Raw genomic sequence first — 122,274 nt, 5'->3', positions numbered from 1 at the left:
ATTGTGATGCATCAATTTTATCCTTGGACCATGCCAACCAGGCTGGCTAAGATTAGGTGGAATCAGAGAAGTTTTAAGATCGGTTATGGGATGTGTGCAGAGTGATCAGATTCAACTCACCAAAAGTTTGGTTGATAGTCTCTAATGCAAGCTTCGAGATGTGCTTGACGGATTTCATTTGGTGAAGTTATGCTCGAACATATCTAATTGATTAACTTTGCGGCTTCTAGACTTCATTGGACAGGGAAGACGCAATGCAAGGGTGGGTTAAATTTGAAGATCTATAAATTTGAAGACGCAATGCAAGGGTGGGTTAAATTTGAAGATCTATATATATAAGAACAGCAGCAGTGAAACATGATCAACTATTAAGACTTTAAAGAAAATAGACAAGTCCGAAGACGCTCGTAAGAGCCCTACTTTGACCACAAACCAAACCCTCCCACTACATATGTTGTGTGAACTAAGCCCCAAAACCGCAGCAGCAGCCAAAAACCCTTACCATATCAACCAATACCAATTTTTTCATGTCCACATAGCCACTTATTGAAAAAGTGAACATCAGTAAATTTACTGGCAGAAGTTCAAAACGAATCAACCACGAAAAGCTCATGTTGGCTCCACAAGGACCACCTAAAAACAAATTAAAGAATCAAAATACAAAGTAAACACCACAGGTCAAAAAGACTAGTCAGCAAACTGAGAAAAAGCTCATACTAGTTCGATAGAGCGCATGAGGAACTCGTCCACAATACAATAAAAGCTGACTATAGATGCATCATCTCAACCACAAATCAGTGGAGTGGTTTAGGGCAGTAGACAGAAAACTGCATACCCTGTAACCAAGAATGCCTTATGCCTGGTAAAGGGATTGACTGCCATATTCATCATTGAACTTCTGGTACCGTGCAGCAAGCAGGTGTGCAGAGGGCCTGGTCGTCTTCAGCGCTACCTCTACATCATCTTTTGTGACCGGCCCCATTTCAGGTAAAGCTGAACAATAAACAAAAGCAACAGGTGCATTATTCTCCATTTCTGTGAAAGAGGAAAGTTCCAAATGAAAAAACAAAGGCAGCCACACCTTCATTTCCATCTCTCCCATCAACTTCTAGCAATGACATTAGCCTCCTTAGGGGTCTCATTGCTGCCTCCTTGCAAACAATTCGGATATCTGAACCTGAATATCCTTCTGTACCTTCTACCATTGAATCAAAAGGGAGCTCCACCCCTTTTTGAGGTCTCAACAGATCCTTAAACATAGCTCTACGTGCTTCTTTCTCAGGCAGAGGTACAAGAATCTGTCAGATTGTTTAAGGCCATGCATGGGTTTCAAATCACAACACATCAATCCAGACAAGAAACAAAGCTGGCATCAAATAATAGCAAACGTAAAGATGAATGATACACATGCCTTTCAAAAGCTGACAAGCCACAGGCAATTGCAGGAAGCATCATTGTGAGGTGCCTAAGCACAAAGCCAATCAGGACACAAAATATGAAGGAATCATTAATCCTGACTTCATTCCCCTTGTGATTAATGGCAAAATATGCAAAGGATACGCGTTTCTCAAGACGCCGAAGCATTGCGCCATCAAGTTCCCAAGGCAAGTTTGTTGCAGCTAACACAAATACCAGGTCATTTGTTTGCATAAGACCATCCATCTGGAAAAACACTACAGCACCCAATGAGTCATTGTGAGCTACATTGCCCGGTCTTGCTTGAAAGCCGAGAGACTACACGAGAACACTACAATAAATCACTTTAATAAGAAAGCATTAATTGATGACCTAGGCTATCGGCAGATACCAACGTTTCATCCACATATTTTCCTGTAGAGCTGATTTTGTCAAAACCTTACAAAGGTAGAACCATTGAGTGTACCTGTATGAGGAGCTCTGTCTTCAGACGACGACTAGCTTCATGCTCACTTCTAGCTTCTCCCCTCTGACTTATTATAGCATCAATCTCATCTAAAAATATTGTTGACGGGGCATGGTGTCTTGCAAGCTCAAACAGAACTCTAACCAGCTTTTCAGAATCACCTGCATGTATGTGGCACATCAGTGACACAAAACCTTGCAGAAACAATTGTACGGCTGTGTGATACAAAAGAAATGCTTGGCAAAATTAAGCCGAAAACTAACTTTAAATGTCTGTTTATTTTCATCTTGACGTTTAAAGATCTACCTAGCGAAACCCTTACACAATCTATGACTAGAGAACCATGGAACACGGAACGAGAAACGAGGAATGGGAGTAGCCTAAGGGGCAGAGCAGTATGGGGGACCAGAACGGGAAACAGGAACACACCTAAAGCTCGACTTGCAAGTGCCAAGGCCTTCTGTGATGTGGCAGCCCAGCTAAAAACCTAAGCATGCCTGCCTTTTCTTTATCCATAAAAGTTTCTACAGGACTCTTTTTGATAGATTCTATTGTAGTCAAATAGACTAAACATAGCCAAGATCTATGACCTCATTGAGAGAGGAGAACACCTTCTAGCTTTTCAGTGTTGCTATATGCATATGATGATCGTTGACTCCCGTTAGAAATTTCATCTATCGCATGCACATGGCTCCATTGCCACGGGAACATGGTACTTAAGCTTACGGCCAGATCTGCATTTTTAGTCAGCATCCAGCCATCCTTTCCTCATAATGATCTGGAAAGAGAACACCATTCTGAAAATGGGATGGGGGGCCCTTGAGAGGGTTGTTGGGACACAATCGATGTGTCATCATCTGTCTCTTTTGAGGAAAAAGGGAGCTTTATTCTGCATATGCATAGACCTCGAGAGATGCTCATGTGAGCCGATCACCAAACAAGGACAAGGCTTGGGGAGGACCGTCACCGCTTGTTCCTCAGATGGTGGTCTTGCCCATCAATATTATTCAGTCACTTGGCATTACACACCCCCTTGGTGGTTCATTTTGCACTCCTCACACATGCCCCCTTAATGTACATATAGCTACCATGTACTTGTTCCGCAGAGTATGCACAAGCTCCGACTATATGCGTACAAAAGAATGAAGGTGTTGTAACAAACTTGGACACCCCAAGTCTGGAATCAGTCGCGACACAAGAGAGAGATTCACTTTAAACACTTCACAAATTTAAAACACAGTTCAATTCGAGTTGACACGGCCCGGCATAGTTCCGTGCCCAAAGAGATTGGCCCCAAAGAATGGCCCCCCTTTCGGTATTTCTTTTTGTATTAATAATTGAGCAAGTACAGGTGCCCGTGGGTCTCCTCCGCTGACCGGCTAGTCAGCACGAAGTGAGCCACAGAGAGCCAAGGGTCTTATTTAAAGGCCCTTGGCCATGGAAAAGCAGTTACATCAAAAGCTGTCAAACACAAAAGCATAGGCTCCCAAAAGCAGCCAGTGCTCTTTGCGGAAATCTGTATGGACTGCCACGTCAGCAGTGTCGCGTGTTTTCTGGAAATTCTGTACAGCAGCCAATCCGCAAGTCCTTTTTTTTAAACTCCTAGTGTCCCTAGGGCCCCATCAGAGGGGACCCTAAAAGTTGCAACAACTAATAAATCCTTAGTTCCATTTAGGCATGCCGCGTCATATTTTTGTGGCATACCCCTATTCCAAACTGATGACGTGGCAGCAGACAGTGCGGACGGACAGATGACATGGCAGCAGGCATTACGAATTTCCGAGATTTGCGTTGGCATGCTCACATGGCAGACAGTACGGATTTCCGCGATACCATTGTAACAAACTTGGGCACCCCAAGTCTAGAATCTGTCGCGACACAAGAGAGAATTACTTAAAATACTTCACAACTTTAAAATCACAGTTCAATTTGGTGGACACAGCCCAACGTAGTTCCGAGACCAGAGAGATTGGCCCCAAAGACTGGCGTCCCTTTCGGTAATTCTTTTATATTAATCTTTGATCAAAGTACAACTTCCGAGGGGTCCTCTGCTCTTACCCTGCGTCCAGATGACCTAAAGAGTGAGGCCCCTTGGGTCCTTTTATTCTTACAAGGGATGCCAAAAGCACAGTCCCAAAAGCTTAAAAACTCAAAAGCAAACACTCCTAAAAGCAACTGGTCAAAAAGCTGGTCCAAAAAGCAAGTAGCGCAAATCACGAAAATCCGTACTACTGCCACGTCAGCAGACTACCGTACAGGTTGCCACGTCATTGTTGTGTTCGGGCAATATCGCCACGTCATCAGTTTGTGACATACCCGCCTCTTGAAAGAATTGTGGTCGCCCTCGATTACACCTGCAAAATCAGACATAAGCCATAAACCAGTTCAATAGACACTAACTCTCAGTACCGACCAACTAGATGACACAAATCCAGCACTTATACAAAGACGACAGTCATATCACATTCACATCACAGTTAGATCACATTTAGATCTCATTCAAATCACATTCATATCACTAGGACCGTGATTCCTGGCGACGTATTTAGCAATCACACCTAGATCCGCACCAGACCTCACTGATGTCGATTAACTAATCCCATACCGCGATTACGTCCATGGATTCAGTTTTGATCTAGCACCATCATTCCTGGCAACGTATTAAGCAATCACAAATAGATTTATCCCAGATCTCACTGATGTCCGATTGACTAATCCCCATATTGCGATCATGTCCATAGATTTCCGAGACCAAAATGTTGCAATCATTTGGTCAATCATTCCATCAGAACTCCAGCATTGTCGTATGCAAGTAATCATTTCCGGGGATCCCAATCCATCGCTAAGTTCATACTGAACACAATGGTCCAATCATTCAATTCTAGTTGTGTGGACATCTCATCCCGCAAGAACTCTTGATGCGCTCACGACGCTTCCATTGGGTGATTTAATATTCTTCGTGATTTAATATTCATGATTCGTTATCCGGTTCATCCGGGAGCTGTCATTTCTCCAAAATCATCGTCGTCTCATTGTCAATCCTATTATCTGTTCACAAACAGCAGATTCTTCCATTAGTTTCATTCAAAATTCATGATACTTATCGGGTTCATTCTAGAGCAGTCATTGCTCCCAATCTGTCATCCATTATCATCGATTTCACCTCTTATCTACACACATCTAGCAAGTTCTTCCAGAGAACATTAATCTCATACATAAATCAGAATCATTGGAAATTCCTATTTCAAAGTTCTTCATTTTCACACTTACTTCATATTGAGCACAATGTTTCAATCATCTAATCATCTCATCCATCCGGAAGTCTTGATACACCTAGATCCCTGCGTAGCCATCTCATCCCGGAGGAACTCTTGATGCGCTCACCACAGTATCCAGTCATCTCATTCACAAGGGAATCTTGATGCACTAGAATCATTCAACATGCATCATCATCCATTCATTTAGATTCATCATTCTTATCTTGAATCGACTGATCTATTCTTGAGCTTCCATCACTCCCGATCTCACCATCTCATCCTTGATTTCACTTGCAAAATAGGCAAGGAGATGGCTCACCTCGTTGCAAAAGAGTGGATGTCCAGCTCCATGCTTCCCAATCCATACAGATGCAAGTTCCTCGCTCCTATTCCGGTTATCTGTCACAAACACCGAGATTATCAATACATCGGTATCCCTTTCAGTGTCCTTTCCAATATTTGGTTAATCTTCTCGTCAACAGTTATGTTCCAGCTCTTTCTGCGAGTAAAGCTTCCGCTTTTCTGCACTCGTCTGTCCTTTCAGCTTTTCACCCCGTTCTGTGACATGTCCTTTCAGCTTTTCACCCCGTCCTGAGAGGAGACTCAATGGCCTTACGCCATCTCGAATGAATCTCATCAATCGAGTAATTCTTGAGGTGTTTCACAAATCTCGTACTCTAGAGTACTTGGTCAATCTTTCCACACGTGTCAGCCTACAGTTATCGCTTGTACTTTGCTCTGGCAAACTTCTCCATCAAGAAAATTTGCCCAAATCTTCATTCTTTTCTTCAGTTCCCGCGCCGGATTTCAACTCTTCTTTGCCTTCCTGCCGAGAGTTGTTATCTCTATCAAATTCTCCACGAGAACCCATGTGTAATCTGGGATTCTTTATGGCTTATGCCCTATAAGATAGAGCGATGAAGACAAGAGTGCGCCCGATGCACGATGAAATAAGGGTGGCAGTGGCTAATAAGTCCGGGGCCAGGACACGAAGATTCTTCAATAACAATTTCCACAGTGCTTCCCAAAGTGCCTATCTGCTCTTTGATAGGACCGGTATCCCTTGAGAAAAGCACACGCCTGATGCTTTGATACCACTGTCAGCTGCTTGGGCACCCCAAGTCGAGAAATCAAGCACGACACACGAGAGAATCGCTTAAACTACTTCACGACTTTAAAATCACGGTTCAATTTGGTCGACACAGCCCGGTGTAGTTCCATGCCGAGAGAGATTGGCCCCAAAGACTAGCGCCCCTTTCGGTATTTCTTTTAATATTAAAGCTTGAGCAAAGTACAACTCCCGAGGGGTCCTCTGCTCTCAGTCTCTGCGTCCATATGCTCTAAGAAGTAAGGCCCTTAGGGCTCTTTTTTTCTTACAAGAGATGCCAAAAGCAGAGCCCCAAAAGCAGTTAAACTCAAAAACAACTTGATCCAAAAGCTTTAAACTTAAAAGCAATAATACCCCAAAAAGCAATGGGCTCCATAAGTTGTCAAAACGCAGCCAACGTAATTTGCAGAAATCTGTACAGCCTGCCACGTCAGCAGCTATTAGCGCAAAACGCGAAAATCCGTATTGTCTGCCACGTTAATTCTAGCACTCCCCGTCTCGTGTGTCGTGCATTCGTGTGTCGTGCATCTCTTTTAGCTCAGTTGTTATTCAAGTGCTAAAAGTCTATTCAATCTGTTCTTTTCCGTTGGCACGTAGTGCCTGTCTCGTGACATCGGCATTGGAATCCAACTAGTAAAGAAGTGGCTAAGCTCAATTAAAGTCATTAGGCCCCTCGGCAAGACTTTATAAGTTGGTGGGTACTAGGTATTAAACCAAAAGGACCAAACTAGGCACATGGCAATAGAAGAGAAACCTGCAAGTCAACTCACACATCCAGAAGGCTCAATCTCAAGAAAGAGGAGGCTGATTTTTGGATCATAAATGAACACAGTGTGTGTGTGAGTAGTGGGTGCAGGTGATCACAGTTTTAATGGAAAGTTGTCTTTCACCCTTGTCTTATGTAGCACAAATTACAATGATTCCGCTCTCGTGCACCCTCTCCCCTTTTGAATAAAAAATCATGATGCAGCTCAGGCTTTCCATCTATATATACAGTTGTGTGGATTCATGCGCGATTGCCGAGGCAAGAGCCTCTTGCACAGGTACTGGATTAGCTAATTGCTAATCCCCTGCAGGTAGAGGAGAACTCTGAGAGATTTCACACAGAAATCTTGTCCGATTGTCACAAACTGTTGACATGTCAAGCCACTGAAGAACGGAGCAGATCTCGACCGAGGAGACTAAACCCTAAGAAGCAGCAGCAACAGTAGGAGGAGTTTTCACGAACTTACAGATCCTTGCGGAGTGGCCTATTTTTAAAGACAAGTTCCCACCAACTTATGGGACCTCGTCCGATGGGGCCCAAGTGACACAAAGGATATTAAAGAAAAGAGTGAGCAACCAGCTAATGACGTGGCATGTCTGTACGATCAGTCCGCAAATCACGCTGACAAGTGCCACGCGACAAGTGTACGGAATTCCGTATTTCACGCCAAGGTAGTTAGATGTTCGGTACAAATTCAGTACATAAGGTACGTAGTACAGAATAAATTGAGTTTTTAGGTACGTAAAAATTCGTCCTTTCTTCCACAAAGCCTAAAACTGAGAGTACTTCATACATTTACTTATGTATTCACCAAGACTTCAAATAAAGACTAGCAAATCAACAATACACCGTTACAAATGCCAAAAATGGAGTCCACGACTCTAACTGAACAATGAAAAGGCAAAGCTGAGATTAGCTAACCACTGATCAATGTCTACAAACAAATAGTATCAGATGTCTGCTATCATGGTCACGTAAAACTAAGAGCATCAAAATAAATACATAATGAATCATGAAAATGATAAATCCAAGACTGCAGTCTAGAGTCCCGACTTTAATAACTAGTAAGCACTAAAAACCGCACACTCTGCTGAAACAGGGCTGAAATAGGAATGAAGATGAAATCGGCTGAAATAGGATTGAGGGCCCCACCAGGAGGAGGAGGGAAGGGGGGGGGGGGGGGGGGGGGGGGGGGGGGGAAGAAAAAACGTGTACGGAACCTATCCGTACGTACTGAACCGTACGGTACGGATAGAGTCCGTACATATGTACGGATCCAACCTTGTTTCGCGCTGCAGTATGCTTGCGTGGCAATTGTACAGATATCCGCAAAACGCGATGGCAGCTTTTTGGGCTCAACAATTTTGGACCAGATGCTATTGAGTTTGAAGCTTTTCATCTAACTGCTTTTCATAGGCCAAGGGCCATTAAATATGTGCCATGGGCTCATTCTCTAGCACGCTTCAATGTGGAGGTGCAGAGCTTGCAATACCGGCATTGTACTGAGTTCAAGCAATATAAAGAAATATTGAAAGGGGCGCCAAGGTTTGGGGCCAATTCTCTCTCGAGTGGAATTCCGCCACTTCCCGTCTCGTGTGGTGCTCATCCTTGTTACACCAATTCAAAGGGCAAGTAGCCCTACAGGTGCTAGAGCTCGAGGTCTTGCTACGGATGCGACCGGCGCGCGCAATGGAGCCTAAAACAAGAAACTACAGCCTGATGATGTGTATTTTAGCAAGTTTAGGGTTTTGACCCTTTTAGATCCCTGGTACCCTAGGAGCTTCGGGAAAGCTAGGGGATCACTGTACACGTGTTCTAGTGCATTTTCGGGGCAGAAAACAGAGAATTCAGCATGCTGCAATTTCTCACCATGTTTGGGAAAGTGCTCGAATGCGCCGGGAAAGTCACCTTTTGCTTGGACATATTGTCTGCGAAGCCTCTCTACTGCGATTATGCTGCCAAAATTGGGCTAGAGTAGGCCATTTTTGGCCCGATAAAAGTGGGACAGCTTGTAGGAATTTACAAGATTTTCTCCAAAGTTTAATTGAATAAAGAAATACCGAAAGGGGCACCAGTCTTTGGGGCCTACAAAGTGTCATTGTCTACTTGGGAGCGCTCAAAGCTGCCATGTTGTGAATTCTTTTGGAGTGATGAATTCCAGTTAAAATTTTATCTGTGATGTGTCGTAAAGTGCACAAAGTTAATCAAAGTAAAGTTAGGGTGAAAGTCAAAGTCTACCGCCCTTTAGCAAGTCTACAGGCCGGTTTCATGGTTCCGTTGTCGCGACCGAATCACCTTTTCCTCAAGAAGTGAGCCTTAGTTTGTTTTGGGTGAAGACACAAAACACGGGTATTTGGTTGATGTGAATGCTCCACAAGTTCAAGGTTTATGATTGGGCAAAACTAGACGAAAATGCGTTCAGGACACAGTTGGTTGATGCTGTGAATGTGTTTTCTCAGTTGGTGCAGAATCCTAGGTTTATGGAATTTCTGCAAGCGCCACCAGTGTCACGACAGACAAGGCAACTTTCTCATGCACGAGAGCCAGTCGAGGCTCAGGCCCAGGTCCCTTCTGCGTCTCAGCAGGGCAGGGAGCACTTGCAAGTTGCGGAGTCAGATGGGGCTCCAAGACAAATACCTTTTGTCCACAAACAGGTGGTTAGGACGCCTATTCCACACCCTTTACCAGTTCAGCCAGCCACCTTTCAAAGTCCAAACGTTGCATTAAATGGACAGTGAACAGTTTCCAGGCTATGCAACAGGTTCTTCCACCACCCACAGTACATCCTAGGTATTTCGAGGGTAGATCTGTGTTTCAAAGCATGGCTTGTTATGCGCCTGGAAACCAGCAATACATGCCAGGAACAGTCTTTGGAAGTATGCAAGGCATGATGCCAAACCCCATGTATGGCACTATTGGCCTCCACCAAGGGTTTCAATGCAATCAGGGCCAGCTTGGGGTGACGTAGTGTCACATGACACATCCAACCCTATGTGTCCGTGGACAAGCTACAGCATGACCAGGGTTCAGTTCAGTCAAGTCAGTCTAGAATAGGAAGTGATCTGGCACTTTTGTGAGTCTGTTCGCAGACCATGCATGACCAGTCACGTAGAGTAGATGCATATCCTCCGGTTGCACACAGCATAATCATCAGCATTCCCATCAGAATCCATCAAGGGAATTTTCCAGAGCATTAAACCTATTTTCCCTATTTTTTGACATTTTTCACTTAATTATTAAGTGACTTTTGTTGGGAACTAGGTAGGGCAACTTTGCTAAGATAATATATAAGCAAACCAAAGCTAGCACTTTCTGGCTGAAGAGGCAGCAGGAGCATTGCAACAACACGCACCTTCTCAAGCAAGACCAACCGCAAGAACCCCTAGCGTTTCCAGCCTTGAACCTTGGCATTTTTCCCAAGTTACATCAGCCCTGGCCTTGGGCGATTTCAGCCAGCAAAGGGGTCGCACTTCTAGCGTTTTGGAGCCAATTCAATCTGGCGTTTTTCAGCCCTAGGGCACGGCGTTTTTCAGCCAGCATACAGAGCGTTTTTCAGCAGTGCAAGGCAGCGTTTTTGTGCATGCTGTCCAGCGTTTTCAGACCACAGAAAGCAGCGTTTTTTCCAGCCATCAAGCGAGCAGATCAGCCCCCGAATTGGTGCAACAGCTACCGACTCGAAGCATAGTTTCGTCCTCGTCGTCCACACCATCGACATCGACATAGCAAGCATTTAGGACCATCGCATCAGCCATTGTATCAGATTGTGCAATAAATAGTAGACCACTCTTGCCATCGAGAGTGGGGCCTTCGGAGGAGGGTTTTACAACATCTCTGGTGTCGTATTCTCTTCTCTCTCTATCTCTCAATCTCAGCACCTTCATTCATAGTGTTCATCCACTTTGTTTGTGTCCATTGCACTCTCTCACTAAAGGAACGGAAGGCTCTCCCTTCCGTAAGTAAAAGGAATCCTTGAGCACCGTTCGGAGCACTCATCTTGAGCAAAGTTCAACATTCACTTCCGCTGCACCTTACATTGGTATCAGAAGGTCAACTCACACACCCAAAATGACTCTACAACAACGCCAATAAACGCGACGTGATTTACAATGCAAATCGCAGTCCATACAAACAGATGCATGCAAGCATGGTAGCATACAAATGGTTGATGATGTGGTCGATCATTCGGTCAAGCTAATGAGGCATGTTTTAAGCTTGAGGAGCTTATGGGCAGCCAATTAAAGAAAGCATATGATTTGAGTGCTGTTGAGCACTATGTAAAGAAACTTGTAAAGCAAAATGCTTTGAGGGCCTAGTGTCTATAAATATGTGCCCAAGGGTAAGCCATTATCACTCAAAGATTGTATGAGTGGGCTCACACCGGCAATCGTAACAAAGAAGTATCACAAGGGGCATCTAGATTAGGGGCCAATGAATCTGAGTGGGGAACTCCATCCCACTATGTCTCATCTCCACACTTCCAGTGTCCTCTTTCATCTAAACTTTGTTGTTTACAATCAATTTGTGGTGGTGTTGTTTTTGCTTTTGTTTAAGGAGTCGGAGATGGGTACCCTTGTCGTCTCCCCAAACAAAGAATGTGAAGAGGTCTAGACGGGCCTGGCAACCATTGGCTTTGGTTATGCTTGACCAATGTCTTGCCAAGTGTGAACGGCCTAGTCTCTTTCGGGGACTCCTATGGTTTGGTGGCAACTTTTATGCAATGCTCCTATGCTAGAGAGACTTGCTAGAGGGTTCTCCATGAGAGGCTACAACACCCACGTATCACTTAGTATGGGATGCATTGTGTCTGCTAGATGACAGAATGGAGGACCCCTATCCTATAGCATCATTTCCATTGAATGTCGTCATACCTTTCGCTTTTAAGCTCACCATTACGTGAGGACTCGACTCCCCAAGAGGCCAAGCTTATCTACTCTCTTAGAGAAGAGCCCTTGTGGGACCCACATCCCTCAAAAGTGGTGGGCGTGACAACGACCAAGTACATCACATCACACGTCCAGGTACTACGAGACTTGCTTCGGCCTTCCCTTTAAAGTTTCCTCTGGCAGGTAGCTTATGCTCACCACGCTAAATTGTCCTTGAAACCCGACGGTTTTCCCAAAGGAAATGCCATACCCGCTTGGAAGAACGTCCGCTCATAGGTGGCGTCATGTGTGTTGTTGCTTTCTTTTACTACCTTGTCAAGTGACTTGTCGGTTTCAATGATATCAGAGCACCAATTGATTCTTCACCTAGGAAGAGTGAGATATGAATCCATACCAACCGACCATGGACGCAGCTCCTCCTAGTCCCCAAAAGGAATAAGAGTATGTGGAAGACGAAGTAGAAAAGCAAGTCAAAGATGAGGAGCGAGAATGGGGGATGGGGAGGGGGAGGGGAAGGTGACGAAAACCGCCATGCAAACAATCTAACGCACGTCTAGATCCTGCCGATCAAGACGAGGCTAGGGAAGCCGAAGTCAACCTTCTCATGGAGCATCTTCTTACTTACTCTTGAGATCCACATTATGCAAAGGACATGAAGGTTCAACAAAACATAATTATCAGACAATGGAAGGGGGTGATCAACCCTCACTTAAAAACAAAGGCAAAGGTAAAAGCGACAAAAGCTTTCATGGATTCAAATCAGTCACCAGCGAGCAGCAACAGATACAGAAGCAAGTGTAGCAGCAACTTGCAACATTAAATACCTTTTCCTTGATTTTTAAGCAAGATTCCTACATTCTCAGATATGCTGGTCAAGAGTCAAATGGCACTGCCTACATGTGCTTTTGGACCATATGACACTATAGCAAGCGCTTTTGGGCTGTATTGCACAGGTGCTTTTGGCGCTTATGGAGCAAGGATGCCTCATGGGAGGGATGTATGGCACTATGCTATATGCACGGATAGTTTTATGGATTCCATACATGAAATGATTAGTATGTACGGAGGAAGGATGCCTCCAACTTTTGGGACGGAAGGCACACACCCTTGAGGCCGCATGTGTACGATTAGTTAACACCTTTGAAGTTTGGAGACACAGAAAAGAGTACAAAGAAGGAAGCCAGAATGTAAGGTTTTGGGCACTTTTTTTGCGCCCCAGGATGCAGAAAAATGTGCTCATGGGATTTCGAGATCAGAAGCCAACAAAGCTCAAAGGAGTGCCACCTTTGGCTCTCGAGGCTCAGATAAAGAAGTGAGATCTCTAGAGTTCCATCAAGGCAAAGATCAAGGCAGAGTATCGGAATCATGCCCCATCTTCCAGTTAATGTGCTTAAACAATTTTCTCCTCCATCTGTTGACACTATTAGGAAAGAAGCCATATGATCTAGATGCATAAAACACAAATAGTGTTTGACCATTTCCACCAAACAACTAGCAAGAAAACCTACCTCTCACGCTTGGTGGGTTACACTTACTAAGTGCATATGTGACACTATTTCACTAGCCTCCACATGGATAATTAAATATTGCAGATATTCTGAAGAATCTGATCATCAACCCACTCTAATAGTCTAGTGAACAACAGACTACCTTCACCTCCTTTAAAGCCAAGACCTCTAATTATTCGCTATTCAAGCAACCATTCCTTCATAAAAAGGCTTCCACCGAAAGACGTCATACATATGCTCGAGAGAACCAAGTTATGGATTGAAATTTTTGTACTTCTAATCAGTTCACCAACCTAAATAAAGTGAAGTTTGCAACATGTTTGCTTATCCTGCACTCCACTCCACAGATTCAAACCAAGGATAAAATGTACACGAAAACTTGTCATGATTGAAATAGCAAATGGTTTGTAGTGGCCTTTTCCATCAAAGACATAGCTGGACACACTTTTGGAAAGCCATAGTGCCCAACAAGCTTATATACCAGCTTTCTCATCCTTCCAGCATCCTTAACTAGTGCTTTCTTTCTAAGAAGGCTACCCTATCCTTAAGAACTTTGGATACCTAAAATAGAAGTGTCACAATACACAATGAGATCGAGTTCCATGCATTGAGGTCTCTCAAACCAATATAGTAAGCATGAAAATGAGCTTAAGGTTTTTTAGTTCAAGATGATTTATGAAAGCCATTCGATTGTTGGAATGGTAATCCTCCAAGAAAGCATTAATTGAAACAGTGTTTAGAGAGCTTACCACGCCACTTGCTAACAATTGACGATGCCGAGATGTTAAAAAATGTTGTTTTGCACTCCGTTGCAACAGCTTTAGCAAGCATGGTCTGAGACAAAACCAGATTATAAAAAAATCAAGAAACAGGAGATGAACTTAAACTTGAACTGACCATCCAACCGCACCCGAAACTTTATGTAGATCATTTTGCTTTATCAAATCAGCAGACAAACCTTCATGTGCTTTGTTTTGAGACACTCCGACAAACAAAAATACAAGCTGTTCGCTTTAACAGTATTCAGCATGTGAGATGTTGCACAAAATGTAAAGTGAAAACAATCATAGGTGCCAGTTTAAACGGTAGTAGAGATATATATACCTACATACATACACACACACAAGCAAAAAAATTTGACTTTCAAACTATAACAAGGCTAAAACTTTTGCACGAAACAATGAATCAAAGGGCAAGCGTTTACCTATAATAGAAAGAAGTAATTAAATTAATGGCCAAACACCCGTGGTCATTTCTTTGACTGTTTCATCTCAAATGAGGACTGTCACTATATTATTAATAGTAGCCAGCTGGTTATTCAAGTCATTCCTTTGACTGTTTCATCTCAAATGAGGACTGTCACTATATTATTTTTAGTAGCAGGCTGGTTATTCAAGTCACGAGTCACCACTCAAAGGACACAACTATTCAAATAACACAACTCTTCATTCAAGAAAGTGACTGTTCACTACAATGACATAATTTTCCACCAACATTTGATGCACTTCTCAGAGTTTCACCTCCTTGCCTATGGTGCCTCCTATATGTCCCAGGAGAAGATTAGGAAGTTGGGGTTGTTTAGTGGCTGTGCCATATGTGAGGGGGATGTACGTGTACCGACCTGTTGAGCCACGTAACGTGCCTGCCCGGTAGATTGGTTAGAGGCAAGATCCATGTTCCTAGGTCTATATGGGTCAAAATCTCAGTTTCTATGAGTCTTTAGCCATTTGTCATTTTCACACGACATGGCATAAACGTGCCACTTGACACAGTTATGATGAGTTTACTAATCTATGCCTATGTGGCACCTTTGGCACCACCATATTTTTGGGTCATGGGGTGTGTGCATAGCAACCAAGGTCAGGACTGGACGTTAAAATCGTGAACACTTTTAGATATGATACTTCAATAAGGACAAATGAAGTGGCATCATGCACCTCCTCAATGACTCTTCAATGTTTAACCATGGCATACACAAACAAGCACCATGAAGCTTTAAAATGCACTTGATCAACTAGCAAAAGACATTAGAATAGGATATGTTTTGAGCAAAAAAAAAAACTCTAGAATAGAAAAATATTATGAGACATATTGTACATTTTGATACGGAACGTCTCGTATTCTAAATAAAATATGTGTATGTTAGCTGCCATGCGTGTGGGAGTGAATCCCACATTCTGAGGGGGATCCCTATATAGGGACCCCTCATGGGTTCAGTTCAATCTAGCCTAGGAAGTGTTATGGCACTTTTGTAAGTCTGTTCGCAGACCGTGCATGTCCAGGCACTTAGAGTAGATGCATATCCTCTGGTTGCACACAACATGATCATCAGATGTCCATCAGAACCCATCAAGAGCATTTTTACAGTGCATAGACCTATTTTCCCTATTTTTGACATTTTTCACTTATTATTTTTTAATGACTTTTGTTGGGAAACTGAGTAGGGCAATTTGGCCAATAATGTATATAAGCAAACCTAGCGCTAGCACTTTCTGGCAGAAGAGGCAGCACGGACCGGACATCCACAGTGCACCTTCTCAAGCAAGACCCCCTTCAAACTAAAGACCTAGCATTTTTGCATGATGCAAGCCTAGCGTTTTCATACAGAACTACCAACCTGGCGTTTTTACACAGCAGATCAGCCCCGGCAGCAGCAAGACAGCAGATCAACCCTAGCATTAGTAGATTTCCACCGCAAGACAGTTTTTCAGCCCTAGCGTTTTTGCATCAGTTTTGTAGATTCACTTGCATCAGTTTTGTAGATTCACCACGACGGAACACCAAGAAGCACGAGCGTTTCCAATTTTCAGCAGTCAAATCCCGCAATAGAAGTCCCGAACCTCGCAAATTTCACCTTCCTGCAGCAAATCCTCGCCACACGGTCAGATCCAGCATAGTTTGCAGATTCAGCCCGGAAAACGCACATTTCAGCATTTGCGTTTTCAGCGCGTCGTTGTCACATCGTCGCCATCGACATCGTCACCGGCATAGAGTCAGAATTTAGCAGATAAAGATTTGCAGATTTCAGCCATTAGCGTTTTCAAATTTCAGTCCGTCTCATCGTCGTCCTCATCGTCGTCGACATCGTCGGCAAGTCCAAAACATTGTAGAGATTTGTGCAATCAATAGTAGACCGCTCTCGCCATAGAGAGTGGGCCTTCGGAGGAGGGGTTGACAACATTTTGGTGTCGTATTCTTCTCTCTCTATCTCTCAGCCTCAGTACCTTCATTCACAGTGTTCACCACTTTGTTTGTGTCCATTGCACTCTCTCACTAAAGGAACGGAAGGCTCTCCCTTTCGTAAGTAAAAGGAACCCATGAGCACAGTTCGGAGCACTCATCTTGAGCAAAGTTCAACATTCACTTCCGCTGCACCTGTAACAGACTTGGACACTCTAAGTCAAGAATCAACCGCGACAGCAGAAAATAACCACTTCAAAACAATTCACAGATCACAATAGATTTGCACTGGCCCGGCGGAGTTCCGTGCCTAGAGATATTGGCCCCAAAGACTGGCGCCCCTTTCGGTATTTCTTTTTATATTAATCAGATCAAAGTACAAGAGAGTGGCTAGGGTTTCACTCTCAGACTCTGCGTCCAAATGCTCTGAGAAGTGAAGCCCTCACCACTTATTTAAAGATACAAGGGATGCCCAAAAGCAGAGCCCCAAAAGCTTTTAAAATAAAAAGCATCAGTTCTCTCTCTCTCTCTTAGAGAGTCTTTTCTCTTTTTTTTTTTTAAAAAGCAAAATTCGCGTCGCTCATCATTTTTTTTATTTTTTCCGAGCCTCCGCGATTTTCGAAAATTATGGTTTTTGGCAGAAATTAGGGTTTCTGCTGTCTGCCACATCATCACTTTGTGACATACCCCCCCTCTTGAAAGCATTGTAATCGACCGCGATTACGCCTGCAAAACCGACAAAAGCCATAAACCGTCTTAGCAGACACTAACTGTTAGTACCTACGTACTAGGAACACACATCTAGCACATGTATAAAATCAACAGTCACATCACACGACATCACAGGACATCACCAGACATCACAGGACATCACATGACATTCAACATTCATTCGGATCTTAGACCATGATTTATCGGCAATGTAGCTAGCAATCACATCTAGGTCCAATCGCGACCTCATCGATGTCCGATTGACTAACCCCTATTGCACCCATGTCTATTCGAGATCAATCAGACCAAAATGCTGCAGTCAGTCATTTCGGCTATCAGTTCCTGCACTCAAAAGAAGTCAAGAACAAATCAGTATCATTATCAGGAATTCCATTTCATAAAGTCATCCAGCAAAATACTGTCAGCTATCAGTATCCCTGAAGCTCAAAGAGACATCAGTGACTTTAGTATCAAAATCGAGGCATCTGTTGACAAGGGAGCGGAGTGACTCCCCTCTTGTGCATCCCACTGCACCAGATCTCCGGCCAAGCTGAATTCTGGGTTCCATTTGGAGTTGACTATGCTAAACCAAAACATCGAGGTAAAGTTTCACAATCCGAGGAGTATCTGCTAGGTCCTCCTCCTCCATCCACTTCGCATCAAATGCAGGAAAGTTCTTGAACTTAACCAAGAACCGCCTTCGGACTTTACCTCTCTTCGTATCGTTATGTGCCAAAATCTGTTCAAGAACAAGGATCTCCTCGTTTTCTTCCACTTCGGGTTGCTCATCAGGCTCCCCATCATCAGACACATCACCCTTAACAGGTTTCAAGAGACTCACATGCAATGAATTGTGAATCCTCCAAGTATCTGGCAGTTTCAATCGGAAGGAGACATAATTTATCTTGTCAGTGATCTGGAAAGGTCCGTAGTATCGCATACTAAGCTTTGGAAAAAGCCTCTCCTTTCCCTTTTTCTTTCGTAGGCGTGCCTTCTCAAAACGTAAGAGCACCCAATCATCCTCCTTCAATTTCAAGTCGCGACAATGGCGATCCGCTGCCTTTTTCTATCGTTCTTGAGACTCCTGCAAAGTCTCGCGAACCTTGGCAAAAGCCGTATCCAAATCTCGCGAATATTCATCCGCTTCAAATATCTAATCTTTCGTGCTCAGGAAGGATGGAACCTTCGTAGCACTTTCAACAATCTCACATGGCGTCTTTCCCGTCGAAGAGTGTATCATGTTATTGTAGGCAAATTCCACCAAAGGTAAGTTCTTTTCCCATTGAGTCTTCTGATCCGAGATACAAGACTTCAATAAATCTAAAATCACTGAATTGGCAATCTCAAATTGCTCGTCAGTCTGCAAGTGGAACGATGACGAGAACTGCAACCGCGGGCCAATGTTCTCCCAAATTGCCTTCCAAAACAAACTCATAAATCTGGGGTCTCTGTCGGAGACAATCGTCTCAGACGTGCCATGTAATCGGAAAATCATCGTGATCATTTTGTGTTCTCGGGAGATCAAAAATGAAATCCATTTCAATATTTTCCCCGGGGCAGGTGGGTATGGGTAAAGGCTGTAACAATCCCTGTGCCTTATGCCTGTCAAATGTGACCTTCTGGCATACTGCGCACAACTCTTCCACATCCTTTTTGAGTCTCGGCCAAAAGAAGTATCTCTCTACCCCCTTCATGGTGGTAGCAATGCCGCGGTGACCCATAAAAGGTGGACAATGGCATTCAGTTATAACCTTTTCCCTCAACGACTGTGTAACGTACAACATAGTCTTTCTCATCAAGTAGCCTTCTCGAAGGGAGTATCGAGCTAGTGTCTCCCCATCCCGTATCCGTGTGAAAAACATCTGCAAAATATGTATCTGTGGCATACCGATCGACCATATCCTCGAAGCTCCTATGATGTATCGCAGAAATAGCCAGAACCAATGGCTTCCGAGACAAAGCATCTGCCACCACATTCATTTGTCAATGCACATGGACAATCTGGAAGTGAAACTGTGACAAGATGTTCGCCCACCACATCTGCTTTTCCGAAAGCTTCTTCTGCGACAAGAAGTGACGCAAACTCTGATGGTCTGTAAAGACAGTAAAATTCGCTCCGAGTAGGTAATGCCGCCACTGAGTAAGAGCATGGATAACCACCAATAGCTCTTTCTCATAAATTTGTGCTGTCATCTCCCGCCTAGAGAACAATCGGCTCTCGTAAGCAATGACATGGCCTTCTTGCATCAAGACCGTATCCAGACTACGACCATAAGCATCACAAAATACTTCAAATGACTTCTGCAAGTTCGGCAAAGTCAAATCTGGTCATGTAGTCAATTTCTCTTTCAATGCCTGAAAGGCAGTCACCTCTGTGGATCCCCACGAGAAAGGGACTCCTTTCTGTATCAAGAATATGCAAAGGGGAAGCAACCTCTACAAACTTTCGTATGAACCGCCTGTAGTACGAACACAGTCCCAAGAAGCTTCTAACTTCATGGACATTCCTCAATTCGGGCCAATCACGGATAGTCTCTATCTTGGCCGGATCCATTTGCACTCCTGCTGCTGCTGACACAATGTGTCCCAAAAAGTGTATCTCTAGTAGGAAAAGTTCACTTTTCTTTGCATTAATCACTAACTTGTGATCTCGTAATGCCTGAAAGACCTGATGCAGATGATCTCTGTGTTCTGCCTCATTCTTGGAGAAAACAATGATGTCGTCAAAGAAAGTGCCAACAAATAGCCTATACTCTAGAAAAATCCTATCCATCATCCGGTTAAATGTCGCAGGAGCATTGGTTAAGCCAAAAGGCATCACCAAAAGGCCTGAGTAGAACGTCACTCGCGTGCCCTGAACACCCCTGTCATTGCAAACGAAGTTTGCAAATGCTCGGTGTAATGGCAACATCCCATCCGGGTGCCAGTCGAACTACCTCCTCTTGTGACGTAAGTCTGTCGGGCGTAATTCCAAATCGAGCCGCCAATTCCAAGCGAAAAGAAGTTGGCCTTGGCTCCTTCAAAAGAGCTTCTTGATCCTTCACTTTGCCCCAAAAAGCGGCAAAGTTTGTACTTTCATTCATTAGATTCGGTGCAAGTCCCACGCCATGTGGTACCAGTTCTGCTTTTCTATCTGCCTTTTCTGCCACATTCCTCAGCTGCTCTCGAACTCTCAGGCCTGTCGTCGTTCTTATCAGTCTGTTCTTTCTGTGCCTTTTTAGGAGACTTCGCGGAGATATGTCCATGTTCCCCACATCCAAAGCACTTCCCCTCTCTAATGAAGCGAGCTTTCTCCTGAGGAGTAAGCTTGGGTCGTGCATCCTTCTTCTCTGGGTTGCTTTTTCTTTTTCTACTTTCATTCCCAGAAGTCTGTTCGGTTCGTTGTGTCGTGACCTCAGCTGTGGGGTAGGTCAGACTGCTAGAGTGAATTGCAAAGCCCCGCTTCGCATGACTCATCAACTCCTGAATAGAAGCTGACTTATGTTCCAAGCAGTGGTCTCGGATCTCTGTGGGTAGACCCAAGGTAAACCGCTCAATCTATTCTCTGAACGAGATCTTCTGAATGAAGAGGCGGGTAGAAAAGAGCTCCAGAATCTTTCACAGTAAGAATTCACTGTATCACTCTTTGTCATCCGGAGATGGTTCCAAGCAGCTCGTATATCTCGCTCAAACTCTTGAGTCAACCAAGAAGAAATAAAAAGCCTCTTGACTTTCAGCCATGTAACTGGCACAGTCTTGCTTAAAAGAAGCGTGGACCACCAAGTGCGAGCATTCCCCTTAAAATAAGAGGCATCTCTCCGAATCTTGGAGTGCTCTGAATAGCGTCCTCCCACGAAAGCGATGTCAAACTGCTGTATAAAAGACAAAGCTTTCGAAGCGTCGGAGTATCCCGAAAAAGTATCAAACTTAAGTGCTTGGCCACCTTCCTTAAACTCTCGGACTTTCTTGCTCTTATCTTCGAGAAAGTCATAGACAAAGCTTTCGAAGCGTCGAAGTATCCCGAAAAAGTATCAAACTTAAGTGCTTGGCCACCTTCCTTAAACTCTCGGACTTTCTTGCTTTTATCTTCGAGAAAGTCATACTGGTTGGCTTTGTAAAAATTCTTCTTGTTCGCATAAAAGTTTCCTTCGTCAGAGTCTGAACTGTCCGTAGACGACTCCTCTGTAGAAGTGTCACTCACTGGGCGAGACTTAGACTTCCTTGCCTTTTTCTTGCCCTTTCCGAAGCGTTGTTTCTTGCTTCGCTTTTTGCTTTTCCTATCTTCTTCACTCGAGTCTGAAGAGCTAGAAGAATTGTCAGAAGAAGAAGAAGAAGAACTAGGTAGACCTTCAAACTTGACGCGCTTCTTCAGTTTCTTTGCCTTGTCGAAGTCGACCGACGACCCAAATATCCCAGGAAGTCAGTGCCTTTCTTCTGCTTTTTGCCGTGCTTTTTGTCCTTCTTTTGAACGTCGAAAAGCTGAGCAATCCGTGCATCAACCACGTTCTCCAGTTCCTTCTCCGTATATTTCTTGGAGGCAGAAGGTTTCTTGAGAGCGGGTTTCGGGAGTGGTGTTGTGGTTCTCTGCCACTCCGTCTGTACCTCTTCCAAAGAGGTCTGGTTCGTATGTTTTGCCATCTTCGGGTCCTTGGCAAAATTTTGCATCATCAATCAATTTTCTCTCGCTGCTCCGCTGGAGTAGGCCTACGCGGGCCATACTCCGTGCCGGAATCTTCGTTGTGATCCCTGCCCACATCTCCAGATGCAAAGGGAGTCGACTGATCATTGCGTGAAGCCATAGGTGCCGCCCAAAAAAAATTCGGGGATCGGATTTCCCGTAGAAGAGAAATCGGCCGTGCTCTGATACCACTGTAACAGACTTGGACACTCCAAGTCAGGAAATCAACCGCGACAGCACCAAATAACCACTTCAAAACAATTCACAGATCACAATAGATTTGCACTGGCCCGGCCGAGTTCCGTGCCTAGAGATATTGGCCCCAAAGACTGGAGCCCCTTTCGGTATTTCTTTTTATATTAATCAGATCAAAGTACAAGAGAGTGGCTAGGGCTTCACTCTCAGACTCTGCGTCCAGATACTCTGAGAAGTGAAGCCCTCACCACTTATTTAAAGATACAAGGGATGCCCAAAAGCAGAGCCCCAAAAGCTTTTAAAATAAAAAGCATCAGTTCTCTCTCTTAGAGAGTCTTTTCTCTTTTTTTATAAAAAAAAAGCAAAATTCGCGTCGCTCATCATTTTTTTTAAAAAATTATTAAAAAAAATTCCGAGCCTCCGCGATTCTTGGAAATTAGGGTTTTTGGCAGAAATTAGGGTTTGCAGGAATTTTAGGGTTTCTGGCAGAAATTAGGGTTTCTGTTGTCCGCCACGTCATCACTTTGTGACAACAGCTTACATTGGTATCAGAGCTTTGGCAGTGTTCTGTATCACTCAAGGAAAGAACCACAAGAATTGTTTTGCTTGTTGCGGTCGCACGTAACCCAAGTCCACTTGGGCGTGTCGATTCCTAATCATGTTTTAAAGAGTGACAGGAAACCAAAGAAAAGAAGGGCTTGTCTAGCCTCCCCTTGTTTCTCTTTTCACTCATTGAGAGCGAACCGTGCACTTAGCGGCCAGCCAATCGACATGAGGTGGGAAAAAGCAACCTTGGTGCGAGCGCAAGGCCGCCAAAGGGTGCACACGCTGTCCCAAACGGGAGCGCATAACAATATAAAATACATTCGAATAAATAGGATTTATCACTTACTACTGAAGCCAAAGGATATAGAGAGAAGTAGATAGAGAGAGAGAGATAGAGACTGAGAGATCAACACAATACTGGGACCAGAAGATGGGCTTGTCCTCCACCTTAGAGAGAATCCTTTAGTAGGGAGAATCTTTTTACAAGCACAAGAACCGGAGAAAAACCCTCCGTTCTAATTCTCTGAACTGGATGGTCGTTCCTTCCCGTAAGGGAAATCCGAGAGACGAGCTCTCAATCCTTTTTCCATCTGTATTCGGACTCGAGACTCTGCAGACAATTTCCGAATTCCGTTCCTGGAATTCCCAAGCGTAGGCCGAAGCCTTCTCGCTTCTCCTTCGCGATGAAGTACCTGCAAACACACGCGCAAACACACGACAACAATTCGTATGGCGAATCCACAATAGATACCTGTCGCTCTTGCGCGGAAAAAGCGACTTCCGTGCTTCGTAGTCTCACAATCTCTTGCGTTATCTGGCGGCAGAGTCTTCTCTTGCTGACGTTGGTAGCTCCTTTTTCAGTGAGGGCATGTGGTGCTTTTATAGCTCCTTGGCCACGGCACGAATAGCTGCTCGCGTAGAGATCGAGGCCGTTTAGGGTTTTTTTTTTTTTTTTTTTTTGCCTGTTCTACCCGAAATAGGGAAAGAGAATTCGCTGGCTGCTTTTGTTGCTTTATTTTCTAAGTGGCTGCCCACTTATTAAGTGGGCGGCCAGCATATTTAAAAATTGGTCTGAACCTGCCCAAAAACTCAATAAAACCTTATAAGTTTAAAACAATGCTTTTCACAACACTTCCCAAGCGTCCCTGGATGCAACCACATGCACGAATGCAATGCAAACATAGATTCCTCGCGGGAAAGCGTCTACTCTTCCCGGAAAACTCGTTAAAATATTCCGCTTTTTAAGAAAAGATTCTCAGAACCCATCTTTATTCTTGTGCTTGCGTCTTTAAGCGTATTCTTCTTTTCCAGTTCGGATTTCCTCTCGACTATGGATATCCCCTTTCCGATGCACCCGTCACCCACCTTGTGACGCATCAGGAATACCCATCACCTAGTCCTTTCCACCGAACTTACAGTACAATCTCCTTCACGATGCTCTATGTCACCCATCTTATGACGCATCAGAGATGTTCGTTCTTGGATGATCGGATACTTCTTCCCGATGCTCCCTGTCACCCATCCGATGTGACGCATGAGAAGTACCCCTTCCTGGTGGCCTTACAGATATTCCCGTTCATATTTTGATATGCAAAGTCTTTTGAGCGTGTTCTGCTTTATTTTTAATGCCTTTATGTCACTTGGGGCCCCATCGGACGGGGTCTCCATAAGTTGGTAGGACTTCTTCTTCTGTAACTTAATCTTCTTAGGGTTTCTAGAATTAGGGTTTGCAGGTTTTAGGGTTACGGTTCCAGAATTAGGGTTTGGTACTCCTTCCTGGTGGCCTTACAGATATTCCCATTCATAGTGCTCCCGTCATTACTTTGAATGACACACTAGGAATACTCTGTACTCGGATGTCTCCGGTGAGAAAAACCCTCTCACTTAAAATTCCAATAATTCATTTAGAATTATTTTTCCTTGGTGTTCCAAGCGAGAAAACCCTCTCACTTATAAATCCAAAAATTCATTTAGAACTATTTTTCTGTCAGATAAAGCCAATTTAGCAACATCCCCCTCACTTCTAAACAATTGTCCTCAATTGTAGAGGTCCAACTGAACTGCCGGGGAGAAACCGGAAAGATTCCAAATCTTGCTCAATGGTGAGTTGAGCTGGTCCTTTTTCGGTAGAGAACTTAAAAAGTAAATTAAACAAAAATTTCATAATTCAATAATTCAATACTTACCTTACCGGTTCATGTCTTTCCTCTAGTACCTCGAGGATATCCTTCACCTTTCATTAGAGTTACGAGCCATGTAAGAACTCGTCATTCGCGTCTTTCCGAGAATCTGTTAACCCAATTCCACCTTCTCAATCCCGAGAAGAATCATCCTCCTAACAATCAATTTAGGTCTATGTCCTTGCACATACCTGGCGCTATTAGTCCTGAGGATATTAAACCTCTTCTGTCCTCCCGCATAGGGCATGTCGAGAGCATTAAGCTCATGTGAATCTTCCTGTGGCAGACAAAGTGTGCCATCTTACCAAAGTAAGTTCTTATTCCGGAGCCTTTGCTTTGGGTAGGCCAATTGTTCTGATCCAAAGTTTCCTTATCCGAGACTCGGTTAACTTGATTCCATCTTCTCAAATTCGAGAAGAATAATCTTCCTAGAAATCAATCTAGGTATCTCTCCTTGCGCATAATCCTACGCTGTTAGCCCAGAGAGTATTAAACCTCTTATGTCCTCCCACATAGGGAATGCCGAAGTCATAAAGCATTAAGCTTGATGTCTTTCTTTCACAATTTGCGATCACCTTAAAGAAGGTTCTTGTTCCAGGCCATCGCTCAACATAGGCGGGCGGTTCCAATCCGAAGATTCCTTGTGCACGGCGACACTTCCTTCCAATCTTTTCCTCCTGCGAGTTATTACCACTCGCAGTGTTTTGCAGACGCCCATTAGAGTCTCTTCCTTACAGAATCATAAAAAATGACGCCTTGCAAAATCTCAGGCAGATAGGATTCTTGCCATGGCATTTTCTGAACGTACGTTCAAACCCGGTTCACAATAGAGCAAACCCTCTTTGATTCTCAGGGATGTTCTCCCATATGTAATTCTTACCATTTTGAAACGATTGGCGAACTATATTCTTACGAACATAATAGTTCGAATTTATTCCAACAGCGTGTAAATGCTACTTGAACTGCTCATGGAGAAACATATACCGCAACCAAAAGTTGCTACTCTAATGGTAAAAGCACATAGCGTACTGAACGATCAACGATCATCACAAAACCTCTTCTCCGTAGAGACTCAAAGTCCTTCTACCGAACACATTCTCAAATAGAGATTCTCATGTCGGAATATCCTTGCGCGCAATAAGGCGCTCAAGAGAGTATAACAAACTCCTGTCCGATTCCTTAGCATAGGTCTGCATCTTCGTGTGTTATCCATGTACCCAAAGGTGTACATAAGTTTCAGTGATCCTGGGAAATTACCTTCCCTTCGTAAGATCCTTAGAGCGAAGACGCTCAACCTGACAATCCCTTGGCTCAATCTCAGAGCAAAACCCGCTCATCAAATAAACTAGGATTTTATTCCTTGGATTCCTTGATCATAGGCCGTAGTCGTCGCTTGTTCCTTTCTTCGTAAAGAGAGTATTCCTTCATTTGTGCGTAAAGCACTACCATATCTTGCCTTACCGGGTAGGGGGTGTGGGCTTAAAGAGTATTAGAGCTTAAAGAAAGCTTTTCTTTGCTGGAAAGCTCAGAATGGTTCCTTCATAATTTCCTACCCAGAGTAGCAGGTAATCTGTTCGCGAATTACCGGATACCAGATCAATAGTTGACCTTCCGGCTAGTTAAGCAAACCAATTCATCTCAGAAAACAATGTTTCAATTTGATCCTGCTCTCATAAACACTCAAGAGTGAGTAGTCCCAGTTAGACATAACCATACCTCGTGCAAAAGAGCAAACAAGCACAATGCACTTTATGATTTCCGCCTCGATGTAACTTTGATCGAAAACCTGCCCTCTCACTTAAAGTTCGAGGGTCTTTTATTCAAGAACTCAGGAGTTAGATTGAATTCCCTTACTCCAAACTTTCTATGTTCGATGGTTCCCGTCCCACTGCGGGGATTAGATTCTATGTACACTGAGATGTACACTTTCAGCTTGTATTGCTGACTCCACCATCTGCTCCAAAGTATTCTTGCAGATGCGTCTACACAAAATTCGGGCAAAAGTCCTTCGTTGAATTTCATCTTTCCTTCCTCAAAGAGGGTCAAGAGTGGAGCTACCTTGGCAAGAGTGAACCACTACTTCCTTGGACTCGCTCATATTTCTATTGGGCAAACCGAACCCAATCTTCTTGGATGCCTTCCTCAAAAGCGTAGAGGAAAAAAATTTGTCGGAAAATTCAGCCTTGAATTGAATCCAAGTCTTGTTGTAAGTTCCTTGCAGAGCTTTGGTATACCACCAAATACTTGCAATCCCCTTGAGGTGTTTGGTCACAATACCTCACCTTCGACGCTTCTCAGAAATCGCCGTTTGCAAAGGCAACTTCAAACTGTCGAATGAAAGCAGTAGCTTTCAGGACATCTTCCCTTCCGTCAAAAGTATCAAACTTGACTCGAGTGTTCCTAGGTCTAAAGACCTTCTTCATATCCTTCCCAGAATGACGGAATTTCTTGGCTATGGTTCTGGATTGATGTTCATGGATATTTTCTGGATTCTAGAGGATCTTGAGCATTCCGCTCCTTGGATTCTCTAGGTTCTTGAGCATCATGCTCTTGTCATCTTCGCAGAGAATCCCAAGTCTTGTGCCAACTTCTTGCAAAGAGAAAAATTTTCCCAATCCTGCGAGCTTTTACTTGCAGGGCTTAGGGTTCCGCCTGCTTACTTCTCTCTTGGCTTGTCATGGCTTCTTCCCATATCTTCCCAGAGTCGTCCTCCTTTACAGAGAAAGAGAGGAGACCATCCTCTGATACCATTGTCACAAACGGGAACGCATAACAATATAAAATACAATCGGATAAATAGGATTTATCACTTATTACTGAAGCCAAAGGATATAGAGAGAAGTAGATAGAGAGAGACAGAGAGTGAGAAGATCGACACAATACTGGGGACCACAAGATGGGCTGGTCCCCCCCCTTAAAAAGAATCCTTTATTAGGGAGAATCTTTTTACAAGCACAAGAACCGGAGAAAACCCCTCTGTTCTAATTCTCTGACTCGATGGTCGTTCCTTCCGATAAGGGAAATCCGAGAGACGAGCTCTCAATCCTTTTTCCGTTTGTACTCGGAGTCGAGACTCCGTAGACAATTTCCGAATTCCGTTCCCGGAATTCCCAAGCATAGGCCGAAGCCTTCTCGCTTCTCCTTCGCGATGAAGTACCTGCAAACACGCAGGCAAACACGCGACAACAATTCATATGGCGAATCCACAATAGATACCTGTCGCTCTTGCGCGGGAAAAGCGACTTCCGTGCTTCGTAGTCTCGCGATCTCTTGCGTTATCTGGCAGCAGAGTCTTCTCTTGCTGACGTTCGTAGCTCCTTTTTCAGTGAGGGCATGTGGTGCTTTTATAGCTCCTTGGCCACGGCACGAATAGCTGCTCGCGTAGAGATCGTGGCCGTTTAGAGTTTTCTTTTTTTTGGGCCTGTTCTACCCGAAATAGGGAAAGAGAATTCGTTGGCTGCTTTTGTTGCTTTATTTTCTAAGTGGCTGCCCACTTATTAAGTGGGCGGTCGGCATATTTTAAAATTGGTCTGAACCTGCCCAAAAACTCAATAAAAGCTTATAAGTCTAAAACAATGCTTTTCACAACACTTCCCAGGCGTCCCTGGATGCAACCACAGGCACAAATGCAATGCAAACATAGATTCCTCGCGGGAAAGCGTCTGCTCTTCCCGGAAAACTCGTTAAAATATTCTGCTTTTTAAGAAAAGCTTCTCAGAACCCATCTTTATTCTTGTGCTTGCGTCTTTACGCGTGTTCCTCTTTTCCAGTTCTGATTTCCTCTTGACTATGGATATCCCCTTTTTGATGAACCCGTCACCCACCTTGTGACGCATCAGGAATACCCATCACCTAGTCCTTTCCTACCGAACTTACGGTACAATCTCCTTCACCATGCTCTATGTCACCCATCCTATGACGCATCAGAGATGTCCGTTCCTAGATGGTCGGATGCTTCTTCCCGATGCTCCCTGTCACCCATTCGATGTGACGCCCGTTCGTGGTGGCCTTACAGATATTCCCGTTCACAGTGCTCCCGTCATTACTTTGAATGGCGTACTAGTTATACTCTTTACTCGGATGTCTCCAGTGAGAAAAACGCTCTCACTTAAAATTCCAATAATTCATTTAGAATTCTTTTCCTTGGTGTTCCAAGTGAGAAAACCCTCTCACTTATAAATCCAATAATTCATTTAGAATTATTTTTCTGTCAGATAAAGCCAATTTAGCAACACCCGCAGGAAAGAGAAGGAACTCGGGTGAAGAGAAGACGCACATTACAAGCTAAAGAAGAACCTCAAACCTCAAGACCCTCAAGAACCTCAAGAACCCAAGAACCCAAGACCCACAAGAACCCAAGTTCCTCGTAAACTTAAGAACCCAAGACTTCAGTGTATGTTCATTGCCCGTAGCGGAATGGATACTTCGCATGGAGGTGATGAGCATGGAAGAGGCGAAGAAGAATTTTCCCCACGAGGAGGTTTTTCTGACCCTTCCCCTTCCCCTTCCCCATCTACACCACGGTTTGCACCAAATCCTATGGAGGCTTTGGTCAAGACGATGATGGACATGATGACACAACAACAAGAAGCGAATCGCGTTGCGATGGCACACAACTAGAAAGAAAAGCACAACAACAGAAAGCCTTGGAGCGAGAACGCCAACACAGACAAGAAACCTTGGAGCATGAGCCTGAGCAAGCGCGCTTGGCAGCCGAAGAAAGACAGGCAGAGCGTGAGGCACAGAGAGAACTACGCATGCAAGAATTGGTTCGACAAGTTCTCACCTCGAAGTCCGAGCCAATCAAAGATGTTGGTAGTTCATCTAGTGGTTCAAGCCGAGATTCGGACTCCAACAACCCCGTCACAGAGAAGATCCAGTTCAGTAAGTATGATGGTAAGATAGATACTACAATTATTCATTCTTGGTTGCATCAATTTAATGCTTATTTTGCGACAACTAAGAAGAAAGGAAATAGCAAGGTTTTGACGGCAACTATGTACCTTGCTGGTGATGCCATTAATTGGTACCACGCATGGCAAGAGGCACAATTGACCGCGCACCTAGAGGAAGGCGAGGATGGCACGCCCCTTTCTTTCAATTGGGCCGACTTCCAAGACAAGCTCAAGGCGTGGTTTATGTCCCCACAGTACCTAGCACGGTTGAAAGACGGTTGGCGCAGTCTCAAGCAAAATGGTATGCCAGTTATGTTTTTCTCTAATCGTGTTTTGCAGCTTGGAACCCAATTACGCAAATCGGATGATGAGCGCAAAGAGGCTTTCATTTTCGGGTTGGACGACTATATCAGGTTTGATATCGAAGTCCTCGACCCAATCGATCTCAAAAAGGCGGTAGCAATTGCTCTCACGCAGGAGATGAAGCACAACAAGGGAAAGCCTAAGGAAAACAAGACTTCCACAAGTACCTCTTAGACTTCTCAGAACCATCAGAACGGTAAGAACGGTAAGAATGGTAAGAACGGTAACTCTTCTAACCAATCTTCCAGAAAAGAACTCTCCAAATGAACCTAAGGGTAAAGCTAACACAATTGCTAAACCTAAGCTCACTCTAGATGAAAAGGCAGAACAAGGAAATTTAGGAGGATACATCACGTCGGAAGAACAAAGCATTTATTCTAAGGAAGGTCGTTGTTTTCATTGTCACATCAAGGGTCACATAAAAAGAACATGTCCTAAGCTTGAATCTAATGAAACTAAAGAACCCACAGAACCCACTTCCTCTGTCAATGCAATAAATGAGAACACGAGTGTGACCCAAGTCTCTCATGATCCTCCCATTGATGAGTCTCTCATTATGTGTTATCGTCATGTGAAGAGTCAACGTTTTGTTATATTGTTTGACCCAGGCAGTATGAATGATTGATTAGTGACTCTCTTGTCGAAAGAGCCCGCTTGAAGGTTAGCAAGACATCTCTTTTCGAGGTGTTTGGCTTCTCTCCCGGTATGGACTCTCTCGTCACACAAGAATGCCTTGATGTTTTGTTCACTGTTCAACAAGTGTCCTTCCGCAGAAAATTTGTAGTCTCTCCTCTTTCAGGATGTGATATGCTTTTATACATTCGATGGTTTCGTGAGCATAACCCTCTCATTGATTGGGCGGAAAATACGTTCATTTTCAATGTCACAAATGACTCTCCCCTTGTCATTCGTGGAGAGCACGTTGTTCATTCTTCATCTCTCATTTCTAATGTGCAGACGAAGATGGCAAAGAATCCGGAAACGGAGACTCTCTCGGTCTCTTCTTTTCCAAAGCATGACACACATGATTTGCATGATAAGGATAAGCATGATGATTTGCATGATCAAGATGTGATTTTTCACAAGCATGATGATTTGCAGGAAGATGATGTGATTGTTCACAAGGATGATGGTTTAGTTGATACTTTTTCTAGTGAAGCTAACCTCATTGCAGATTCGATTGATCACGAAGAACCGATCTTGGCTCTCGAGTCGAGGTCCAAAGAACTCCCATAAGAAGTATTATGTGTTCGAATGATTAGCCAACACGCATTGTTCCAGTGTTTCATTCGTGATGCTTTCCTGTATTTTAGTCATCGTCCTTATGTGATCCCTTTTCATAGGCATGACATATTGCACGATGAATTGCATGATGAACACGATTCACTCATGAATGAGCACAGATGTATGCGGATTACACATGAAAAGAAAAAATGTTTGCACCCAAGGAATTCATATTCCATGTCTCTTCCTTAGCATGACAGCACAAGAAAGATTGAGCATCAAGCATCAGCATTTCCATTGTGATTTGCCACAGTTGATTGATTTAGATCAGAAAGTCAAGATTCGACCCCATTGTTTGCGTGTGTTTGATGAACGGTTTGGCACTCCGTCACTTTGTTCATCTGCAACGCATGCACAGTTTTTTCGAAAGACTAGAATATTTCGAGTCACTTTACATGGAATGGGTATGTTCATGTTTTTGTGTTGGAAGTGGTTTCAGGAAATTTCATCCTTGGAGATTCTTGAAAAAGGTAGACGCACAACCATCGACGAAGTTGAAGCATTGAAGGAGCCACAGATGACTTTTGTGTCGCTTTCGACGCGGCCCAAAGAAGCAAGCGTTGCAGACCTTTATGAAGTTCAAGTATCGCACGACCCACACATTAGAGTGGGCCGACGAAGAGTCCTTCCCAAGATTCTAAACGTTGTTGGCGATCTCTCTCGACGCCATACAGTTCGGTACCAGTACCTCACTTTGAAAAGGAGGGAATGTCACATGCACATCTAACCCTATGTGTACGTGGACAAGCTATTTCATAACATGGGTTCAATTTAGTCTAGCCTAGGAAGTGTTCTGGCACTTTTGTGAGTCTGTTCGCAGACTGTGCATGTCCAGGCACTTAGAGTAGATGCATATCCTCTGGTTGCACACAACATGATCATCAGATTTCCATCAGAACCCATCAAGAGCATTTTTACAATGCATAGACCTATTTTCCCTATTTTTGACATTTTTGACTTATTATTTTTAAGTGACTTTTGTTGGGAAACTGAGTAGGGCAATTTGGCCAATGATGTATATAAGCAAACCTAGCGCTAGCACTTTCTCACAGAAGAGGCAGCAGGGACCGGCCATCCACAGTGCACCTTCTCGAGCAAGACTCCCCCCCAAACTGAAGACCTAGCGTTTTTGCATGATGCAAGCCTAGCATTTTCATACAGAACCAGCAGCCTGCCGTTTTTACACAGCAGATCAGCCCCAACAACAACAAGACAGCAGATCAGCCCTAGTGTTAGCAGATTTCCACTGCAAGACAGTTTTTCAGCCCTAGCGTTTTTGCATCAGCATAGCGTTTTGCAGATTCACCGCGACGGAACACCAAGAAGCACCAGCATTTTCAGTTTTCAGCAGTCAGATCCCGCAGTAGAAGTCCCGAACCTCGCAGATCTCACCTTCCCGCAGCAGATCCTCGCCGCACGGTCAGATCCAGCGTAGTTTGCAGATTCAGCTCAGAAAATGCAGATTTCAGCATCTGCGTTTTCAGCGCGTCATCATCGCATCGTCGCCATCGACATCGTCACCGACATATAGTTAGAATTTAGCAGACAAAGATTTGCAGATTTCAGCCATTAGCGTTTTCAAATTTCAGCCTGTCTCGTCGTCGTCCTCATCGTCGTCGACATCGTCGGCAAGTCCAAAGCATTGTAGAGATTTGTGCAATCAATAGTAGGCCGCTCTTGCCATAGAGAGTGGGGCCCTCGGAGGAGGGTTTGACAACATTCTGGTGTCGTATTCTTCTCTCTCTATCTCTCAGTCTCAGTACCTTCATTCACAATGTTCACCACTTTGTTTGTGTCCATTGCACTCTCTCACTAAAGGAACGGAAGGCTCTCCCTTCTGTAAGTAACAAGAACCCTTGAGCACAGTTCGGAGCACTCATCTTGAGCAAAGTTCAACATTCACTTCCGCTGCACCTTACACCTTGATTCAATGATATGCAATGTGTAGCCAACATGGCTTGTTTTTTGGAACTTGAGTTTAGATTTAGACTTACGTAAAGTAGCAGTAGCAGCAATATGAGTGGTAGGAGCCTTATGAGAGGTAAAGCCGTGGCTTTGTGAACCCCCAAGGGGGTCAATAAGAGATATGGTATCGAGTTTTTCTGTAATGGCTCCTAATCGAATAGTTTGGAATTTTGAGGTATGGAAAATTGTTTTGTATACTGTATGAAAAGTAGAGGTGGTATTATTAGGAGAATCTGATGGAGAAAAGATGGATATATTTTTAGCATCATTACGCAGAGAGAAAGAGAGAGAGAGGTCATTGTTCTTGCTTTTGTTCCTTTCATCTCAAGCATTCCAATCTCGAGATCCCTTGTGCTCAGGGGCCGCTTGATTCGACCTAGAAGCACCTTGATCCATGTTTCCTCTTTGTCCGTTGTTTTCTTGACCAACAGATCCTTAATGCTCAAAAGCTGTAATGGCAAGGTACCACGTGCCAACGAAAAAGAACGAACTGAACAGGCTTTAGACACTTCAAAAACAACTAAATTAAAAGAGAGACACGGCACACGAGACACGAAGTGGCGAAGTTCCACCCCAAGAGAGCCTTGCCCAAACCCTAGAGCCCCTTTCGGTATTTCTTCATATTGCTTCAACGGAAAAAAACAAACTTTAGACGCTTGAACTGAAAGAAAGATACGGCATGCAAGACACGGAGTGGCGGAGTTCCATCCCAAGACCACCCCAAGAGAGCATTGGCCCCGATACCTCGCGCCCCAAAAGACCACTCGCCCCAAGCCCTCGTGCCCCTTTCGGTATTTCTTTATATTGCTTCAAATTGATACAACACCTGTGGCTCTCCTCTGCACCTGCACGCGGTAGAATGCCACAAAGAGAGCCCACAATTCATATTTAAAGACCCTTGGCCCTCAAAAGAAATTTACATGAAAAAGCATTTGGTCTTCCCAAAGCTAGCACTTGTGGGTTGTCCGTACAAACTACCACGTCATCACCTGTCGGCGCAATTCACGGAGGTGTCCGTATAGCACTGCCACGTCAGCGCTGATTGCGAAAATCCGTACTGCAACCACGCCATCATATACGCAAGTTTGTGTGTGTGTGTGTGTGTGTGTGTGTGTGGAGTCCTGCTTTATTTTTAGACCCCATCAGACGGGGTCCCATAAGTTAGCTGGGGTTTGAGATTATTAATCCTAACCCAACTTGTTATTTGGGCCACTCGGCGAGGATCTGTAAGTTGGTAAAGACTTCTTCTGTTGCTTCTGCTAGGGTTTAGGCCCCTCGGGCCAGATCGGCAAATTGGCTAGGGTTGGGCTCAGGGAGCCCTAACCCGTTAGGTCTTCAGTGGCTTGACAAGTCAGCAGTTTGTGGCATCCCCCCTTCTTGAAAGAAGAGTAATCGTCCACGATTACAACTGCAAAACAACTCAAGTTAGCTCAAAAATGTCGGAGGGTCATTCATTTTTCTCATTCTATTTCGGAGCTCTTGATATTCTGGCATAGCAAAATTAGCCATCACACCTACCCCCGCAAATAGCCATCCCGGTCCATGCCATGAGCTATTCAACGACTCCCTCGTCACTCTTCCCACACATAACCTAAAGAGTTCCGGGCCATGACATATAGAGACCTTTTATGACTGCACCCTGCGTCGCTTGGAGGTGCTAAGAGTAACCCCTGCTCAGACTATTTCTTTCTCAATACTCCCTGCATTGAGGTATTGCATTTGTGTACATTCCATTTACGCAATCAAAAGCAAATACCACATTGGCAACAGTGTGGGGGACCCTTCAGAGGGTTGGTTAAGACCCTATCGGGTCTCTCTCTCTCTAACTAACTAGAGCCGGTGTGGCTCTTAGAGGAATGGAGAGGATGTGTTCACAGGTTCAGTTCCAAGAACCTAGGACAAAGTTATGGCTCGTTGATACTTTGGTTGCCTCTACTATGTTATATGGGGTGCAGGTTTGGGGACCTTCTATAGGCCAGGATGGGTGGGGGCGTATGGAGAAGCCCCTGGTATCTATGATCTCTCGGCTGATTAGAGCCAAGGTTTCTGTACCGCATGCTATCATTCGAGCGGAATTAGTTGCCCCCCCTATGGAGATTGAGGCGCTCACAAGATCAGTCTCCTTTGTACACAGTCTGTGGGATACTACCAGAGACAGATATGCTAGGGTGACTCTAGAGTCCTCCAGACAATTAGCTCTTAAAGGGGATACATCATGCTGGTATGCTCAAATGAAATCATGGTTTCAGACACATGGTTTCACCATGGACAGGTTGCCTCCTTTTCAATACTCTCTTCAGGCACCCTTGAGGTCTCTGACACGGGTAGAGATTAATAGACTCATCCGTCAGGATTTGATCCAGCTGGACACGAGGAGGACATGGATAGAGCCGTTACAAGAGTTGGGCACAAAGATGGCTTTCTATAGAGAGCATCTTCTCCACCTCACGGGGGATGGGTTTGTAATTCGACCTAGCTATATGGACACGCATCTTTCGCATGGTTTGCGTTGTGCCATTGGCCAGATACGCACGTCCTCACATCAGCTCGAGATTGAGACTGGCACATTCAAAGGGACACCAGGAGATAACAGAATATGCCGCTTATGCCATCTAGAGCCAGAGACAAAAGTACATTACATATGTCATTGCACAGTGTACTATGAGATACGAGGTCGTTTTCACTGTCTATTCAGAGCAGGTTTTGGGCCTCTATCTAGGGTCATGAGTTATGAGGATCAAAGATGTCTTGGGCTTTATCTACTTGAGTTACACAAGCATAGAGAAACCTTACTAAGGAGAGGTGAAGAGAGACATCCCTAGAGACAGATCACAGATTTCTTTACACTAGATACTGTACACCCAGAAGAACAGACAGAGGAGAAACCAGCGACGGTGGAGAGGTCTACCCGCACTACTGGCATTCTCATCGATCGAGCATTGGAGCTAGGGAGATCTAGACGACCCCGAGGGAGGAGAGGAGCTACACAATTTCGAAGGAGGCTATGGCAAAGGATTCAAGCCATACTCTTTCGTCGTCCAGAGTGCAGATGAAGATGGATCTCTACTCCCCTCCCATATTGTCTTCACATTGTACTGCTTAGTTAGGATCCCGCAGTATTTATATTTTGTTATCCTAGTTTAATTTATTTTGTTAATCTGACTTTGTATCAGATACACCGCATTGTAACTTTCTGGTCTCATAGGTCACTTTGGCCTTTTGAAGACGTTAATATAACATTTCATTTCATTTCTCTCTCTCTCTCTCTCTCTCTCTCTCTCTCTCTCTCTCTCTCTCTCTCTCTCTCTCTCTCTCTCTCTCTCTCTCTCTCTCTCTCTCTCTCTCTCTCTCTCTCTCTCTCAAATAAAAGGAACCATCTCTCATGCAAAGTAGCACACATTAACGCAAGGAAAGAAGTAAAGATTTGCAAAAGTGTAAAGTCTAGATCTTCACCATTTCAATTCCCCTACACCTGACACTTTATGTCCATGTGTACGTATGCAAATACTTACGTATGTATATGTAAGGCCCGCAAAATTAGGGGTGATGACAGCTACACTCCACCCAGCCAACCTCTTCTTGTAGGCCATGCCTATCTTTAGGAGTTCCTCGTGCATGCCATCCATTTAGTGCTTTGCCACATCTATAGTCTGTGTGGCTCTGTGTATATACACGCAAACAAACAGAATGTGTGCGCACCATACATGCATTTGAGTCTTTAATGTACTACCTACCTTTATATCAACATATGTACTACCTACCTATATGCCTGCGTACATATAATGTCAAATCGTGTCATGTCGTTCTATGCATGCATATGAATAAGTATTATACACGTGTGCATATATTGTCAAATCGTGCCATCTTATATTATACATGAACGTGTGTATCAAGTATATACAGACGGTTTCGAGCTATCGGAGATTGAAAACTAAGAAAAGAACGATAAAGCGCAGTACATCATTCAAGTCCTACACAAAAAGGCTCTTTAACCATAGTCACAGCACGAGCTGGTTGGGGATTTCATGTGAAGATATATACATTTATGGGGTCTTAACTTCCATACTAAGAGATGCAAAATTTCATTTCCTAATATGAACAAGCTAAGTCTTCCCATTCTATGGGCAAGCCAAAGAGCACAAACAGTATTCACTTTAAAGTTAGTCCAGTTTAGAAGTCGTTTGTGAGAAAAACATCACATTTTCACTCAAATAAAAGTGATGCTTACCTTTCCAGTTCCGGGAGGTCCAAAGAGCAATATTCCCTTCCATGGTGACAGTAAACCTGTAAAATATCTGCATTTGCAATTTCATTTTCAAAATGCAAAGCAGTATTAGCAACTACTATCTTCAAAATTACCGAAACAGTAGCTACCGTGACAAAGAGGGCATTAACAACATTCTTTGGTTATTCTCGTATTTATAGAATAGAGCTGAAAACGTCATGCACTAATCCGTACTGGCACTACTTGCTTTGAGTTTTTATATGTGATAAAAGTAAACCTCAAAAACACACGTTTCCTTGGATTGCTCATTCTGTACATTAAAATCTAAAGCCAAAGTCTAAGCTATCAATTATGTTAGACACCAAACCGGAAAAGAGTGTCAAGATAGGACGCATACATAGGAGCATCTGTTCTGAAAAATAAGTTCGATGCCATACATATGCATGTCCGCTCTGAAAATATAAATAGCCGAGGGGCTAGCCACAAGAGTGCAAAATCAAACTTGATCAGGCCAGATAAGAGAGTATCTAAGCTGCTAGATTATCATAAACTGTCGTACTGCAAACGTTTTGATCCCTTATATTAAGTATTCTATCATCCTCATAGGAAAGGCTTTCACATATTTTTTAAAGTATGCGAGCATTCTTGAAAACATGCCAGCGATCTTTTAAAATTAATATCCATATCCAAGCTATCCCGAATGTTGAATCATGGTTCCCCATTTGATTAATTTAAAAGCTGTTCCATATTCTAGACTTCTCTCAGCACAAGAGCAAAATAAAATAGCATGGCTATTCATACAGCCGTCTAAAAACTCTTTTGGTCCATTAACAAAATTTTACTATCTTCTGAACACTCGGCAACACAAGCACAGACAATGTATTTCAAGGTGATTGAAGTATGCTACATACTGTGGATATTTTATAGGCATCACCACAGCTTCTTTCAGCAAACGTTTTGCATCCTCCAAACCCTTTATAGTATCCCATCGCACATCTGGACTTCCTTGAATAATGTCTCTGCAAATTATAACAAGCATACCTCAGAACCTGATATTAGATCATCTGTTCATCCATATGCATATTTAAATCTCATACATAACACAAAATAACTGCTTGAAAGCGCATTAATAGAACCTGCTAAGACTCTCTGCCAATGCTCGCATCTCTGCTGACTCAAAAGGAGGTAAAAGACTTTTTACCCTGAAATTCTTATAAAACTGCATTGTTAGGTTTATGATCATTTGAGTTGCAGAATACACTCTCACCACAACTTCACCACTCACAACTCAAGAGAAACACATAACATGAAACTAACAAAAAATTGATGAAAAAAGATACCCCTTTTGAAAAGATAAACTAGTTAGCATCCTTTACAAATCGTAAATTACACTTCACATGACAGCAATCTTATGAAAGTCCTTTGGACTTTTCGAGCAAAAAGCTTTGCATTTTTGCCAAGAAAATTGCGTGTTCAAGTGATCATATCAGCTCTATTGCTATGCTTGCAAACACAGTTTCAGATTCCTGGCCTGCTAAACAGGCTGTAGTGAGGGCTACCTAAAGGTCATGCATCTCTGTGGCCGTCCATGTGTCATGTGATTGGAGACAAGATCTTTGAAGCCCTTCACTTTTTGTGGCCCGGCATAGCCTCTGTTCCATGATGTCATGCCATGGGCATTTTGCAAGCCTTGAGGCCTTGAAGTGGTAGTTGGGCGAGCCCACACATGCAAACTCAAGAAAGTTCTCTTCTCTGCATGGGTCCACTCCACAATTTCCCTTCACAGCGAAATCTGAAGTCGTGACGTTTGTCATCAGCCTTTGAAAGCCATGAACCAAAAAAATTTATGAAAGATTACATATGTTATCTTTCTAATTGAAAGATTGCATAATTAGACATGTGTCCTTGTGTTTACGAAACCATGATTGATTAGGCATACTTCAATCCGAAGAGAGATATAGATGGATACAAGTGTATGGAACGGATGGAATCTACCTCGGGCACACACGTTAAGACATGCTTGAGCATTATGTATTCATGCCTAAAAGCATCCAATGAATGCACGAATACTGTTTGTTGATCAAAGCAGCTTGTATTTTGCAAAAGGATAGGTATTTGTTACGTTAAAATGCTATTTTGAGCACTAACTTGTCATTTTTGAGGGCTTTCATAGTGGTGCTTATTTCTCACCTTTCTTGAGAAGTGGCAAATCAAGTGTCAAAACACTCGAGAAATCTGTAAGGGCATTTGTCAAAGGTAATTCACTTTTTTTGACAAGTGGCAAGACACTTGAAAGTTGAGACATGTGTAAGGACAATTGTCAAAGACAATTCACAAAAGGCAAGACACTTGAGACATGTAAGGACACTTGTCAAAGATAACTTACCTTTTTAGATAAGTGGCAAGACACTTGTAATAATGCCAACACAACCTCCTTATTCACGAGGCAAGTTCATCTATAAAAGAAAACCCTTTCCCATCATTTTGGGCATCACCTCCTTGCTGAAATTACTCTCTAATCTCAACCCAAGAAACCTCTGCACTACCACCATCATCACCCTCTACATGCTACCTCTCTTTCATTCAAAATTATGTGAGAAAGGAAGATATTGGACGTGTTGGAAAAGGTGAAAAATTTGATTGTCGTGCCGCCATCCTTGAAATCTTTATGTTGGTTAGGTGGGTATCCCGGGTACTAATAATAAGGGTATCCATGCGGGCTCCAACCATCGTAGCCTGGTCACAGTGGTGGTGGGAAGGTGGGGGTAACGCATTGGACAATACCTTGAACTCCAACAGAGGCACCTCTGTTGGAGTTCACCTTTGGATCCTTCTCAATGTGGGATTGCGGATGGCCACCAAAGGGCTGATTTGATACACCTTTGGATCCTTCTCAATGTGGGATTGCGGATGACCACCAAAGGGCTGATTTGCACTCCCAATGTGAGGAATGAAGGGCTGAAAATGCAAATCTCAACGATGCCGATGATGGACAGCAATGGAGCACTCGATGCCGGCGAGGGAATGGCCGAGGGGAGACTCGATGGGCTTTTGAAGTACTCAACCACAATGGGAAACATGCGTAGACTGATCCGAGCCGCTTTCCGGCGATGGAACGGGCTGGGCTGATCTGCTGCAGATTTGCAAGCGCTAGGGCTGGAAATAGAGATCGCTAGCTGATTTGCTGAGTGGAGACAACGCCCGGCTGAATTTCTCCAAAACGCTAAGGGCTGGTTCTGCAGGCTGAAAACGCTATGTTCTCCTTCCTCTAGCCCTACTGCATCTGATAGAAAACGCTGGCCTCCTTGTCCCTTTATAGGCTAGGAATTGGATTTATGAATTTATTTAGGCCTAGGTAGGGCAAGCTGTCCACCAAGACTCAACAAATAAATCAATAAATTAATAAGTTTGGCCAGGGGGTTCCAGTTTGGGTGCAACCGTCACACATCTGTCCACCCAGGAATCCGATCGACGCGGGGAATGGCTCGTTAGATACCTTTAACCTAGAACTACATGCACGTCATGCCACATGCCCACCATAGTGTAATAACATCTGTCAAAACGCATATACAAACCATTTATGCAAGAGGGTTCCAAAACTAGAAAACCTAATCCTAATGGACTTGTCCGGACATGCAGGTCCTGCAAACAGGCTCACAAAATTTTTGGTACTAATCCTCCTAGGATTCTGGACACTCGTATCTAGGAAGAAGGGGAAAATTGGCTCTAGAAGTTGATGAAGCATGTCCACGTGGTACACAGAGCCATGTGCACGTGACATCCCCTCCTGCTTAAGGTGAGGTAAGGGTACCGATCTGCATGGCCTCTTGTATGAGGCTAGCAAAACCGGGTAGTCGGTGAAAAAATTCCTCGTCCACCCAAGCATCTTCGTGTGTCCCTCGATCCTTGAATTTAAGGAGATGTTGCTTTGCTTCCTTCGTATTTCCAAACTTAAATCGAAGCATTAGAAAACGCTTGGACTTGATGACTTTGATTGGAACAATGATCTACGATGGTTCTTCTTTTGGACTGCTCCTTGGAAGTCCATCCTTGTGGCAGTAACTCGACAGGTCCACTTTGGAAACTACTTGTGCCGCTTGTAGAAGATCCAAAGGAATGGCCATGTGAGGTCTCGGCTTTTGGAATTTGACCATCCTTGTCCTGTGTGCCCTAAAATCCACACAGAACTGAAATGAGTTTGGTTTTACGAGCAAAGATAACCGGTAAACCAAAAGACCATACCTTGGGAGGGTGAAGCTTCCTAAACGAGAATTCACCAGGTTTTGGCTTCTCTTTATCCGGTGCAGAAAAAATTTATCTACGTGTTTTGCGTCATGCAATTGGTCAGAGACGATGTCCATAGGTCAATGGGGATGGTGTGTAGGGGAATGATGATCCTGGGAAAGCACAAAATTGATTTTGACAAACCTTCACTATACTTGTCAGGAATACCCAAGTTCCTTGATGTGGGGTTAACACGGATGACCGTCGCTTGGGCTCCTCGACGTAGCTCTCTATTTTCCTGGACGTGAGAGATGAGAGGGACAGAGTGAATACCGCTCTTGCCTTGAATGAGGACGGGCTCATGAGAAACGCGAGCTTCTCCCAATTGATACTAAGCTTGAACTTGCGAAACCACTTAATGCCCAAAATGATATCACATGCTGCAAGTTTAGAGGCTACAAAACGACGAGTAAATTGGGTTTGTTGAATGATCAACTTGACATCATCACATTCTTGAAAGATCGAAGCGTCCATGCCTTCAGAGAACCCCTGCACCGGGAGGGTGGGAATGAGAGAAGTCTGAAGACATGCACGTTACACAAGAGATTCACTTATGACATCTTGAGAACTTCTAGAATCAAACAACACAACGACCCTTTGATCATTAACATGTCCATAACATTTTATGAGTTCATCCTCTTCGAAAGTCCCCTCCTGCTTAGCTTCTTGCTTGACCACACTCATAGCATTCACTTGAGGGGTAGAGTCAGAAGTTCGCACAGTAGAGATTTCCTTGTGAGATTCTCTCTTAGGACATTTCCTTTTCATGTAACCTACTACGTGACAATGAAAACACCTATGTTCCTTTGCATACCATGCTTGTTCTTCCTCATTTAATTGACCACCTAAAACTCCTTGAGCAATCGTTTCATTAGGTGTGCGTTGAGGCTTATCAAATTTTCCCTTACCCTTATCCTTATATCTATCGTTCTTTACTTGAGATTGAGATGTAGAATTAGATTGAGAAGAAGAACTAGAAGAGTTCTTTTTATGGTTACCATTCCCATTAGAATTCTTGTCCTTAGACGAGTCATGAGAGGAAGAGTTACCATTACCTGAGGCCGCCTTGAGCTTACCCTTGCTGTGCTTCATCTGTCAGGAGGACGTGGCAATAGCTAATTACTGTCACGAGGACGTGGCAACTGCTAACCTTAGTTGTTGGTTTCTTTCCGATGATTTTCGTTTAATTTTTGAGACCCTCTTTTTGAAGTTGCAAATGGCCAGACATTGTGTGGCCAGAGTGAAACAGTAGTTTCACCCGTAGACGAGAAGTTGGTCGGCACTGGAATTCTAGTAGTAAAAAGGTGTCTAGGCTCAGTTCAGAGTCATCTAGGTCCCCTCGCCGCACTTAATAAGTTGGTGGATACTAGGAAATTAACTCCATAGAAGCACAATGACAAGGTGGGGTCACCAAGAGAAAATCACCCGAGAACTGGGCTACATTGCATTTTTGGACATGGTCCCAATGGTGAAAAATGGTCAGATGACCAGTGAGAGTCCAATGGAAGCATCTCCTAAAATTTAGGGGATTATCATTTTGGGCCACGAAATCTGTTCGCGTCAATAGCTCCAGAATGACGAGAGGAACATTTCATTACTCTACCGCTAAGTCAACTGAGCAACCGGTTGAGATATTTTTAGACCAAAAGGTCTAAAGCGGAGAATTAATGCATGAGTGCCAGGCACATTTTTGGGCATTTTCCAACTTAAGAGAGAGAGAAGCATTAAAAATAAAACATGGCCTACATCTTCAGCCGTATGGTGGATTGTTGCAGGTACCAAAGCTATTGTGTACCCTCTATGTACACTGAAGTGCAAGAACTGAAGCCTTGCACAACATTCACTGCTCTCTCTCTCCCCTCCGTGCAGTTATGTAGGGCTCTTCATTTGACCTATGTACAGTTGTGTGGGTTCATGCGTGATTGCCGAGGCAAGAGCCGCTTGCACAGGTACTGGATTAGCTAGATGCTAATCCCCCGCAGTTACAGGTGAATTCGGAGAGGTTTCATGTGAGAAATCTCGTCCAATTCAAAGGGCAAGTAGCCCTACAGGTGTGGGAGCTCGAGGACTTGCTACAGATACGAACGGCTCACGAACGGAGCCCAAAACATGGAAATACACCCTGCTGTGTATTTTTGCAGGTTTAGGGTTTCGGCCCTAAACGGTCCCTAATACCCCCAGGAGGTCCGGGGACGCGAAGGAACCGTTGTACAGGTGATTTGGCGCATTTTCAGGGCAGAAAACAGAGAATCCAGCGTGCTGCAGATTCTCGCCAAGTTTTGCAAAGTGTCCGTATGCGTCAGCAAAGTCATCTATTGCGTGGGGATACTGTCTGTGAAGCGTCCTAGTATAGTTATGCTGTCGAAATCGGACCAGAATAGTTCATTTTCAGCTCGAATTATTGGGGACAGCTCGTAGGAAATCATAGATTTTATTCCCTCTTTGAATACAATAAAGAAATACCGAAAGGGGCGCCAGTCTTTGGGGCCAACAGGTGCCAGCGTCTGCTTGGTAGCGCTCTAGCTTCCAAGCCATGAGTGTTTGAAGTATCAATTCCCGTTAGAGGTTTTCTTTTGCAAAGTTTCTCTCTGTCTTAGAGTCTAAAGTAAAGTTTCGGGTGAAAGCCTACGTCTACCGCCCTTCGGGCCCGTTTCATGGTTCCGTTGCCGGGAAAGAATCAGTTTTTCCTCAAGAAGTGAGCCTCGGTTGGTTTGGTGAAGACACAGAGTACAGGAACGTCGGATTACACTATGGCCGACAAAGGGAACGGTATCATGGAAGAGGGTTCCTCTTCGAAGGAGAGACGGGAAATTCCTACACTGTACGAGGTTGGCGAGAGTTCACGGCCACGTCTGTCTGTACCTCCTGTTGATGTGAATGTTCCCCAAGTGCAGAACTAGTTTCCAAGCAATGCATCAGGTTTTTCCAAACCCACGATACATCCTGGGTATTTAAGGGGTGGATTTGTGTTCCAAAGTATGGCTGGTTATGCGCTTGGAAACCAGCAATATATACTGGAACAATGTTTGGGGGTATGGAAGGCATGATGCCAAACCCCATGTATGGTAGCATCGGCATGCAGCAAGGCTTTCAGAGGAACCAGGGCCAGTTTGGGGTGCCACAGGGTAATTTTGGCATGGCTGGTTTTTTTGTACAGCAGCCAAATATGGCACCTATGACGCAAAATGGCTATGGTCAAGACGCGTCGATGATCCCTACTACAGTGCCCATGTTGCAGACAATTCCTTACGACAATTTGGGGGCACAAGAAAAGCCGAAAGCTTACAAAGAAGGTGGTGCAATTGTAAAGTTTAGCACTTTCAGTGGCTTTGAGGATAAGGCAAAGGCTCTTACTTTCCTCCAACAATTTGATACAGCCTATGCAGGAGGGAATTTTACAAAGGCCTCTAAGGTCAGGAAAGCTGCCACTTTCTTGAAAGACAATGCGCTTACATGGTGGACAACATTGTTAATGCAAGGACAGGCACCCGCCACATGGGTATACTTCAAACAAATGTTTGCATCTTTGTGGCTGTCAAATGAATTTGAAGCCACTGTCATGACGGATTGGCACCAACTCACTGTGGCTAATTGCAAGAGCCTACAGAAGTAGGATCGGAGGTTTTGTAAAGCATTGCTCTCAGTAACCTCCTACAAGTTTGTGCCACTGTCTGAGCAGATTGAGAAGTATTGTTGTGGGCTTCTTAAAAGGGAAATCATCTTTCTGTCTACTTGATCTTTACACGTGATGTTTCAAATAATTGTCAGTCAAATTATCTGTGTTAGATAAAGAAAGGTCAGCATTTTTGCGAGAGTTGAATGACTGTTTCTCTAATTCATTACCGTCGCAATTGCCACCGGAGAGGCCTGAGGACCATGCGATAGATTTGGTGCCAGGGTATAGCCCACCGGACAGACCTCCCTACAGGGTTAGTGCGGTGCAGCAGAAAGAGATTATAGGCCAGGTAGAGGAGCTTTTAGAGAAGGGGCTGACTCAGCCTAGTTCTTCACCTTTCTCCCTAGTGCTTTTAGTGCAGAAGAAGGATGGCTCTTGGTGCATGTGTATTGATTACCGTGAGTTGAATAAGAATACCATCAATCACAAGTTTCCTATCCCAAGGATTGATGATATTCTTGACCGTTTAGAGGGTGCTGCAATTTTCAGCAGGATAGACCTTAAGAGTGGGTACCATCAGATTCGTACAAGGCCAGAGGATGTGCACAAGAGTGCGTTTAGAACGACATTTGGTCTTTATGAGTTCTTAGTGATGCCATTTGGTCTTACAAATGCTCCTGCCACGTTCAATAGAATGATGGACCGGATTTTCCGCGAAGTTTGTTGGCACATTCTTCGAGGACACGATAATCTACTCAAAGAATGAAGAGGAGCATAGGCGCCACTTGACTATTGTGTTCGAAGAGTTGCACAGTCACGGGTTACTTCTCAATCCTTAAGAAAAGTGAATTATTCTTGGAAGAGATCCACTTTCTTGGCCACATAGTGTCTAAGGATGGTGTCCGTATGGATCCCGCAAAGGTTGAAGCTATCAAGACATGGCCAGACTTAAAGATTGTGCATGACGTCCGAAGCTTCTTGGGATTGTGCTCATACTATAGAAGGTTTATCAAGAATTTCGCACAGATAGCTTCACCTCTTCACGCTTTGCAAAAGAAAGAGGTCATTTTCAGATGGACCCATAGAGAGATTTCAGCTTTCAATCTCTTTAAGAAAAAGTTGACTTCAGATCCCGTGATTGTTTTACCAAACCTCAGGAAGTCATTTGTGGTCCAATGTGACGCGTGTGGCAATAGCATCGGAGCAGTGCTAATGCAAGATGGTCGGGTAGTAGCTTATCAGAGCAGAATCTTGCAAGGCCCAGAAAAGACCATGCAAAAAAGACCATGCAAATCTATGAGAAAGAGTTATTGGCCGTGATTCATGCCCTCTCTAGCTGGAAGCACTACCTGTTAGGTGCTGATTTTGTTGTCCAGACAGACCATCAGACCTTGCAATACTTCTTGCCACAGTCAAAGTTATCCGAAAAGCATATGCGATGGGCAAACATTCTTTCTATGTTCCACTTCCAGATTTTGCATGTGGAAGGCAAGAAGAATGTTGTGGCTCATGCGTTATCAAGGAAGCCACAAATTTCAGTCGTGTCAATTCCTTATCATCATGAACTGGATGACATGAAGGAACAGTATGCTACTGATGAAGATTTTGCAAGGATTTTTGAACAGTTGCAAAAGGGGCAACATCATGAGCACTACCTCCTCAGAGACGGTTTTATGATGATGCATGGCAGACTTTGTGTTACTAGGCCATTGCGACATAAGGTCATGGTAGAAAGTCATGTCCCACCGTATGCAGGTGTCACAAGACGAGCACCATTTTATCACTCCAATTTCAATTGAACTGGAAGAGAGAGACGACACGCGATACGGAGTGGCGGAATTCCACCCCAGAGAGTATTGGCCCCAAACCTTGGCGCCCCTTTCGGCATTTCTTTATATTGCATCAACACAGTACAAGCCGGTACTCCAAACTCTGCACCTTCTCCAGGAAGCATGCCAGAGAATGAGCCCTAACCTCATATTTAAAGGCCCTTGGCCTAAAAAGCAATTACAGTGAAAAGCCTTCAAACTCAAAAGCATCTGATCCAAAAGCATCTAGTCCAAAAGCAAAGCCAAAAAGCTGCCAGCATAAATCACGGAAATCCGTAAAGCCTGCCACATCATCATGCCAACGCAATTTTCAAAAATCTGCCACGTCATCAGTTTTTGCGTGTGTGCGAGTCCTGCTTTATTTTAATCCTTTATGTCACTTGGGGCCCCATCGGATGGGGTCCCCATAAGTTGGGAGAACTTCTTCTGTTGCTTGTTCTTCTTAGGGTTTAGGCCCCTCGGCCAGCATCTGCAAGTAGGCTCCATTCTTTACGCTTTGACAAGTCAGCAGTTTGTTACATCTCCCCTTCTTGAAAGAGAGTAATCGTCCGCGGTTATAGCATATCTGCAAAACAACTCAAGTTAACTCAAAAATTTCTGAGGATCATTCCGAGGGACAATCAATTTGCTCTTTTTATTAAGGAGTTAGCTCTTTTTATTAAGGAGTTAGCTTCTCCTTTCTGCTCTTTTGATCAAGAAGTTAGCTTCTCCTTTCCGCTGTTTTGATCAAGGAGTTAGCTTCTCCTTTCTGCTCTTTTGATCAAGGAGTTAGCTTCTCCTCTCGTCCAGATCGAAACTCTTGATATTCCGGCGTAGTAAAATCAGCCATCACACCCAGACCGTACTGATCTTCCACGGGTATCTTGATGCACTAAAAAATTACATACCCACGCAATCTCATCCAATTAGGAATATTCAGTAATTGGCACATCACAATGCAACACAAATGCTCACATATGCATGTTACAAGACATAGAAACATAAAGTCGCCGATGAACACTCCTCCCGCATAACCTAACAAGGTCCGGGCCGGGAGATATTCAACGACTCCCTCATCACTCCTCCCGCATAACCTAAAAATGTCCGGGCCAGGAGATATAGAGGCCTTTTACAACCAAACGCCCCCAAACCGCAGCCTGCGTCGTTTTTAGGTACTGAGAGTAACCACTACTTAGACTTCTTAATACTCCTCTCCCATAACCATTCAGGTCCGGGCCGGGAGTCACAACAACAATACTCCCCCCGTAAATAACCACAAGGGTCCAGGCCATGAGTAAAAAAAAGAAAAAAAAACAACACTTTTCAATTATTAAATACTCCCCCCGCAAATAACCACAAGGGTCCGGGCCATGAGTATGAACAAGCACTCTCAAACATCATTTCTCACTACTCCACCCGGGAGTCAAATCACAGATCATTGAAACCAATAATAAAACTAGAGTCAAACAATTCAAATCGGCAGCAAGACAGGTTTAAAACAGATACCATCCATTTCAAACAAATTCCAAACAGGGTTACCAAACAAGTTCTCAAACAGATTTCAAACTTAAAAATCAATGTCGACATCAATCGAGCTCGAAAAGTCGACTGACTTTCCATCCTAAAACCTGCACCAAAAAATTAGGGTTAGGTTCATTCCATAAGGTCGTAGCCGAGCACAGCATGGTCCATCAGCTCTTGGACAGACTGTTTCTTTGGCGACGATGGTAGTCCCAAGATGGCAATCGCACTAGACCTCCAAGGTCATTGCTTGTGAAGAGACATCTACTAAGAGATGTGGAGAAATTTCAAGTTATAATCTGCTAGGGTTTCCATGGCAAGCATTTCAGGATACCCCACTCTGCCAGAAGTTACACTCCGAAGGAAGATGTCAAAAACCATATAACTTAAGAACAAAAAAAAAATCTTGAAAGCTTGCCAAGTACTTGGAGTATGCTGCTTGGTAGCTGTAGACATCAACATCTGCATGGCACTGCTTCTGAGATAAACAGTGATTTGAAACAAATCTGGATCCTTCTCTTGCAAGTGATCTTAATTGGCTTATGCCCTGTAAGACATGAGCGGTGAAGACGGGAGCGCGCCCGATGCGCGATGAAGTAAGGGTGGGAGTGGCTAATAAGTCCAGGTTGGAGGGCGATGATCCCTCAAATAAAATTCCAATAGCTCTGTCTGCTCTTTTGTAGGACCGGTCTGCTTTCAAAAAAGCACACGCGTGATGCTCTGATACCATTGTCACAAGATGGGCACCACGTGCCAATAGAAAAGAACAGACTGAACAAACTTTTAGCACTCCAATTACAACTGAACTGAAAGAGAGAGACGACACGCGACACGGAGTGGGAATTCCACCCCAGAGAGTATTGGCCCCAAACCTTGGCGCCCCTTTCGGTATTTCTTTATATTGCATCAACACAGTACAAGCCGATACTCCGGACTCTGCACCTTCTCCAGGAAGCATGCCAGAGAATGAGCCGTAACCTCATATTTAAAGGCCCTTGGCCTAAAAAGCAATTACAGTGAAAAGCCTTCAAACTCAAAAGCATCTGATCCAAAAGCAAAGCCAAAAAGCTACCAGTGTAAATCATGGAAATCCGTACAGCCTGCCACATCATCATGCCAACGCAATTTTCAAAAATTTGCCACGTCATCAGTTTTTGCGTGTGTGCGGGTCCTGCTTTATTTTAATCCTTTATGTCACTTGGGGCCCCATCGGATGGGGTCCCCATAAGTTGGGAGGACTTCTTCTGTTACTTCTTCTTTTTAGGGTTTAGGTCCCTCGGCCAACATCTGCAAGTTGGCTCCATTCTTTAGGCTTTGACACGTCAGCAGTTTGTTAGAGCAGTTTGTTAGAGCAGGGTATCGTGGTATTGATGCGACAGTTAAAGCGGTAGAGGCATTCTTTTACTGGCCTACCTTGAGGAGAGATGTGGATGCCTTTGTGCGAGCATGCGTGATTTGCCAAAAGGTCAAGTTTGACAGGCAAAATGTCACGTGCACATCTAACCCTATGTGTATGTGGACAAGCTACTTCAGGTCCAAGATTCAGGTCAACTTAGGAAGTGTTCTGGCACCTTTGTAAGCCTGTGCGCAGGCTGTGCATGTCCAGGCACTTAGAGTAGTTGCATATCCTCTGGTTGCACACAGCATGATCATCAGCATTACAATCAGTACCCATCATGAGCATTTTACAGTGCACACAACCCATTTTTCCTATTTAATCCATTTTTCACTTATTATTAGTAAGTGACTTTGTTGGTAAACTAGGTAGGGCAATTTTGCTAAGCAAGTATAAATAAAAACCTAGCGCTAGCACTTTATGGCAAAAGAGGCAGCAAAAGTTCTCACAACTTGCAGTGCACCTTCTCAGCAAGACCGGCAGGAACCCCTAGCGTTTTCAGTCACCAAGACCTCTGGCGTTTTTCATCAGCAGAATCAGCCTAGCGTTTTGCTTCAGCAGATTCAGCCTGGCGTTTTTCATCAGCAGTACCAGATCAGCCCTGGCGTTTTTGCAACCTGCAGATAGCATCAGCATTTTGCAGTTTCTCAGTGTCAGATCAGCCATTGCATCAGTGTTTTCAGTTTTCAGCACTTAAGACACCCAAGATCAGCCCCTAACCTCGCAGATCTCACCTACCCACAATAGATCCTTGCCGCACGGTCAGATCAGCCAGCGTTTTCGGTTTTAAACCGTTGTCCGAAGATTTCAGCATCTGTGTTTTCGGCACGTCGTCGCCATCGCCGTCCTCGCCGACATAGTGTCAGAATTCAGCAGTTAGCAGATTTGCAGATTTCAGCCCCTAGCGTTTTCATCGTCGACATCGTCGGCAAGTCCATTGCATCTAGACCATTGTACCAGATTTGTGCAATCAATAGCATAGACATCTCGCCATAGAGAGGAGGGCCCTTGGAGGAGGGTTTGATAACCATCTGGCGTCGTATTCTTCTCTCTCTCTCTCTCTCTCTCTCTCTCTCTCTCTCTCTCTCTCTCTCTCTCTCTCTCTGGTATACCATGTGTGACCGCTTGGTTGAGTAAGACATGTAGACATTTTTGCGCCGTCGGGCCTGCCCATTTAAGCATCTCCGAACATATGTGTAGCGTATCCAGTGCTTTCCCACTGCCCATCTTTTTGAGACATTTTGCAATGATCTCCGCATCAAAGGTTTGTGCTAAAATGCATCCCTCTACTTCACCCATGTGGGTTGCATTTTCTTTCATGTAGAGTGACTCCACACACATTTGAAGCTCTTCTTGGTCGAAGTTCCCCATCACATCCGTACGCTTGCCTTTGATATTTTTCCATGCTCTCTTCGGATTTGTTTTGAACATATATGCATCTTGTTGTTCCTTATATGTTTCATAAAGGCGTCTTTTTTTCCGCTTCATGAGGGTGTATGCTTTAGTTGCTTCTACCCATTCCGCACTCATTACATTCGTTGATTTAAGGCGTTTTTTGGCCTCCTTGCATTCGTCATCGACCCAAGAAGGGTACTCTGGAGAATTCATGAGTAACATGGGGGTTAAACAGGGCTGCCCACTCTCGCCAACACTCTTTGGGCTATGCATAGACCAACTAGAAGAGGTTATAACACAATGCATGAAAGAGGAGGTAGACATGCCACAGATTGGAACCATCATCCTCTTACTTCTCATATACGCAGATGATGTCAACCTACTCTTGCATCATGCAAATACACTACAGAAAATGATGAATGCGGTGTCCAACTTTTGCAAGACTAGTGGACTTGCCGTCAATGTCACAAAAACCAAAGTCATGGTCATCAAGACACATCACACAGGGAATCAGCCCATTATCATGTACAACGGACGCAAACTTGAGGTCGTGGACAGGTTTAAATACCTTGGCATTGATATACCTTCCAACCATGAATGGGGGAAGTGCGCACAAAAAAGGATAGATGCGGGGAAAGCGAAATACTACCAATTTGAAAACATGTGCCATCAAAGTACTACGCAAAGATGGGAGCTCAAGTCCATCATTTTTGACACATGTGTTGTGCAAACCGTACTCTGCAGAGTCGAGGTATGGGGAGGAAGTATTTCAGCTCACACATGGAATGACATGGAGAAGATACAAAAACGGTTTCTATGTAGACATATGGGGATAAAGAACACCACTCCATACTCGGTGCTACTACTAGAAACAGGCAGGAAACCGATCGAAATTTCAGCCCTCCAAACAATGTTCAAATATCTTCTCAAGATACAGTCTATGCCCACACACCGTCTCCCACATATCGCATGGAAAGAGGGGTGTCTACTTCAAAAAACATACAAAAGCAAAATCATTTCATCAAGTTGGGTACAGGATATCAAGAGATGGTTTGCGAAGTGGAAGGTGGACAAATACATAACTATGCAGATACCCAAGGGGGGAGAAGCTGATGCTTTGCTGAATTTTGATATAGACATCCTTGTTGCGCTACATGAGAAGTGGAAAGCATCCAGGCACAAGTCCAAATTTGTATACTATTGCAGGTATATCAACCCGCAATATTGGGAGAATTACAAGGTCTCACTCCCCCTGGCGCAAACCCATATCCGAACACCCATGTCGTGGTGAGCACGGAGAGCCATTACACAAATGCGTACGAGATCGCGCATGCTAAGAATTGAAACAGGAGGGTGGCAACACATTGATGAGAAGAAGAGGTTATGCCATAATTGTGATATGGGGAAACCAGAAACCGAAGAACATGTAGCATTAGAATGTCATGCCTACGCGCATATACAAGGGGATTTTGGACCCCTCATACAAGGATGCACCACTTTAGAGGACCTCCTTAGCCGCACGCAACCCTCTCCAACCATTCTAGGCATGTACTTTGCCCGAATACTCGAGCTCCACACACAACTACTACAAGACACCCAAGACACCCCCTCTCTCACCAAGAGGAGGGGAGACCGCTTGTAACTCAACTCTTATGGGTCCCATGGGTCATTTTGGCCCCCCGCGGACGATAATACAACATCATCATCATCATCATCTCTCTCTCTCTCTCTCTCTCTCTCTCTCTCTCTCTCTCTCTCTCTCTCTCTCTCTCTCTCTCTCTCTCTCTCTCTCTCTCTCTCTCTCTCTCTCTCTCTCTCTCTCTCTCTCTCAGCACCTTCATTCACAGTGTCATTCACTTTGTTTGTGATCATTTGCACTCTTTCACTAAAGGAACGGAAGGCTCTCCCTTACGTAAGTAAAAGGAACCCTTGAGCACAGTTCGGAGCACTCATCTTGAGCAAAGTTCAACATTCACTTCCGTTGCACCTTACATTGGTATCAGAGCTTTGGCAGTGTTCTGTATCACTTAAGGAAAGAACAACCAAAATAAAATTTCTTGTTGCGGTCGCACGTAACCCAAGTCCACTTGGGCGTGTCGATTCCTAATCGTGTTTTTGAAGAGTGACAGGTAACCCAAGAAAGAAGAGCTTGTCGGGCCTCCCCTTGTTCCTCTTTTCACTCATTGAGAGCGGACCGTGCACTTAGCAGCCGGCCAATCGAGGTGAGGTGGGAAAAAGCAACCTTGGTGTGAGCACAAGGCTGTCAAGGGGTGCGCCCGGCAGGGAACAGTCGAGCTCGGGTAAGAGAAAAGCCTTCTCTAACACAGATTGCGAGCTAAAAAAAGAACTCAAGAAACTCAAGAAACTCAAGAACCCAAGTTCCTCGTGGACTTAGGTACCCAAGATCTTAGTGTATGGTCATCACCCAAAGCGGAATGGATATTTTGCGTGAAGTGATGAGCATGGAGGTGGTGAAGAAGAATTTTCCCCACCACGAGGTGTCACGAGGACGTGGCAATTGCTAACCTTAGTTATTGGTTTCGTTCCAATGATTTTTGTTTAATTTTTGAGACCCTCTTTTTGAAGTTGCAAATGGTCGGACATTGTATGGCCACTATGAACGGTCGTTCCACCCGCAAACGAGAAGTTGGTCGGCATTGGAATTCGTGTAGTAAGAGGATGTCTAGGCTCAGTTCAAGATCATGTAGGTCCCCCCGTCGCACTTAGCAAGTTGGTGGATACTAGGAAGTGAACTCAATAAAGGCATAAAGTCCAGGTGGGATCACCAACAGAAAGTATCCAACAGTTGGGCCACATTGCACTTTTGGATGCGGTTCCAATGAGGATAGATGGTTAAATGACCAGTGGTAGCCCAACCGAAGCATCCCCTAAAATTTAGGGAACTGCTATTTTAAGCCACGAAATCTATTCGCGTCATCAACTTCAGAATGACAAGGGGAACATTTTATTACTCTCCTGCAAAGTAAACCGATGCACCAGTTAAGAGATTTTTAAGCGGGAAGCCCAATGCGGAGAAATTGCATGTATGAGTGCCAAGTTGCACTTTTTGGCCAATTTACCAAGTTTGGGAGAACAGAACTCGTACCTGACTTTTTGGAGCAATTTTGGAGGCTGATAACCTTGATTTTCAATCATTTCTCTTCATTTTTTAGCTTCCCATGACTTTACCTAGGACCAAGGAGCTCATTTTCAGCATTGGAAGGCATCAGATGCGTGTCTACAGGGTTGTTTTGCTGCGCTTTCAACGATACGCAGGTTTTGGCACCCATGGAAATCTTCCCCGTTTTGCATCTATTAGTTCACAAATGCATTACAGGTCAAGCGCAAAAGAGGGGGCGCTCGATTTATGCTATGGGATGCTTCATTGAGAACCTGTCAACCACAGGTTGCTATGGAGTGCTTTCTTCCCTCTCATGTACAGTGTGGTGCTAGGAGTGATGCCCTGCACGCTACACACTGCTCTCTCTCCCCTACGTGCAGTTATGTGATGCCCCACAAGAGGGCTCTTCATTTGACTGATGTACAGCTGTGTGGTTTCATGCTTTTGTGCTGAGGCAAGAGCCTCCTTGAGCAGGAACAGGGGTAGCTAGCTGCTACTCCAAAGCAGGCATCGATGAGGGTCATAACCTCACCGTACAGGTGCATTTTCAGCGCTGTGTATGCGCTGTAAATTGACTGTTTTTCAGCCATATGGACGCCAGAACCATTGGGAATAGTGTCCCAGTTAGGGGACTGTTTGGGGCTGAAAACAAGGCAAAAACCATTAAATACAACGTGCTGAATTTACTGTTTTTGGGCAAGAATCAAAGGGTTTATGCCAGTGGAAGAGAGTTCCAGCAAGGGAATTGGTTTCGCGCAAGTTTTGGGGTTGTTATGCTGCCGAAATTTGGCCAAAACAGGTGGTATCTAGCAGGATACAGGTAAAGGCTTCCCAGGACTCTACTTTGTAATTTACCCTCTCAAAGTATAAAGAAATACCGAAAGGGGCGCCAATTTTGGAGCCTACAGGTTGTCAGCGTCTGCTCAAAGCATTCTAGCTTCCGAGCCGTGTGTGTACTTAAGTGTTAATTCTCGTCGCAGATTCATTTTGCGAAGTACTCACTCCTTCTCTGTGTGTGTCTAAAGTAAAGAATTTCAAGTGAAAGCCAAAGCCTACCGCCCCACTGGCCGGTTTCAAGGTTCCGGTGCCGGGACATCAATCACTTTTTCCTCAAGAAGTGAGCCTCAGTTGTTTTGGATAAAGACACAGAGTACAGGAACGCGGGATTATACTATGGCCAACAAAGGGAAGGGCATTATGGAAGAGGGTTCCTCTTCACAGGACAAATAGGAGATTCCGCATGTTCGCCCTGCCAGAAAGTGGTCAAATTAGGGATTATTTTTTGTTGCGTTTTTAGGGTTTGTAAGTATGAACCAAGATGAGATAGGGAGAGGTCTCACGGTGGTAGATTGGCCACTAGATCTCTTGTGGGAGTGATGTGGGTCTGCCAAGTGACACGCTGCTCGCCGATTCTCTGAGGCGATTGCTTGGATTCTATGACTCAGAGATTGCTTGGATTCTATGACGCATTGGTAAATCATCTTGAAATTTGAGCTTACTTGGTCGTGGGTAGTACGCTACAGTATGGAATTATGCTCGTTTGCAGAGGCAAGAGCCTCTTGCACAGGTAAAAAATTAAAGGACAGGTTGCAAGATGCTATGTGGTGAAGTTCAAGAACCATAACCTATGGATGGAAAGTGGATCGAAGAGCAAAGTCACCAAATGTATTGCAGCTTTACCTTGAGGTCTTTGGGTTATAGCCTACTTATGCCCCAACCCAACGTGTGCAAAGGAGGGATAATGATAGAGCTAGCACATCAAATGTACATATGAATTTAGTGTAATAGATGGAAATGACAAAAGAATGAAGGTCTCATTAAGTCATTTGTATCTATGTGTTACGACCTTTCTTGCGGATACATGCGATGATAAAAGAGTGCTAACAACACAAGATCATCAGTGGCATATATTTATGGTATGCAATCGAGGACGTTTGTGATTTCAAGAGGGGGGGTATGGCAACTGCTAACCTTAGTTATTGGTTTCTTTCGAATGATTTTTGTTTAATTTTTGAGACCCTCTTTTTGAAGTTGCAAATGGTCGGACATTGTATGGCCACTATGAACGGTAGTTTCACCCGCAAACGAGAAGTTGGTCAGCACTAGAATTCGTATAGTAAGAGGATGTCTAGGCTCAGTTCAAGATCATGTAGGTCCGCCCGTCGCACTTAGCAAGTTGGTGGATACTAGGAAGTGAACTCAATAAAGGCATAAAGTCAGGTGGGATCACCAACAGAAAGTATCCGACAGTTGGGCCACATTGCACTTTTGAATGCGGTTCCAATGAGGATAGATGGTTAGATGACCAGTGGGAGCCCAACGGAAGCATCCCCTAAAATTTAGGGAACTGCTATTTGGGGCCACGAAATCTATTCGCGTCATTAGCTTCAGAATGACCAGGGGAACATTTTATTACTCTCCTGCAAAGTAAACCGATGCACCAGTTAAGAGATTTTTAAGCGGGAAGCCCAATGCAGGGGAATTGCATGTATGAGTGCCAAGTTGCACTTTTTGGCCAATTTACCAAGTTTGGGAGAACAGAACTCGTACCTGACTTTTTGGAGCAGTTTTGGAGGCTGATAACTCTGATTTTCAGCCATTTCTCTTCATTTTTGAGCTTCCCATGACTTTACTAGTACCAAGGAGTTCATTTTCAGCATTGGAAGGCATCAAATGCGTGTTTACAGGGCTGTTTTGCTGCGTTTTCAGCGATACGCAAGTTTTGGCAGACATGGAAATCTTCTCCTTTTTGCATCTATCTGTTCACAGATGCATAACAGGTCAAGCGCAAAAGAGGGGGGCGCTCGATTTATGCTATGGGATGCTTCATTGAGAACCTGTCACAGGTAAGAGCTATGGAGTGCTTTCTTTCCCTCCAATGTACAGTGTGGTGCTAGGAGTGATGCCCTGCACGCTACACACTGCTCTCTCCCCTACGTGTAGTTATGTGATGCCCCACAAGAGGGCTCTTCATTTGACTGATGTACAGCTGTGTGGTTTCATGCTTTTGTGCTGAGGCAAGAGCCTCCTTGAGCAGGAACAGGGGTAGTTAGCTGCTACTCCAAAGCAAGCACCGATGAGGACCATAACCTCACCGTACAGGTGCATTTTCAGCGCTATGTATGCACTGTAAATTGATTGTTTTTTCAGTCATACGGACGCCAGAACCATTGGGAATAGTGCCCCACTGGCAGAGGACCGTTAGGGGCTGTTTGGGGCTTAAAACAAGGCAAAAACCAGTAAATACAGCCTGATGAATTTACTGTTTTTGGGCAGGAATCAAAGGGTTTATGCCAGTGGAAGAGAGTTCCAGCAGGGGAATTGGTTTCGCGCAAGTTTTGGGGCTGTTATCCTGCCGAAATTTGGCCAAAACAGGTGGTATCTAGCGGGATACAAGTAAAGGATTCCCAGGACTCTACTTTGTAATTTACGCTCTCAAAGTATAAAGAAATACCGAAAGGGGCGCCAATTTTGGGGCCTACAAGTTGTCGGCGTCTGCTCGGAGCATTCTAGCTTCCGAGCCGTGTGTGTACTTAAGTGTTAATTCCCGTCGGAGATTCATTTTGCAAAGTACTCTCTCCTTCTCTGTGTGTGTCTAAAGTAAAGAATTCGGGTGAAAGCCAAAGTCCACCGCCCTATGGGCCGGTTTCAGGAGGTTTTTCTGACCGTCCTCCCTCCCCATCTACGCCACGGTTTGCACCAAATCCTATGGAGGCTTTGGTCAAGGCGATGATGGACATGATACTACAACAAGAGGCACAACGCGCCGCCTTGGATCGCAAGCGTGATCAAGTGCGCTTAGCGGCCGAAGAAAGAAAGGCAGTTTTAGATTGCGAGCGCAAAGAAAGAAAGGCAGCCTTGGATCGCGAGCGCGAAAAAAGAGGAGCGGCCTTGGAGCTAGAGCGTGAGGCACAGAGAGACCAACGCATGCAAGAGTTGCTCCTACAGGTACTCACCTCGAAGCCCGAGCCGGTCAAAGATGTTAGTAGTTCATCAAGTAGCACAAGCCGAGATTCAGACTCCAACAACCCCGTCACTGAGAAGTCAAACGTTCAGTAAGTATGACGATAAGATGGATGCTACTATTATTCATTCTTGGTTGCATCAATTTAATGCTTACTTTGCGACAACTAAGAAAACAGGAAATAGCAAGGTTATGACAGCAGCCATGTACCTTATCGGTGATGCCATTAACTGGTACCACTCATGGCAAGAGGCACAGTTGACCGCGCACCTAGAGGAAGCCGAAGAAGGCACGCCCCTTTCCTTCAATTGGGCCGACTTCCAAGACAAGCTCAAGGCGCGGTTTATGCCACCTCAGTACCTAGCACGGTTGAGAGACGATTGTCGCAGTCTCAAGCAAAATGGTATGCCAATTATGTCTTTCTCTAATCGTGTTTTGCAGCTCGGCACCCAATTACACAAATCGGATGATGAGCGCAAAGAGGCATTCCTTTATGGATTGGACAAGTATATCAAGTATGATGTCGAAGTACTCGATCCAATAGATCTCAACAAGGCGGTAGCAATTTCTCTCGCGAAAGAGATGAAGCACAATAAGGGAAAGCCAGAACAAGTCTTCTCAAAGTACCTCTCAGACTCCTCAGAACCCACAAAACGGTAAGAACGGTAACTCTTCTAGCCAATCTTCCTCTAATCCGTCGGAAAAGAACTCACAAAATGAATCTAATGGTAAAGCTTAAACACCAGCTAAACCTAAGCTAACCCCGGATGAAAAAGTCAAGGAATTATAGGAGGATACATAACGGCAGAAGAACAAGTCATTAATGCTAAGAAAGGAAAGGTCGTTGTTATCAATGTCACGTCAAGGGTCACATTAAGGCGGCTTGTCCTAAGTCAGCCCCACCTAAAGAACCCAAAGCACCAACAGCTACCACAAGCACTTTAATAAACCAATCTGAGTCTTCACATGTTTCTGACACACACATTGATGAGTCTCTCTTTAAGTGTTATGGTCATGTGAAGGGTCAACGTTTTGTCATATTGATTGATTCAAGCAGTATGCATGATGTGATTAGTGTCTCTCTTGTAGAGAGAGCCCGTCTAGAGGTTAGTCAGACATCTCCTCTCAAGGTGTCGGGCTTCGCTTCCGGTAAGGACTCTCATTACGCAAGTGCCTTAATGTGTTATTTACAGTTCAACGGATTGCCTTCCATAGAAAATTTGTCGTGTCTCCTCTCTCAGGATGTGATATGCTTTTGGGCATTAGATGGTTTCATGAGCATAACCTTCTCATTGATTGGGCGGACAATACCTAACTCTAAATGCCAAAAGAGACTCTCCCATGATCATTCGTGGTGAGGAGGGTTTGCATTCTTTGCCTCTCATTTCTCATGCGCAGGCGAAGCGTGAATTACAAAGAGGAGCATAAGCGGCATTCATCTATGCCTCTCTAGTTACCCAGAGCATTCAAGCTCCAAACAGATATTCAGCTTTGTTTACAAAGTTTAAGTATCTCTTTTTGCAGGATGATCTTCTGTCACGTGACACATCCAACCCTATGTGTCTGTGGACAAGCTACAGCATGACCAGGGTTCAGTCAATCAAGTCAAGTCTAGAATAAGAAGTGATCTGGCACTTTTGTGAGTCTATTCAAAGACCGTGCATGTCCAGACACTTAGATTGGATTCCAGTCAGATCCCATCAGTAGCATTTTTACAGTGCATAGGCCTATTTTCCCTATTTTTGACATTTTTCACTTATTATTTTAAGTGACTTTTGTTGGAAAGTAGGTAGGGCAATTTTGCTAAGTTAATATATAAGCAAACCAGAGTTAGCACTTTTTGGTAGAAGAGGCAACAGGTACTCAGTTCAACAAGCACCTTCTCAGCAAGACCCCCAACAGGCTAGCGTTTTCATCAACAAAAGACCTAGCGTTTTTGCATCAGATCAGCCTTTACTTTTTGTGTACAGCAGATCAGTCCCAAAGTCATCACGACACAGCAGATCAGCCTAGCGTTTTACATTTGCAGAACAACCGGCGACCGCAGAAGACCATTTCAGCCCTAGCGTTTTTGGATCTGCATCATACCCCAGCGTTTTGCAGATTCATCGCGACGGAACATCAAGAAACCCCAGCGTTTTCATTTTTCAGCCCTTAGACACCGCAGATCAAGTCCCGAACCTCGCAGATCTCACCTTCCAGCAGCAGATCCTCGCCCCACGGTCAAATCCTGCAAAGTTCACAATTTCAGCATCTGCGTTTTCAGCGCATCGTCGTCGCCATCGACATTGTCACCGACATAGAGTCAGAATTCAGCAAATAAAGATTTGCAGATTTCAGCCCTTAACAGTTTCAGATTTTAGCCCGTCTCGTCGTCGTCGACATCGTCGGCAAGTCCAAGCATTGTAGAGATTTGTGCAATCATAAGTAGACCGCTCTCGCCATAGAGAGTGGGGCCTTCGGAGGAGGGTTTTACAACGTCTCTGGTGTTGTATTCTCTTCTCTATCTCTCAGTCTCATGCACTTCCATTCACAGTGTCCATTCACTTTGTTTGTGTCCATTGCACTCTCTCACTAAAGGAACGGAAGGCTCTCCCTTCCGTAAGTAAAAGGAACCCTTGAGCACAATTCGGAGCACTCATCTTGAGAAAAGTACAACATTCATTCTGTTGCACCTTACATTGGTATCAGAGCTTTGGCAGTGTTCTGTATCACTCGAGGAAAGAACCACATGATTTATTTATTTTTTGCTTATTGAGGTTGCACGAACCCAAGTTCGCTTGGGCGTGTCGATTCGTAATCGTGTTTTAGAGTGACAGGAAACCCAAGAAAGAAGGGCTTGTCCAGCCTCCCCTTGTGCCTCTTTTCACTCATTCAGAGCGGACCATGCACTTAGCGGCCGGCCAATCGACGTGAGGTGGGAAAAAGCAACCTTGGTGTGAGCGCAAGGCCGCCAAGGGGTGCACCCGCAGAAAAGAGCAGAACTTGGGTGAAGAGAAGATCCTTCTCTAACACAGATTGCAAGCGAAAGAAGAACCTCAAGAACTCAAGACCCACAAGAACCTCAAGACCCTCAAGAACCAAGACCCGCAAGAACCCAAGTTCCTCGTGAACTTAAGACCCAAGACCACAAGAACCCACAAGAACCCAAGACTTCAGTGGATGGTCATCACTCGAAGCGGAATGGATACTTCGCTTGGAGGTGATGAGCATGAGAGAGGCGAAGAAGAATTTTCCCACCAGGAGGTTTTTCCGACCCTCCCCCTTCCCCATCTACGCCAAGGATTGCACTAACTCCTACGGAGGAGTTGAAGCAGTTGTTTATGGAAAGAAAGTTGAAACGCGAAGAAAGAGAATGTAAGGTGCAGCGGAATGAATGTTGTATTTTCTCAAGATTAGTGATCTTTATTGCTCAAGGTTCCTTTTAGTTCTTAAGGAAAGAGAGAGCTTTCCGTCTTGTAGAGTGTTGTGGTCACGAACAAAGTGAGTGGATATTGTGCGTGCAAGTGAATGAGACTGAGAGGAGGAGAGAGAAGAGATACGACACCGAGAGGTTGTAAAACCCTCCTCCGAAGGCCCCACTCTCGTCGGCGAGAGTGGTCTACTTAGATTGCACAAAGGTGTACAATGCGTATGCAATGGACTGATGCAACTTGGACTATGCCGATGACGACGACGGTGGTGACGACGACGACTCGATGGCTGAAATCTGTAGTCTTCTATCTGCTGTTTTTCGGGACTGTTTCGGTGGCTGAAAATGACTGTTTTGGCTGCGTTTTGATGGCTGAAAATGGGGGAGTATTTGCAACCAACTTGGGGTGAATCTGCTACTTTGCTAACTGCTGAAAACCTGTGTTTTCCAATAACGTTGGGAAAGCTGAGATCCTACTGGCGTTTTTGCTATGGAAAACGTTGATGAAGGTCTGGCGTTTTTGCAATGAAAAACGCTGGGCTGAGGGTGCTTTGGGCGATCATGCAAGGGGGGAAATGAGGGGGAATCTGATGTGGTAGGAATCGCCAAGGCTGCTGGAAGGTTGGCGATGGTACTGCTAGAAAACGCTAGGTGCTGAGGGGGGGGTACTGCTGAGAAGTTGCCTGTTGAGCGGAAAGCTCCTACTACCTCTTCTGCCAGAAAGTGCTAACTTGGGTTTGCTTATATATTAACTTAGCAAAATTGCCCTACCTACTTTTGTTGGAAAGTCACTTAAATATAATAAGTGAAAATCCGAATAAATAGGAAAATAGGCTAAATGCACTGGAAAATTCCCCTAACTGATGCTAATGGATTCTGATGGGAATTCCGATGATCATGCTGTGTGCAACCGGAGGATATGCATCTATGCTAAGTGACTGGACATGCACGGTCTACGAATAGACTCACAAAAGTGTCAGATCACTGCTAATCTAAACTGACTGAACCCTGTTGTGGTGTAGCTTGTCCACGAACACATAGGGTTGGGATGTGTCACGTGACAGAGAAGCAAAAAGAAAGGCCTACGAAGAAAGAATGGCAGCCATAGATCGTGACTACGAAGAAAGCGTGGCAACCATAGAGCGTAAGTACAACTTGGAAGCCAAAGAAAGTCAAGCCAGATTGGATCGCGAGAACAAAGAAAGAGAAGCCGAATTTGATCGCGAGAACAAAGCAAGACAAGCAATGAACGACTGACACATGAAAGAGATGTTGTGACTCTTTTCTCAAGTGCAGGCACAGATGCAAGAGATTCGGGAAAAGGAGACTCTCTCTGTCTCTTCTTCTCCCAAGCATGACACACAGGATTTGCATGATGATAAGCATGATGAATTGCCTGATAATGATGAGCATGATGATTTAGATGACAATGACAAGCATGATGATTTGCATGATGATCACGATGTGATTTCCCACGAGCATGATGATTTGCATGAAGATGAAGTGATTGTTCACAAGGATGGTGTGTTAGTTGATACTTTCTATAGTGAAGCCAACCTCATTGCAGATTCGATTAATCACGAAGAACCGATCTTGGCTCTCAAGTCGAGGTCCACAGAACCCCCACAGGAAGATTCGATTAAACATGACGAACCGATCTTGGCTCTCAAACCTAGGTCCAAAGAACCCTTACAAGAAGTACTACATGTCCGAATGATTCGTCAGCACGCATTGTACGAGTGTTTCATTCATGATCGTTTCCTGTATTTTAGTCAGCATCTTTATGTGATCCCTTTTCCTAGGCATGACATATTGTACGTTGAGCACATTTCACTCATGAATGAGCACGAATGTATGCGGATTGATTGTTCAAGGAAATCACATTTCATGTCTCTTCCTTGGCACAACACAGTTGCAAAAAGAGCACATGAAAGTATGAGCACCAAGCATGGGCATTTCCGTTGTGAATTGCCAAAGTTGATTGATTTAGATCAGAAGAGAAAGATTTAATATCATTGTTTGCGTGTGTGTGGTGAACGGTTTGGCACTCCATCTCTTTGTTCATCTACATTGCATGCAGTCTTTGAGGAAGACAAGATTTTTTCCAATCACTTTACATGGAATAGGTATGTTCATATTTTTGTGTTGGAAGTGGTTTCAGGAATTTTCAGCCATGGAGATTCTTGAAGAAGAAAGAAGCATGACTCTAGACGAAGTTGAAGCATCGAAGGAGCCACAGACGACTTTGTGTCGCTTTCAGCGCGGCCCAAAGAAGAAGACATTGCAGACCTTTATGAAGTTCAAGTATCGCACGACCCATACCTCAGAGTGGGCCGGCGAAGAGTCCTTTCGAGGATTCCGGATGTTGTTGGCGATCTTCCTCGACGCCATACAGTTCGGTACCAGTACCTCACTTTGAAAAGGAGGGGATGTCACGTGACACATCCAACCCTATGTGTCTGTGGACAAGCTACGGCATGACCACGGTTCAGACCGTCAAGTCAAGTCTAGAATAGGAAGTGATCTGGCACTTTTGTGAGTCTGTTTGCAGACCGTGCATGTCCAGACACTTGGATTAGATGCATCTCCTCTGGTTGCACACAACATGACCATCAGATACCAGTCAGATCCCATCAGTAGCATTTTTACAGTGCATAGGCCTATTTTCCCTATTTTTGACATTTTTCACTTATTATTTTTAAGTGACTTTTATTGGAAAGTAGGTATGGCAAATTTACTAAGTTAATATATAAGCAAACTAGAGTTAGCACTTTCTGGCAGAAGAGGCAGCAAGAACTCAGTTCAACAGGCACCTTCTCAGCAGGACCCAGCAAGCTAGCGTTTTCTCTCAACAAAAGACCTAGCGTTTTTGCATCAGATCAGCCTTTACTTTTTGTGCACAGCAGATCAGCCCCGGCGTCATCACGACACAGCAGATCAGCCTAGTGTTTTGCATTTGCAGAACAACCGGCGACCGCAGAAGACCATTTCAGCCCTAGCGTTTTTGGATCTGCATCATACCCCAGTGTTTTGCAGATTCACCACGACGGAACATCAAGAAACCCCAGCGTTTTCAGTTTTCAGCCCTTACACACCGCAGATCAAGTCCCGAACCTCGCAAATCTCACCTTCCCGCAACAGATCCTCGCCGCACATTGAGATCCCGTTAAGTTCACAATCTCAGCCCGGAAAACGCAGATTTCAGCATCTGCGCATCGTCGCCATCGACATCGTCATCGACATAGAGTCAGAATTCAGCAGATAAAGATTTGCAGATTTCAGCCCTTAGCAGTTTCAGATTTCAGCCCGTCTTGTCGTTGACATCGTCGGCAAGTCCAAGCATTGTAGAGATTTGTGCAATCATAAGTAGACCGCTCTCAACATAGAGAGTGGTCTCTGGTGTCGTATTCTCTTCTCTATCTCTCAGTCTCATGCACTTCCATTCACAGTGCCCATTCACTTTGTTTGTGTCCATTGCACTCTCTCACTAAAGGAACGGAAGGCTCTCCCTTTCGTAAGTAAAAGGAACCCTTGAGCACAATTCGGAGCACTCATCTTGAGAAAAGTACAACATTCATTCCTGCACCTTACATCTTCCACCCCGTCTCCCTCCTGAGAGGGCGGAGGACCATCGCATTGAACTCACGGAGGGGGCACAGCCAGTCACTAAGGCTCCCTACCGTTTGAACAAGACTCGGGAAGAAGAGTTAGAGAGGCAACTCACGGCGTTGGTGGCCAAAGGATTCATACGTCCTAGTGTAAGTCCTTTTGCTGCTCCTTTTGTTTGTCTGCAAGAAGGATGGTTCGTCTCGTTTGTGTGTTGCTTACAGGGCATTGAACAAGATGACCGTCGAGAACAAGTTTCCGATGCCTCGCATTGAATATATCCTCGATAGGCTCAATGGGGCAAAGGTTTTCAGTAAGGTTGATCTCAAAAGTGGATACCATCAGGTAAGGGTATTCAAAGGCGACATCTACAAGACCGCTTTTCGCACAGAGCGAGGGCAATGGGAGTATGTGGTCATGCCTTTTGGATTGACAGGTACCGTGGGTACATTTAACCGTCATGGTAGGCCGTTTTGGCGATATGGTTGGTGTATGTGTGTTCATCTTTCTTGATGATATTCTCATTTTCTTTGCATCGTGGAAACAACATGAAAAGGATGTAGAAAGGGTATTAACCCGTTTGCATGAGTTTTTTCTCACTGAAGTTACTTATCTGGGTTATATCATTTCTGCAAAAGGCGTCAAGCTAGATCCCTATGATGTGCGTTCTTTTCTTGGTTTATGTCAAGCATATAGTTCACACATAGAGAATTTGCACACATTGCCGCACCCATGACAGATGTTTTGAAAGGGGTAAAGACTCGCCGGACAGCACGTGGATTTCCCCGAGGCAGCCATTGAGGCTTTCCCAGCTCTCAAGGTTGCGGTGACAGAAGCACCGTGCCTTATCCTTCCCTCTTGGGATGACCCCTTTGAGGTATGGACGGATGCGAGCAATGTTTCCATAGGCGTTGTGCTTCAGCAGCATGGCCGTCCAGTTGCATTCCTAAGTCGGAAGCTCAATAGTGCAGAAAAGAACTATTCAATTTATGATATAGAACTTTTGTCCGTCATTCACTCTCTTAAGCATTGGAAGCATTTTCTGTATGGTAGAGAGTTCACAATTCGCACAGATCACCAAGCCCTTAAGTGTCATTGGAGTGATCGCCAAGCACGGTGGTCACAATTTTTTGAGCAATTTGGAGGTTTGATTCAATATGTGCCAGGAAAAGCTAACCCTGTTTTGCAGATTGTTAAGTCGCAAAGGACAGATCCTGGCTGGAGTCAAGATCCACAGTCTCTCTTCAAGGTATGTCTTTTGACAGCATGAAGAACCACTCGTCTAGTGTCGTATTCCTCTCTCTCTCTCTCTCTCTCTCTCTCTCTCTCTCTCTCTCTCTCTCTCTCTCTCTCTCTCTCTCTCTCTTTTTTTTGGAAAAATCAGGGCTATATATTACTGAGTACAATATAATCCCCAGCGGATGCCAAAATAGCCTATCACGTGGGGTGTACAATCTGAATGGAAGGGTGAGAGCCACTATAGTGACAACTCGACTAGAACAATCTCATGGTGGTCTGTGTGATGAGTGAAGGAGAAGCCACTGAGGGGGGGCATAATGCCATGTAATCTGGCCACCTGTAAGTGTGAAGAAGAGTGGTGATCTGGCCCAACGCCGAAGGAAGGCAAATCGACGAGCCTCGGCTGCTCTAGAGGTACCTGAGGAAGAATCCCACTGCCAAATGAGGGTGTGAATGATGTCCATCCAAATGGCCGTGAGGGTATCCTGAAGGAGCTGTGGTGTTGCACTAAGAATGTGAATACAACGAGCTCTCCAAATATTCCATAGTGTAATGCTAGTGATGACTGAAAAAACTTCATCACGGGTCTGAGGATATCCCCCTGCCAAGCGATCTGTGGTAACATAGCCAAAGTCCCTCGCCGATAACCAGTTGAGGTAAGCATAAGAGCTGGATCTGTGTCTGAGCCCTCGTAGAAAAGATGCGGCCTGGGCATCGGCATCAACCATGAAACAGATCCCCAAGTGAGAAATCCATGCTGAACACTGGCTCTGCTAAGTAAAAAGCAAACTGCCAGCCACACGATATGGGAAGAGGAGCATGACCAAAGACAGTGTGCAGGGGACTCGGGTAGTCGCAGAGGACATCGAGTACATAACGGATCATGACCCATAGTAGCTAGCCAAGTCCCAACTGGAAGTCCTGCATGTGCAATCATCCACATGAAAAAAGAAATACGACGAGCCGCATGTAAATCCCAGATGGCTGACCAAAACTGTTGTAGATAGGCATGGTAAAGGCCTGTATGTAACCAGAAACGCATACGAGTGGGCTGTTGTGGGTGTTGTCTCATCAATGCTAATCTTCCAATTCTGACAGTGTACTCAAAGAATGATACAGGTGCACTAGTGGGGTTAGAGTGAGGCCAATGCCACTCTCCTGGGTCCCAATAAAGCTGAGATAGTGCACGACCCTCCAACACCCAAAGCCTCCAAAAAGCGGCATCAGCAGAAGCGAAACGAGGGTCAACACAACGACGCTTCCCACGGGAGCCTACTACTCGTATGGCCTCCCATCGAGCGTCGGGGTAGACAAGGTGCGGAGAGGTGGTAGCATATGTCAATCTAACATGAATCCCCTGAGAGTAGTCTGTATCAATTGTGAACAGCATGGTGTCTAAACGAACTAATAAGAGAGTGCTCTGAGCAAAGAGACCTTCCCAGCCACTATGGGGAGGCATCTGAACCGTGCCTCGCATGACGGCATCCCACTGTGAAGGAACGGCGAAGTCAATCTCAAGCAGTCTGTCTGTCACTCCGCGACCAATGTCATAATGTTCTGTCACAAAATCTGCATCCAGCATACGTGTCTCATGAAACAACCGCATAGAGGCAGCAAGGCCAGTGTCCCAAGCAGCCCAATCAATGTGAGTCCTCTCTCCAAGCTGACGGGGAGGATTAACCGAAGAATCAAGAACTGCATCATTCCAAATGAGAGGTTGGCGCTCAATCTCCTCACGACATGAGGGAGGTGAGCGTATGATAGCCCTTCGCATGGAGACCCAAATCTCTCTCTCTCTCTCTCTCTCTCTCTCTCTCTCTCTCTCTCTCTCTCTCTCTCTCTCTCTCTCTCTCTCTCTCTCTCTCTCTTCATTCACAGTGTCATTCACTTTGTTTGTGATCATTTGCATTCTCTCACTAAAGGAACGGAAGGCTCTCCCTTCTGTAAGTAAAAGGAACCCTTGGGCACATTTCGGAGCACTCATCTTGAGCAAAGTTCAACATTCACTTCCGTTGCACCTTACACAAAAGGCACTAGGGTTATTACAGCCACTGCCGATTCCGAATTGTTGAGTTCCTCGGACGCGGCTACTATCAGATAGAGTTGAGACCTCCGAGATGGCGTCCAAGGTCATCGCGATGAGCCCCTTGACCATCCGAGCGGTTCGAGCCCACTTTCGACAGTGGAGACATGGTTTTGACCCAGCTTCAGATGTTCTGGTAGAGGAGGCAGACATTCCTATCTCCGTCTGCTTTCCTAGTTTGCGGAGGGAGTACCTACCACTTTTGTCCAGGATAGGCTCAGCGATTGGGATTGTCCTGGAGACACCTCGCACGGCAGCCTCAGTAGCTGCCAAGGCGGCCGGCATTCCCTCAGTTCGCGTTCTGGTTAGGGATACTCACACTCTCCCGAAGGTCATCTTACTCCCTCGAGTGAGTGGGGGTTAGTTTAGACAGAGCGTGAATAGAACAGAGCGTGGAGTATTCGGGCCTCTCGAATCAGTGCTTTATTTGTCGAAAGATGGGCCATCTTGCGAAGGCCTGTCCACGAAGGAGGCCCCAACCTACACCACAAGCCCAGCCCCAACCTGCAAGGGTTGGACAGCAGCCACAGGCAGAGACACAGAGCACACAAGCAGAGCCACCCTCAGAGCCTGGTGCTCCGGCGGAGGAGGGATGGCAAAAGGTTCGTGGTCGACGACAGCAGGGGCCACAGCGACAGCCTGGCACTTAGAGTGGTCCTTAGACACCTGCCCAGCAGCAGTGGGTTCCCACCTCAGCTTCACCCTCGACAACCCCCCTCTCCCCGAGTTCCCCCCCTTTTCATTAGCGCCCCCCCCCCCCCTCCCACCGCCTCTCCTCCTCAGCCCCTCTACCTTTGCCGATCCCCCTCGCTCCTCTTCTCCCCCACCTCCCCCTGCTCCTACACCCCCTCCCCCCCCCCTCCCGCTCCAGTTCCACAATTGACCCAGGGGGCAGGGCCATCCCCGACTGCTAGGAGATCTCTTGGCAGCGCCTTTGCCACGAGTCGCTTGGCGAGAGAGGGACAGCCTTTCTTGCGACCCCTCTACAGGTACAGACATCTCCCTTTGCAGCAGTCCCTCGTGGTCTGCCGAGCTTCGACATTCGGCGCCGATGGGACTTCTGTGCCTACGACTTTATACGCTTTCTCGGCGACTCCTCATCAGACCTTGAGACAGCCTGCTTCAGGGTTAATGTTTTGTTCCTTGCAGCTAAGGGGATAGAGGCCTTGGACTCAGCGGTTGGCTTCTCTTTTCCCCTTTGCGGCAAGGACCAAATGGAGTGGACTCTCGACTTAGTGTTGGAGTGGCTCCAGACACAGGCCCTAGAGTTCTCTCACCACATGGGAGACCTAGGAGTTACAAACATGTTTCAGACTCTGTGGCCATTGGCCAAGTTTGTTGTGACCCCTCCAGATGCAGCAGGATGTAGACACATTGTGGTTCACTTCTTTGTTGATACGCAGTGCCCGCCTTGCTATGTACACATTCATGAGGACTCCTGGACAGAGGAGGTCGCTTTACGCACAGCTTGGTCTACTTGGGCTTGGGCCAGGCACTCTTTGCAGTCACGCCTATCTAGAGGACGCTCGGATGCGGATTACTCCCCATCCAAGCCAGCCTCGAAGATAGCACGTTTAGCTGTTGCGGCAACATCTGTTCTCTCTCACTCCCCATGAGCATCGTCTCATGAAACGTGCAGGGATTAGGTGGGCCCCAATTTCAGTGTCAAAGTGGCCGACAGCGTCAGGAGCTTCAATGTTGCCTTGTGGGAGGAGAGATTGATCTCCTTATGCTACAGGAGCATCATCTGTGTGAGAGCCGCATTAGACGATGTGGTCAGCTCTTGCGTGGACGATATGATACTCTTTGGTCAATTGCTTTTGGACCTAGAGGCATCCAAGGTGGGGTATGTATGACTATTGCGAATTCTTTGCAGCGGGCCATTGTGGGCAGAGGGATTATTGTGCCACGCAGGGCTCATTAGATCACTATGCAGGTTCAGGGTTGCCTTGTGGGCTTCCTGAACATATATGCGCCCAATGTGGCGAGTGCACGAGAAGAGTTTTAGTCACGGATTGTTGAGTCTCTGCCGCAGGTAGAGCAGTGGTGCATAGGGGGTGACTTCAACATGTTGGAGGACCCTTCTGACAGGATTGATGGTAGCCATGCTACTGTGCATGGAGTTGAGTTGGCAGCTTGGGAGAGGTTTTGTATGACTGAGGGTTTCGGATGTGTGGCAGCACTCTAGCTTTGTGAGGCCCCCAGACAGCCTAGCCTTCTCTCGTTCGGACCGTAGAGTGGGAGGAGTGAATCTATCGCGGATAGATTGCTTCTACACTAGTGACCATTTCTGTGACTTGGGTGGGACAGTTGGCATTCTGGCAGGGACTTCCTTCTCAGACCATGCACCAGTGATCCTCACAGTGGCAGATAGGCAGAGGAGGGGGAGCACGATGCTTCGCATCCCTGAGAGGGTCTTGCTGGACTCTGCACTCAGAGAGCGAGTGGAGGCTCTTTGGACAGAGAGCTTGGACATGCAAGATTCTCATGCTGACAGAGTGGCCTCAGGACTAGCTCAGCTTAGTCGTTTCTTTCTCTAGGAGTCTTTGGCTCGCCTGGCTACAGCGAGAGAGGAGGAGCAGCGTCTCAGACGGGCATGGGTCTTAGAACTCCCTATTCGGGGAGATGAGCTACTGGACGTTGAGTTTGCCGACGACTCAGCCTTGTACTCGGATGGCCAAGAGGCAACCTTCACAGGTGTGAGCAGGCTCTAGAGACCTTTTGTTGTGCATCTAGCTTTCTCGGTTGGTAGTGCTCCTATGCCCGATTGGATGCCAGGTGAGGGTTTTACGTGGATTTCCCCAGGGACTGCAGTTCGGCACTTGGGCTGTCAAGTTGGTCCGGACTTGTCTCCCGAGCAGCAGATTGCTCCCCTCCTCCTGTCTATCAAGAGGAAGTTGTTACATTGGAGCTCCGCACGACTTTCTTTGGCCGGCAGAGTTGTAGTGGCCAACCAGGTGTTGTTGGCGACTGTGGTACATCACTTCTTGTTGGATCTTCTCGAGTTCTTGTATCAACCAGGTAGAGAGGCTAATTAGGAACTTCCTTTGGTCAGGGTGTGACACTCACATAGCCCGGGCCAAAGTGGCTTGGCAGGTCATCACTCTTCCTTGTTCAGAGGGAGGGCTTGGGATCATAGACCCAGCACAGCAGAGCAGAGCCCTTCTTGGGAAGTTCATCATCAAAGGACGACTTCTAGGTGAGGAGCCCGGGAAGGAGTCCTTGCTATAGCGGCTTCGTGCTAGGGTGCCTCAGGCAGGAGGCCCCTGGCGACCTTCGACCAGATGGATCTTCACAGAGTTGCGCAGAGTTGGTTTGAGCAGGAGACTGGAGGACCGCTTCGCTGTGAGTTTACTTCGATCTTGGGAGCATTTGCGGTGAGGCCTGGAGCAACAGCAGTCTACTTGCACGAAGGAGCGTCTCCGACAACCCCTTGTTCGGAACCCCATGGTTAGCACTCAGAGAGGCCCCTTGGTTGGTAGTCGGCTTCATGTTTCTTGGGGTCCCATGGCAGCGGGTCCAGCATGCTCTTTAGGTGATTGGTTACAGTTTTCAAGCTTGTCAGAGGAGCTGCAGGGCTTTCAGCTTACAGGGCATGAGAGGGGTGTAGAGCAAGTGGTAGGACATCTCAGAGGCAGTACCAGCTGAGTGGCTCACCCCTCTCGAGCCAGCAGCGCCCAAATGGATGGGAGCCTTCACGCAACTGGAGGTTCTCATCTCAGTTCGGGCTTGCTCAGAGACTGTTCCCTCCCTGTTTTTCGAGTTACAGGGTGAGGGACGCTTACAACGAGTTGCAGTAGAGGCCCCGCAGGTGGCAGTGTTGTTTTCAAAGGATCCGAGTGGTGGGTATCTTGGGAGGACTTGTGTCATCGATCCTGGACCAGCAGCTCTTGAGACAGCAGCTCTTGAGACTGGACATTGGAGACTGTGAGCTTGGGAGTGTTGTCCACTAGCACGAGTACAGTGGGATCCTGGAGAGTGGCTTTGGAGGGACCCTTTCTATTTTGTAGACCACCCAGGTGTCCCTTTCTTTCAGTACACTATTCGACTGGGACGTCACATACTGGCAACACAGAGAGACTCGCCCTGCTGCAGCACCTCATTGGCAGGAGGAGGGTCTCACAGCTGGCAGCTTTTTGGGAGCGGTTGTGGGACTCCAGACAGCCAAGGCGAGTCACTTTGTTTCAAAGGCTGGTCGCACACAAAGCTACAGCAGTTGGGAGCTGGCTAGTGCATAGTGGTCTCTCGGCCGCATGTGCAGCTTGTGACCATCTTGTGGAGAGTCAGTGTCACTGTCTTTGGGATTGTCCTTTGGCACAGTAGGTGTGGCTTCGTGTTCTTCAGCTGATGCCTACTCTTTCCACGGCTCGGCAATACACTTGGGGGGCAGCTGCTTGGTCCACTCTCACGGGCCCGGCACTTCAATTTGAACTATCTTCCACCAGCAGGATGATAGTGATGCAGGGGGGCGACCAACACTCCAGCCTGCCACAGAGCTTACTCCACAAGAGTGGTGCAGTGAGAGAGAGGAGTGCTGGGAGCTCATCAGTGGCCTGACACTCTGGTTCATCTGGCGGGCCCGCTGCTTCCGCATCTTTGAGGCTCACCTTGTACCACCAGCAGAGACTCTTCGTGATCTTTGGCTAGAGCTGATCCACTCTCAAAGGACAGCTCGAGAGACTCCAGGGCAGCTCCGACCGCATGCGGGAGCGCAGAGAGGCTTTCCTTCGACTCTGGCGTCCTGGGCCTTTTTTCACCATGGTCCAAGGTGTCCTCAGATGGCACTACCGTCCACCTATGTGGCTTTTCCCTCCTCCTATTTCTTGATTTAGCCTCATTGTACATATGGTGTTTTTTCATTGGGAGAGTCTCCCCATCATGGTTGTTGTAGCCCTCTCTCGAAGAGGTGTTTGTAGCCCTATGGGCAATTTCATTAACTAATAGAAGGATCTTTTTCTCGGAAAAAAAAAATAGAAGTGTGCATCGCTTTTTAAGTGTTAAACGTATAATGTTCACTTCTATCATAGATGGAAATGACAAAAGTATGGTGGTCTCATTAAGTGATTTGTATCTATGTGTTATAACCTTTCTTGCAGGTACATGAGATGATAAAAGCGTGCTAACAACACAAGATCATCAATGGCATGTATATATGCATACAATCGAGGACGTTTGCGATTTCAAGAGGGGGGTATATCACGAGCACGTGGCAATGGCTAATTGCTGTCACGAGGACGTGGCAACTGCTAACCTTACTTGTTGGTTTCTTTCCGATGATTTTCGTTTAATTTTTGAGACCCTCTTTTTGAAGTTGCAAATGGCCAGACATTGTGTGGCCAATGTGAAACAGTAGTTTCACTGCAAGACGGGAAGTTGGTCGGCACTAGAATTCCAGTAGTAAAAGGGTGTCTAGGCTCAGTTCAAAGTCATCTAGGTCCCCTCCCCGCACTTAATAAGTTGGTGCATACTAGGAAATTAACTCCATAGAAGCACAGTGACAAGGTGGGGTCGCCAAGAGAAAATCACTCGAGAACTGGGTTACATTGCATTTTTGGACGTGGTCCCAGTGGTGAAAGATGGTGAAAGATGGTCAGATGACCAGTGAGAGTCCAATAGAAGCCTCTCCTAAAATTTAGGGAACTGCTATTTTGGGCCACGAAATTTGTTCACGTCATTAGCTCCAGAATGACAAGAGGAACATTTCATTACTCTGCTGCTAAGTCAATTGAGCAACCGGTTGAGATATTTTTAGACCAGAAGGTCCAAAGCGGAGAATTAATGCATGAGTGCCACTTGGCACATTTTTGGGCATTTTCCAACTTAAGAGAGAGAGAAGCATTAAAAATAAAACGTGGGCTGCATTTTCAGCCGTATGGTGGATTGTTGATTGTTGCAGGTACCAAAGCTACTGTGTGCTTGCCTACCCTCTATGTACAGTGAAGTGCAAGAACTGAAGCCTTGCACAGCATTCACTGCTCTCTCTCTCCCCCCCCTCCGCGCAGTTATGTGATGCCCCACAAGACGGCTCTTCATTTGACCTATGTACAGTTGTGTGGGTTCATGTGCCATTGCCGAGGCAAGAGCCTCTTGCACAGGTACTGGATTAGCTAGTTGCTAATCCCCCGTAGGTACACGTGAATTCGGAGAGATTTCATGTGAGAAATCTCGTCCGATTCAAAGGGCAAGTAGCCCTACAGGTGTGAGAGCTCGAGGACTTGCTACAGTGCGACCGGCTCGCGAAACGGAGCCCAAAACAGGGAAATACAGCATGCTGCGTATTTTTGCAGGTTTAGGGTTTCGGCCCTAACCGGTCCCTAATACCCCTAGGAGGTCCAGGGATGCGAGGGGACCGCTGTACAGGTGATTTGGCGCATTTTCAGGGCAGAAAACAGAGAATTCAGCATGCTGCAGATTCTCGCCAGGTTTTGCAAAGTGTCCGTATGCGTCGGGGAAGTCATCTATTGCGTGGGGATACTGTCTGTGAAGCGTCCTAGTATAGTTATGCTGCCGGAATCAAGCCAAAACAGGTCATTTTCAGCCCGAATTATGCGGGACAGCTCGTAGGAAATCACAAGTTTTATTCCCTCTTTGAATACAATAAAGAAATACCGAAAGGGGCGCCAGTCTTTGGGGCCAACAGGTGTCGGCGTCTGCTTGGTAGCGCTCTAACTTCCAAGCCGTGTGTGTTTGAAGTATCAATTCCCGTTATAGGTTTTCTTTTGCAAAGTTTCTCTGTGTCCTAAAGTCTAAAGTAAAGTTTCGGGTGAAAGCCTACGTCTACCACCCTACGGGCCAGTTTCATGATCCATAGTTACACGGAACGGGAACGTGGGGCTCCGGGACGTTTCCGGAACGGAAGGCCCTCGGGATGGCGGAACGGGAACGGAGGCCGAAACGGTACGCTTAAGGGAAAGGGAGAGGGAGAGGGAGAGAGAGCCTTGAGGGAGAGGGTGAGGTAGAGAGCTTGAGAGAGAGAGGGTTTAAAGCCCTTCTTTATATAGGAGAGGATGGAAATAACACCCTCCCAAAAGTTCAAAAAAACTGCCCCAAACTGTCATTTTTTATAACTTTGGTGTTCCGGATTTTCCGTTACGCGTTCCGGATGCCGTTCCGGGCCCCGTTCCGACTGCCGTTCCGGTTATGCCTGGGAAGGGAACACGTTCCGGTCATGTTCCCGTTTCGAGGAGGCGCCGGGCTTGGGAACGCGTTCCGGGAACGGGAAGGCCCCGTTCCGCCCGTTCCCTGTTACTATGGTTTCATCATCTCTTGGAGTTGAGCCAAGTCTATAGCTTCTTGCAATGTCTTTGGATCACCTAGTTCCACATCAAACTTGATCGAGTGGTCCAATTCAAAGAGAAAAGCCTCCAACCTTTCCTCACTCAATTTCCGCAATTGTCCACCTAACTGACACATTGTTAGCATACGATATCACAGGTTTACCTTGTTGAGACAAAGTCCAAAAATCCTCTTTCAATCAATCGCTTGAGGTGCTGTCGAGGTAAGAAGCAAGTCTTAAATTTGAAAACACTAGGGCTGAAATCTGCAAATGCTGACTTTCTGCTGAATTTTGACACTGTGTCGGCGAGGACGGCGACAGCGACGACTCGACGACGGTGCGCTGAAAACGCAGATGCTGAAATCTGCGGACAGCAGGCTGAATCTGAAAACGTTGGCTGATCTGACAGTACGGTGAGGATCTGTTGCGGGTAGGTGAGATCTGCGAGGCTAGGGGCTGATTTTCTCTGTCTAAGTGCTGAAAACTGAAAACGCTAATGCACTGGGGCTGATTTGTTGCCGAAACTGCAAAACGCTAGGCAAGGTCTGCAACTGAAAAACGCCAGGTGGTCTATAGCAAAAACACCCAAGGCTGATCTGCAACCTGAAAACGCGATGCTGAATCTGTTGGCTGGAAACGCTAGGGCCTCCTGCCGATGAAGGTGCATTGCAAGTTGCTAGAACTTCTGCTATCTCTTCTGCCAAAAAATGCTAGCGCTAGGTTTCTTTTATAGTAGCTTAGCAAATTTGCCCTACCCAGTTTTCCAACAAAAGTCACTTATTAAATAATAAGTGAAAATGAATAATTGGGGAAAATGGGTTATGTGCACTATAAAATGCTCATGATGGGTATCGACTGTCATGTTGATGATCATGTTGTGTGCAACCAAAGGATATGCAACTACTCTAAGTGCCTGGACATGCACGGCCTGCGCACAGGCTCACAAACTTCAACAAAGGTACCAGAACACTTCCTAAGCTGACCTGAACCCTGGACCTGAAGTAGCTTGTCCACATGCACATAGGGTTAGATGTGCAATGTGACATGCCACATCATCATCTCCATCATCATGCGCATCATAGCATCCATAGGATTTGGTGGCAAAGAGGGAGACGTAGGGGGAGGGCTCATGGGAGGATCCATAGGTGGAACTTGCTCGCCTTCTTGATTGGTGGAGGTCTCCATACCACTACGAGTCTTGACCATGCAAAGGATTTCTCCTCTAGGTTCAAGGAAGGTCACAAACTAATCTTTGGGAGACTATCTACCCCCTCGTCGGTGCACCCCGCATGCAACACCGAGTATACAATTGGTTGTTATTTTCCGACGCTCAAGGCGCACGGTCCTACACACAATGGTAGGCTTGCCGTTCCAAGAGAGGAAGGAGTATACACCTAAGGGCTACCAACATAACCAAAAAACACGAGGAAAAAAAAAAACTTTTTAAAGATTAGCGGATTAGTGCAAAATCTTCAAAGTTCTAATACCAATGTCGGGTGCCTCGGAATTGAAACGGTGAAGATCTAGGTTTTACACTTTCACAAATCCTTTCCTTTCTTTCCTTGCGTTAGTGATTCCTTTTAGCTTGAATGATTGTTTCTTTTGCTCTTCCCAAAGAGAGGGAATGAGAGAGTGTAGTAGAGATGTGTAGAGGGAGAGAGAAAGAGAGAGAAGAGGAGAACGACACCCGATGGGGTCCCAACCAACCCTCTCAAGGGCCCCCCACACCATTGCCGATGTGGTATTTGATGTTGATTGTGTAAATGGAAAGTACACACAATGCAATACCTAGTGCAGACTCTACCAGCTCGAATGATGACAATCGTCGCGGTAACTCCTCAAGACGAGGCTGTCAAAGGAGAGAGAGAGAGAGAGAGAGAGAGAGAGAGAGAGAGAGAGTCTCCTAAACCAACCAACCTTGGCAATGAATTGATGATAATACCTCTATAAATTGCCCTACCCAGACTTTGACAAATGAATAAAATAAATACCTAAAAACCAAACTAAATAATGGGATCACATTGGGCAGTTCACTTGAGATGCCAAAACTCCAACACCCTCTCTACAGCTCATAGTGGACGTCAATACTGAGACCAAGTCCATGAAGAAGCTACCATGGACACCCCAACAACAGCCCCTTGTTAGATACACCTCCGATTTGCTACCCTCAACTATGTACCTTAGAAGAATGCCTTCTTGAGCATCGGTTGCCTTTTAGAAAATTGAATTGTAACCCAAACTATGTCCAAGAATCCCCATTCGTGAACTGTGAACACATCACGTCCAAAAGATAATGAACTTTGAAACACATCCTGTCCATAATCCGACCAACAACAATGGATTGGTGCATTAATCCATAGTGTTTTAGATACGTCTAATTGGTTCCCTGCCATAAGCATATGCCTTGAACTCCGACCTACGAGTTCAAACACCGATAACTTGAACTTCAACACAAATGCCCAAATAAATTATATGGAGCACTGTTTGCCCCTCTGCCACTAAATAAGGGGTTCTCTTCTCACGGTATCGCCTTGCTCCACCAAGGGGTCTTGGAGCACACACCTCTAATACCATGTCATATTCGAAGAAGCGAAAGCGTAGAGACCAAGGGGAGAAAGCACGAGAGAGAGAGAGAGAGAGAGAGAGAGAGAGAGAATCTCCTGAACCAACCAACCTTGGCAATGAATTGATGATAATAATGGGGGATGAGGGTTGCTTATATAGCACCCTCAATAGATTGCCCTACCCAGACTTTGATAAATGAGTAGAATAAATACCTAAAAGACAAACTTAATAAAGGGATCACATTGGGCAATTCCTTGGACTCCAATAGAGGCACCTCCAGGGCTGATTTGATACACCTTTGGATCCTTCTCGATGTGGGATTGTGGATGGCCACCAAAGGGTTGATTTGCACTCCCGATGTGAGAGGAATGAAGGGCTGAAAACGTCAATCTCGACGATGCCGATGATGGACAGCAATGGAGCACTCGATGCCGACAAGGGAATGACCGAGGGGAGGCTCAAGGGGCTACCAACATACCGGACCGCAAGGGGAAACCCGCATAGACCGATCCGAGCCTCATTCCGACGATGGAACGCGCTGAAAACTGAAAACGCTGGTTGATCTGCTGAGTGGAGACAACACCAGGCTGAATTTCTACAAAACGCTAAGGGCTTGTTTTGCAGGCTGAAAACGCTAGGCTCTCCTTCCTCTAGCGCTAATGCATCTGATAGAAAATGCTGGCCTCCTTGTCCCTTTATAAGCTAGGAATTGGGTTTATGAACTTATTTAGGCTTAGGTAGGGCAAGCTGTCCCCAACAGACCCAACAAACAAATCAATAAATTCATTTATTAATAAAATTGGAAACCTAATCTAATGGACTTGTCTAGACATGCAGGTCTTGCAAACGAGCTCACAAAATTGCCGGCCCTAATCCTCCTAGTATTCTAGACACTCCTGTCTAGGAAGAAGGGGAAAATTGGCTCTAGAAAGTCAATGAAGCACGTCCACATGGCACATAGAGCCACGTGCACATAACAGAAGTTATACATGCTTTAACCCCAGCATTGACTTCTAAGGACTCTGTGATTCAAATAAATCTTTTCCAATGTGAATAAATACTAGCAGGCAAAACACAAACTGCTCGTCGATGGAAAGCTGATGCAAAGCTGTTTCTAGTACGAACACCTCCTACAGAACTTTTGTGCTTGTGCGTGTAATAGCTAATTCCTTACTTATATTGATATATACTTGTAGATGCTTTCAAAAGTTTTGTCATCATCTCTGCTGCAAAAGAGAACTTACAAACATGGATAAATGATGAAGAACAAACTTGGATCTAAATAAGAACCAACTTCCAAAAATCTCTGCTGGTAGATGGGGTACCTACAATTTGTCAGAGACTCCATTTTCTGCTATATTGTGTACTCCACCATTTGGCTGAAAGATCCAGGCCATCAACAGAAACAGATCAGAGGAATTGACTATAACATTGCATTTTGATAGGCATCGAGTTGTCCAAGTAGCACACCTGCGTCATGAACTTTTCATAGACTGCCGTTTCTCGCTTAGCCACTCCATTGCCGTTGCTATGTTCCGTGTTCTTAAAGTTGCCGTTAGCTTTCATGTCCGATAAATTATTGTCAGGCGCACATTTGTCATTCGATTTCCTTCCAAATTTAGAGTCATACATAAGCTTGAAGTCCTAACAAAAACGAAAGAAAATCGGCATTGATCAGAGCTCTCTCTCTCTCTCTCTCTCTCTCTCTCTCTCTCTCTCTCTCTCTCTGTGTGTGTGTGTGTGTGTGTGTGTGTGTGTGTCCATGCACGTGCTTGGAGAGAAGTGCGATCTTGCCTCAAAGCTCCAGCGGGTGAGGGCAGGGCCGTTGTTCTCTTTGTCTTGCATACTGGTGAATTGTGGAGAAAAGAAGGAGGCAATCTCCTTCTCTCCTCCGTCGCGAGAGCGAGGAACACTTTGTTGTTTTGATGAGATCTAAATGCAGGAAAGATGTAGTTGCTGATAGACTGTGCGAGATATGGCGATGGAGGGAGGGACTTTCCCGACAAGGGGAACGTATGAATCTCTTACAAGCTTTTTGGGGATTTTTTAGCCATTTTCGTCCAGGTGGCCAACTCCAGTACTTTTCCAATTTCCAAATAGGACACGAACTTAAATCAATAAATCAAGTTAGAGCGGATCCGCACGGCAAGGGTGGAACCCCTCACCGCTCATCAGCAAATTTGTTGGTACTGCCTGCTTGCAAGTAGTGATATAGGCATGGTGCCTATCAAATTGTGTACACATTTTTTAGGCTTTCCTAAAGGCTTTTTTATGCTATTTTTTAAGTCCCTATTAAAAATAGACTATCTTTCTCTCTCTGTCGCTCAAAGCAATCAAGAGCTCTCTCTCTCTCTCTCTCTCTCTCTCTCTCTCTCTCTCTCTCTCTCTCTCTCTCTCTCTCTCTCTCTAACAACAAGCAGTGCCGTCGTTTACGCGTTAGTGTCGGCCTTGTTTGAACCATGGGCATCAATCAAATTTGTTCGATCTATTGTAGCGAGCGTGAAGCGATAGATTCTTTAGAAGGGCGCGGGTCAAAACTCATGGGCATAGTTTGCTAACGATAGTGGGATGGGGTTCTACCCCTACCCATGCGAATCCGCCCTTCAATGGAGTGTTTCCTCAGCCAGGTTCACGAGGTGCACGCAATTTCACAATCATGTACAAGAGCTTCCTCCCTCTGTTTAGAGAAGGTGGTGGAAATGTGGAGTTGTGGAGTTGTAGTGAAAATTGCTAGTTTAATGGTTTAATTTGACAAGTGAGAGTGAAGAAGCATGAGCACGAGCCCTTCTCGACGTACGCGAGGAGATTTCTCTCTACTAACCTTCTTCCTCCGAGAGGGGGTTGAGGAGGAAGTGGTGGAAGAAGAGCACCTTTCCACCACTTCCAAGCAGAACACAAGGGAGGAGGATCGTTCTGCCACCCTGGTATTCACACCAGGTGAAAGTGCAAAGCCTTGCCTTTGCTTGTGTTGCAAACCATCATAGGCTCAAGCCAAGAGCTGTCAAGGTGGAAGAGCCTCCATATGAGGGGGGAGGAGTCAGAAGAGAAACAAGGCAGGGTGGAGAGAAAAATCTCAAACCTTCTATGGTGTAGAGTAGAAAGGAAGAAGTTTCGTCGCCCTATGTGAACGCAGGTATCCAAATGGCAGCTTCAGACTAGTAGTCTAACTCAATGGCCTTCTTCCACCACCCACTATGAATTAGGCCAAAGGCGGAAGAACTCCTTTTCGCTAATGAAGTGAACGCCTTTCCACTCACAAAGTGCATGGTCGGTGTGCATGTACAAGCCTCTAGTTCGTGCTCGATGGGTAGGGTGCTTGCACCTTTAGTTGTGAACTATGCTTTACAGTCAAGAGATGGGCTACCTACGCTTTTCGCTAAGTACTCAGTCCCTCCCTCACACCTATTTAGATGCTTAGAGAGCATTCGACCCATGGGCAAGCTTACCAGCCCGGAACGACTATGAATGGAGTTGGATGAACTGTTGTCTGAGAGCTCTACCAACCCAATGTTTGGAATAGTGGTGACTGAGAGAAATCTTTTAGACAATTGTAAGGTCTCTGACCCCGACCAAAAAGAGCACCCTTGTACCATGAAATAAACATAATGGAAAAAGTTACTATTTTTAGCAATTTTCCGAATTCTGTCAGTGCCATGACGTTTAGAATGTTTTAAAGCTTCGAATGCGAATTAAAATAGTTTTTTGTAAAAAAAATTCAAAAATAGTAAGTTTTTGGTCACCCGACCCGTCCAGTTTCGACCGTCTCGAAAAACTGCACCAGTACCCCAAACTTGAAAAAATGCATTTTCGAACCCCGGGGGCTGCTAAATATGGCAGGTACTCGGACTAGTACGCCTTAGTTAGAGCTTAGTATAGCAATTTACGGCATTAAATTCTGACTCGTATGGGCCGTTTTAGCCTAAAACCAATTTTTCCTAAAGTTGTGCGGGGAGGCACCGGGGCTCGAGGTTGTGTGGGAGCAGGTTCCAGGCCACTCTGAGCCAGCTTTAGCAGCTAGGGGGCGCCCTCTTGCCTTGTGGGAGTTGTAGGAGAGTTTCCATGCTAGAGAGTGGGTGTGAGAGCCGGTTAGACTAGCTAACTGGACACTTGGTGGGAAGGTAACTAGACTTGCCAATGCATTAACTGAGTGCTCACTCAGATGCTTATAGCAGCCCAGATCGATTTTCAGCCTTGAGGAGCCTATTTAAAGGTGTGCTCACACACACACACACACCTACACACACACCTTGAGGAGGTGATGCCGGCACACACAGTTTTTGAAGGAGAAGCAAGGAGGGAGGTGCTGCCGAATTCTCATCTTGAGAACTCATTTGGATAAGAAAATCAAGAGGATTCTCATGCCCTAATCACGGTAATCATGGTTTAATTTATGCTCTTCTGTAATTCTCTTCATTATTCTCCTAATTTCTCGTCTACTATGCTTAATCCTAGCTATAATTCCCAATAGCTGCTCTCTAATTTTTCATAGCTATACTCCATTACATAATCAGCATCCAATTAGCTAATTTATGGAGCCATTCATTACTCTTAATCAATGATTAATACATGATTAGGAGAGATTCTCTCTAGGCAGCATAGTTAATAAATTGTCAGCCGGTAATAATGTAGATTGATGAAATTCACCCTTTTATCACTCAAATAGTAATGTAATTAAGTTAGATTCAATTTTTCTCACACATTAAGATGTGATTAAGGCAAAATTAATCCGTCATTAGGCCAATAAGACGTGAATTTTCCATCACCTATGCATGCGGTAACTCTGCATCTTTCTAATTGCACTAGGAAAATGATTGAGCTTGCTTACTTCATCTCTCTTGTAAATTAATTAGTAAAATTTTGAATTTCTTAATCATCTAAGCCAAGTGATTAACTTTAGAACCGGTTCCCATAGGATAAGTACAGTATTACCCATAAAATTGCTAGGTCTCGAAGGAAAAATCTAACTCTATTGCATAAGGAGGATTCTTTAATGATTCTAATCTGCCATTTGATTTGTTATAATGCTCTCGGACCTTAGCTCTTTTTCTTCAAGTTTATCATTTAAAGTAGCGAGTATAAAATGGCCCCGGTTAAGAGAACTCACTTCGGTGGTGCCCACGACCGCGAGGCGGGAACGAGCAATGTGAATGGAAAGGGAAAAGCTCCCATGGACGAACAAGCACCGGCCATCTCATGAGCCATTGACGAAGAAATGGAAGAGGTAGGACACAATTTTATTCAAGTTGTTTAAATTAACATTGCACACGTTTAGCTAGGAAAGAACATACCCCCAAACATGTTGGAGAAATCCGACGAAAATCTCGGCATTTGAATTCATTTGTATATTAAAGTCTAAAGTAGAAAAGAAATGGTTGACGGATATACTGTTTGCAATAGGAAAGAATGTCTGCTAGGGAAAATTTAGCTCGGCATGTTCATTCTATTTCCGATGTTGAACTAGTCCTGAACCCCCTCCTGATCACAGCGGGCAGAGTTCCTGGTTAAGGGCTCTTGAATCCACGACTTGCTTTCTATGTGGTGGATACCCACGACTTGCTTTCTATGCGGTGGGAACCCACGTCTTGCTTTCTATGCAGTGGGAATGTCCATGTCGTGCTTTCTATGCGGTGGACATACCTAGTTGTATGGACAGCTAGGCGACAACGGGAGGAGTAAACTCTCGCTGGAGGGGGGATGTTGTACCTCTAGAACATTGGAATTTTAATGAATAAGTTTGAGTAGAATTTTTACTAGAATACTGTCTTGGTGCCACTTTGCAATACTGGTTGAAGGGTTGTCTTAACGAACATTGTGATTCGGAATCTAATCAAGGAATGTTTATGTCGAACAATTATTGTGATAGTAATTAGGACACACAAGGAAGTGTGAGTGTGGGGGTGGAAAGTGGGGGCTTGGCTCAGGTTGCCAATGCCTATGAGAAGGGTGGTCCCGATTGGTCAGGAACTCTCTGTCCCCATAGTGTTTAAATCGATACCAGTAATACTCATTGCCCCTAGAGCGGCGAAGTCTCAAGTGTACGTGCCTCTAAAACATGGGGGAAAAGGCACTCTAGGTTTCTCTCCTCTTGGAAGGTGGGTCTTAGGATCACTACATAGGATAAGTACGCTTCCCCTGCGAGGTGGAGCTAGATCTCCTTGCTAGTAGGCTCGAACTCGACTCACTTTGTGATGAGAGATCGTCCGCTCGTTGAACCCTGAACCACTTTGTTTGCTTCCGCTATAGATCCACTAGGTTCACCATCAGATCCGTTGTCTTGATATGGCGGGGTGGGGACCTCACACCTGGTATCAGAGCCTAGGTTAGACTGGGAAATAATGTCGTATTGTTTGAATATTTAAAAAGGAACTAAAAGTATATAGGTAGCTGATCCAAATTCCTTGCATTGGTGTTGCAGGAAGATCCCGTGCTAGAATATCGAAAGTTCCAAGTGTTTGAGCTTATTTACGAGCAAGCTTGACGATCCCCAGTTTACCAATTCAGGCGAGATATCATGGAGATACTGATGAAGGCTCATACGCCACACTCCACTCGCATCGATAGAGGATGGGGACTTGATTGGACACTTGCAGGAGGGATTTACTACATAAACGCGCGGAAGCTAGGATGCCTGGCTACCGATTTGAAGAAGATACATTGGGGAGAAGAGTTGAGGGTGGTGGAGATATTCTACTTGCTGCCTACACGATTGGACTGACTGTCTTAGACTGCACCAATCAAACCCTCAACGACTAGCTCTTGGAGAAGGTCATGAATGTGATCCCAGCAAACAGAGTCAGAACTTTTGGAGTACCAATAGAAGAATCCCGGCTTGACATCATAGTTTATTATCCACTCAAGGATGAGTATAGGAACTACTTCACGAACAAAGTAGTGCATCATGTGAACACAATCTCCTAGGCGTATCTTATACGCAATCCAAAAAGCCATGTAATAAATTGATTATCAGTTATCCTAAACCTTGAGGGGTTTCGATTGTAATAAATTTTCATCAATAAAGTGCTTTTTGTTTCTGAATCTCTGTCTCTTGATAAAGTGGGATCTTGAATTTTATTTAAAGTCTCGTGTCTATTTTGAAAATCATGGTATCAAGAATCTCGTATAACCCACATAAGCACCGCCTGTTGCTCTATACTCGGCAGCGCAAGAGAAGAAGCTCCTCCTTAAACAAGCCCAGCCTCCACTCTTTAAGGGCGAGGGGGAAAATGTGGAGAGAGATGCGGAAGTGTGGATGGAAGCCATGGATGATTACTTTGAAGCTGCGGGAACCCAACCCGTGAATCAGACAATGCTTGCGATGTTCCGCTTGTCTGGCGATGCCAAGATATGGTGGAAGCAACATTGCAGGGACCTGGATATTAAGGGATCTTCCCAATTCTGGGAAGACATCAAAGCTGCAATAATGGGACGTTATTTACCACCTGCCTATAAAACAGTGAAGATGAATGAATTCTTTTCACTTCGGCAGCTGACTTCATCTGTCGAAGAGTATTATGCAAAGTTTGTCACTCTTCGGAGATATGCTCCTAAGATGACCTTGGAACAATAGGTGGCGAGGTTCTGCCAAGGGCTAATCGAACCTTTGAATACTTGGTTGGAAGCTCTCAGGCCGACGACGCTACAGGATGCCTTGTTGAGGGCCAAATCTCTAGCTCTTGAAGTACAAAAGGTTAATCAGAACAGGAGGAATCATTGGGCAAAGAGGGCAAGGACAAATGCTTGGAATAATAGACCAGACAACCAAGCATATAACCAGCGTCCTATTGGGGGTACCACCACAACCATGGAGTTCCCAGATGTTCGATGCTATGGTTGCGGCGAGTTTGGACATTACAGATCCAAGTGCCCCAGGAACATTCAGGCAACCAATGCCAATGCCATACCTTTGAATGCCCATGGGCGTGGCCACAGCTAATGGAAGAGGAGGATGAGGAAGGATGAACAGAGGGCGAGGGCGTGGAGCTACCACCATAGTGAATGCCGCAATGGTACAACCAACTGTGGGTGATGAAGCAGTAGAGAGAGCAACCCTGCATGCTGCAATTGACAACCCCAATGGTTGCGAGCAATACGCAGTCATTCATACGCCAGGATCTCTCAGAGGTGAACAAGTTAACTTCCTTATAGATTGTGGTAGTACTCTTTCATTTGTTTCACCCAGATGCATGAGGAAGCTTAAGCTAGATAAGTATCCAACAAGCAAACTAGTTGTAGAGTTAGCAAATGGCAAGGAAGTAGTATCTCAGCATTCTGCAGGAAAAATCGACTTTGATTTAGGGGGACACCCAACTTCTGCCCAATTTCGAACCCTACCCTTAGGATTCTTTGATGGGATACTAGGGATGGACTGGCTAAAGCAAAATAGGGCCCATATCCATTGTGCACAAGGGAACTTTACCTTTACAGATAACTTGGGTAATGAAGCCTTAATCCAGGGGGAAAATGAGAGACCTAGGGCTACTCTAGTTAAGGCCAGTAGACTTTTGAAGGGACTAAGAAAGGGGCAGCAAATTTATGCGGTAAAACTCAACAAGGTGGACCAATCAGATACCTCACTTCGACCAAACTGGTTGAGGGAGTATGATGATGTATTCCCTGAAGACCTTACGAATCTTCCGCCACATAGAGAGGTAGATCATGAGATTGAGACTATCCCTGGATGTGAACCTATCTCAAAAAGACCTTACAAAATGTCACTTCCAGAAGCCATCGAACTCAAGGAACAAACATATGGGCACTTGAATGGAGAATGGCATGCTAAGGGTTCTTGTGGTTGAGAATGAGAATCTCAAGAGGACACTTGAGCTACAAACAACACGTTTGATGCAACTTGAAGGGGAATTCAAGGTGTCATGAATGCTTGAGAGTCAGTCGACGTTGCCTGCATCATCGCCTATGTCATCGCCTACATCATCGCTAGAAGGCTCTAGAAGAATCTAGAAGGATCTAGAAGATTCTAGAAGTTCTAAAAGTATCAAGGAGATTCTAGAAGTTCTAGAAGCATGGAGAAGATTTCGAAAGAATCTAGAAGTTTCTGGAAAGCTCTAGAAAGTTGAAGAAGGATCTAGAAGGTTCTAGAAGAACTAGAAGGATCAAGAAGTTTCTAGAAGCTTGAAGAAGATTTCGAAAGAATCTAGAAGTTTTTGGAAATCTCTAGAAAGTTGAAGAAGGATCCAGAAGGTTCTAGAAGAACTAGAAGGATCAAGAAGGTTCTAACCTCCTCAAGAAGAACCTAGAAAGTCCTAACCTCCTCAAGTAACCTCCTCAAGCACTAGTATAAATAGGGGTCTTGGGCCACAAGCCCCTCAGTCTTGCCAACACCAATTGTGAGGCTCCTATGAGGAAATCCCTCTTCTAGTTCTTATGTTCAAGTCTTGTCCTTGCAATCAAGCCTTGTCTGGTACTCAAGTCATGTAATCCAAGTCTTGTATCTAGCTCTCTTAATAAAGTATTAAGTCTTATAATCAATATTAAGCTTATCATCAAGTCCAAGTTCTTGTACATTGTGAGCGTCTCCTCTTGCTCTCTTCTAGCTCTATACGCGCTCATAACAGTTTGGCAAGACTACCATCTCTTAATCTTCTCAAGCCATCATGGAGCCGACGATGGAAGGTGTCATCAACGCATTGCAAAGCATCCAAGCTCAATTACAAGAACTTCGCGAGAGTAACACTCAACTTCAAGCAGGGCAACCCCTAATCTTGGGACCGGCGTTGCAAAATCTTCAACGTCAATTCAAGAGCTTCAAGAGACAAGCACACATCAAGCACAAGCTGCAAGATCTAGCTATTCGCAACAACATAAGAAGGAGTGGAAGGTCAGCGTGCCTGAAAAATTTGATGGGACTAAATCAAAGTTTAGAGGTTTTCTCCAACAAGTGTGTCTCTTCATTCGAATGCAACGAGAGAGTTATCCAGATGATGCCTCTCAAGTAGGCCTTATTGGGACCCTCCTCTCGGGTACGGCTCTCTCTTGGTTTGCTCCCTTACTTGAAAAAGAATCTCCTCTTCTTCATGACTTTGAAGCTTTTGTGCGGGAGTTCTCTGCAACCTTTGGGGATACTGATAGAGCAAGGGTTGCTAAAACCAAACTTAGAAATCTCCACCAAGGATCAAGACCTGCATCCGTCTATGCATTCGAATTTCAACAGCTCACTTGTGATCTGACTTGGCATGAGGAATATTTCATTAGCCAATTTCGGTGGGGATTAAAGGATGACGTAAAAGATCTTTTATTGACTATGCCAAAGGTTCACACACTAAGCGAGTTCATCTCTCAAGCAATAGAATGTGATAATCGACTATTTGAGAGGAGACAAGAGAGGCGTCTTGGGGCATCATTGCGACTCCAAACAAAAGTGACACATAATGGCTACACACCTCAACAGGGCCATGAATCAAGCATTGAGCCCATGCAAATTGATTCAGCACGGTTTCAACCTCTCTCAGCCCAGGAGAAGCAAAGGCGACGTATTAATGGCTTATGTATGTATTGTGGAGAGTAGGGGCACATAGTTCAACAGTGTCCAAGGAAGTGAAGGATGAAATTTCATGGTGCAATGGCCTCAACGTGTTCGAAAAACATGGACGTCCAACCTCAATAGAGACCGACCGGTTGGACAAAAGACAAGCCAAAAAAGGTCTCTTTCTTCCCGTTGATTCCACTTCAAGTTTTATGCTACCAATCAAGATCCATATGCCGGGTAGGCACATGGATTGTGAAGCATTACTAGATTAAGCCGCAACGGCGTGCTTCATGGACAAAGAATTCGCAAAAGAACAAGGCATGCCACTTGTGGAGAAGTCTAATCCAGCAACTATAGAAGTCATTGATGGTCGTCCCCTCGCTTCAGGGGATGTCCGGTATGAAATTCGCCCTATAGAAGTAACATTGCAGGAGCATTTTCAAGAATAGCGTTCAATATTATACAAAGCCCAAGTAGTCCAATTGTTATTGGGCTACCGTGGCTTGAATTACATAATCCTGACATCGATTGGAGGGCTTGGAGAATTGAACCACGAAAAGTCCAAAAGAAGAATGGAAGGCATAATAGGCCTATATATCTTGGAGCCAAGGTCTTCATGCGTGCAACCAAAAAGTGTCCAACTTTCCTGATATTTGCAACACCAACCGACACGTCGACAACAAAAATCATGGAGGCATTGCCACGTCAATATCAAGATTAAAATGATGTTTTTGAGAAGAAGAATGTAGACCTCTTATCGGAACATCGACCCTATGATTGTGCTATAGAGATTCAAGAGGGAACCCAATCCCCTTTTGGCCCAATATACAAGCTATCTCAAGATGAATTGCTAGAATTACGGAAAAATATTGATGAAAATCTTGCTAAGGGGTTCATACGGCATTCAAAGTCCCCAGTAGGAGCTCCAATACTCTTTGTAGAAAAGAAGGACGGAACTCTCCGGATGTGCGTGGATTATAGGGGCCTAAACAAGATCACCGTCAAGAATCGCTATCCCCTTCCCTTGATCCCAGAGCTTCTTGAGCGCCTTGGCAAGGCAAGAATATTTACAAAAAATAGATCTTTGTGGTGCTTACAACCTAGTCAGAATCAAAGAAGGTGATGAATGGCAGACATCCTTTCAGACAAGGTATGGCCACTTTGAATATACTCTCATGCCATTTGGTCTCACAAATGCCCCCAGCTGTTTTTCAACATTTAATGAACGATATCTTTCGGAAGTATTTGGATTATTTTATGGTAATATATTTGGATGATATCTTGATATTTTCCAAGGATCAAGAAGAGCATGAGCACCATGTACGATTAGTGCTTGAAAAGCTTCGTGCATCAGGGTTATATGCAAAGTTGGAGAAGTGCTCTTTTCATCAATCTAAGGTGGACTTTCTTGGTTATGTAATTTCTGAAAAGGAGATCTCCATGGATCCAAAGAAGGTTCAAACCATCCTTGATTGGGAGACACCCACCTCGGTAAGAGATGTTCAATGTTTCCTCGAATTTGCAAATTTTTATCGTATCTTTATACAGAGATACTCCAAGGTGGTTACAGCACTCACAAGGTTGACAGGCCATAATAAGTTTGTCTGGGACTCAGAGACCGCGAAAGCATTTCAGACTCTCAAGCAAGCTTTCACGACCGCACCCATTCTAATTCACGCAGATCCTACAAAGCCTTTCATCCTAGAAACAGACGCTTCAGATTTTTCCCTTGGCGCTATTCTATCCCAAGTAGGAGAGGATGGTCGAGTACAACCAGTGGCTTTTCATTCCCGCAAGTTCTCAGCTACAGAAATCAATTATGAAATCCATGACAAAGAGCTCTTAGCAATCATCGACTCCTTCGACGCTTGGCGTCACCTACTTGAAGGAGCTCCTCATAATACTGTCTATACAGATCACAAGAATTTGGAATACTTCATGATATCCCGTGTCTTGAATCGTCGCCAAGCCAGGTGGAGTGGTATCCTATCAAGGTTTGATTTTCTTATCTCTTATAGACCTGGCCATCAACAAGCTAAGCCAGATGCCTTATCAAGAAGATCCTACCTTGCACCTAGAGAAGGCGATGCAACATTTGATCAACAAGAGTCAGTGATTTTGAAACCTAAGCAGCTTAAGCTCAATGCCACCATGAGCCAAGCTCCTGAAGATTCTACTTTTCTTTCTAAGGTGAAGACGCAAATTGCCAAAGACCCACTTGGTCAGAATATTAGACAACAACTACAAGGACAAGAGGTCAATGAGAACTTTCAAGAAATTGATGGACTAATTTACTATAAGGGTCTTCTCTATATTCCGCCAGGACCAACACGCTTGGAGGTACTTCAGCAACGGCACGATCTTCCATTAACAAGGCATTTTGGGGTTAATAAGACAATTGAGCTTCTCTCCCGTGACTTTTGGTGGCCTCAAATGTGGAAGCTTGTCAAGGAGTATGTAGGCACTTGTGATACTTGCAATAGATCAAAGGCCCCTCGTCATCGTCCTCATGGGTTACTCCATCCCTTGCCCATTCCAACCAAACCATGGTCATCCATCTCCATGGATTTCATTGTAGAGCTACCCTTGTCACAAGGATTTGACTCCATTTTAGTAGTCGTGGATCGGTTTACAAAAATGGCACACTTCATTCCAACCATTAAAACCATCACCAATGAAGGTACGGCCAAACTCATTCTACAGCATATCTATCGTTATCACGGATTACCGGATGACATAGTTTCTGATTGAGGCCCACAATTCATCTCTAGCTTTTGGAAAAGCTTATTCAAGCTACTCGGAGTACAAATCAACCTCTCCTCAGCCAATCACCCACAAAGTGATGGACAAACAGAGAGAGTAAATCAAGTTTTGGAATAGTATCTCCGTTGTACTATCAAATATCACCAAGATAATTGGGTCGAGCTCCTACCGCTAGCAGAATTCTCCTATAATAACAGTTTTCATGCCTTCACCCATCACACTCCATTCTTTGCTTATTATGGTCAACATCCCAAACATGATATCCATAGACACTATCAAGTCAAGAATCCAGCTGCTATTCATCTTAAACAACAATTATCTGCAATTCACAAAGAGCTTACAATTCATATCAAAGAAGCTCAATCCAAGTATAAGGAAAGTACACATCTCCATCGCATGCAGCATCCAAAATACAAAGAAGGGGATAAAGTGTGGCTCCTCTGACGTGATCTGCGTTCATCTCGTCCCTGTCAAAAGCTTGATTATCGAAGGCTTGGCCCATTTAAAATTATCCGTCAAGTCAATCCAATCACCTATCGACTCCGATTGCCCTCATCCATGAAAATCCATCCAGTCTTTCATGTCTCAGTCCTAGAACCTTGTCACATATCTAAGATCCTAGGAAGAGCTCTACAATCACCTCCTCCGGTTGAGATTCAAGGACATGACGAATATGAGGTCGAGAAAGTCCTAGATTCTCGAGTTTCGTGTGGTAGGTTACGGTACTTGGTGCATTGGAAGGCTATGATGTTAGTGAATGAACCTGGGAACCAGCACACAATCTACAACATGCATCTCTCAAAGTCCAAGAGTTTCATCAACAACATCCATGGAAGCCCAACTCAAGGAACACCACTGCTCCTCGTGGAACTCGTTGCTAGAGGAGGGGGTAATGTCATGGATGCTTGAGAGTCAGTCACTGCCTGCATCATCGCCTACATCATCACTAGAAGGCTCTAGAAAAATCTAGAAGGATGTAGAAGATTCTAGAAGTTCTAAAAGTATCAAGGAGATTCTAGAAGTTCTAGAAGCATGGAGAAGATTCTGAAAGAATCTAGAAGTTTCTGGAAAGCTCTAGAAAGTTGAAGAAGGTTCTAGAAGAACTAGAAGGATCAAGAAGAGCTTGAAGAAGATTTCGTAAGAATCTAAAAGTTTCTAGAAAGCTCTAGAAAGTTGAAGAAGGATCCAGAAGGTTCTAGAAGAACTAGAAGGATCAAGAAGGTTCTTGTAAGAACTAGGAACTAGACTCCTAGGATCCTCCTCCCAACCTCCCTTTATATAGGCGGGCTCCTAGCCCCTTGCCCTAGACGGATCCCCTGTCCACACTGCCTAGCCCGACCCTTGGCCGCAGTCCGTGACTAATCTAGTTCTTAGGGTACATGACCCTTGTCCTGACATTACTCCCCCCTTGTAGAAGAGTTTTCGTCCTCGAAAACAAAAGTGGAAAACTTCTTCTTAAGAACACTAATGTTCTCCCAAGTGGCACCTTCTTTAGGTCGGTCTTTCCACTTGATTAAGGCTTGCTGTCGTACATGATGGCGTGTGCGTAACTCATGATAATCCATAACACGTTCAGGTTCATGCGGTAACGTAGGAGGTTCAATGTAATCGACCAAAACCTGTTGATCGACGACGTTGTTGTCCCCATGTAATCGCTTGCGTAAACGGCTTACATGAAACACCGGATGAATGCGAGAGTGTGATGGTAGTACTAGTTTGTAGGCCCGATCACCAACTCGCTTGAGTATTTTGAAAGGCCCACAATATCGGGGAGATAATTTAGGTGTCTGTCCAGTTTTCAGACTTTCTGAATGTTCTGGCACACGTAAAAATACTTCCTCCCCTTCTTCGAAGGTAACTTGCCGACGTTTCTCATCAGCGTATTTCTTATACCAATCCTGTGCTTGTCGGACGTTCTGACGAGCAAGTTTCAACATATCCATGTGGTCTTGGAGAAAATCCTTAACTTGCTGGAGTTTTTCGGTTGCCAACCCCACCGTAACTGGTGACCTAGGTTGGAACCCGTACATGAGCATGAAAGGACTGAAGCCTGTTGTAACATGCTTAGAACTGTTGTAGGCAAACTCGAGAATATGTAAGTATTCTTCCCAGTCTGTCTGTTTTTTGCTGACGTATGCTCTTAGCATATCCTCTAGCACCTGGTTAACCCGTTCCGTTTGACCATCTGTTTTTGGATGGTTAGCTGTACTGAGGTTGAGTTGTGTACCCAATCGTTTAAATACCGCTCTCCAAAAGTGGCCGTGTTAAACTTTGGGTCAGGATCACTAACAATATTACTTGGCAACCCATACAATTTGTATAGATTGTCCACAAATAATCTTGCTAGTTCCAGTGTCTTAACCGTTGATTTGGTCGGAATAAACTTACAGAGTTTAGTCAACCTGTCTACGACCACCCATACTGAGTCATGACCTCGTATAGTGGTTGGTAAACCTACTATAAAATCCATGGAGATACTTTCCCATTTTCCATTGGGAATTTCCAAAGGATGTAAGAGTCCTCTTGCTTTCAGGCGCTCTGCTTTGTTAACTTGACATTTTTGGCAATGCAAGACATAAGTTTGAACAAAGCCATGTAGACCTGGCCAGTAAAACTGTCGTCTTACGAGAGAATAAGTTTTTCTAATCCCCGGGTGCCCTGCACTTGGACTATCATGACATTCATAAAGAATTTGGCGCCGAATGTCTGTGTCCGTCGGTACACAAACTCTCCCCTTGTGGAGTAGGTACCCATTGTCGATGGTGAAATGCTTCCATCGTTGTAGTTCATCACTTGATAAAGGAGAACTAGGTGTGGAGGTTAACTGCGCACTACTTACATTGGAGTGAGAAGGATCCCTCTTTTGAACATGGCTCCACACTTTGGAATATGTTTCATCTTGCTCATATTTGCCCTTGAGAGACTCTAAAAATTCACTATGAAGTTCCGTGAACAATAGCGAATTGATCTCTGACATTCGACTGAGAGCATCTGCCACTATATTGTATCGGCCTTTGCGATACCTTAACTTGGCCCACCTGGCTTTTCGACCCTTTAAATCTGTTTGTTGTGTAAACCATTTGATGCTTTCATGGTCAAACACAATCTCGAACTGAGCACCATACAAATAGTGACTCCATGTCTTTAAGGCAGACAATATTGCATAGAGTTTACGTTCGTAAGCTGGATTAGCCGGCTGAACTGCATCCAGATTCTTACTTTCAAATGCAATTGGCCGACTGTCTTGTAATAGGACTGCTCCAATAGCACAGTCACTGGCATCTGTTTCCAAAATGAATGGTTTCAAAGGATCGACAATAGCCAGTATAGGAGCTGTAGCTAATGCGTCTTTGAGTGTTTCAAAACTCTGCTGTTGAGCGGAACCCCACTGAAAAGCCTTACCTTTGCCTTTTAGTTGGTCCGTCATAGGTACAACAAGGTGAGCATAGTTTTTAACGAGCCTTCGGTAAAAACCTGCGAAGCCTAAAAAGATCTGTAATTCTTCCAAATTTTTAGGAGGTGGCCATTTCCGGATGGTATCCACTTTGGATTGATCCATGTATATGCCATTAGCTAAAATGACATGCCCTAAATAATGAATTTCTTCCTTGAGAAAATCACATTTAGATTCCTTGGCATATAACTTGTTTGCACGTAACAACTCAAACACCTGCCTAAGATGTTGCAAGTGCTCTTCTTCAGAAGCACTATAAACTAGAATGTCATCGAGGAACACAATGTTAAATTTGCCCAAATATGGTTTCAAGACACTATCCATAAGTGTTATGAATGTCGCGGGCGCATTGGTTAACCCAAAGGGCATCACCAAAAACTCGTAATGTCCAAACCGTGTTCGGAATGCAGTCTTAGGTATATCAGCAAGCCGAATATGGACTTGGTGATATCCTGACCGCAAGTCAATTTTTGAAAAAATTCGTTTATGAGTTAGCTTATCAAATAACTCATTGACCCTTGGCAATGGGTATTTGTTCTTAACTGTAACCGAATTTAAACCCCGGTAGTCTACGCACATGCGCATACTGCCGTCCTTTTTCTTCACCAAGAGTATAGGCGAAGCCCATGGTGAAGAACTGGGTTCCACCTCAATAGCCCTGAGTAACTCATACGGTAAGGTGGTTTACTAACATGTTTACAGCCTGTAGCCATGTCAATGCCATGTTGCACTGAGCGTGTCGGTGGTAAACTTGATGGAAAATCATTAGGAAAAACATCTTTAAATTCCTTTAACAAATTTTGTAATTGATTAGCAACGTTTGCTTGTATAGAATTAGAAATTGGTGGAATAGAAGAGAGAGAAGCATGCGGCGTTGAGGAATGTTCAACAGACTCAATGTTAGAAAGAAAATGAGACAGTGAGTAACACAAGAAAACCTGTTCTATTTTATTATCAGAAACGAGATGCATCAGCTCAGCAGTACAAATCAGTGGTGATGATTGTATATCCTTTTCTCCTAACAACAACACATGTGTGCCATGGGAATCGAACATCATATTGTTGTGCTCATAGCTACGCTTCAGCGATGGTCCTAGGCTATGCAACCACTCCCTACCAAGAACCACATCAGCCCTTTCCATGTTCATAACTTGAAAATCCAAACAAGTAGAGTACCCTTGTACTTCCAATGGAACAGCTTGGCACTGAGTATCTCGTATTTCACTGTCATGTCCATTCATCATTGCTACCTTGTAGCAGTGGGTACTCGGAGTTTGAGGCAGTTTGAGCTTTTTCACCAATCCATAATTGATGAAATTATGCGTAGCAGCGTCATCTACCAAGATGCGCACCTTGTGCCCTTGCAGATATCCGTGCATACGTACTAACTCATGTGGTCCAAAGGTCTGTTGCCACATGGAAGCTGTGAGACAGCATTCATGCACCACTTCAGTGTGTGTTACTTCCATTGTGGAGAACTTGGAGGAAGACTCGAGAGGTAGTAGTTGCACCGTGTGCACTGCTTTCTCTGTCCCCTGGGCAGCAGATTTCCCCTCGGGACAATCCTTTTTGCCATGGCCTCTTCCTAAGCATTGAAAACATAGCTTCTCTTTCTTGGCCTTATCAAAATCCTCAGGGGAGAGAGGACCCCTGGACCCCTTGGGTTTTTTAGATGCATTTGAATTTACAACTATAAATTTTCTTTTATTGTGCCTGTACTGAGTGCGTGTGTTACTATGTGTACTAGCAGGCACATGACTGTTATGTGTTTTCTTATCATCAGGGTCATCATGAATACGTGCTTTCACTATGGCTTCCTCAAGTGTTTTAGGGTCCTGAGATTTGACGTACTTCTTAAGTTTTGGAGTCAGCCCTCGTATGAACCCTCGTAATTGTTGAAAGGTATCCAATCCTTCCAACTTGAGGATGACGTCTCTATAGTGAGAGATATATTCAAGGAGGGACGGAAATTGGCGCATGGAGCACGTGTCCCAAGCGGTCCAATTCCGATCGGCCTCGTTTGTAGGCAAAAATTCCTTTCTAAATATTGATTCAAAGGCTTTCCAACTCTGTGGTATGATGTTCTTCTCCTTGAAAGACATCCACCATTTGTAGGCCTTGCCTTCTAGAGTTAAGCTCGTTTGCAGAGCTCTTACTGCATCCGAAGTTTTCCGTAAGGTGTGAATTCCATCCCATTTATTGAGAAAGATGTTCACTGCATCCTTATTGCGGTCCTGGTCTTCGCCTTTGAAAACTGGTGGTTTGAAATTCTTTAATAAATCATCTACCTCTTTGGCAGTGAGAGTATGCAGTGTTTCATTAATTGGGCCTTGCCCTTGTGTTCCAATGTGCTCATGCATGTGGGTGTCAGCCGGACTCTTAGTCTGCTGTTGCATCAATTGAATGACTAAAGTGGAAAGTTTAGTAACATTTTCATTTAAAGCCTTAAAATTTCCATCCATGACTGTCATGCATGTCTGAAGTGCACGAAATTCCTGAATATCGAGCAATTCGTAAGTATCTTCTCCTGTCGTAGCGTCGCGGGTACTATCCTTGAGAGTATCCGGCCGCGAGCCGTCTTTGGCAGGATCGGGAGTACTTTGCTCAAAATCGAATGACATGTTGATATCCGAATCCATGGCTACACCGTGCAGTGTAAGAAGTACTCAGAAAAAATACCTGATGTTGGTAGCACTTGCAAAGTATAGCTAAGTCCATGTCGTAGTAGCGAATCGTCGTAGCATGTAATCGAACTCCGCCTCGTATATGGTTGAAGCGTTATCTTTGAGCCGAAGCGTAATTGAAAGTGAACTCTGCACCGTATATGGTTGAAGCTTTACCGTGTATGGTCGACTCATATGTTGCTTTGAATGACTCTTGAAGTCGTCGCCTTGAACGACTCTTGAAGTCGTTGCTAAAAAAAACAGTAGGTGCTGTAATTTCTTCAGTCCGACCTTGGGAAAGTCGTAGTGAATTTTTCTTGCTCGAATTGCTCGGCTTGCTTCACCGGAGGCTTGCCGACACACGAAGGCGCTGCCTTGCCTGTGGGAAGGGCCGCCTGTAGCGGCCAAGGCCTTAAGGTAATGGTCAAAGGGCCTTACCAATGTGAAAGTATCGTGGTTTTTTGAAGCCCAAGCTGCAGGCAGCGGGCCGAAGCCTGCGCGCTTGATGAGGATGATGGCAGGGCTTGCCCCTGCTGGCTATGGCCGAAAAGAGATTCACCACGGTTCTACTGCTCCATGGCGCCCCCTCCAAGCCCGGAAACTCCGAGTTTCATGCACCATAGCCTCGCGTCCAAAACAGGAAGGTCTACCCGATTTGGCAAGTAGACCGGCTAAAAACGAAAAAGGGCCCAAAAAAGCAACGGTTCTCACCAAAGGAGCCTGCTTTTAGGGGCCTAAAGAGACCACGCCTAGAGAGAGAGTGGAAGAGACTCCTAGGCTTTGATACCAGTGTAAGAACTAGGAACTAGACTCCTAGGATCCTCCTCCCAACCTCCCTTTATATAGGCGGGCTCCTAGCCCCTTGCCCTAGACGGATCCCCTGTCGACACTGCCTAGCCCGACCCTTGGCCGTAGTCTGTGACTAACCTAGTTCTTAGGGTACAGGACCCTTGTCCTGATAGTTCTAGAAGATTCTAACCTCGTCAAGAAGAACCTAGAAAGTCCTAACCTCCTCAAGTAACCTCCTCAAGCACTAGTATAAATAGGGGTCTTGGGCCACAAGCCCCTCAGTCTTGCCAACACCAGTTGTGAGGCTCCTATGAGGAAATCCCTCTTCTAGTTCTTATGTTCAAGTCTTGTCCTTGCAATCAAGCCTCGTCTTGTACTCAAGTCATGTAATCCAAGTCTTGTATCTAGCTCTCTTAATAAAGTATTAAGTCTTATAATCAATATTAAGCTTATCATCAAGTCCAAGTTCTTGTACATTGTGAGCACCTCCTCTTGCTCTCTTCTAGATCTATACGCGCTCATAACACAAGGAATGTAAACGCTCTCTTGTGGACTTGATATCTTTGAAGGAGCACATAAGCAAAGTAGAAAACGACCATGTATTGAAAGAGGTCCCAAGGCCTCAAACACCTTCGAAGGTGGAGAGAGCTAGCGGGGAATGAGGGAAGGGAAGAGGAAGAAGAAACATTCCATAGGAGAAAGAACTAGTTCCCCACTTATCATCGCTCTTCTTGCTAGCATACATAATAGCATAGTGATGAAGATGGAGAAGATGGCAAGCTTAAGCATTAAAGCATGGCTATTGGTTGGATTTGCATTCCATATCCAAGAGTGTTGGTGTAGGCTCTTAACTTCTCTACTATTAGGTTTAATGGCCATGTGGCCGACCGCCCATCACTAACTGCCGCTAACCTTAAGTGTACAGCAATACACTTGTGTGAGCCACTAACACTAAGTACAATGTGTATTGTGCCTTAGTGCATAAGATAAGAGAAGAAAGAAAGGGGGCATACAATATGTTTGCTCTCCCCCTTCAACCTGTGTGTGGCTATGGTGGTGTGCGTGTGCGTGCGTATTCTTCTTCCGTTGTGCTCCCAGCTCCTCCCCATCAACTGGTATCAGAGCGGTTTCATTCCCGAAATCGTTCTGCGCCCGCGCGCACTTTCAAGAGTGCAAACAGGATTCTGATTTTGCCATCGGCAAGTTCAGCTTCCCGAGAGCTTTTCCATCAGGTGTTCGAGGTTTCACCCCCCTTTCGGAGCCATTCGAGCCATCAGAAACCCCATTCGAGCTACGGTTCAAGAGCTAAAATTTTCAGCCCTCTTGTGGTAGTTTGTGCTGCAGTGCTTCCATAGCCAGTTATAGGTACCATTGTTGCAGTCTCTTCCATCTACGAGAGCCCACGACTCATTGAGGAGTGTGTAGTCTCTTTTGGAGTGGCCTCATACACACACATAGGGTGGGAGCTTGACAACATTTTCTTCTTCGACTACAGGTACAGATACAATACAGGTTTCAGTGCTTGCGATATTATGGTTCCAGTGGGAGCAGTTGTTTATGCGTACATGCATATGTTGACACTTTGGACAGTGTTTGAGCTCTTTTGAGAGCGGGTTGAATCCCCGTAGGGATGTTTAGTTGCAGGCTCATGCTTTTGACGCATGTTTGAGCATCTTGACAGACTTGTACGTCTTTGTGGATACTGCCATTGTACGCTGATAGCCATTTCTGAGACTTGGCTATACGTTTTTTGCTGCATAACCTACGTTGTTGAGGGTCGATAGCGTGAGGTTTTCATTGAGCTGGGGTATTCTCAAATGTGGAGATACCTTCGGTGATACAGGTAGCTAGAGCATCCCTTACGAGGCCTCGCCATAGGACATGTATAGAGTGGTATAGGTGCTTTTGATGCCGAGTTGGCAGTCTATGGTCAGTTTGATTGTTTATGCGCCTCAGCTGGTCTCTATACAGTGTGCTTTTGAGAGGCATTGCTCTCTTTTATGCTTTGTGAGTGACATACTTGGTCATTTTGTCTCGTATTTTGGTTGACATAGTCCCAAATACAAAGGAGACTCTGTCGAAATTTTTCCAGAATCTTTTGGTAGTTTTGTCACCATGTCTACTCGCAAAGACCGTGACATTTATGATATAAAGAAGTTTGATGGCACTAATTTTCAGCTTTGGAAGAATCAGATGCAAGATGTGCTTGTCCAAAAGAAATAGAAATTGTCTATTATTTATGCGACACGGACTGAAGAGATGAATTTGACTTAGTTTTAGTGGGAGGAGCTTGATGAGCTATGCAGATCTACTATTAGATTGCACCTTGCTGAGTCAGTGTACTTTTCAGTGCTAGAATGTGAATCTGCCTATGCTTTATGGCAAAAGTTATGCAACACTTATGAAAAGGATACGGGAAGTAATAAGGTTTTCATGATGCGAAAACTGTTTAACCTTCGCATGAAGGAGTCAGCCAGTGTTGCCAGTCATATTAATGACTTTGATTCTCTATTGCTCAGATTCGTGCACAATGGATCAGTATTGATGAGAAGATGAAAGCAATCTTCTTACTTTGTTCGTTGCCACCCTCATGGGATATCTTTTGCACAGCTGTCAGTAACTCTGCTCCTAATGATACGCTAGTGTACATTGATGTCACTAGTTCTCTTTTGTCAGAGGAAATGCGTCGCAAGGCTATGGATAGCTCACATCATGGCGAAGCTCATTATGTGCAAAAGGATGGAAAACATCGTAAAGGTCGTTCTTGGAATCGTGAATCCAAGAAAGAGGGCAATAGAGATGCTTCAAAGGGTAGATCAAAGTCTCCTGGTCGTCGCAATGTTCAATGCCATTATTGTGATAAGTTTGGTCACATAAAGAAGGATTGTTATGCTTGGAAGCGTGACAAAGGTAAAGGCAAAGGCAAAGACAATGATGATAAAGAGGAGAAACCAAAGAGTTCGGTTAATATTGAAGAACTGAACATAGTGCAAGATGATTGTGATGCACAAGACATCAATGTGTTGACTAAAAATGATGACGTATTTTATGATGCACAAGAAACTCTATCTTTGCAGAGTTCTATGCCAGCAGAGCTACTTGTTAGTGGTGAAGTGTCCCATACATGGATTCTTGATTCGAGCGCTTCGTTGCATGTCACACCTCATAGGCATTGGTTTACTACATATGAGGAAACCATTGGCACTGTTACGCTAGGTGACAACTACTCTTGTGACATTGTGGGCATAGGTGATATTGCTATGGTTATGGCAAATGGGGTGAGGTTTACCATACATAATGTTTGTTATGTTCCAGCTTTGGCACGAAATTTGATTTCGGTTGGATGTCTTGATGACTTGGGTTACAAAGTCACTTTTCATTAGCAGTCTTGGCGTATTGCGAAAGGTCATCTTATTTTAGTCCATGGTTCTAAAGTTGGTACACTTTATCCTCTTTATGTATCTGACAAGAACAATGTTCTTTCTGTAACCGAGCTGCCAACTGTTGCTTTGTGGCATAGCCGGTTAGGTCATATGTCAAAGAAGGGAATGGAAACTCTTTCTCGTTTGGGCTAATTACCGTCTTTATCATTTTCTAATTTTCCCTTTTGTGAACACTGTCAATATGGTAAGCAAATACGAGCACATCGTACACAGTCTTTTGACAAAGAAAGAAAGCCCTTAGGGCTTGTGCATAGTGATTTATGTGGGCCTATACCTTCTAAATCCCATGGTGGTGCGTCTTATTATGTTACATTCATTGAGATGCAACAAGACATGTTTGGGTTTATGCCATGAAGTCTAAAGATGAGACTTTTTCTTGTTTCAAAAGGTTCTTATCTAGTGTGGAAACTCAGTCTGAACATAAGTTAAAAGATTTACGCTCAGACAATGGTGGAGAATATGTCTCCAAAGAGTTTGCAGACTTCTGTTCAAGTAGGGGAATTAAGCGCGAGTTTACAGCTCCTTATACCCCTGCACAAAATGGTGTTGCTGAACGAATGAATAGGACCATCCAAGAGAGGATTATGTCTATGCTATCATAGGCTAATTTACCGCAAGCGTTTTGGGCTGAAGCATTATACACTACTGTGTATTTGATCAATAGATCACCACATGCTTCATTACAGTTTCGTGTACCTTTGGAGTTATGGTCAGGACATAAGTCGTCTTATGAAAAACTCCGTACATTTGGCTGCGAAGCTTATGCACATGTACCCAAGGAGTTGCATGCTAAGCTTGACCCTAAGTCCAGGAAATGCCTCTTTATTGGCTATGGTGTAGATGGTCAATTTGGCTATCGTTTATGGGATCCGGAAAGTCGATTAGTAATCCGTAGCAGTGATGTTGTCTTCAATGAGACCAAGATGCATAGGCAGCCAACGAAATAGGTTGAATTCCGAAAAGTGACGTTTTTCGATGTATCACCTCCTGTACAGATAGCTCTAGAGCCAATTACTACATAGGCTAGTACAAGCTCTGATCAGCCGAGGAGATCTCAAAGAGTCTCACATCCGCCAGAACAGTTTGTTCCAGGCGTGGACTTTGTGTTGCTGACAGATAGTGGTGAGCCTTCTTGTTACAAAGAGGCTATGCTAGCCAATGATAAGGTTCAGTGGGAGCATGCTATGAAGAGGGAGCTATCCAGTATTGCAAAGAAAAAAACATGGGAACTTGTTCCATTGCCAAAAGGTAGGAAAGCTTTGCCTTGTAAATGGGTTTACAAGAAGAAGATTGCATCCAATGTTGAGAATTACAAAGCTCGTTTAGTGGCCAAAGGTTTCAAGCAAGAATATGGTGTAGATTTCCAGGAAATATTTTCTCTAGTGGTCAAGATGACGACACTAAGAATGTTGCTTGCTTTGGTTGCCACTGAAGATATGGAGCTTGACCAAATGGATGTCATTACAACTTTCTTACATGGTGATCTTGAGGAAGAGATTTATATGCAGCAACATGAAGGGTTTGTTCTCAAGGGCAAGGAACATTTGGTCTGTAAGCTTCTGAAAAGTCTCTATGGCTTGAAGCAATCGTCCAGACAATGGTATCAAAAGTTTGATGCATTTATGTGTTCCCTAGGCTATAAGCGCAGTAATGAGGATTCATGTCTTTACATGAAAAGACAACCAAATGGACAGCTTATTATGCTTATCCTTTATGTAGAAGACATGCTTATTGCTGGTCATTCTAAGAAGGACATTGCTGACTTGAAAACCAAGCTGAAAAGTCAATTCGACATGAAAGATTTGGGTGAAGCCAATCACATTTTGGGTATGCGCATTACTCGTGATCGTAAGAAGAGGTTGTTGTACCTTTCTCAAAAAGAGTATGTGCACAAGGTTCTTGATCGTTTCAACATGCAGAAGGGGAAGGCCTTGAGTACTCCATTGCCTGCATATTTGAAACTTAGCAAGAACGATTGTCCCAAATCTGCTGAGGAAAAAGCGGCGATGGCTAAAATTCCTTATGCTTCAGAGTGTGGTAGTCTCATGTATGCCATGGTGGCTACAAGACCTGACATTGCACATGCAGTGGGAGTTGTCAGCAGATTTATGTCTAACCCTGGTAAAAAGAATTGGGATGCTGTCAAGTCGATTCTCAGATACTTGAGCGGCATTGCAGATAGACAGTTATGCTATGGTCGTGGAGAGTCATCCATTGAGGGATTTGTAGATAGTGACTATGCAGGCTGTGTTGACAGTCGTAAATCAACAACAGGTTGGATTTACACATTTGTTGGTTCTGCTATTTCTTGGAGATCTGTTCTTCAAGATTGTACATCCATTTCTACCACAGAGGCAGAGTATGTTGCATTGAGTAAAGCATGCAAAGAAGCTATTTGGCTTGCTCTCCTAGTGAAAGATCTTGGATTGGAGCAGTGTACACCAGTTCTTCATTGTGACAGTCAAAGTGCTATTGCCTTGGCTAACAATCCAGTGTTTCATTCCAGAACGAAACACATCGATGTGCGCTATCACTTCAATCGTGAATGCCTGGCAAACAAGAGCCTTGATTTAGTAAAGATTCCTACATTAGAGAACACAGCGGATGCACTCACTAAGAGTCTCTCTAGCCATCAGTTTCAACACTGTCGTAAGTTGATGGGCATTGGGTGAAGACTGGTGCTCTTCCATTTTTATAGTCTCCCACATTGGCCATCAAGTGGGAGAATGTTAGGTTTAATGGCCATGTGGCCGACCGCCCATCACTAACTGCCGCTAACCCTAAGTGTACAGCTATACACTTGTGTGAGCCACTAACACTAAGTACAATGTGTATTGTACCTTAGTGCATAAGATAAGAGAAGAAAGAAAGGGGGCATACAGTACATTGGATCTCCCCCTTCAACCTGTGTGTGGCTATGGTGGTGTGTGTGTGAGTGTGTGCGTGCATGCGCATTCTTCTTCCGTTGTGCTACCAGCTCCTCCCCATCATCTACTAGCTTGGAGAAGGAGATAGAGCTCTTGCTTTGCACTTCACACAATGAGAGTGTGTGTGAGTGTGTGTGGGAGAGTATACTCCCCAAGCAGCCCCACTTCTTGCTTTGGTCGACCCCCCCTTGTAGCTCATGCTTGAAGCTCATTGGACCCCTCCAGGCCTAGCCAATTACATGCAAGAGGCATATAAAGCAATAAGGGTAGGCTTGGGACAAGTGTCCCCCCTTTCCCCTTTGAGAGAGAGGACTTGATAAATGCAAAAAAATTAATTAAATTAACTAATTTATCATTGGAGCCCTCGGGAGGCCAACCAATAGGCTTTAGGCACACCATGAGGGCAACATGGGTAGGGGCTTGACATGTGTCCTTGCTACCTTTTGAGGCTTGGGCTTACCTTGTGTGTGTGTGTGTGTGTGCTCTCTCATCCCCCTAGGTTTAAGGATTGCCCCCTCTCTTGTAGGGATGTTGTTGACTTTTGAAACACAAGCACCTTGGTCAACAAGCACGACAAAGCACCTCAAGCTTGGGTAGTGTTCCCACAAGCACCTCAAGCTCCCTAGTCAGCAAGCACAACTAGCACCTCGAGCATCTTAGTCAGCAAGCACGACAAGCACCTCAAGCATCTTAGTCAACAAACACGACAAGCACCTCAAGCACCTTAGTCAGCAAGCACGACAAGCACCTCAAGCTTGGGTCGAGTTCCCACCTCAAGCACAACCCTAGCGTACCTAAGGTCAAAGGACTTTTAACACTAACCTTTGGAGGTCTTCAATGAAGGTAACCCTAAGGTCTTTAAGCTCCATTGGCCAGCCTTGCTCTTTGACATACCATCTCTCATTTGGGTCCCTTTACCATTGGCCCCGTGTTGAGATAGATCTGTAAGCACACGTCTATATTCTAACCCTTGTTCCCATTTATTCTCCCACATTAAATGATCAATTTAATACGAGAAAATCATTTGGGTTGGTTAGATATTAGATTTTATGACATTATCTCTCTCTTGAAATTATAGACGTCCTTGACTATGAGGTAGAAGAGATAAAGCCTTAGCATTAGTCAATCTTTCTTAGCGGGTAGAGGATCCCTTTTTACCCTACGACATCTTTCCAAGATGGATGACTAATCCATTTGGTGCTTGGGAGACATAGCTGCCGCAAGTATGTATGCTCTTTAGTCCATTTCATTCTCCCAAGTAGAGTGACAAATTCTCCTCGGTGTTTGAGAGACGTCGTCATCACAAACATGATTCTAAGCTTGCATACTATTTAAATTTATGCACAATAAAAAGAGAATTAGTCTTTTAAGACAAAAACATTGGTCATTTGAAAGAAATTTGTACATTTGCTTACTCTAATGTAGCATTGTAAGCATTGACAAGGTTCATACTATCCTTAAGCTGTATTCCTTGCATCCATCCAGCATATTCAAAAGGATAATTTTTGAGCTTAATAAGATACCGTCAGATAATTTTACCATGTCATAGTACCTTGTCTTCATGCCGAAGGATAGCTTTGGGTTGCATCACCTCTTCTTGGTCTTCGATCTTAGGAGGGTCTTCAATAATTGGTTCACTTGGTGGCTCTCCTTTGTAGGGCTTAAGTAGGCTCACATGAAAAGCATTGTGTATGAGCCAACGGTTGGGAAACTTGAGTTGATAAGCCATCTCATTGATTGGCTTCAAGATTTGGAAAGGACCATACTATCTTTTTGCTAGTTTAGCATAATACTTTTAGGGTTTTTCTCCATCGTTGTCTCAATCGAGCCTTGGGAAACTTAAGTAAGACCCAATCATTTTCTTTGAACGTTAACACTAGGTTGGTAACCGGACAGTTTTATGTCCTTTTAACTGGAGAAGTTCGACAAATTAATTCTAGAAATTCAAGTTAGATAACATAGATTGACCAATTGGAGTAGGTGAGGACAAACTTGAAAAAAACTTGGAATTTTTTTCAACATTGTTGCATGCCTTCTAATTTGAGTAATTAAGCAACTATCCAATCCAAGCATGGAAAATTGCATGCAACAGCCACCTTCCAATTGAGTGTCGTGCCTCCCCAAAAGCTCAACTTCATGCATGGGGGCTCCATATCGGGGAGAATTGAGGCCCGTAGGATCTTGCCTAGATCCAAGGGCTCCAAATGAAAGCCCCAACTCAAGCAATTGGGGTAGGGCAGTGTGAGGAGAGCCAAAAATCCGAGAAACAGAGGCCGAGGAACGGGTACAGGGATCAAATTTTTCTGCGCCCATGGAGCTCAATCGAAGGCGCTACTCACCTGGAGAGGTAGGCTGCAACCGTGCTGGACACTCCTCTGAGTTTCTCGCGGCCCAAGAAGGTGCCCTGCTACAAGTACCCGCAGCTTGGTTTGGGGCTTCTTGGGCACAACAAGAATTTGGGGATAATCATGCTGAGGTGTTCTTCTTTGGGGTGATACACAAGTACCATGCAAAAACTCAAAAATTTGCATGTCAGTTTGAGGGGGATCCAAAGTCCTATGCTGCAAATTGGAATGGCATCTGTGAGTACCTTGTTCAAAGCTCCCTGAGTCTCACTTCTCCTCGGAAAATAAGCAAGGTAAGCCATGCAAGTACCCCCGTTTCTTCCACATATGAAATTGGTCAATCTAGTCATGCACCAATGGTTGAAATGTGGAGGAAGCTTGCTGAGGATGCATTGAGGGAGGGAAGCCATTCCTACCATCTTGAAGAGGATACTCCTCTTAGCAGTCCTGATTTTGAAAGCACTCCGGTGGAGGCCACACCGATTGCAAAGCAGCGTGGAAGGCCACCCAAGCCACGAAACCGGGGTAGACCCAAGGGCTGTAGCACGCTTACAAGTGATGATGCCTCAGGACCATCACCCGAATTTAGCAAATATAGTGGCCGACCTCGTAGACATAAACTACCGCATGCAGGAGGTAGAGCTAGTCCCTCACCTAGCCCATTTGATGTAGTTGATGACGAGGAAAGCAATGATGAGCATGCATCGGAGGGTGAGGGGGTTGAAGGTGGTGATGATGAGGCCTTGGAGGCAGAAGGGCCGGTACTTGATGACTCTCCCGAAGCGGATAATGACTTTGTTGATGTTATTCCTCCGGAATGGCATAGTGGTGATGGCCTTGAGCAAGAGCCCCATGGAACATTTAGGACTCTCCCTCCCTTCAATGGAGTCCATGGACCCGATTTGGTATTTACCTCGTGAGTTTTGTGAATTTCATTTGTTTTTGATGTTGTTTCCACTAGATCTCATTGATCACATTGTAAGTGAAACAAACACGTATGCGGAAAAAGAGAGGAGAAGGTGTGGGAGCTTGCATGACTCCATGCGTAGGTGGGTTCATATTGATCGTCACTCTTTTATGCGTTTCATGGGCATAGCATTGGGCATGGCACTTCACTACATGCCTTCCAAGAAGGATGATGTGGTAGGCTCACTCTTGTTTCCTAACTTTGGTGAGAAGATGAGCCAAACCACATTTCAGCAAATTAAACGGTTCCTCCACTTACGAGACAATGCACAAAGGCCACCTCGTGGATGTAGAGAGCACAAGTTGTGGCAATTAATTGATTTGGAGGAGAGGCTGAATTACACTTTTCAAAAGCATTACAATGTAGGCAAGTGTGTCACTGTTGATGAGCGCATAATTTCCTCTAAATGCAAATTGAACCCATGTAGGGTTTACAATCCAAAGAAGCCTCATAAGTTTGGCATACAGGTATGGAACCTATGTGATTCATCAACGGGGTATAATCATGCATTTCAAATCTATGATAAATTGCCATGCCCAGAATTGTCTTTTCATGCAGTTGCGAATTTTGTAAAATCCCTTCCAAGGAAGGGTCATCATGTGTTTTTTGATAGGTTTTTTACCTCCGTTAAGCTTCTGGAGCACTTGCTTCATGAAGGCCAAGGTGGTACAGGTACTTACGTAGCAAATAGAAAGTACTTCCCACATGCAAAGATGCTACATTTGGGTAAGCAAGCACGAGGTGCTTGCCGGTTTGCATATTGCAAGAAGCAAGGTGTCCTTGCTTGCACATGGATGGACAAGAAAGAAATTTTGTTTGCTTCTAATTGTTATGGAATGCATAAAGGTGAGGTAAAGCGCTTGATAAGTGATGGAAAGAGGAGGGAGGTTGTATGTCCTGATGTTGCGGTGCAATACAATGCATGTAAGGCTGGCTGTGACACATTTGATAGTATGGTTCTTGGGAGTGGTTATAGCTTGCAAAGTACAATGCATGGTTTTAAGTGGTGGCATGCAGGTTTTTGGGGTCTCATGGATTCCGTCTTCACAAATTGTTGGATCATTTGGAAAGACCTCTATGGCAAGAGGGATGTATTCAGGTTTGAGTTTATGCTACATATGCATGAGCAACTGGTAAATAATGCTTTTAGGCCGTATGTGTGTAAGCGACCGGTGATAGAGGATGCATACAATGGCCATTTTCCCATTCGTTTGCATCATACAACAAGTAGGTATTGTGTGGTATGCTCAGCAAAACGGAAGAAGCTTTTGTCTGAGCACAAAGAAGTGCAGGGCTCGAAACCGTCCCGCACTATTTGGGGATGTGGTAAGTGTAAGAGGGTAATGTGTGCTGATCCTTGCTTCAAGGACTACCATGCAAGGGTAGTTGTTGATTTTCTCTTTGATGGTCGCTCGAGAGTCACTAGACGAGGAGACTCCATCTTATGTAAGTCTTTCAGCATTCTTCATGGTCTAGTGCCTGTTGTCATACTTGCATGGCTTAGGCCTAGTTTCTCATACTCTCTAACTTCTGTTTTTGCAGGACATGCAGGGTTTGGCTGATGGATTCTACCCGATGGCTGGTTCTTTTTGCTGGTTTACTGATTTTTTGCTGGTGACAGATGGCTGCTAGTTTTTCTGGTTTTTCTTTGCTGATGGATGGTCCCTTTTGTTGGTCCTTCTGTCTACTGGTTTTTCCCTTTGATGATGGTAGGTTTTTACATTTGCTGTTGGTTTTTCCCTTTGCTGTTGGTCTGACATGGGCTGCCCTTATTTTGAGCTTATGGTCTGTTTCTTTGGTTGTGGTCTTATGGCAGGTAATATGGTTTCATGTGATATTTTGGCACGATCTTTTGTTGCGGCATTATGGTTGTCTATGGTTTCGGTTATGACAGATGCCTTTGGTTATGTCAAGAACTTCTATATGGTTGCCACCTAGCCGATTGTGTTGTTTCCAGGGATTGGGGATTGGGTGAAGACAATGTGACTTTTGTTATGGTTTTGGTGATGTGCCTTGTGGCAAGGACAAGTTTAAGTGGTTGTTTTGGTCATGGGCCACTTTATGGTTATGGCAAGTGCTCAATTATGGATATGGAAATCTTTATATCTTGGTCTTTTTATGGCATATGTGTTTGTGGCAATTATGGATAGAGATGTTCTTGTGCCAAGTTATGTTTATGGTTTTTGCTAGGTTATGTTTATGGTTTTATTTGTTGCTTATGGTTATGGCAAGGGCCCAATTATGATTATGGCAATTGCACAAGTTGTGAGGTCCATTCTTGTTTTTTGATGGTTATGGTTTCATACTTCATGGTAGTGTCTCGCCAGGGTTTTGTCTTGTTACAATTTGCAATCTTGCCAGGGTTTTGGCTGGCCAAGGTTTGTTGTCTCGCCAGGCCAGGGTTTGAAATCTCGCCAGGGTTTTTGTCTCCAGGTTATGGGTTGTGAATTGCCAGGTTATGGGTTGTGTCCGCGTTTTGTCACTTATAATAGCGGTTCTAAAATAGCCTACATCTGATCCAGTGTTTCCCTCTTGAAATTATGATTTTCCTTTCTCGCCAGGGGTTTTATGAGTTCTTGCCAAGGTTTTATGATTTATCTCGCCAGGGTCTCATGATTTATCTTGTTGGTTTGTTGTCCAGTTCTCTCTTGCCAGGGTTCACTCGGAGTGTTTTTACACTTGTTTATGGTAACAACTGTAGGAACAAATTTTGGAAGATTATGTTTTGGTAAGGAAACATATGGCGACAATAGATGCTTGCTCTCCCATTGTAGATGGCTTGCTCTTTCTTTTCTTGTCCTCCTCTCATCGTCGCAAAGTTCATGAGTGTGTAATGTTCATTTGGAGCAAGTATTTGTGGTTTATGTACGCCAAGGTTTGTGATCTTGTGTATGATGGTTAGGTGGAGCGAGTTGATGAAGTTAATGTTCATGCCCAACTTTGTTAGGGTTTGTGCTGCTTGTTGATAATACTCCACTGGAGGGACTTGATGTGGTTTATGTACGGAAGGGTGTGCATGAGCCCTTTGCCAAATGCTTTCTAGGGTTTGTGGTCTTATGATATATGTACGCACTAAAGTGGTTTTATTAGGTACCAAGTCTGTTTGCTTAGTCTTCTCTATCTTACCAAAATTTTGTGATCCTTCTCGGTCTTCTTGGTGTTTTTAATCGCGCCAAGCATTTTACATCTTGCCAAGTATTTTTGACATGATGTTGTGGATGGCTTATGGTCTTGTGAACATGTGGTAGCTCCTGTCTCATGAATCTTATGGTATCACTAATGGGTTTTAGAATATGTTTCTCTTGAAACATGGAATAGCAACATGTGCCATGATATGATTATGATGGCATTATTACCTTGTTATGGTTATAACTATGCTAGAATAGCACTTGTGATTTTAAAGACGTCCAAATGCTTATAGTTTATGGCTATCCTTTTGGCCAATGTACATATGGATCTCTTTCACATGGTTGTATGGTTTTTCTCATTAGGTCTATCTATCATTGTGGGAGGCTATGGTCATTGTAACTTATATTCATTGAACAGTAGTATATGCAAATCTTTTCAAATGTGGTGATGATGACATGTGGTATGCATATTAGGTTGAAAGAATTTGTTCTTGTTGTAAAGTTAGTGCTTTGACATGTTATCTTTTGTCCTTCTAGAATGGCTCTAATAAGCTTTATATTTTTAGAAAAAAATACATTGTTATAAAATGGTTTCTAATTTCTAATGTGCATAATGTTTTTTGGTCATCCCTAGTCATGGTGCACATGGAAAATTATCATGGAGGACCTTGATTCAAGCTTGCAAATTTGTTCCTCTACAATATAACTTACTAGTATTACAGTGTTCTATAGCTGGGAAGAACTTTTCATTCATAATCTCCTTGTCATTATCAATGGAGGATGAAAAGAAGTGACTTTTTTGTGTCAGTGATACCTAGCAAGAGTCATAGTGCTCATAAAGTGCTTCGTATACTAAATTGAATGATCAATTAGCCATGTGTAACCGTAAATGCACTTACACCTCAAACTGTCTAAAAACATGCTAATTTCAAGTAAAATGTGAGACTTCTAATAGATTTTTTGAGGTCATAGGTACTCTTCCAATTGAAATCTATACTATTATAGATTCCTGTAAAATTGTTGGAATGACTAGAACAATTTTTTTTTAGGAGCACTAAGCTACGCACTAATGGACTTCCCGTTTTTTGCTGTTTGTAAAAAAGCACTTACTTTGAGGGCTTAGTTCTTCCATTGGATTACACATTTCAACATTCTTATAATTTTTCCTAAAGCACATGGGTCTTGTGAATACTCTCAATGAAGGGTTTTGTGAATAAACACCTCTTCTAGGAGTTGTTAAGTTTTTCTTGGACCTTGCAAAGGACAGTTTTATGTCCTGTTAGGTTACCAACCTAGTGTTAAGGCCCTTCTGTGCTTGTCAGCAACAACTTTTTGCCTTTTTTGAGAGATGGATATAGCCTCCTTAATCTTTTGAAAAGATACTTGTAGGTCACGGCTATACTTATCGGCATCGAAGATCTTCCCATGTACCTTAAGTAGCAAGGGACTTTTAGGTCTTCCTTCCATGATTTTGAAAGGGGCTTTTCCCGTAGAAGTATGGACAATATTATTGTACGCATACTCTACAAGAGGTAAGAACTTTTCCCATTGTGAGCATTGATCTACTTCTGTAACATAAATCTTTAGGAGATCGAGTATCATAAGATTGGCTATCTCACTTTGGCCATCCGTTTGTGGGTAATAGGCTGAAGATAAATTCAATCTTGTACCTAGATTTTCAAAGAGACATTTCGAGAAATTACTCGTCATTCTAGGATCTCTATCTGACACGATGGATGTTGGCAATCCATGGTGTTTGAAAATCTGAGATATGAAGAGAGTTGCCATCTGGTGTGCCTTAATAGTCTTTTTAACAGGGATAAAGTGTGCTTGCTTGCTAAACATGTCGACTATTGTCCATATTCTCGTACTCCATGGATAGACTTGGGTAATCCAAAGATGAAATCCATGGATATACTCTCCCATGGTGAATTTGGGATAGGCAATGGCTGGAGTAATCCAGGTTGCTTCCCTCTATCATACTTGGTCTTTTGGCATACTACACATTTTGAAACATACTCTTGTATGTCCACTTTCATGGTAGGCCAATTTAAGTATGTTTCTACTGCTTGGAGAGTAGGTTGAATGCCTCTAAGCCCCGCATAGGGAGGAGTATGGGATTCATACATGACTTTCTCACGAAGGGAGTGGGTAACACATAGCCTATTTCCCTGGAGAAGATAACCATCCTGCAAGGTGAATGGTTCCTCTTTCTTCCCAAAGCAAGTGCTGACATTATGTCTTTAAAGTCAGGTCATGAGCATACTCATCTATCATAGATGATAGATCATTGTGAGTTGCTATAGACACCGCATTAACTTTTGATCGTCGTCATGAAAGTGCATCGACCACTTGATTGTGCTTACCAGCAATGTGAGCAATATGAAAATAGAATTGAGAAATAAAATTTTCTCACCTCATTTGTTTGTGGAAAGCTTGGTTTGCGTCATGAAGTACTTAAGACTTTGGTGGTTTGTTCGTAAAATGAATGGAGTCCCCAATAAATAGTGCTTCCATGTGTTTAGGGCATGTAGAACGGCTAAAAGCTATTTCATATAAATGCCCAAGACTCGTTCATCCGTATTGAGCCTTCGGCTCTCATATGCTATGGCATGCCCTTTTTGAAGCAAGACTGCTCCAAGGCAATCACCACAAGCATCACATTGGACCTCAAATGGCTTTGAGAGATCAGGAAGCATGAGGGCTAGTTGGGAGAGGTAAGCTTCACTTTGAGCTTGTCAAAAGCACTTTGCTCCTTAGCAGTCCATGAATACTTAACGTTCTTCTTTGTTAAGTCATGTAATGGTCTTGCTATTTAAGGAAATTTTGCTATGAAGCATCTATAGTATGCACACATACCAATAAAACTTCTTAGCTCCTGTAGATACCTTGGATTAGGCCATGCTTTTATTACCTCTAACTTCGATGGATCCATACGGATACCATTTTGAGAGATAATATGACCTAAGTATTGAACCTCTTGAAGGAGAAATTTGCTTTTCTTTTGATTGAGAAAAAGCTTGTTCTCCCTTAGTGCTTGAAAAATCACTTGGAGATGTTTCTTGTGTTCCTCCAATGACTTGGAATAGATAATGATATCATCAACGAACACTCCAGTGAATCTACGATAGGGTCTAAAGATTTTCTCCACTAATCGATTGAGCATGGCTGGTGCATTAGTTAAGCCAAAATGCATGACTAGATATTTAGAAAGACCAAATGTTGTACGAAACGTGGTCTTTAAGGTATCTTCATCCATTATCCTTATTTGATGATAGCCTTTTAAAGATCAATCCTATTGAAGTAGATAGGGCCTTGTAGATTATCAAAAAGATCTTCTACCTGAGGCACGGGAAATCTCTTTTTGATAGTGATATGGTTTAGTGCTCGATAGTCCACTTACATCCGATATGTACCATCTTTCTTTTGCACTAAAAGGACTGGAGAACAAAAGGGAGAGGAGCTAGACCTCACCATCCCTTTGTCTACCAATTCTTGTACTTGCCTCATGATCTCCTCTTATTGAGCTTGGGAAACTCGATAAGGAGGCTTGTTAGGTGGTGAGCTTCTTGGTAGGAGCACAATTTGATGGTCATCATCCCCTCGTTTTGGAGGTAAGTCCATAGGGATATCATCAATGAGCATATCTTGGAATCCTTTTAGACAATTAGACAAGTCTAACTCTTCTTGACTCGTACCATATACATTTGATAAAACATTAGGACCTTTTAGAGACTCTTTGACAAAAATCATGTACGCAGAAACGGAGCTCTTCATTGATTTATACAAAGTAGGAGGATTTTAGATTCTCCTTTTAGGGAACTTCATGTTGACAGCTATGAGGTTGAACCATGGTGCCCTAGGATAGCATCTTTATGTTGGAGAGGAGAGATGAAAAAGTCTTCTTTGTCGACATGGATTTGGACACGAAGCCTCAACTTCTCAATCAAGGAAGTAATGGAGGCTTGCTGTCCCTTGAAAGCGGTGTCGGTCGTTACAATATCTCCCATCTCAAAAGCTTGGATGTCCAACTTGGTGGCCAACTCCATTGATATGAAGTTGTGAGTACAACCAAGGTCAAACAAGATGAAGGCATCATGCTCCCTTACCTTTCCCCAAGCATAGGAGAGAGGTGATCCTTTGCAATGAGCATCCTCTTTTGGAGCTTCGATGGTGGAATCTCTGGGAGTCTCATTGCGGGCATTTCTCTTGGGGCAAGAACGATAGCCATGTCCTTGCTCCCCACACTTAAAACATTTATGGTCCTTGCGAAAAGATTCAAGCTCTTCAAGAGAGAGTTTGTTTTTACCTTTGTAAACTCCCTTCTCCTTGAACCAATTGTTGTTGTTGTTGTTGAAATTGCCTTGGGAAGAATTTTGGGCATTGATTTTTCCCTTTGCATCAGTCTTGTCTTTGTTTTCCATGGGCTTGACATTCCGTCTAGCCCCTTGCTAGAAATTGATGCGTGAAGAAACCATGGTGTGGTGGATTACTTCAGTGATAGAACCAAGCCGTTGAGAGTTGACGTCCTCGGCCATCTCTTCAGGTAATCCCGCACAGATTTGTTGCTTTTTCTCGGTGAAGTTTATATTTTGAAAGACAATAGCCTTGAGATGTAAATCCCAAAACTTGTCTACATATTTGTGGATAAACTCACGAGAGAGAAGATTCAAACTGCACCATTTCGGTAAGCACTTTGTCCTTTGCATCGCTTGCAAGGAATTCCTTCATGATGGAAACTTGTAGAGTTTTCCATGTCTTTGGGGCTTCGTCGTTGCCACGAAGGCTAGCCCACCATTGAAGAGATAATTTTTGGAAGGGCATAGCTACAAGGTGTAGCTTGGAAGACTCCGTGAAGCCCTCGTCTCCAAAGGCCGCATTGAATTGCTAGATGAGGGCCAATACTTTGTCGGTAGCACCAAAGGTGCCATCATAGGTGAGAAAAGAGATACTCTTTCCTACCTCTTTGAACTTCTTGAGCTTTTGTGACCTTCACCATGTAGGGTAAGATTTGCAATGTCCTCTCCTCTTGTATTCTCTAGGAGAATAACCATAGCTTTTATCGAAAGAGGAGGAAGGTGAAGAAGAAGGAGAAGAGGGTGACCTCTTTCTTGCCCTTTCCTTCTTTGTTTCCTCTCTTCCCTTCCGGAGTGATGCGGAGAAGGACTATGGGTTGATCGTTTCCTCTTGGGAGGAGTTGGCGATTGTCTAGATTACCATCTTCGTGGAGCCACATCTTCAGAGGAACTTAAAGATTCATTACTTTCTTGCTCTTTGGATTCCTCCTCTTGTATGGGAGAAAGTCTTATTTTGGGGGTCTCTTCAAGAGGCCTCCTAAGCTCTCTTTCCTCTTGGAGAGGAAGAGAAATCCCATAAGCGCGAAGTTATTGAGTAACTTCGACTTGCAAAGTAGGGTTGTCCATAGCTTGCTGCAACCTAGTAACAAGATAATTGACAAACATGGGGGCATCATCATTAGCATCTTCATGTGCAAAATCAAAGCTATCAATGTTCATTCTACTCTCTTCATTATTGTTAGCCATGTTAACAGAATTTGAGTGTTTGCTTAGTGTATTCTTTGGCAATTCAAAACCTTAGTTGCTACTCCTCTTAGCCTTTGAAAATCAGCACTTAAGTATCTACACCCATGGCTCGAATTGGTTAATTATAGAGAGTAGTGGAGTGGGTCTAATATTGCAAAATTGCCAAGGGCTAGCTCCTTTCAGACTTCTTATGGCTCAATAATGGTAAAGTCGTAGGCAAGTCTAAAAAGACCCCATTATTAAGACCAAAGCTCTGAGGTGTGCACCATATTCCATGGGCTCACCAAAATCGATAATAGATCGCAGTCCCATTTACCCTAATATAATTAACAAAATCAACCATTAATAGGCTACTTTAGGACCTCTCTTCTTAAGCAAGAAAACAAAAACCAAATGCTCTGATATCAATGTAATGGAAATGGCCTATGAACTTTGAGAATAGTGGAATTAAGAGAATTAGAGAGAACATTTTTGTGAGACTACTTTGAGAGTATAGAGGGTGAACTTAATTGTTGACGGTAGCAACATATTCATAGTACTTAGTTAACTTGGCATGAACAATACTTTTGCAAGAGAGAGAGTTTAGAGAACATGACAACAATTGAGGACCGTATTCATGTGGAGCCGGTCCCCCCTCCAATAGGCAATTGTATTATAGATTCTCCCATCAAAAGAGACTTGGTACAATACAATCTTTGTGTTCCTTGTGACCTAGGTGATGCAATGAAGATGGAAAGCTTCATGCATCATGAGCATAACATTGACTTTGCAAAAAGCATTAACTATCCAAAGCCTCAATCCCAAGGCCTCAAACACCTTCGAAGGTGGAGAGAGCTAGCGGGGAATGAGGGTAGGGAAGAGGAAGAAGAAACATTCCATAGGAGAAAGAAATAGTTCCTTACTTATCATCGCTCTTCTTGCTAGCATACATAATAGCATAATAATGAAGATGGAGAAGATGGCAAGCTTAAGCATTGAAGCATGACTCTTGGTTGGATTTGCATTCCATAGCCAAGAGTGTTGGTGTAGGCTCTTAACTTCTCTACTAGCTTGGAGAAGGAGATGGAGCTCTTGGACTTTGCACTTCACACAATGAGAGTGTGTGTGAGTTTGTGTGGGAGAGTATACCCCCCAAGAAGCCCCACTTCTTTCTTTGGTCGACCCCCCCCTTGTAGCTCATGCTTGAAGCTCATTGGATCCCTCCAAGCCTAGCCAATTACATGAAAGAGGCATATAAAGCAACAAGGGTAGCCTTGGGACAAGTGTCCCCCTTTCCCCTTTGAGAGAGAGGGCTTGATAAATGCAAAAACAATTAGTAAAATTAACTAATTTATCATTGGACCCCTTGGAAGGCCAACCAATAGGCGTTAGGCACACCATGAGGGCAACATGGTTAGGGGCTTGACATGTGTCCTTGCTGCCTCTTGAGGCTTGGGCTTACCTTTTGTTTGTGTGTGTGTGTGTGTGTATGTGTGTGTTCTCTCTCATCCCCCTAGGTTTAGGGCTTGCCCCCTCTCTTGAAGGGATTTTTTTGACTTTTGGAACACAAGCACCTTGGTCAACAAGCATGACAAAGCACCTCAAGCTTGGGTAGTGTTCCCACAAGCACCTTGTTAGGGGTTTACAGCCCTAACATATATTCAATGCAAATATAGAATACAGGGAATTGACTACAGGTGACTGTACATTACACCATGAAAATTGCAAACTGTGTGAGCACAAGAGACCATGGCTAAGCAAGAGAAAGTATTGTGCTACCCTGTATTCATCATCACCCCATCAAACTACAGGCCCAAAATAGCAGTATGACTACAAATTGCAAACTGCAAACTGTCGGTTGGTTACACCCGAAAACTGCTACTCGCCATAAGACATTTCGATTATTTCAAACTACGTAAGCAAAGGTACTTGTGTAAACATTCCCTTAAGGTTTTAAAGCTAAGACCTTAGTTAAAGTCCAAAAAGATAAGTGCCCTGACACATCAGGTCTTAACACCTGGCACTCTTGGTGGGCAATGTTTCTCAAACATTGTGATGACCCACAATTCCTTGACTAAAATCAACTCAATCTTTAGGTTCAGCCCCTGTTGCTCCTTTGCATCTTCATCGTGGTGAGTAGCTGTGTTGTCCTCTCCAGTAATTCCTGCATCCAGCTCATCTGCAGGTGCTTTCATTGGAACCTCAACATCTTCTCCACTGAGTATCTCATCCACAATAGACGATACTGGATCTTTAAACTGTTGTTGTCCACCTACAACATCTGCTTCTTCATATGGAACTGCAATTGGAACTGTGACTACATCTTCAGTTAACTGTTCCTGAACTTCAGTTTTGGTTTTATCCAACATTACAATATAACTGTGAGTATGCAGTTGTTTATGTTGATGATGTTTCTACTGCTCCAACTGTATAAAATGATCTTTCAGTTCAGTGAACTTATTTTGCAGCAATAGAGTTTCTTCCTTAGCCTCTTCTTCAACAAAGGCCTAGTATGGCTTACTAAACACATTAGCAAGTTCAAATTTAGAGTCAGGTTCAGGTTTTTCTTCAAAAAGATTGAACAAGTTAGGATGAAAACTTTGCAACCATTAGACACTGCCTCTTGAACATATCCAATATCTTTGCATGTAGACGAAACATTGGGAGACCCGATTTAGACTCCGTATGCCAAAATAATTGATTTTTTTAAAAAATATTGATTCAGGAAACACCCAAACTGATTTCACTCAAGGCTTGAAAATAAGAAGTTGAACTCTCCTTCACATAAAAAACACCACCAAGATGGCTTGCTCACGTCCCCTCTCAAAAACATAAATCCTCTTTGTAGCCGGAAATCTCTCCAATCAGTGATGTCTCCTTGAAACTGAAAAATTTTGACTTTTTCTCCCTGAAAAACTGCCCTTATGTCATCAAGCATGAAGACATAAAACCAATGAGATATAAGAATGTCAACATCATCTCCTCCATCAACAAAATCACATAGAAATGTAGAACCATCTTCACGAAAATCCACTTCACCATCATCAAGAACTAGCAAAAGGCTTGCATAATCATCTCCTCGACATCAACAAAACCATTGACATCAAAAACTTGGTATAAATCATATCAAGAATATCATCAAGAAACTGAACTTCCTTAAGAAAATATGCACTTCTAATCTCCATGATTGAATTCTCAAAAGCACTAACATCATAAAGATCAGTTACGATGACATCATCATTCAAGACACCTTCCATAACATCAAGGTTCGAAGAAGACTCCATATTGTTGATTTGAGTAAGTTGAAGATTCAAATCCTCTATTTGATTATCCTTATCCATAACAACTTTCTTAAGAGAATCATGAACTGCATGATAGTAAGAAATATGCAAGTCAAATTCAGCTCGAACCTGAGAAATCTTCACCATCACTGATGCCTTTTCTTCTTGAAGTTGACTGATTTTGGAAACCACTTCATTAGCCGCAACCATATTTGAATACCTGTCATTCTCCAACTCAAAAGAAAGCTTATGAATCATCTCAACTTGAGAAATAACAAGACTTTGTAAATAGCAAATTCAGGTACATAATTTCTTTGAAAATCATTAATCTCGGGATCAGGGACATGTATTGTGGAACTCTGTTATCCCCTCTTGGAAATTATCTTTCGGTCTTCAAAACTCCAAAAAACACTTCTCCATCAACACAAACACCCTCCTGACTGTCACTTGCAGGATAATCCTCATCAAGATACATCAAAAACTGATTCATCACATCATCCTCATTATCAACACACATTATGTATTTATCTATGTTCACCACTTTCACTTCATTACACTGAAATCTGAACTTTCCTTGAATTTCACCTCCTTCAAGATTGAGGTCCAAGGTTAATATATAGGTTTGTATGGGATATTGGTGGCTTCTCTAGTTCACCCCCACTTGGATTCCCTTCTTCTTGATCACCAACTCTGCTTTTGGAAAACTTTCCTTCTCTCTTCTTGCAAAGAGGTGAGTCTCTTTGATGTGAGGTTTGGGGATAGCTGGTAATCCTCTTGGCTCCTTTGGCTCATGAGTCCTGGCTTCCTCCGTCTTCCTTCATCATCTATGGACTTCATCTCCCTTGCTTGTTCCCATCTCCACAAAGAGACACCAGCAGGATCACCAAAGTGTTAGGGGTTTACAGCCCTAACAGATATTCAATGCAAACCACATATAGAATACATGGAATTGACTATAGGTGACTGCACATTACCACATGAAAACTGCGAACTGTGTGAACACAAGAGACCATGGCTAAGCAAGAGAAAGTATTGTGCTACCCTGTATCATCATCACGATCAAACTACAGGCCCAAAATAGCAATACAATTGCACGAAGATTGCAAACTGCAAACTGGAAACTGCCGGTTGGTTACATTCGAAAACTGCTACATGCCATAAGACATTTCAGGTATTTCAAACTACCTAAGGAAAGTTACTTGTGTAAACATGCCCTTAAGGTTTTAAAGCTAAGACCTTAGTTAAAAGTCCAAAAGGGTAAGTGCCCTGACACATTAGGCCCTAACACACCTCAAGCTCCCTAGTCGGCAAGCACGACAAGCACCTCAAGCATCTTAGTCAGCAACCACGACAACCACCTCAAGCATCTTAGTCAGCAAGCACGACAAAGCACCTCAAGCTTGGGTAGTGTTACCACAAGCACCTCAAGCTCCCTAGTTGGCAAGCATGACTAGAACCTCAAGGATCTTAGTCAGCAAGCACAACAAGCACCTCAAGCATCTTAGTCAGCAATCACGACAAGCACCTCAAGCTTGGGCCGGGTTCCCACCTCAAGCATAGTCCTAGCTTACCTAAGGTCAAAGGACTTTTAACACTAACCTTTGGAGGTCTTCAATGA

At 44.3% G+C, this 122,274-nt stretch overlaps 1 protein-coding gene across 1 annotated transcript; it reads right to left on the bottom strand.

The window, feature by feature from the left end:
- Positions 1-614: 614 nt before the first annotated feature.
- On the bottom strand, positions 615-80,921 carry CCP1 (P-loop containing nucleoside triphosphate hydrolases superfamily protein). Its single transcript, XM_086526492.1, has 11 exons — positions 80,686-80,921; positions 80,362-80,535; positions 80,221-80,270; positions 38,742-38,807; positions 38,517-38,624; positions 37,609-37,675; positions 14,154-14,238; positions 1,883-2,043; positions 1,561-1,662; positions 1,082-1,298; positions 615-993 (listed from the first exon to the last, which is right to left on the bottom strand). The coding sequence occupies exons 1-11, from the start codon at positions 80,734-80,736 to the stop codon at positions 854-856; spliced, it is 1,221 nt and encodes a 406-aa protein (XP_086382618.1). The 5' UTR covers positions 80,737-80,921; the 3' UTR covers positions 615-853.
- Between the last annotated feature and the right edge of the window lie 41,353 nt (positions 80,922-122,274).

Source organism: Adiantum capillus-veneris, chromosome 13 (genome assembly GCF_014529385.1).
Source record: "Adiantum capillus-veneris isolate H3 chromosome 13, ASM1452938v2, whole genome shotgun sequence".
NCBI classification, from domain to species: domain Eukaryota; kingdom Viridiplantae; phylum Streptophyta; class Polypodiopsida; order Polypodiales; family Pteridaceae; genus Adiantum; species Adiantum capillus-veneris.
Note: the sequence above shows the minus strand (reverse complement) of the source record. Positions and strands in the feature narration are given on the sequence as shown.

Bases quoted from the DNA above. Each gene is read 5' to 3' on its own strand.
- CCP1 (XM_086526492.1), bottom strand. From the start codon at position 80,736: ATGCAAGACAAAGAGAACAACGGCCCTGCCCTCACCCGCTGGAGCTTT. The intron at 38,625-38,741 runs GTTCTATTAATG...TATAATTTGCAG, and splicing joins TTGGCAGAGAGTCTTAGCAG to AGACATTATTCAAGGAAGTC. The intron at 994-1,081 runs GTGTGGCTGCCT...TTTATTGTTCAG, and splicing joins TGGGAGAGATGGAAATGAAG to CTTTACCTGAAATGGGGCCG.